The sequence below is a fragment of the Pseudochaenichthys georgianus genome, chromosome 22, assembly GCF_902827115.2.
Source record: "Pseudochaenichthys georgianus chromosome 22, fPseGeo1.2, whole genome shotgun sequence".
NCBI classification, from domain to species: Eukaryota; Metazoa; Chordata; class Actinopteri; order Perciformes; family Channichthyidae; genus Pseudochaenichthys; species Pseudochaenichthys georgianus.
This window is the reverse complement of record NC_047524.1, coordinates 7645004-7789182: the sequence shown is the minus strand read 5'-3', so window position 1 is coordinate 7789182 and position 144179 is coordinate 7645004. Positions and strand designations below refer to the sequence as shown.

The 144179-nt window shown below is 40.8% G+C and overlaps 1 protein-coding gene across 2 annotated transcripts; it reads right to left on the bottom strand.

The window, feature by feature from the left end:
- Positions 1-63753: 63753 nt before the first annotated feature.
- LOC117467870 (protein jagged-2-like) lies at positions 63754-117344 on the bottom strand. Of its 2 annotated transcripts, XM_034111761.2 has the most exons (26): positions 116746-117344; positions 115633-115956; positions 100201-100258; positions 92876-93130; positions 91889-91949; positions 86885-87015; positions 85854-85973; positions 85612-85725; positions 84922-85035; positions 83165-83278; positions 81975-82021; positions 81117-81290; positions 80867-81017; positions 80594-80758; positions 79823-79936; positions 79217-79330; positions 78659-78772; positions 78338-78457; positions 77904-77931; positions 76078-76163; positions 75307-75420; positions 75058-75173; positions 74274-74546; positions 72738-72869; positions 68204-68363; positions 63754-66958 (listed from the first exon to the last, which is right to left on the bottom strand). In XM_034111761.2, the coding sequence occupies exons 1-26, from the start codon at positions 116812-116814 to the stop codon at positions 66465-66467; spliced, it is 3762 nt and encodes a 1253-aa protein (XP_033967652.1). In that variant the 5' UTR covers positions 116815-117344; the 3' UTR covers positions 63754-66464. The 2 variants fall into 2 exon arrangements, with proteins under 2 accessions (XP_033967652.1, XP_033967653.1); XM_034111762.2 differs by lacking the exon at positions 83165-83278.
- Between the last annotated feature and the right edge of the window lie 26835 nt (positions 117345-144179).

Below are 144179 nucleotides of genomic sequence, written 5' to 3'. Positions count from 1 at the left end.
GTATAATAAGTGTAAGCGGTTACACATCATGGATGGATGGATGGACAAAGCATGAAAAGGCCTTAAGCCTCGAGGGGGAAATCTTCATCTGTTGCCTCTGCCAGATGTTTAAAGGCATCCTAAACATGATACACCTGTCACTTAATTGTACGCTTACTAATGTGCTTACACTCTCACACTCTCAATATACATAGGTACAAATCATACATATTCAAGACATGTACAGTCTGTTTTATCTGATCTGGTGTTTCATCCTTAACCCTGTTCTTCATATCTCTTCATCAGAGATAGGCATGCATTCAGTAGATGCCCCATATACAGCAAACTTGTAGCAATGTTTATGTTGTTTAACATATACAAATAAATAAATACATACAATATATAAAAAAAAAATATATATATAACAGCAGAATATATTATTGTTCTTGCCTTGTTTCCTCATGCTGTCCCCCTAAGTGTTTTCTCCCCATTTCACACTCTGTAAATCAGCTGTGAGCAACAAGAGGTGACCTGAGAGGTGAGACTGGCTGTCTGCCGCACGATGTCTTAGTCAAAGGCTGACGACCTCCTGACCTTTGACCCCCCCTGTGAGAGCGCACTTACAGCCAGGTGCTGCCCTCTCATTCTTCACAGCTTTCTAACAAAGCGTAGAAACACAATCACTGCTACAATTCGATGAGAATAACCCAAAAAAGCATTTAAGAGGCCATACTATGTGTTTCTGAGTTGTCCCTTCCCTGTAGAGTATTCCATAGGTTTTTTGTGCATGTAAATCGTCTGCAAAGCATCAAATCCCTGTGTTTCTTTCCCACAAACACTGAAAACGCTTTCATTGGGCTCCTCTGTGTATTCCGGAACATAGTGACATCACGATGTAACACTAGCGCTTCTATTGGCTAGTGATCCAACACATTGTACGTGATGGGCTAAGGGGCGGGACATATCTAAGTAGTTGACCAATCACAACAGGGCCGGCCAGCTAACCAATCAGAGCAGACTGGGCTCTGGTTTCAGACAGAGGGTGAAAAGAGGTGCTGCAGCACAGGCAGTGTGAGAAAAAAGAGCTTTCTGAACAGAAGACACTAAGAACCTGAAATAGCATAATATGTCTTCTTTAAAGAAAGGGAAGTGACCTTTTATAATATCAGGCCATCTATGATTTATGCTTTTCCACCTGGGGGTGCTAGAGACAGCGACTTAATGGCGCTTACAGACTGGTGAAGTTCAACCATGACGAGCTGATCTCTTTAATTACTGTACACTCTTTACAGGAGCAAATGTGCGTCCAGGCTCAATCTTTTAAGTGCAGGCTGGAGTAGCAGCAGGTTTAATGTCTGTTTATGCTTGTTCACAAGAGGTTATGATTACTGACGACAGTGGCGTCACGGAGGGAAACACAGTCAGCAGGTGCAGACGGAGAAAGGCTGACCAAAAACATGTCTGGATGATGTCGAGTAACACGCATCCAAATGTCCAGAGAGTTAAGCTGCCTGGATGCTGATAAGCGTATTCGATGACCCGCAGGATGGACTTTGTTTTTAAGGCTCACAGCAGAGGCAGCTCATTAAAGCATTTCATCACAGGCGAAGACTCTGAAATGTATGGATGCACCTTTAAATGACTGTTATTGGTACTGAAAACAAACCTTGCAGCAATTTGAACCTGCAGCGTTTGTTCCTGGAATCTTCTACTGGGCACACAGAACATGAAGTTTTATGGTAATCCGAAGTTAATCGAGCATTTTATTTGCAACACTTGTAACCTGAGAGAGTGATTGCAGGCTGATATGAGGCTGCTGCTGAATGCCAGTCGGTAAGCCCGAACTGCCCGGAGGCGACTTCAGCTGTGCGACACACCTCTGGAGCATAACGTTTATAAAGCCAGGGCCTAAAGCCTGGATTTACCAAACAGCACTCTACTGTTCAGGGACAAGAAATCTGTCCAAACTGTCAGCCATGTTTTTGCCAGAGCGTTTGAATCCCCCATCGCAAAGAACAGTCATGAATGGAAACAATGAAGGGTATTGGGTCAGATATTGTTCACATATCTTGGTACAAACTTAAAATTTGTATTCCCTCCCTTCTTTACTATATTTAATCATTCTTCTTTGTTCCCTTTGTGCTTCCCTTGATTCTTCTATTTCCTTTCTTATTTCTCATTCTCTCTTTATCCTTTTTTACTCAGTCTTTATCCTTTTATATTTCCTAATTTATTTTCCTCCTTTCCGTCTTCAAATCATGGGGGAAATTGCAAATCTAAAGCTCGAAGTGTTGCTCCAAAACTCAAGCTATTCGAGGCTAAGAAATATCTACTCTTCTTTGCTATTTTCCAAAACTTTACAGCACACTTTGTCAATTGTAATGATCTTTAATTAGTATTTTAGAAGCCTTCTTCAATCTCTGTCCTAACTTCAGATGTACTTTCCTAAAGGTGAAGGTGTCAGTGTCTAAAGATACTTTCATATTCGTTGTGTCGCAGCGTAACACATGAGGATCAGTGAGTGAAAAATGAAGACTTGATGTCACAGAAGCATCCGTATAAACACCGAACACGCTAACATGATTTAAGGCGGTGTAACTGAACCCGCCCTCTGCTTCGTCCTCCCTCCAGCCGTCTCTCCGTAAACCTACATGACGACCCAGCGACAGTTATATAGATAAACCTTTAGACCGTCTACCACCACCACTGCCGCTGCCCCCCCCCCCCCCCCTCAACACATGCATACAGCCTGCATTCCTCTGGATCCTCAGATGTGCAGCGTGGTCAGCTCACATGCCTGGGCTTGTCCTCGGGCTACATCCTGCTCGCTGCTGATGACTGCAGCACGGCCCATTGAGCACAGAGCTGCTGTTCCTACGATCCTCTTCCTCGTGTGGCACGGGGTATTTCACCGTTGCTGTGTTTTCCATGTGCAGCTGCAAACATCAGCTCAACATCTAACTCTTGTGGTTGGTCCACAAAGAGTTCTGCACCCTTTGTCAACCACAGTTTTAAACCTCTAAATTGAATGTGGCATGGATGTCAAGTGTTTTTTCATGTTTTATATATTTTCTATATTTAAACAATATTAATGTGTTTGGTTTGAAAAATACCTAGTTATGCTTTTCGGGGTGTTCCCATTCCTTTAGTGTGTTATAGGTTTGTGTGGATGTAAATGGTCTGCAAAGGTTAAAATCACTGTTTCCTCCAGAGGGACTTTCTCTCCCACACATTCCCCCTTTGCCTGAAACGCCTCCTTTTTTTCTTCCGAAACAAAGTGACATCACTATGTAACACTAGCACTTATATTGGCCAGCGCTCCAACACATTGTACTTGATATAGTTGTCCCACCCCTCAGCCTAAGTGATTGACCAATAACAACAGAGCCGACCAGCTAACCAATCAGAACAGACTGGGCTCTGGTTTCGGACATGGGGTGAATAGAGGTGCTGCCAGTCATGTTGCTCTGGATGGACTCCTACCTCTCAACCCCATAGGTGCCATGTGGGTCTGTTGAAACCAACATAGAAATGATGAAGCCGAATATATTTTAAGTGAAGGATTATGGGATACTATTGGTGTTGCAATAAAAACAAAACATGGTTATAAATGGCTAATGACACTTTCTATAAAATCCTATGGTGATTAATTTGTATATTACGAAACCCTAGAGGTGCCTATGTTGGTCTGTCTGATGATACACACTCCTGTTCAGACTAACAGCCCAAATTAGAGAGGAGAATTTGAGTAAATAGAGTTACTTGTTTTTTCTGGCTAAGAGAAAATGGAAATAATAGAGATAAAGAGGAAAATAAGTACTACATGTATTATAAAGGAATAAAGCAATATTAAGAAAGATAAAGGAGGGAAGTATCACTCATCCTGAACATTAACACTAATCCTCAGTCACAGTCCAGTGATATCAGTTATTCAAACCTCTCAACACTACGATATGAAGAACAAATACATCCCATGTGATCAGCTTTAGCCCGTCTCTGATGTTCCCGATGTAAATGTTTCCATTTTCTGTGGATGCAGGGAATTTCTCTCCAGAGATAATAAAAACACAAAGTGCTCGCCAAACCTCTGCTATTAATCACACAGGCCTAATAGAGCAGCAACGCAGAGAGGCCTTTATGTGGGTGGGATGGAAATAGGTTTTTCTCCTCCAATAATTAGCCTATCAGACCATTTACACGGCTAAGAATCATTAGCACCAGTTTAATGAGGTGGCTAAAAATAGAGGAAGCACATAAAGGATCAGAAGAACCTGCTAAAACCAGAGCTTCACACTCCAAGTGTGTGTGAGCATAGATTCACAAAATCATACCGTTCATGTGTGTATTTCTGAGTGTATTATTGTCAAGTTCTTGTTTGTGCATGGCAGTGTGTTTGTTCACACTTTTCTGGAGCGTGTATATGCTATGCTATAAGTACTATAATTATCAAACTACCCTTTGTCAAAGTACTGCACATACTGTACTGTACATCACTCCATATTTATTTAAATATTGTTTGGTTTCCTATGATGGTTGCATTCATAGCTAAGCACCTGCGCTATGCTCTATTTTTCTTTTAGCAACCAATCATGAAAAAGTCCGTCTTGCAATAATGTCACACTCACTAGCCTGTCTTTGTCACATAGCAGCAAAGGATTTCTACTTAAAACATTTGAAGTGAAGTTTATTTAAATTAATGATGAACTGCTGGGTAGCTTAACCTATAATAAATAGAGCTTGTAACTAAAGTTATAAAAATGAAAGTAGTGGAGTAAAATGTACGACATATATCTGCAAAATAGTAGTAGAGTGTAAGTATTATGTAGCATGAAGTAAAATAAAAAACACCCATACATGTGTACTTAAGTACAGTCCTTGAGTAAATGTACTTAGTTACTTTCCACCACTGCTGTCTGAAAACTATAGACTTCCCCACAATTGTGTCTGCTATTACTGCATATAACTATCGAAAGAAATCTGAAATTTGAAGACTGAGGAGAAATTAAATGAACCATAACTCTATGCCATTAATGTAGAGAAGATGACGTTTATTTTGCAGTATATTAACATTAAATCACTGCAAACCTTAAATAACTGAAACAACATATGTAAAGCTGTGACATGTATTCTCTAACTCTCCGGGTAGTTTTAATAATTTCAGCTCTTTTACTTTCAGCTGAGAGCTGAAATTAAATCACCATGTACAGTTAGAAATCACTTTGTTAATGTCATGGGGTGGAGACATGCAGAGACTCAATGACCATGCTGACACACACATACGACACAAGTTCAGCAGGACCTCACAAACCAGCAAAGTGAGACCTCAAGTCACCTGAAACCAGGATTAATTTGCTAGTATCATTTGATGGTGGAGCAGAGCAGTTACAGTCTGGCTGCTCTCGCCTTCACTGAAGTGACGTGAGCAACTGTTTGGGCCTAGGGGGTCAAGTAGGGTGTGTGTATGTGTGTGTAACTGTGAGTGTGTTTGTGTGTTGGCACAGACTGTGAGTAGTAAGTTACAGTCTGGGGCAGCTGGAGCAACACCCACACATAAAAACACCAAGCACTCGCAGACATACAAGATACAAACACACACAGGCCTATGGAGGCCTATTAATGCCAACATATTGTTTGAGCAAGAAGCGATTTTCAATTTACATACGCAGTCATATTCAACAACAAGGTCAACTTTTGATCAGGACTGCAGCTCTAGTGATCTCAGACAACCCTGTCTCCTAAAAATTACATTCCCACAGAACTAAACTGCATTCTCAATTACGTTTAGCAAGAAACGTATTTTCTCCTACGTTACGTTTGTTATGAACGTATCTCAAATACGTTTATTTTCTACATATCTTCTAGAAGCATATTTTCTCCCACGTTACGTTTGTTATGAACGTATCTTAAATACGTTTATTTTCTACATATCTTTGCCATTTATTGTCTTGCTTATAATAATGATAATAGTCATTTATAAATATCATTTGAGCACACATTTGAAATCAGTAGGCGAGGCTGTAATTTCGCCAGCTGTTACTCTCATGAGCGAGGCAGAAAATAGTTTTATCATGCCAAAAAGCTGCTGTGTCGTTTATTGCACCTCAAACAAATCCAGAGTTATGTGTTTCTGTACTTCCTCTAAGAAGAAAGTGTTACGAATGGGTGAAGCAGGTAGGACTCAAATGCATAATAACGAAAAGCGAGCTTTATTAAATAATAAAGCTGTGGCAAAAACAAGGCAGAATCCAAAATATCCAATAAAGCTGCACAAGGAACACCGACCGTGGAATAACATGGAAGGGAAACAATGAACCGACATGGAACACAGGGGAAGACTAGACTAAATACACAGAAGGGTAATCACAGAACAAGACACAGCTGGGCAGGGGAGGAGAAACACAAGGACAACAGGTGAACACAATCGGGTAATCAGGGAGGGAAACGGACAGAAAGCAGACAGGCAGGAAACGGGGGTGAACACTTTACACAATAAAACAGGAAACCCAAAGACAAGAAAAACACCAACACAGACAAAACTACAAACGTGACATAACATGACAATCGTGACAGAAAGGACAGTAACAGAAGATCTCTGTGGCTTCAGGCTTGATTGCCGTTCAACTGACAGCGTTGGTTTCCCCAAAAGTGGGCAGCGCTGTAAAGTGACGTAGATTTTACTCTCATCTATTATTCAAAACCATTCTATTTATTCTAACGTAAATTACATGCCAGTGTTTTATGTTTTTATTTTAAATCGTATAATGTCGAACTTTTTTTCCCGTCTGTGAGGAAAAGAAATGGGGCTCAGAGCCTCAAAATACTGAAATCTGTATTTTTGAAAATCTTTTTTTCCTTATTTACTCAACAATAACACACAATTATCCTTGTTTTTATTTATCGTTTAATTCTATAATCTTGGGCTTTTTAGCTGTAAATAAAGTCACCGGAAACAGACATAGGCCTATAAGGGATATTTTGAGGATACACACAAACCCACTGAACAGATTACCCAAGATCCTCAGCTTGATGCTCGTTGATTGGATGTTTAGCAACAATGCATGTTGGGATATGATGTTAATGCAATATGATATCCGAAAAAATAAAAAAAAATAAAAAAAATAATAATACTTTATTCCAGTGTTCTTGCTTTTCTCTTTGGAAGTCATCACATAACGGCATTGTAATACACAGTTCGGCTGCATTACATATTACACATCTGCTGTAGTTCTTTATTTATAAAGCCCTGATGAGAAGACTTCTGGACAAACAGGAGAACTGCCGCCAAAACTGAATATGTGACGTGAATCATAAATATATCAACAATTAAACAACACCTTGCATTTCTTTTCACAAAATACGTCTCCTTGCAGTATCAACACTAATTCGGCTGTCTTTTATATTTGATCCAATTGGTAGATAGGTTACATTTACACCATAACGGTGCACAACTGATAGAAAAGGACTGATTTTCTTTGAATATAAGAATGTAAATACTGAGTTGAGAGAATAGTCAGAGAATTTGGGTGATGGGAGACACATCTATGGAATCACAATTTCAATAGCTTACCATTAAATGACGGATATGCCTTTCTGTCTGTGATGTTTTACAAATCAGATATTAATGTGTAGAAGTAAAGCATGAGAAATAGTATAGCAATATCCTGTAAAATTATGTAAAAACATGAATAAAACTACACATCTTCAGATGTTATACATACATAAGTGTCCTAATACAAAGTTATTATTAGTATGCTGTGTGTACCTTGTGTGCACCGCCTAGTGGTTAAAGCACGTTATTGAATTATTTTTGTTGAATAATGTTATTTTTGTTGAATAATGTTATTTGATGAAAAAAATATTAAGAGTACATATTACTTTCATAGGGGGAAAGTAGAAGGTCTGTGATAGAAATATAGAATATAAAAAATCAAGAAGATACTATAAGTGATCTCTACAATAAAACAGTTTAGTGCACGATGTACAAAGATATTAATAGGAGGATGTGCAAAACAGACAAACTAATTAACCTCTATTTAAACATTAAATAATAATTTAGGTTAAGTTCTTCTTTCAAATAATAAAAAAGCTTTGGGGGTATCTATCTACAGATAAATATTAAGCCTGAGAAAGTACTTAACGTCTAATGTATTGCTTTCCTGCCATGTTAACTATGTTGAAGCACTTATTTTAACTGATATTATACACATTAATTATACTCTTATGTATGTAGATAGTATAAGAAATGTGCAGAATTTGACAGTTTAATGGTGGAGGTACACACATATTGATAGATGTCTTATAATTAACTATTAGTAGAGATTAACGAGTAATTAATATACTTTATAGAGATCTGCAGATAAATGTTTAGTCTTCTCAAGCACCAACTATCAAATATCTCGCCTGATTGTTGGCACTTGACAATCACCTTCCCCTGAATTTTACTCAGGTGTAACTAAAGTCTGCTTTAGGTTGTTTATATTTCACATCATTAATCAGAATCTGCAGAGTTACTAAAGTAAATGTAGTGGAGTAAAAATATCAGGTTAACCTCTGAATTGTAGTGGAGTAGAATATATATTAATGCTGCCCATTATGGATACAAGCGATTTTCACCCATGTAGTAATTACATGTTTTAAATGTGTACACACCAATGTGTTTCCTATCGCCTAAACCTCCAGGGCTGTACACAGTTTAATACTGTCAACTTCTAATTTTTGGAAAAACGAAAACGTCTTTTAAAACTACAATTCCCAGTAGAGACGTGCCATAGAGAACATGTTGCGAAACACAATAGCCAGCATGTGTAGTTTTCGGGGGGGCGTTCGAGTCCAGTTTTGAATAGTCTGCCGTGGTTTCGTTCTATTTCAAAGAGCTTGACGCTCGGCGTAACCTTGGCGCACTGCCACTCCAACATCCAATCACAGAGCTTGAAGATTAATCACGGGGTTTGTCAACGGGACTGTAGTCCCAAACGATAGCTGGGGATTATGGGTAGTGTAGTGTCTTCGGCCATCCTAAACTGAAATGTGAACACCACATCTGGCGTCACAGAGATCTTCTGTTACTGTCCTTTCTTCTTTGAGGAAGTACAGAAACACGTAACTGGATTTGTTTTAATGTTTGAGGTGCAATAAACGACAGAGCAGCTTTTTGGCATGTTAAAACTATTATTTTCTGCCTCGCTCATGAGAGTAACAGCTGGCAAAATTGCAGCCTCGCCTACTGATTTCAAATGTGTGCTCTAAAATGATATTTATAAATGACTATTACCATTATTATAAGCAAGACAATAAATAGCAAAGATATGTAGAAAATAAACGTATTTAAGATACGTTCATAACAAACGTAACGTGGGAGAAAATACGTTTCTTGCTAAACGTAATTGAGAATGCAGTTTAGTTCTGTGGGAAAGTAATTTTTAGGAGACAGGGTTGTCTCAGAACATCAATATATGTTTTGCAGAACTTTCCAATCGGTTTGTGTGTGTTAAAAACCTGACTAGGGGCCTCATTTATAACGCCGTGCGTAGGATTCACTTGGGAAGGTTGCTTACGTAGTAGAAATCCAAAAAATAGGTACAGAAATGTTCCGAAATGTTTCGATTCACCAAACATTGCGTCCCGGCGAGGAAAGTGCGTACAGCACTTCCTACGCCGGTTTCCCTTTATAAATCACAACCGACTCGAAATGCGGTGCAGCTTTTGCGGGCTTCACGTAATGCCCATATTTGCCTATAAATAGTCAAAGAAACGCCCATTCATTCATTCATTCATTTTGACTGACTTTATGAAGAAGATAGCAGGAAACGATGACAGAACAGCTAAAAAAGACATCTCACACCGTGTCAGATTTTGGTTCTTTTGGGGAGGTTGAGATAAATCATATTGTTTGGTGGATGCCGTTTGAACCAGAGTAGCAGCATGGAGGTCGGATCGTCACCAAAATAAATAAATAAGTGGTCCGAAAAAGGTTCATGACAAAAACAATACACATAGCCTTCCTCAGGCAGTGTGTTTGTACCGGGGACAGGAGACACCCCCTTGATGAGAAACTGTAAGAAATGATCGGGGAATCCCCCCGGTGTGGAGTCATGACGACTGGATCTGAATTATGTTTTCGTATTTGGTGGTTTGTGTCCCAGCTGTCGATCAGCTGTGCGCAGCGTCTCCACTGCAGCAACTCTATATCCAGTTAAAGGAAATACAACTAATGTGTTGTGTTATATTAGCTGTACAATTTACCACATATGGTGTTCTTAGTTTCCATACCTCCTGTGTTTTATGAGCGACTTATCAAGTCTTAGCAAACGGCATAAAACATGATTAAACATGGTAGTATATAAAACCATGCTCGTACAACCTATAGAAATGCAAAACCGCATCATTTATGAGAAAACATTTCATAACATTAACACAACATATTCGAGGTGGTTTTAAATAACATATCCGTATTTATTTATTTCTCCAAGTTATTTTTTTGTGTGCACTGAGGAGTCTCAAACAGGCGTTTGTTTAATCATTTTAAGATTGGCTTTAATCAATGTTTGAAAATGAATTCTTCATATGATAAATGAGAGGTAACATTTTGTTTATGGTATTATTTCCACATATTTCTCTCCATTCTTCCTTCTGCCAACGGTGTCGCACTTTCTCGTCTCTCCCGTTGTTGTGCTTAGTGCGTACGCATGGGTTCGAGTTTGCGTGGAGGACCGCACGTTTTCCCGTCAAGTTAGTATTTTATAAATCGCAAACATTGCGTAGAAACTGGCGTACGCCATTTTTTGAGCGTATATCCCTTTATAAATGAGGCCCCTGATATGATTGACTTCCTTTTAAATTTGGTTTTGCGCCCAGAAATATTCCTGTTGTTTTTCTAGGATTTTGGCAATAGTTCGAACAAATACAACACTCTGTAAAGAGGTCAATAGGCAACCAGATTTTGTGTCTGAATCCAGAATATAGTGGTTAAGTGTTATAGAGTAAAAAGTAATATAAAGTAATATCAGATTTTAGAAGCAAGAATCAGTAAAAGCTGGTGGTTCTATGTGAAAAATATTGTTTTATCAAAATTATCTAAGTGATTGATGGTTAATGATTTGACATTGTGGTCAATTGACTGTAAGATTTTGATTTATTCCATTGTATGCAAAGCATGTCAACTGGCTTTGTCATTAGAGAGCTTCTGTAACTACTGCAGACACATCAGCAGCAGAAACACACTGAGAGCACAGTGCTTGGTTTCAGTCGGGGGGGAGTAAGATTAGTCCTGCCAGCCTTTTGGCCTTATCCCCGTCCAGTTTGTAGTTGTTACGAAACCTCAAACTCAACGTAGCAACTGACAGCAGGCTGACGTCAGCCCGTAGTTCCTCTGAGTGGCAGCCTCAGCCTTCAATACAACACAAACTCATTGTTGTGTTCAGACCACAGGGTTAACCATGCTAAACTACACTACTCACATACAGATCAGTATTGACAGTTTGACACAAGGCTCGGAGGAAATCATGAACGTACAAGTTATTGAGAGTCTTAAGTATGGATAAAACATTGCTTATTTAAAATGCAGCGGGCATATTTGATCACAATTTAAATTTGAAAATGCTTGGAAAAGTATTTGTTGGATGCATTGCAATTACATCAAACATTACATCACAACTAAGAGAAATTAATGGCTTTGATAATGTTAAAAGGTCAGATTTAGCTTGTAAAGTTAAGTTAACTTGACCTTGATGATCACTCTGCAACCCGGAAGATGTATCTGCTATCCCCATCAGGGGGCCCAACATCTGGGTTGGAAAAAACTGTTCTATCAAAATTGCTTTTTTCTCCAACAATATTCTGAACAACTTCACATTTGGCAGGTGTATTGTTGAATATAAGTGCAGTGTAGTGTATTGAGATTCTCCATCACAAGACACAGCAGTGTTAATAAAATCTGTGAAAACTGGTGTGGTGTCTGAATAAATGCGAGATTTATCGGCCATTAAGAAGTACAGTTCTACTTCTTTTAGTTTGTGTTGCCGCTAACGATGATGCATAATGCTATATACCATACATGCCTGAGAGTGCGCAGTAAAGAAAACATAATTTAAGTTTGAAACCTAAAGTCAATACATATAAAAGGGCAAGCATCGGGGCACTGCACTAGTCTAAGAACGATTGTGGTCATTTTAATTTGCATGGAAACAAGTGTGTGTTTCTTGGTGGAAGATAAGGTGCTGATATTGTGTGTAAGTGGTGGTGATAATGTAACCTGGCTGAGTGCTGGTGTGGGTGAGCTGTTAGCTGGGAGAGGCCGGGATGGGAAGTCTGGGAAAGTCTTAATGACAGACGAGTGGCGAGACGAGACACAGAGCCATAACCATGAATCACATGGTAATTAATGACCAGGTTCCCATGGCCGGGGCTTGTTTGATGGTAAAAAAAAAGCTATCTGGACAACGCAGGCGTTATTTACACACACATTAGACAGATTAAGATAGGGGGAGGTGGGGAGAGGGGAGGGGAGGGGGCAAGGTTAAAGAGAGCAGCTTACGTGGTGTTTGCGATAAGAGGAGGGTAGTAACATGACCAGCAGGTAACGTGGAGATGAGATGGACTGGAGCTAATGAGGGAGTGCAGGACCAGCTGGCTGCCCTGCTGCAGAGTGAAGGGGAGGGCCAAAGGTCCCGCTAATGATAGCCTCTGCCTCTCCAAACTACACCGGGGTCACACAGAGGGGCAATAAAGCAGAGCCCGCCTGCATGAAGACACTAAACACACTGAAAATCATGTGGTCGCTGCATGACTGTTTGTGAATTAACAGTCACCTCTCACTCATGTTCTCACCTTCAAAACAATGAGTCATGAAGTTAACACAAGGGAGAAATCTGTGATAGAAATGATGAAGCCGAAGATCTTTTAAGTGAAGGATTATGGGGTAATATTAGTGTTGCAATAAAAACAAAACATGGTTATAAATGACTAATGACACTTTTGATAAAATCCTAAAGTGATGAATTTTTATATTACGAACAGATTTGTACTTATAACGGCATAAAAGACCTTTCTGACGCTTGGTGTATTTTAGCCCTCTTATGCTGCGTTCACACCGGACGCGATGCGAATATTCGCTTCGCTCTAATCGCATCACTCGAAACGCTCGAGTTTCACCACGGCTATCAGCTGTTTACTCGCATCATTCAAACAAGACTCGCTGGCCAGGGGGCTATAACTACAACAAAATGAACATATTTTACCGTGATTCAATTGTAATACACATTTCTAAATTATGCCGAAGTAATAACATACTGATACCGGTTAGTAAAAAACATGAATTATTGCTTTGACAAGTCTGCAGACAAGACGGCAGGCGAAAAACCTTTTAAAATGCGTGTTTTCTGAATGAAGATCGGATCGACCAGGCTAAGCTAACGTTGTATATGCTCTGTCCATACTCATAACAATGGCCTACAGACATAAATAAACCAGCGACTGTATTCGCCATGACACAGACAGTCTGTGGTTTGTACTTGTTTAACTTTTGTCTAGTTTCTGAACAGATATGAGTGCTAACAGCTAAAGACTGATGTTTTGGTTTTGTGGTTCTACATCAGTGACAGCAGGCTGAGATCCTCACCACTAATTGGCTACCGCGATATCGCGTCACGCGAATTTGACGCTCAAGTTGTTTGTCGCGGCCCCCTCCAATCGCCTCAACCGCGCCGCGGCATTCGCATCAACTATTTCATGCGCGCCGTCGGAGCGAATTCGCGCCTGTCCGCATCTCTGCATTGACTTTACATGTAATCGCGCCGCCCCCACACATCGCATCTCGTCCGGTGTGAACGCAGCATTACAATGATTAGCCAAGACTTTTCACCACTGGTTACTGTTATGGATATAAGAAAATGTGCAAGTAAAAGCAAGAACTGAGACCTTTTTATTTTGTGTCCAATACTCAGGTTTATAATTGTATACCCATTACACTTAGCTGTACTTTGTGTATAGTGTTATTTGTTGTATTTGAGTGGCAAATATTAACATGCTGAGACACTAACAATTAGCAAGATTTAAGCGTGTTAGCATGCTAACGTTATTATTTAGCTACAGGAACAACTAGTACTATGGTCCCAATGCATTTGAACTATTATGGCTATTTGTAAAAAAAAAAAGAATATTGAGAAGGATGAGTAAATAGATAAAAGTAAACAATAAAGGTAGGTGATTGTTATTTTCTGTGTAAAAGTAAAATCAAGCCATGCTGCACGATTATGTAATGTAGGGGTGGGGAACCTCCGGCCTCCGGGCCGTATACGGACCGCGAGACCATTTGGTACCTGTGTGTAATTTATATACACACGCAAACAAATTAAAGAAATCTAGACCCCAAAAGAATTAAACAAGCGAGTGCCTGTTTTTCCTGGCCAAGGTCAGGGTCCTTGAACACAACGGGACGGGTGGTGCAGTGGTCTGTGCATCTGATCATCAGATCAAGGGGGGTGCTGGGGAACTCCAGTTCGAAACCCGCTCCTGCCGCCACTGCGTCAGGCCGTTGTGTCCTTGGAAGACACTTCACCCGGATTTGCTCCTGTGGGTATTGTCCACAGTGGTAGTGTGTATTCGTCATTAAAAACAGGCAACAACCGGAAGACAGAGAAGAAGAACAGACAGCGTGATATAAACAAACAACAAATAGCGTGTGCATTCCACTCTCGTCCATCGAAAACATGTTTCGTGCGGTAGGCCTACTGGAGCTATCAGCCAGCAACAGTCTCTCAAGAGGCGGAAGCGATCAGAGTGATTTCTGTGGCCGACTGCATGGATGTATAATAAGAACTGGATACAGCCTATGAGAGTTGCTCATTGGCGCATGATGATAAAATGGCCCAACTTTTGAGAGAGCGAAACGTCACAGATTACCCGGCATGCCTGAGAAGTACCCGTATGTGCGCTCATAGCGCATGCGCAACTTTAACCACGCCCTCCAAAATGCTCGTTCACATCAAGCATGTCAATTTGCGTACATGTAACTGCACCGCGCGTTCATGACAGCATGGTACTGGATTGTTATTATGATGGATTTGATATTAAGGAGGCGGCAGTTAGCAGCAAGCGGCTAGCTAGTAATTATGCTAATGTACACATCAATCGTTATGTACTTATATATTACGCTGTAACAGGATCTAGTGATATCCAACAGAGCTTCATTTAGCATGAAATAATTATTGCACTGTCTATATATATATATATATATATATATGTATATATATATAATATATATATATATATATATAGACATTGCAATAAGCTTCTTAGTGCAATAAGAAGCTACAGGGACGTTAATCTACGTCGGTAATATTAACTTTATTTAATACAACATTTACGGTACAACATTTACATCATACAGCCAATGTAGTATAATATTTTACAAATGATGAATTACAACAAACATGTGCAATATATCCATTATTACAGCTCCGTGGGCTGGCAGTAAGGCGATATGGATCCGTTCTTATTGTGCATCCATGGGTAAAGATAAACGCATGTAGTGCTGAACACGTAACATGAACGTGTCGGGCGGCGCGGTCCCGTGGGTTAGATGCGCGTTCATAATGCAGAGGGAAATAACTCTCAGAATAACGTTATTAGCACATTTTTACAACTTGAGGAACGAATGTTTTTAATAAGGGCTATACAAGTGTCATATACTGGGTAGTTTATTTAGTTTAAAAAAAATTATCCAACTCTTTCCCCATGTAAGTCAAAGGGAAAAAGTGTTTCCGGGCCTGGCAACCAAACGGAAGTGTAGTACCGCCGTTTGGCCACCACAAATATTTTCATCTGAGTCCGGCGCACTGTGGCCGTCAGCCATGAAAGTGTCACGGCCGACGGTGCGGGACACACCAAATTGAGTTTGGGCGACAGGGCACGCTTCGTCGTCCGACTAACAAAAACGGCTGATATCAGCCTGGTGTGTCAGGGCCTTAACGTGTCATCAAGTGGTATATGTCTCGTCTGACAGGGGTATAGTGCTTACGGAGAGCACCAGAACGCCGCTCCGGCACTTACGGTACCCATAAGGAGTCGTACACATGCCGCAGTTTTTGCGTGGCTGTGTCTTTAGTTGTAACTAAGCCCAGTGGCGATCTGTTCATCTGTCATACTGATCATACAGTCAATCACTATGTTGTTATTAGCATCTTGTTAGCTAGCTATGCTAACGAATATAAGAAGCTTTTTATACAACCAGTGAGGTAAAGGCACATCTTTATATGATCATTATAGTTATCAAAAAATAAGAGAATAAAGTAAACAGGTATAAAATACTATATGACAGTAAAACAAAGTTGTTATTAATAAACAAGAATACAGTTTAAAAGGGGAGTGATTTGTAAAATATCCATAAAGAAAAAGAAAATCTGCATACAGTTCTGTTTCATATGGATGTTGATGTATCCATAGAGCTCCTAATGTTGATCTCAAAGTGCACCAGATTGATGCTTTTAACTTCAACATTTAAAATCTTCCCGGGGCAGCATGCCCCTCGGACCCCCCTAGAGGAGGTTAGGTCCCCCCACCACTTAAATCATGTTCACATGGTTAGGAAACTAAATACATGTGTACACATCTTGTGTCCATATCTTTCTGTTTTGGTGGTCATGCCACAACCGTGCACGTGCCTGCATACGCGAGTCATGGTAAGATATCTGGATTAAGAGGTTGCTTTTTCTTTGCACAGCATGAAAGAAAGGCGAAATTAATGGGCTGTAATTTTTGTATTTTTAAGCAGAGGTCAATAATTGTTACGGCCCTCAGAGGATGTTGAAAACATTTAAATGGCCCTTGAGAGGAAAAAGTTTCCCCACCCCTGATGTAATGCATCATAAACCAAAGTGTAATCTATTATTCTGTAAATAAACCTGCACCTACAAAGATGTTTGTAGATAATTATAACTCCTGCATTTACTTACAGTAAGCTACAGTGTCTTGGTTACCCACACATGTCAAACTATCCTCTGTCTTACTCACTGTGCACAAACACTTACACCGGCTTTTACCATAACATACACCACACACTGTTCATAAAACACGTTTCACAGTGTGTAATGTAAAACAATAAGACACAGGCCAATTAAAGGGGCGGCACAATTAAAGGGAAGAACGTGTTGGCTGCAGTGACAGCGAATGGGCTGTCAGCTGCGCAGAGGGCGGGGCCAGCTGGGCGTGAGCAGGAAGTCCTGACAGCCGTGAGAACAGGAAGATGAAAGACTGGGGCGAGTTTGGATCATGCAGTATAACACCCACACACACGTACGCACACACACACACACACAAACTTTCTCACGCTTTAGCAACAATGCTAATCATACTGCTGCTAACTGTAAAACCGCTCTGTGGTGTTCTGTGTTGTGTAAATACACTTTACACCCACACAGGCTTTCATAATAGATGCATGCAGTGCTACTGTTGTTCACATGCTGAAGATATAATTTGTACGTCTTTTATACATGAATATGTGTCCCCGGTGTGTCAGGGAACTCACCAAGTGTCAGAAAACACAACCTTCTCTCTTTTCCTCCATACCCAACATCTCTAAAAACAGGGCTACAACGGATCTGATACAGACTGATACAGATTTGAAAATAGTCTGATGTCAGTGACGAGGAGCTCCGCCTATATGGCCAACTCTCCACCAATCAGGGGAATGAGAGGTTGCCGTGGCATGGTAACAGCATGGTAACATGATACTGTAACTCGGCCCCCTCCTTTGCAGGGGGGCGTGGTCAGCTGCAGCTCATGCAAAGACAGGGTGGAGGAGAGCAAAATAGAGCGAAATGAGGAATGGCTAAAATGCATGATCTGTTTGGTATTTTGAAAAATAAAACGTATAAATATACCTTGTATAGGTATGGCCCTACAATATATTATTCAAATATAGCATGATAGGTCTCCTTTAAAGGAAAAGTCTACCCTACATTTTTCACACTGGTTAAAAAATGGTGAAGGTGGATGTTCTTAACCTGTTTGTATTTGTTATGTTTAGTTGTGTGTGTTTCCATGGGCAATCACATTGGACCTGTTATCTATTTGTATATTTTCAGCAAATTAATGGAAAATGTTAAACTTAATTTAAATATCAACACTAGTGATTACTAAGTGTTGGTGTCAGTTCTTCAAAATCTGAGAACTGAAAACAAAAAATATCCTAAATTCTCAGTTTTACACCATGTGCTAGACAAATATTGTTCATTTGTGCTGTTTTCAGTGCTTATTGAGACTAACATATCCACAGAGTAGCTTCAATCAACAACAAACTAACTTTACCCACGTACGGCCCACAGCTGAGAATGAGCTTCAACACTTGATGATATCAAAGAGAATTAGTGGGAGGAATTTTCCTTTAAGAGAAGTACCTCCCATGGCGGCGCTCTTGTCACATCCCACTGCCTCACACCGTTTCTCTCTGGGCCACAATCAGCTGTGAGAGCCCGGACACTTCACACAACGAAGAGATGGAGCTATTTTCAGCCCGCGTCAGAGGGGAGATCTCTGGAAAACGTTGTGTGTTATGTCTGTGTGTGTATCAGGGAAGTATAGCCCTAAAGGAATGTGTGTGCATACAAATATGTGCATGCATGTGTTTGTGCATGGATGTGCGATTGCATACAGTAGGCCTACGTGTGTGACTTTTGTGTGTGTGCCAAAATTATTGTATTGTCGAGCATGTGTTTGTGCAGGTTAAACCAACTCAATTGAGACAGCAACGACTTCCGATTTGTGCATTAAAACCTTTTTTTGTTTACTAAATAAGAAAATGGTTTATTAATTATGACACACCAGTGTTGGTAAATCAGCTCCCCTGCCTCATGATTTAAAAGCGTTATTGTCATTTGCACAAGAGGTACAGCGTAGTTGTTGGCAATGAAAATCTTAAGGCCCATGCTCCGCCAACAGTGCAACATACAGTATAATAATCTTTGAATGAGCCATGTGCTGACAAGATATGGTGAATATTTAGCAATATACTGAAGGTCCAAGGAAATAAATCTTGCACAAAAAAACAAAATGCAACAAACAAATAAATATACATTTATTGACAAAGGCATCTGAAACATAGACACATCTGCTCTGATAACACTTCCACGCACATTTTGCAACAACTGTTATATTGTAAACTGAATGAACTTTCATGCTTATTAACAAAAAACACATTGCACTGCTGCCATTGATTTGTTATTTCCTGTACCAATTCCCGTTGGTTCCATATTTATTCCGTCACAAATGATGACCATTGTAGCTCTGAATCTGACGAGTTGTATGGCTATTCATATCTTTAGAAAACATTATAACGATGGTGTGTAATGAAACAAAACAAAATGTGGACACCAATGAGCACACTTTTTCCGAAAACAAGGATATTAAAGGTTCCCCCTGTGATTTTGAGCTAAATAGCTGGTGTGAAGCCAGGTCAGCAAGTGCTAACACGCTCACCGTAGCAGCAGCTAACCAGCTACTCCGCAGAAAGCCCCCCCCCCCAGTGGCTCTGCTCTCAGCAACATCAGCCTGGACGGATCACTACCAGCAGGAAGGCAACGGGAGAAATGAACCGTGACAGGGGGAGAAACAAATGCGGTTACTATGACGCTGCCAAACGCACTACAAGTTTACGTGAAGATCTGCTCGCAAAGTTGTGTTTCCACATGTGGTGTTGTTCAGATGTTGTTTGTCTGTGTGCCGGTAATTGCGTGCATGAATGCGTGAATGTATGAATCAGCTTGTGTTTGGCTCTGCACCGTCGGCATCCAAACAAACAAGGAAGCGCTCCCATCATTCGTTCATCGAGGCGAAGGAACAAACATACACAAACAGCTGGTCCCGCATGTCCTAATAAGAGAGTGGCTGACTGGCACAACACCCTTTCCTCTCCGACGCAGATTCGATTTCACTCCTTCAAGGATCCTGACCTTGGCTGGCATCGTCTCGTCATCTGACTTGGCCGTTTACTTTGTATTACTATACAGCAACTGCTGCTGCTAACTTACTTAATGGTTAAAGGTATACTTAACTGAAAGTCATTCTATTGTGTTAAAAAACACCTGTATGAGTTATGTCCTGTGTTTCTCTCCTATTCTGTTGCTGCTCTAACACCTGCATTTCTCTACAGCAGGGGTGTCAAACTCAAGGCCCGAGGGCCAAATCCGGCCCGCGACTTCATTTTATGTGGCCCCACAAGAGCTTGCAAAGAATATAATATGTTTATTATACGGTTACATGCTACTTTACAGAAGCACGTTGCCCATAAACTACATGTCCCACAATGCATCTCAAATTTGCCTTTTTTCTCAATTTGCATTTTTTTTCTTTCAAAATATGATTTTTTTTCTTAGAATTTGCCTTTTTCTCAAAATGTTACTTTTTTTTTCAAAATGTCTCTTCTTTTTTTCTGTTTTTCCAGAATTAGGCTTTTCTTTTTAAATAATTTTGTGACATGCACACTGAAGAGACTTGCAATTATTTGCCCTAGACTTCTGCTGTATCTGAAAATAATCCAATGCAGAGGCAATCATGTAATATAATAAATGATGTTATATATATTAAATATTTATATATGTATTTTTATATAGTCTTAAAGTTACAACCGGCCCTTTGAGTGAAACCATAACGCTGATTTGGCCCGCGATGAAATTGAGTTTGACACCCCTGCTCTACAGGGAACATTAAAAGGTCTATTGTATCCTATCTTGTCTTTTGTAAAGATTGGAGCTTGGGAACGGCAGATGTAATCTGCATGTCTGAATTAATAGTTGTAAGCACTGATTCTAAAAATGCATGCTCTAAACTTTCAGTGTGTTCTAAACAATTGTAATTAGATAGTAAATTGTCAAATGTACCACTATTAGTTAATGCAGGTTGAACGTTAATAGATAATAGGAGGCAACCAGGGTTTAAAACAATCAACAAAAAGGTATTTATTAACTATTTTCTGGCAACTGACAAAATCGATGAATAAAACTAAACTCAAGGATTAAAAAAGTATTTCCGGAAAAAAAATTATGAAAGCAAGGAGGCAACAAAACTCAGTTTTTTGATTGGTTTTTGATACAATTGATTATATACCGTGTCATAATATGCACAATTATATCATCTCAGATTGCCAATACAAACCCATCCAAATTTAACCTCACATAGTTTCAAAGGCAGTAGGTGGAGATGATCTAAGCCCAGGCCTGACTTCTTAAGTCTTCATGCCAACAGCGTGAAGACAAATATCCTCCAAAGATTTCTGAAGAAAAACTGAGTAATTCTTCTGAGGAAATCCTGCATATCTGGATGGGAACCGATCAACAGAAACTCACAGTATACAGGGATTACTGAGCATTTTGAGCTTTCAATGCTAGAGGGAACATGAAAGAGAGATTAATGGTTTAATACTGTTTAATATTTACAATTAGAACTGAAAGGCATTGATTTAATTAGCAGAAGCCTGAAATACAAATGCTCACACGGTGTCTGGTGGGTTGTACAGAGATAATGTTATGTATGTCATACACTGTAAATCTGTCAGTCCCTGCTTTTAAAACTATTTTTAACCACAATGTTGTTATGCCAGAGACAGATGATATGTTGTCAATGTAATGGACAATACAGTTGTCAGATTAGCAGGATGGACAAGTGTTTTTTAGAGAACATGGGTGTGTGATGGATTGGAAATGTGGTCCAGCCACATGTCTTTTGGTAAAAAATAAATAAGAGTGGTATTGATGTCTTTTCTTACTGTCAATAATAGGTAAGTAAAATGCTTAGTTATCCAAACGTGACCTTTTACTTTAAAAATCACTCAAAAATCTCTATAACAAACTCAATCAAAGTACTTAGTTTCTAATTATTTATTTCTAATTCTTGTTTCTTGGAAATACCCAACATTTCCCAACCTAATATTATTAACACTTACAGATAAAAGAGAGTTCAACTAACGGCCCGTCCACACAGCGGCGTGCGTTGACGCTTCACCATTCACTTTGAATGGGGTGATGTCACTTTTCGCCGAACTGCATTGTGGGAAGCGACGCGGAGCGTTGCTGGCGTGGCTCGCAGCAAAAGTTGAGCAATGTTCAACTTTTGACGCCTCGGCAGAAGCGTCAGCCAATCGAATCATATGCCAGTACAAGCTCCTCTAGCCAATCAAACCGCTGCTTGTGAGTCAGGCAGTGGCGCCAGCAGGGGGGGGGCAGTGGGGGCCATGGCCCACCACAGACACCGCCTCGCCAGTCACGTATGCGTATTAGTTTATCTGATATTTAACAACAAATACACAGCCAACGAGTCGCTTGATTTGAGCTTCCAACGCTCATACTGCAGCCCCTCCCTCTCCCTCTGCTACCATTGTCACACTCTGATACTCGGCGCACCACTCTGATACTCCCACGCACCACTCTGATAATCGCGCGCACCACTCTGAGATTCGCACAGACAGCAGCAGGTTGCATCAAAACGTTTCTTTCTACTGACTGGACTGGAGTTGACAAAAATCCACCAGACTTCTAGAAGGTAAGCAATTATTTATTCGTTGCCTGTTAAGCCCCACAACACTTTAGGCTTTAGTGTGTTAGCTTTAGGTAGCAAAAAACGGAGATATGCTTACCTTTAGCTGTTATTCTGATCAAAAATTGTGTTCAATGGCATTAAAACGAGAAAAACGCTGGAAGACCTGGAAAACAGGCTCGGGGCTCAGTAAAGGCTGGCTTGACTTCAGGTATAATTCGTCTGTAAACACACTTTGGTGGGTATCCTAGTGAGCGTTAGTTTAGCTTGCTAAGCTAACGTTAGCTGATGTCGGTATGCTGGGCTGGTGTAATGCGTAGGCTACTATTAATCACTGCTGTGTGTAATGTCAATCTGCAGAAAATGAAGAGAAAGTCAACAGACATCTCTTCTTATTGTAAGAAGAAGATGAGTAAAGGAGAGACAGAGCTGGCAGGGGAGCAGCAGCATAGGGCTAGTGAGGAGATGGCCATACATGCTAGAAAGTACATGTGGAACTCTGCTTTGTAAAAGTGAAACTAAAACCTAAGTACAGTTTTATTAATGTGATTGTGACCTTTGTAATCATTTAAGTCTTCTACACACTTTAGGTCTGCAGCTCCTTCAAAATGAAACGAGAATCTATGCAGTGTTTCCTCTTCTGTGTTCTGAGGTTATGAGCCGACCATTAGTCAAGTTTGTTTTCATAATGTTCTGTATGCTAATTTTAAAAAAGGGTAACCAGTTTGTTTATAAAGTATATATACATTTTCAAAACAAATGGAATACAAGCTATATGTATTACTCTCACCACAGTGGACTAATCTAAAAACATTTGAAAAATGTCTTGTCACCTATTTTCTGTCTAATACTAAAAGATGGTGTTTTGTATCATTTATAATGTTTTGAATTTGCTATAAAGGTCAATAATAGATGGTGTTTTTGTGTTCAATCACAGTATGTATTTACCATTTTATACCCCTTGTGTTTTTGGGTCCTGTTGAAATAAAATAGTCATGTTTTAAAACTTGATTTAATAAAGTCATGTCAATCATCTTTGATCCCAGTGTGACACAAACAGCTTTGTTCAGTCTAAAACTATTTATAACCTAGAGACATAATACAACTGAAGAACATGTTGTGTTGCTGTTTTGTATTGTATGTGTTGAGAATGGTGAACATGTTGTGCCTTACAATAAAGGAACTTATTTAAATTAAGCTGTATTTGTCTTTTTAAAAGAAAAGAACAACTAGCATATATAAAAAACAAAACAATAAATCACCAACACATGTATACATAACACAAAACAAGGTTCTTTTAAATGTTGTTTGAAGTAAAATGTTAACTATCCATATTATATTCACTTCAGATGAATAGTATCAGAAAATGTAAAATAAGAAACCAACGTATATCAGTAGGTGATTCTCTTTGCCATTGTTTTCATCTAGTCTATACTTTTACAACAATTACATTCTTGGTTTTAGTGGGCCACCCCAAGATTTTCAGTGGCCCCATTTGGCCACCCCTATGAAACATTTCTGGAGGCGCCACTGGAGTCAGGGGCGGGAGATTCATGTGATTGGTTGTTGGTCGAGTTTCAGACACGCCCGCCGGCAAGCGACAACGCACGCCTGTGTGGACGCACCGTAAGACTCAATTTCTAACAGCAAGGAAATGAAAAGAAAAGAAAAAACATTCTAGGAAATAGATAATAGTATTATTTTGGTCTTTGGCCCGAAGGCCGAGCTTTGATGGACAATATGACTGAAAACTTCTTGCCATAAGGAATTAACATGCCAACCTCTGCACTACTTAGGGATCAGCTATAGTGAAATTCCCAGTATTGCACATGTATTTTCCTGCTAAAAATGCATCACATCTTTTGCCATATTCCATCACTGTCTCACTTAAACCTGACAGAAGAAACATATTTTACAAGAAGCTTAAACATTGACAATAAGAAGTTAATTTGCACACTTTTCAACTACTAAGAGTTTAAATTGCCTGAAATAGGATCATCAAGGATCATCTGCCACCATGACAGACTCACAAAAGATGTTAAGCATCAAAGATGTTATTAAAGAGGATGGGAAGCGTTTAGCAAATGCCAATCCTGTGTCAGCGAGCGTAGTATTGATCTTCAATCTTCAACATGCCAGACTCTCGCTCCGTTGCAGTGCAGGAACAAGTTTTCCCTGCTAGCATGCTGCTAATACTACCCAGGTCAGGAGGACGGTGGATGTGTGTCACCTCTCTGGAGGGTGCTTTTCGGGAGGGTGGGGTCTTGGGTTTTGTTGATGTGCTGTTGACAGTGTGTTCGGGACAGAGGCAGCTGGGAATGCAGAGCCAGCGCTCCTCTGTGTCTCGCTAATCAGGCCTGTCCTGCTGTTAGCCAGTACTGCCACACACACTTTTTATTGCTACCTCTTTTTCTATTTATTTTATCTTGTCATCTGCTGCCAAAACATGATTTGTGAGTGGCTTGAAAAACAAGGAAGGATCATTTACCCATCAATGAAAATGTACTAAATGTTAGCCTCTTGAAGTTTCAAAAGGTCAATTTCAACCATTGAAAACGTTATAAATGTGTGTCCCTGATCAGTCAGCTCTTTGACACGCATGCAAGGTCATTACACGCTACTGAGAAATGTGGGTGTGGTATGGTCAGATTTTAATTGAGAGTGACTAAACAATCCAAAAGTGTGTAAAGAAGGACCACTAACAGTAAAACAACCAATAAGACAATATGTCCTCAGGCCCTTCAAAATAGGGATTTATCCAAAAACGTTTGGTGGTTACCAATGCAGCCATACATATATTAACATAGTTACTACAGTGTATGTAGACAATTCTCTGATTGCCTGTGAATGTGCATGCAAATGTATGATTCTTCTAATGTCTTTCATATCTCTTGCATAGATACCTATTTGTTACTTGATACAGTATAGAATAATCCTAACCACAACATGTTGCACATTACTAAATAAAGACATACTAATAGAAATGGCACCAATGCATTAATAAGCAAGCCCTTACTGACCTACATTGTGTTAGAATAAAAATGGTGTTAGGGTAAAACATTAAACATGTAACACCAAGGTGCAGCTGAACATGTGATGAGCTCCTACAGTGGAGTTCTTCCATGGTAATTAGTCTGGCTTATAAAAGATCTTAGCTAATGTTCCCAGCAGACACTGCAGTGATTGTTGTACCCAAAAGGCAAAACACAACACAGGTGAACAAACAGGGCTGAACCTCTCCAAAGCACCTTGAGTGCAGAGATATTTTTTTGTTTCGTTCTAAGCCAACGTCAAACATGATCTCGGTGCTTAGAGACCAAAACCAAACACAGTAGTTTCAGAGGGGAGCAGAAGAAGAGGCAAGCTCTCACATTCCCACACCTCCATCTGTCTTCATTAATGCATTACAGGGCTATTCGTATCAAGAACGAATGTGTTCTTACTTACAGATATGGGCTGTAGGGTTGGATGAAGAGGAGGCAGGAGATGAAACTGTGAGAAAAAAACAAGTAATTGCAGCAACCAAAATAAAAGTACTTTGAGTATGTGCAGCAATAAAGAAAAATGTACAATAGCCAAAAATCAATATATAATAAACGATAAAACAACTTGATGAAACAGTTCTAATGTAGTGTTTCTATGAACTTCATATAAAACACTTTACTGTATAAAGTAAGTTTAATAAGGATATGAATAAGATTACATCGATGGATTTTTGTTTTGCACATAGAAGTTACAACTTTAGGCTTTGTTTTAGGATAGTAAACCAAAAAGGTCAATTTCATGGAAAAGAAAAAGTCAGAGGATCAACAAGGTTATTAGGGTCCATTATCTGGGGACCCTGAAGGCCTAAATGATATGCCAATCTCCCCTATAGATATGTATATCATATCCAAAATTGTGGACTGACGGATTGACCATCTGACATTGCCATAATAGAGAGAGTATGGCTAAAATAAACAACAATGAACAAGGTCACAAAATGTGTTAGTAAGATGTTTATGCAATGGGCCCTTTTCAGGGTTTGAGCCACCGTCCCTTGAATAACAGCCCTTCTGGTTCAAATATGGCCAAGATCATGTGTTACACGTCTCGTTCCTCTTATTTCCCGTCACTTTTGCACTTAAGTTACACACTAGAATACTACATTAGTATCGTTTAATTAGTCTGTAAAAGCCAAAAGGATGGCGAAAAAAGTTTTTGTCTTTTGTGTTTGGCCTTAAAATGATTTATTTAAAAAGAGTGGGACTGGTTGGAAACAATATCAGCATAGAGAGGAAGTACATAATGAAATACTGTGTTTAATAATAGTATATCACCGAACCCACAAGTGGAGTGAACACTCAAAGTTCGCCCACGTGTTGACATGGACTGAGATTGAATAGAAAATAGAATAAGTGGCACTGGGAGGAACCTCCTTCTGATGTGTATTTCCTGGTTTATATAAGGGTCCTCCATGTCTCATAATTCTATTAATACTCCACCATCAATATGAATGCAATGGGTCCTTCAAATGCACCACTCTCCCTGCAATTCAACACAACACAGGCTGTGGTGCACGTACACACAAGGGCTTTATGCGGTTGTTTGTTATCAGCAGGAACCCGGGTCTACATGAGGGAGGAAATGTTACTTGTTCCCACCATAACTCAGTACAGGCCTAATCATTTATGGTAGCTTGATGAATGGACGGCTACAGTACACACGGGGATTTGTCGCGAGCCGTAAACAATGAGTCAGACTGGTCTATCTGACAATTATAACCACCCTTCAAGGACTTCTTAACATATCCAAATGTGGTCTTAACCCCCCCTCTGCACACAAATTCCCCTCCTCCTTCCCTTTTTAGCGCCAGTCATGTGGTTTTGTGAAATGACAGGCTCCACGATCTCACACACAGTAAATCAGAAACACACACAGCAGTATATCACTGCTGGCGTTTACACTGTTTGACCTCCACCGGGCAAATGTCAGATTATAGAAAGCAGCGATGCAAAAAAACTACAAAGCAGAAAATGATAACCTCTGTGTTCTCACGCTTTGAGCAGAACATTAAACATTGGTCAGGCCTGTTTGACCTACACCAAAATCTCACAGAGAAACATTCTGGAGTCAGAGCAGGTCAAAAGCTTTCAAACAGATACAATATACGTCAGTAGTTAAACCTAGGAGGCTAAGAAATGTGGGCTAAATTAGTTTAGAGTAAGCTAACCTGGGTAAAACAACTTGCCAAGACATAACTATTGTTAAGATATTCACTAAGATATCTGAACTCGCTAGCCAAGACGGTTAGCAAGCATGTGACCTTAGTTACGGCTATCACTTAACACTCATACAAAACTTTAAAGTATGACAACTCAAAAGCTATGAATACATTTCTGCCAGCACTGTAACATACTGTATGTCAGTCTTAAATGTTAAGGTGCTCGATAGCTAATGTGGTTGTTAGTATACCAACTCCGGTTAATGTTAACATGTAGCATATTGGGCTTTATCACAGTCAGTTGGTAACGCTAATCAAGCTAATAACTTAACTCTGTAAGCATTGCCACTTAAGGCTCAGGTCATGAAGAAAGAGCTACTTATTGCATGGAGCACATTTATAAAGAATATATCTGTTTGGTGAGAACATCCTTAGAAATTGGAGAAAATTGGACTATAGCAAGAACATCGAATATTTTGATCCATAATGTGATATATTGAAATTCTGCGCCACATGAGACCCATTGAGGTTAAATAGATGCAGCAGTTGTTCATTTAAAAACACTTGAAATAGCCTATGGGATATACTTGCTTCAAGTTCATTTGGAACGGAACAGCCTTTAGAGTCTACAAGAAAATGAGCCTTCGGTGTAATTTCTGGTTGATTTTGGTTCTCCGTTTCTCTCTGCATAAACAAATACAAAATATTTCTCCATTGCTAATCAGATTTCAGTGAAAAAGCTCTGGGGCATCAATAATAAATAGTTATTAAGACACACCTTAACTCAGCAACATACCTTTGACTTCAGAAGGATTTAATAATAATAATAATGCATTACATTTTTTATTAGAGCGCTTTTACAGGTGCTCAAAGCGCTTTACAAGTACACATTACACATATTAGACATGTAAGAGTCATTACTGCGGACATTACCCACAGGAGCAAATGCGGGTAAAGTGACACACCTTAACTCAGCAACATACCTTTGACTTCAGAAGGATTTGTATTAGTCATGCCACAAATCTTTTCTTTATGTCTTTTTAATCTGTGTCTATTTTGTTGTCAGTGACGTATGATTTCTCTTTTTCAATTTTCATTTCAAACCTTTATTTAGACAGATAGGTCCCTTGAGATCATGGATCTCTTTTACAAGGGAGACCTGCATCAATTTAGTTCCACATGAAACATAAAAACAACATAAAAACAAACAATAGAGGACATCATATTTACATATTCACCAACACTTACAAACACCCATAGTGTCAGAAAGCATCTCGTGCAGACGTGCCTTAAAAACATTCAGAGAAATAAAATTGCTCAATTTCAATCTGGACTGTAGGCTGTTCCAAGCAGGTGGAGCTGCGCACATAAAAGCCGTCTTACCTAAGACAGTCCTCACTCTTGGCACATCTAACAAGACCACATCCTGCGATCTCAATAGCTGTCCGCAACTTTCTGCTTTACCAGAGAACAGATGTAATACGGGACTTTGCAAAACATAGCTTTATAAATAAAAGTGTACCAGTGCCTTGTGGTGTGCTGCAACCCATTTTCCCCTCGGGGACAAAGAAACGAATACTACTACTACTAAAATAGCATTTCCATAGGGATTGAAATTGGACTCCATGAAATACCTGTGTATTCTCTCTCCAGAGTTTAAAACTGGAATTAAATATAAAACGTTTTTACATTCTGAGACAGTTTTCTCATTGTAACATGAACATATTACTGAAAAATGCTAAAAGCATTTGTTGTTCCCATTCAATTAGTTACAGTATGTGGTGTTCTAAGGAACTGTCCATTCAAACATTTATCACCTAAAGCACTTTGGCATTTAAAGCACAGATCCAGATCAATGAAACCTCTATGTTTCACTGCTTTGAAAGCAACAAGCATCAACACAGTGGTGCTTTGTTTGATCTGTCCTGGTCGCTGATTTTAGTTAACTTAAAAAAAAAAGTGTATCTTTGTTAAAAAAAAACAGCACTAGATACTTATTTATCAATTTGGACATTGACTTTAGGAACGGATGTTAGGTTTCAAAAGAGTTTTTAAGTGAAAATCCTAAAAACATGAAGAGAACAGAATAATATTATAGGTTTAAGATTGAGGACTCCAGTTGATATTGGATATGCCCACTGCTCCTTGTACTAGGATGGGTTTGCAGAGGTCACATGTCACTGTAAGTGCTGTGTGCATGTATGTGTGACAATTAAAGAGGGTTTCATCCTGATACTATCTACTGCTGATGTGAAAATAAACGTGCAGAATGATGATGGAAAGTAACAACCAAAATACTGAACTGCAAAATATTACTGTGGGTGTAATTTCCCTGTTTGGAAAGGAAATGGGAAGCTCATTCCCTAAATTGAAACTCAAGTAGCTGAGCCTTAAACATTACCTTCTGTAAGTGCACTGCTTAAATCAAAATAATGTTCCTGGCAGGGAGGAGACAATGATATGGTCTGACTGTTATGTGGATTTAGAGAAGGCACTTTTCTCGAGTGCTGATTGAAGAAGATGAGTATTTGGGTTTGGGTTTGTTTTTCTACAATAAGAAGTCTACAATATAATAAGGACCCTTATGTTCCATGTCTTGTTAAAAAGTTATCTATCAGTGTGTGCAATCTTGTGAAAAGAGAAATGATTACTACAAACCACACAAAATACAAGTACTACAACCGGTGAATAAAAGAAATAAAACATATGATGATAACCTAAAGGGTACATTAAAAAGATTCCAAACAATCTTATTAACCATTAACGATGCAACTTAAGACATATAAGACATACAACAATACAAAGAAAAAGAAACAGTGACAAGTAAGTAAAGTAAATGCAGGAATAAGTAAACATGTAAAACAGAAAGATATGGAATAAATACAAATGAACACTGCTTATTGTAATAAAGAAATATTGTGTGCGCTGTACGCAGATGAAACACACGTATGAAGGTGGAGTCTGTGTGACTCTGAGGTCGGGACAGAGACTTAGAGAGACAAAAGGGACAGATACGTGGTAGTTACTGTATTAGCCTCAGATAGTAAGGAGGGTGCTTTGCTTTGGTCTTCTCTTACCTGGAGTTTGGAGCCAGAGAGCATTGATAATGAGAGGGAGGAAAGGGTGTGTGTCAGTGTGAGTGGGCGCTCTAATGACAGTGAGCTGTGTGTACATGTGTGTGTGAGCGTCTGCATGCAAAGCTGTGATGCAGTTTGGTGAACACTGGTGGGGTCGATACATGTTTGAGGGTTCACATGTACACACAGGAACCCCGGTGTATACATTAGGTGTGTGTGTGTGTGTGTGTGTGTGTGTGTGTGTGTGTGTGTGTGTGTGTGTGTGTGTGTGTGTGTGTGTGTGTGTGTGTGTGTGTGTGTGTGTGTGTGTGTGTGTGTGTGTGTGTGTGTGTGTGTGTGTGTGTGTGTGTGTGTGTGTGTGTGTGTGTGTGTGTGTGTGTGTGTGTGTGTGTGTGTGTGTGTGTGTGTGTGGGTGGAAGATGGGAATGTCTAGCATTAGGAGACAGTCTTCAGTCTGCCACTCCCACAGACAGTCTGGAGCGCTTCATCACTCGAGCACTTTTTCTTGGCAGGATGTTAAAAAAACAATTTTTTTAAACAATCTATTGCAAGGCTTCACTGCTCGCAGTTTAGCTTCAGGGCATTACAGGAGGGGTGTTCAAATCCTTATTACTAACCACAAAATAAACCAACCACAAATTGGAATTTGAGATTCACACAAAAGCTCCCCACCTACCTGCACAAAACAGTTTATGGCTATACCAAAAAGCAAACTGCGTCACAGGACAGATAAATGAACTCCTTCATACAGTAGTCATTGCTTCGTCATCTGTTCTCCGATATCCCGTCTTATGATTGAAGGAGAAGCTGTTCTAAAAAATCTGACTTACTTCACGGACTTTTTAAGTCAACATCTCAATTCCAAATATGTATTCACAAAAATGTTTACTGAAAAACGTGACTGACTGCTCCCTGCACAAGTGTAAATAGATTAGTGTTAGGCCTACTGTACAGTATATATATTTTTTTTTTATTTATCCAGGAATGTCACATTGAGATACAAGATCTCTTCTTCCAGGGAGTCCTGACCAACACGGCACACAACAAGTTTCAACATAGAACAAGGGCATTAAACAAAAAAACATACAATTCAAATATAAATACAGAAGGCCATTTGTGCAGTGGCAAGAAGCATAATCACATCAGCAATAGCATCAGGTAAAACAGTTACATGTTTCATGAAGGGCTAATCGTAACATACCTTTGAAAGCATTTACAGTAGGAAGTGCCTCGAGACAAAGTTTTACTTGCAGCGTATTCCATAAAAAGGGAGCATAGTGGGAGAATGCAGCTTTACCAAGCTCTGACTGCATCAAAGGAACATTTAAAAGCATCCCATTTGCTGCTCGTCTGGTATTAAAAAAGCAAGTATAAAAGGACAGAAGTCTGGAGATATATAAGGGCAGCTTACCTAGCAATTACTTAAGGATAAAAATCAAAATGTGTGATTGTCTTCTTTGGTACAGAGAGGACCATCCTAAGGACTGATACAAAGTGCATACAAAAAGACCAATAAAAAAGGAATTGCAGGATGCCAAAACTCCACTTTTGTTCTTCTTGGTGGCAGCAATTATATGTTGTTAATCACTCAACGTTGGTTGTGGCAATCATTGACAAATTATGCCAGGATTGTCTGTTAAACTAAACAGATAGATTAATCATTAACCTGCTAGGTTGTTTCCCAGTCTTCCACTTTGTGTTGGAGACATGTCACAACATGTGCATTTTCCCTTTTAGATGATGTTCAAGTGAACCCGGTCATAAACTAGCATATTTATGACTTCCATAAATCCAATTTTTTTTAAATATAATATACACACTACAATTAAACCTCTTTGCTTTTAATGTGTTGTCTTTAATTGACAGATCCCTGGCTAAGGTGTGAAGATAATGTGCGCTTCTCATTTAGCTTTGTTTGTAAGGAATCTTTTGCCTGAACACTTAAACGTAGAAGAGGTCATCGTACCCAATGGTTGCCACTGCTGCAGCAAAACAGAAAGTACCATTTAACAAAGTAACTATGTACAATCCACTAAACACACAGAGTTATCGTGACTCTTTGTATAATTTCTCCTTTTCACCTTGAGATTGCTCTATTCACACAGTGTACTTCCAGTAAGTGTATTATATATTCCTATCCTCAGGGAATGCATTAAACAATCAAAATGAAAAGCTGAGAAACAGTTTAAAGATGTTAGAGTGACCTTTAAACAGCCTCTTTGGATAATGTTTCGATACAAAAAACACAATGGTAAAGTGTTTCAAATAAGACAAGGTAAAATAACATAAACATCCATGTAGATAGAAATCTAAGGAAATAACAAATTAATACAATTATATTATAAGTTACATGATAGTATATATATCCAAACTTTTCCTCACTGTCAAAAAGTTCAATCACACAAATGTTTCAATTTCCTAAAACATTTTCCAGATGGCAGTTGTTTTCCAAAATGTCCTCACTTTTCAATGATGTCCTCATAAAAAATTAAATAAAAAATCTAGAATTTTCAAATTACCTCCACTTCCAAGATGTATAATGACTGTTCTTACTTTTATTAGAGCCACCTTTATTTATTATGTCTTCATCCCTAAGGTCTATATTTCAAATAGGTCCTCACACAGATAAGAGTACACAAATGCGCGCACACAAACACACACACACACACACACACACACACACACACACACACACACACACACACACACACACACACACACACACACACACACACACACACACACACACACACACATTTCCAAGCAGAACTACTGTATAATAATGTGGAGGACATAACAACTTCTCCACTAACACTTCCACACTTTTGCTGACACACACACACACACACACACACACACACACACACACACACACACACACACACACACACACACACACACACACACACACACACACACACACACACACACACACACACACACACACACACACACACACACACACACACACACACACACACACACACACACACACACACACTCAACATGCAGAAACATGTGGACACAGAGTTGCTGAAATATACTGTTCATATGAATAACTCAAGCACTCAAGGTTTCTGACATGATATGAACTGTTTCCTCTGAACCACACCACGGACTGACTTAATCCCTAAAAACAATCCTCATCCTCTGGGAACTTCTGTTCTGGACTGATGACAAGGAGGCAGATACAAAAGTGGTTCTGAACGTGTGATGTTTACCATCTAAACTGAAATATATCACATTTTGTGTCAAAGTATAATTAAGCTGCCTAAACCATTTCTGGCCTCTATACCACCATTTAAACTTGGCAGCAGTGAAGTAGATCGTGTGGGGAAACTTCTCAATTGTTACATTTCAAAACGCAGAAAGAGGGCGCTGTTTTGTCAGTGTGAGCAGACCTACAATAAATAAATACTTTCTTCTAATGCCTGGTCAAATCAATCCCATAATATTATCTTAGTATTTAATTAAAATCTTAATATGGTTTCATGTGTTCACAGTAACTACCAGGGTTGCACAATTCATTTGAATGACTGACAATTAAAATCCTGCACATCACACTGCAAAGTGTGGCCATCTCAGCATGGGTTCTCATTTTAACCTTAAAAGATGTGCCGATGAAAGAGATGCATTTTGTAAGCTGTCATAAAGATAAATCAAGCTATCATAAAGGGAGCACAGATACTTTGAGTGGTGGTAAAACTAAATACCAAAGTTGAGATATACTTCTAAGAGGTGCCTCAATACACTAATCACAGTTAAGTACGAATTATTGAATCCTTCACACTATAATACTATTAATACTCTATTGCTTTGCCTGCTTAAATTCATGTTACACACCAGATGTTGGGCGGATTAGATAATTATGTCATATCATCAGACAGTGGAAGATGTTTTAATTCCAGATCCTAAAACAAATGTGGTTAAATGACAAGACTGTATTAGATTGAGCTGTATCAAAACCTACTTCTGGAACATAGTGACATCACTATGTAACACTAGTAGTGAACAACACGATTCTATTGGCTAGCAATTCAACACATTGTAATCCGTAAGCGGTTGACCAATCACAACAGAGCCGGACAGCTGACCAATCAGAGCAGACTGGGCTCTGGTTTCAGACAGAGGGTGAAAAGAGGTGCTGCAGCACAATAAAGAGCTTTCTGAACATTAAAGCATGGAGACATGTCACAGTAGAGGCACAGAATACAACTATGAACCTGAACATCAGTATAATAGAGCCCCTTTGTACTGATTTTGCAAAAAAACTCTACGGGGAAGTTCTCACTAACACCCTTTGTGCTGCATATGAGGATATTTTCTGTTAGCTTCACCATAAGATAGTCTTATGACTTTTCACAGTTGAAAGAAGTTAAATGTCCATGGGTCCACATATGCAAATACTATTGACATTTGTTGAATTCTTTGACGCAATTCATCATCCAGGAAGATAGCATCTTCGGGAAAGAATTACAGGATTATGTGACCTCATTTACAGCTAAAACTAAAGTCAAGGCAAAAGAAAGGTCAAAGCATTTAGAGCGCTGTTCTTTTCTTCTCTTCTGTGCAGTCTCAATTCCTGCAGGATCTTTACAGGAAGTTTCCAGGGAAACCTTCAGATAAGGGCGTGCCACCGGTAGCTTCTCCTTACCATCAAAGGCAAAGAGAAAAAGCTAAATCGCCCACTCATGCATGTTCTCTTGTTGAGTCACTCAAACAGCTAAAAGGCCCCCGCGGCTATGTTAGAAAAGAGTTTATTCTGTGCCAAAGTATTTCACCCATCGCTGTATCACTCTCAACGCCTGCTGTTTGCCCAGACAAGCACAGGTAGGCTCGGCGAGGGCGGCGTGTTTAGGCAGGGAAGAGGGTTAAGCTAGCTGACAGTAATGTTCAAAAGAGCCACAAAGAAGCACACCTCAGAGAATTAATCACTCGTTAAGGCTCTATCACACTGAGTTGTCGTCCTCTTTCATTGAGGAGAAGCCACCGAGAAAATAAGTGGTTTTGATTTCTGTGCTGTCGTCCATTGGCTGCAGTGTTTTGGTTAGCAGGTATTCAGGAGGTTAATCACCAGATGAATACAGACTCCATAACAATAAGAAAATATGCAGCATCTCCCACGCATGCTTCAGTTGTTGACATTCTGGTCTATGTACGTGACAGAAAAATATGTGACTGGTAGATTTCCAGACTTCTTTATGGTAAACTGACAAGTGTTTTTTTCCTCTTAGACTTTCTCCCAAACGTGCACTTACGGTGCATTTTCTTTGTTCGGGACAATAGTGAACCTGTTGCATTTCTCTGTTTGGTTTCGGTTCGATTTTGTCCACACAGTCCCAATGCATTTGAAAAACAACATCAAATGAACCAAGATGGATCAGGTTAGGGTTAGTCGTAAATTAGGGTTAGTCCAAATTCAATAAGGATTATTGTGATTATAGATTACATAGAAATCATGTACTTTTCCTGTCTTTTCCATTAACTAAGTGCATAACAAAAGAATAACTTCATTTGTAGCACTTGCATCAGCTGGCTACCAGATAACCATTTATGTTCAATCATATTCATATGTTTGTACCATTCGACGTTTCCATCAGATCGACTCTCTACCAAAAATGTAAATTCTCAATATCTGCAAATACTTATGTGCTTACAATCACAAACACATAACCTTACAAACTCTGCTGAGTGCAATGATGAAAAGGTATGAAAAGGGGTGTGGCTTAAGTATAAATTACCTTTTTTTGTTATTGCCCACGCACTGCCACACCAGCTTTTTGCCTATAATTGCATCAAAAGCTGATGACGTTAACGCTAAATTATAGACTCCTGGGGCGAGAACCCTGGCCAGCAAATGGCGAGGAACTTTTTCATAGAGCTGCTGGTCTTAAATAAAAAACGTTGAGCCATCAGCGTCCCCTGCCGCCCCAACTAAAACACGTTTTTCTCCTGTTGTTCCAAAGGATCAGTGATGAATTACACCAAACTCTCACGATAGTGTTGGCAGTCCTCCAGCCTGTTAAAGGGTAATCATTAGATCAAGAAGACGATCCATGGTAAAATAAAAAAATACGTCTCCCACGCAGTGGATCAGCTCTGTGTATTTGTGGTGTTGATGTTCCGGTCTGATATTATTTGTGAAGAAAGTATAATTGGTAGATGTAAAGAGACACATAACATTTGGTTTGTTGTTTAAAGATTGAAACTTGACTAATAGGGTCTCCCAAACAATCATTTGGTTTTGGTAAATTCCTTGATAAGGGTTGTGAAGTTTAGCCAGATTCCCGTTGGCAAACATCAAATTACTGTTGTCTGGAAATGTAATAAAGCTCAGAAACTGGTTCCCACACAGACTATTGCCAAACGGTGCTTAACTCTGATGTTTTGTATGTTAAGACAAGACTTATGAGTAATTAGTAGATACACAAATGAGAACTTGTCAGAGTAATGACTGTTCCCAATGACAAACTACGCAAAACTTCACAGTACAAAATAAATCGTGAGCTCATTAAAACGGTGGTTGAGTAGCTTTCTGGCGTGTGACTCTGTAATATGAATCAGTCAGAAATATAGATTATATTACTTATAATAAGCAATTCAATAACAGATGGAAACATCCATTGAACAAAAAAATGAACATTTAAGATAGACTATGAATTAAAACTACTAGCTAGTGAACCTACTTTGTACACTGAGGAAACTGTATGGAATGGACACTTAAGTAAACAGCAATGCATACAAACAAAAATAGTTTATAAAAACTGCACAGGGCTGATTTAACATACAAACTATTAACACTTGCCAACCACATCAGGACTGTTTTGGAACATTTTGTGCAAATCAAGTTAAAATCCTTCAGGCTAGGGTTAGGGTTTGCCTTAAGGTTAGTCACAAGATAATGGTTGTGTCTAAAAAAAAAACGTGTTAACATCTCAGTGAAAGAAGTTTCTGAAGATGATCAGCAGTCTGGAGTCAGTGAAAATGTGCTCCGTCATGTTGCCGGGCTACAGATCCAAACAGGACAGAGACGAATCCCCTCTATGGGAAGTGTGATGTGAGATGGGATTTGATGATGCAGCTTTTTGGCACGTTAGCTTGGTTTACTGTATAAAAGGTCACAACACCAAGGTAACATCATAGTCTACAGTAAAGCTGTTTCACACTCATATTAACTTTGTGCTTAAATTGCCATTGTTTTACTTGCTTGTAAGCGCTTTGAGCACCAGGAAAAGCGCTTTATAAATGTAATGTATTATTATAATTATTAGTACGTTTGACTGCAGCCTTTTTCATTCAAGAACAAAGCAAGTTAAAGGTCCCATGTCATGGCCATTTCTACTGATCATAGTTCCATTGTTGAGGTCTACTAGAATAGATTTATATTGTGCAATTTTCCAAACTCACATTGGTTTCTCATACAGCATCTCTGTATAGTATGTGTATTCACTCTCTGTCCTAAACGGCTTGTTGGAGCTCCTGCCCCCCCCTCTCCCTGTGAGCCCAGTGGCCGTCTGCGAGACAGCGAGACACAGCGAAACCCAGCCCGAAACACACATACACACACACCCGCAGCCTGGCTGGGAGTTTGTGTGTGTGCTCAGGCTGAGTTCCGCGGTGTCTCGCTGTCTCGCCGACCCCACACCAGTGAGCCAGCTCACACTGTCCGCTCCTCGCAGCAGCGAGCCTCGCAACGTCCCGCTGAGTGTGTGTGTGTGTGTGTGTGTGTGTGTGTGTGTGTGTGTGTGTGTGTGTGTGTGTGTGTGTGTGTGTGTGTGTGTGTGTGTGTGTGTGTGTGTGTGTGTGTGTGTGTGTGTGTGTGTGTGTGTGTGTGTGTGGAAGTCCGCGGATTGGTCCAAACGTAACGGCTCCGCGGACGTAACATAACGGCAGCATAGACAGGTCTTTTCTGTGTTAGAGTTGTACTCGCTACAGGGTGTACTTTGAGACTTTGAGGGTTTGTGACTCTGCAGACCGGTTACATGCATAAAAAGCTACATAACACACAAGGGGACGGGTAATAACCAGAAAAGCATGACATGGGACCTTTGAACTAATTTTTATGAAAAATGCTTTTTATTTTATTTATGGGGTTTGATGTCATGATTAGCATTCTTTTTTTATTCAAAAAAACATCTTGAAAATCCAACATTAGGTTGTCCTCAAATACATCGTTAGTATCCATCCTATCTGCCTAATTTTAAATACAAGTAAATATTTCCTGCGTGGAATAAATTAATAGTCTACGCAAATGTTTGCAAAAAACTAGAAGAAACTATATCAAGGTAAGCTTGCACCAAACACTTGTTGTTTCAAATGTTTTGTTTTTTATTAAACTGCCCAGTAACAAAGACACATTAACTCATCTTTAACAATTCAAAGTCTCTTTTGATATGAATGTTGACTAAAAGGACTGCAACCCCTAAATCTGCTCAAATCAGCTGTCAAAGCTCATCGCTGTAAGAACACATGGGGAATGTAATTGGATCTGCTAAGAGAACTGTTGAGATCAAAGTTTGACACATTATATGATGTAAAAGGAAAGACAGATGATGACACTTGATGCTAACGCTAGGCCTCCAGCTGTTACAGCACCCAGCATCAGAAGAGGTATGCGGCCATCACTGCTTGTAATGTTTTCACTCCTCACCACATGGATCTGGTAGTTATTTCCTGTTTGACGGGATTCAAACATGCAACAATAAAACTTTGAGTTTAAATCTGTGTGTCACTGAGGTCAGAGCCGTCTGAATCCGATGTATGGACAACCCAAATCCAAGCCAAAATGTATTTATATTAAGAATTACACTTGATATCACCAACTTTCACACGTCTATTTAACCTGTAACCTTTAGCCCTGAGCCTGTTTTTCAGATCTCGGGCTCGAAAATGACATTCCCAGAACAAATGAGTATATCTTCACTTCTAAAAGCGGTAAATTAATAATCTTTTTTCTCAAAGCAATGATACACCTGTGAGTTGGATGTAGAACAGTCAGAATAAATATAGATGTTTTTATTTTAAAGTAAATTCAGATTGAACATGGTAAAAAAAAAAAATTATAGTTTCCATCCAAAAAACCCCATTACTTATAGTGAAAACCAGCCTTCATTTTAAACAAACAGCATGGTCCATTGAATGATGTTAACTAACAGATCGTCTTGAAATCATCTGGCCAAAAAAGCCTCAACAGTTGGTAAATATTTCCTCTAGTACCACCACCATAAATCACAGAAACAAGATTAAAGACTTATGCATTCTCTTTCAAATCAGCATCTAAGTATTGAACCATAGTTTCAAGACAAATAAGAACCAATTCAGTACAACTATTAGCTTCAGGGGATGTCCCTGTTGCTTTCTGAATAAAAAGGCTTTGTTCAACTCCTCTAAAGCAGTAGCAGTTGTACTAGAAGAGCAGCAGTCCCTGGGATCTCACAGGTCACAATGGTGTATGTGTTAGCTTAACCTATGACCTCAGGAAACTTTAAATGTCCCTTATACTCTCATTCTAATTCTATTGGATAAATATTCTATACAATAGAAATAAAATATAATAGACGGATAGCCCTTGCAGATAGGCGGATTGGACATTCTTGCTCCCAAGAGGATACACCATTTAGAGAAGACCATCTTTACTTTTCCCCACAACTGGTGAGATTGAATATCACTTACAGTACAGTTCAGTCTCAGAGAAACGTTCCTGTTCAGAATGCCCCGACAATTTGGATTTAAAAAAAGGGAGGCAAGGCAAGGCAAGGCAAGGCAAGGCAAGTTTATTTATATAGCACCTTTCAGCACCAGGCAATTCAAGGTGCTTTACAAAAATGAAAGACATTCAGACAAAGGCATTTAAAAACAGTAAAAGATAAAACAAAAACAAAAAATGAAAGACATTAAGAAAATGGCATTTAAAATCAGTCATTAAAAAGAAAAGCTAATAAAATAAACATTAAAAGATAAAAGTTACAGTGCAGTCTAAGATATGAATAGTTCAATTATTTCGGTTCTTGATTTTGTAATTTATTCACAGAACCTCCCTTTGGAAATCCGAACATTTCCGTCCCGATTGTTAATTTAGACTGATTGTTTTCACCATGTTATGCTCGCATGACATCCACAATCGGACCCTCAGGAGGGTGTACTAGCCCCCTACTCTGCTTTGCGTTCCATAACAAAGTCTTTAAGTGTTACCTGAACACCCCGTGTTACCAAAACACTATTTTTCACCCGTCGGTGCTGTGATACTTGTTCCTCAGTACAAATCACCCAAAAACTGATCGTAAACCCTGGCTACGATGGATATCCCAAATATCCTACTTTCGAGCAGTCCCTCTCATAAATGTCATGGAGAAATTAATTACGTTTAAATTTAAAACATTAAAAGACAAAATACATGGATAAAAGTTACAGTGCAGTCTAAGATATTAATAGTTCAATTAAAAGCAGCGGCAAAAATAAAAGTCTTCAGCCTGGATTTAAAAGTAGTCAGAGTTGCAGCGGACCTGCAGGTTTCTGGGAGTTTGTTCCAGATATTTGGAGCATAATAACTGAATGCTGCTTCTCCATGTTTAGTTCTGACTCTGGGGACAGAAAGCTGACCAGTCCCTGAAGACCTGAGAGATCTGGATGGTTCATAATTTAGCAGTAGGTCAGAAATGTATTTTGGGCCTAAACCATTCAGTGCTTTATAAACCAGCAGCAGTATTTTGAAATCTATTCTTTGACACACAGGAAGCCAGTGTAAAGACTTCAGAGCAGGAGTGATGTGATCCACTTTCTTAGTGTTAGTGAGGACTCGAGCAGCGGCGTTCTGAATCAGCTGCAGCTTTCTAATAGATTTTTTAGTGAGACCTGTGAAGACACCATCGCAGTAGTCGAGTCGACTGAAGATAAAAGCATGGACAAGTGTTTCCAAATCCTGCTGTGACATTAGTAGGCTGATTTAGTAACTGTTTTAATGTGACTGTTGAAACTCAGGTCAGAGTCCATGACTACACCTAGATTTCTGGCTTTATCTGTTGTTTTGAACATTGCAGACTGAAGCTCAGCGCTAACTTTTATACGTTCTGACTTTGCTCCAAAAACCATTACCTCAGTTTTATCTTTGTTTAATTTAAGGTGTTTTATGTTTTTTAGAGACTTTCAGTGTGCTTTCAGAACTGCTTAGTTCCACTTTCCAAACCGCCAACATGAGATTCACATTCATTTTTAAAACATTAAACTCACGAGGGTTTTCCTTTTTGCCCACCAAACAGTAACATTTTTGGAGCATTTGGTCATCTGCATCTTTGAAGTTTCGACTGACGAATTCCTGAAAAAAGGATTAGGCTTTGAAATAAAAGCCTTCATTTTTCCTCATGAGTGGATCCAGCCTCTCTCTGTTGTGGACGTTTCCCTGGGAGGATGAGCAGACCGACCTGCCAGTGATCATCACTGATACAGCATGTGTGTGTAAACCAGAAGCAGGTGTGTGTCAGCCTGGCCAAAATAGAGCAGAGCTGGAGTCCAGCTGTATCTGGAAGGGGACAGTCAGGAAACCCGAGCTGCAGATGAACAATGTGCTCATATCAGATGGTGTTCAACAGGTTTTCTTGTTTGCCAAAGATGTCACTGAAAGTAGGGTGAAGCATTATTAAAGCACTAATCACCCAGAATATTGATGACAATCTTTTGGAATAAGAAATGGAGGCACCTGTTTATATTGGCCATGAAACCCAAGCTGGTTAAGTACAACAGTTTTTAGCATGATTGCTTTTACAAGCTAGAAAACAATAAGATACAACAATATCATTTGTAACATGATATGATGACGGTTGTTTCTTTTAAGGAAAATGCTTCATACATGCAAAAAAAGTTCAGGGGTATACTGTATTTGAGGGTCTAAATATGTCAAGGTCTAAAGGGTGTTATGTAACCACTACAGTATGACAAACTGGAGTTGAGACCAGGAGGCGGAGTCGCAGTCTTACACGCTTCTCTGCGCTCTCTCCTAGGCAGTCATCCATAGGAATCCCGAACCCAATAAAATACCCAATATTAGCGGTGTGTGTGTCTGCCCAAGGACAATTTAAGGTAAAACCTAATAGAGGTGTCATACATAATAACCTAATAAAAGTAAATGTAACAACTACTACAGTGCAACAAAACAGGAAGATTAAATGTGGTCTCTTAAACATAAGATCTCTAGCATCTAAAGCAATATTGGTAAATGATTTAATATCAGATTATAATATTGATATATGCTGTCTCACTGAAACTTGGTTGAGACATGAAGAATATGTCAGCATAAATGAGGCCACTCCACCCAGCCATATCAACACTCATATTGCTCGAGGCACGGGCCGAGGAGGTGGAGTTGCAGCAATCTTTGACTCAAGTTTACTTATCAATACTAAACCAAAATTAAATTATACCTCCTTTGAAAGCCTCGTTTTTAGTCTTACGCATCCGACCTGGAAAACTTTGCAGCCAATCTTATTTGTTACAGTGTATCGTGCACCAGGTCCTTATTCAGAATTCTTATCAGAATTCTCTGAGTTTTTATCAACTTTGGTTCTTAAAACAGACAAAGTAATTATCCTAGGTGACTTTAATATTCATGTTGACGATGATAAAAATAGCCTTACTGTTGCATTTAACTCTATATTAGATTCTGTTGGTTTCTGTCAGAGTGTAAATAAACCAACCCACTGCTATAATCACACTCTCGACCTTGTTCTGACTTATGGTATTGAAATTGAGCAACTATTAGTCGAACCGCATAATCCTGCTTTATCCGACCACTTCTTAGTAACTTTTGAAGTACTATTACGAGACTACAAAGCATTAGTCAAAAGCTCTTGCAGCAGAAACCTATCTGTTAGTGCTATAGCCACATTTAAGGAAGAGATTCCACCAATACTTAACTCGATAGCATGTCTGCATGTAGGGGAGGAAACTTATACAAAATGTACACCACCCCAAATTGATCATGTTGTTGATAGTGCTACAGATGCGCTGCGAATAAAATTAGACTCTGTTGCTCCTTTGAAAAAGAAGAAAACAAAACAACATAGATTAGCTCCATGGCATAATGCCGAAACCCGCAAAATAAAGCAAAAGTCTAGACAACTTGAAAGTATATGGCGTTCCACTAAACTTGAAGAATCTCGTTTAATTTGGCATATTACTCTCAATGAATATAAGAAAGCACTGCGTAAAGCGAGAGCAGCCTACTACTCTTCATTAATAGATGAGAATAAGAATAATGCAAGATTTCTTTTCAGCACTGTAGCCTGCAGGCTGACAGAGAGCCATAGCTCGATTGAGCCTTCTATTCCCATAGCACTCAGTAGCAATGATTTTATGTGCTTTTTTAACGATAAAATTGTTACTCTTAGAAACAAAATTAATGACCTCTTGCCTTTGACCAGTATAGTGTTATCAACAGCTCCCGGAAACGTAAGTTCTAATATTACACTAGATTGTAAACTAGAATGCTTTTCAGCCATAAACCTTGAACAATTACATTCAATGATTCTCTCTTCTAAACCATCAACGTGCATGTTAGACCCAATTCCAACTAAGCTGTTGAAGGAAGTTTTTCCATTAATTAGCACTTCTTTATTAAATATTATGAATATGTCTTTATTATCAGGCTATGTTCCACAATCATTCAAAGTAGCAGTGATAAAACCGCTTCTTAAAAGCACAACCTCGATCCAGAGGTTTTAGCCAACTATAGACCTATTTCTAATCTTCCGTTCCTCTCAAAAATTCTTGAGAAAGCGGTCGCAAAACAGTTGTGTGATTACTTAAAAAACAATGATTTATTTGAAGATTTTCAGTCTGGCTTTAGAACACATCATAGCACAGAGACAGCTCTGGTTAAAGTCACAAATGACATTCTAATAGCCTCAGACAAGGGACTTGTCTCTATTCTTGTTTTGCTCGATCTCAGTGCTGCATTTGATACTATCGACCATGATATCCTATTGCAAAGACTAGAGCACTTAGTTGGCATACAGGGAACTGCTTTAGGCTGGTTTAGGTCCTATCTATCTGAACGCTCTCAGTTTGTACGTGTTAACGATGAATCTTCCACGCAAACCAAAGTTAGCCATGGAGTGCCACAGGGCTCAGTGCTCGGACCTATTTTGTTCACATTATATATGCTTCCGTTAGGCAATATTATAAGGAATCATTCTGTAAACTTTCATTGTTATGCGAATGATACTCAACTATATTTATCAATCAAGCCTGATGAAATTAATCATCTAAATAAAATTCAAGACTGCCTTAAGGACTTAAAAACGTGGATGACCTTAAACTTTTTGATGTTAAACACGACCAAAACTGAAGTTATTGTACTTGGCCCGAAGAATCTACGAAACAAATTATCTAAAGATATACTAACTATGGATGGCATTAATTTGGCCTCCAGTGAGACTGTAAGGAATCTTGGTGTTATATTTGATCAGGATTAATCCTTTAACGCACACATAAAATCAATTTCAAGGACCGCCTACTTCCATCTACGTAACATTGCAAAAATCAGGCATATCTTGCCTCAAAACGATGCAGAGAAATTTAAAATTCTTCTTCTCGCCTACAAAGCCCTTAATGGGCAGGCGCCATCTTACCTTAAATAACTCATTATACCCTACTGTCCTACTAGGGCATTGCGTTCCAAGAATGCAGGGTTGTTGGTTGTTCCTAGAATCTCTAAAAGTACAATGGGAGCCATTTCTTATCAAGCTCCACATTTGTGGAATCAGATTCCAGTTTGTGTTCGGGCGGCAGACCCCCTATCCGTTTTTAAGAGTGCGCTTAAGACCTTCCTTTTTGATAAAGCTTATAGTTAGGGCTGATTAGATTCAGCCCCTAGTTTTTCTGATATAGGCTTAGTTTGTCGGGGGACATCTTACTTCTTCCTTCTCTCTGTCTATACCTGTGTACTCTCATATTCCGATTAACCCAGCTTCCCCAAATGTCTTTCTTTTTGGTGTCTATATACGCCGGGATCCGGAGTCATGGATGATCCTGCGGTCCTGTGTCCTGGATCGCGAGCCCTGGATCATGAGTCGTGGCTGTGGTCCTGGATCATCGGTCCTGGATGGATATCCTCGTGGATTCATCTTCCTATTATACACACATGCATTTCCAAACATTTGGACTACCTATGTTACAAATGTATTATCTTTTCAATTTACACACGGCATCTATTGCACGTCTGTCCGTCCTGGGAGAGGGATCCCTCCTCTGTTGCTCTCCCTGAGGTTTCTCCCATTTTTCCCTTTAAACTGGGTTTTCTTCGGAAGTTTTTCCTTGTACGATGTGAAGGTCTAAGGACAGAGGGTGTCGTATTGTCATACTGATATTCTGTACATACTGTGAAGACCACTGAGACAAATGTAACATTTGTGATATTGGGCTATATAAATAAACATTGATTGAATACGCAGATCACCGCACTGGTACAAACTGTGGGTGGGTTTTCTCCGGAAGTTTTTCCTTGCACGATGTGAGGGTCAAAGGACAGAGGGTCTAAGGACAGAGGGTGTCGTATTGTCATACTGATATTCTGTACAAACTGTGAAGTCCACTGAGACAAATGTAACATTTGTGATATTGGGCTATATAAATAAACATTGATTGATTGATTGATTGATTGATTGATACAGTAGGTGTTCAAGTATTTAGAAAATGCACGAGTGGGTGTCATACCACCTACGCATTTTAAATAATTCAAGGAAATGTGTTGGTGGGTGGCATGTTGTTTCAGGTATCCCCAAGATGATATAAAATTATGAAAGACAGTGAGGGAAAAAGATCCATTAGTTTGAGATCTTATCAGATGTTCAAGCACAGTCCAGTAGATTAATGCAGTGAGTGTATGTATAATGTGTTTATACACAACCCAGGTGCACCATCATAAATGTCAACTCAAGATCAATCACTAAGTTTAATTTTAGTAAATCACATAAACTTGATGAAATGGTCGGCTTATATTCACTAGTGATTTAACTGCAAGTGTTGTTCCAGTAATTACTTTTAATTGATTGGATCTTTAGCCCTGTTTTCCAAATAGTTATTTAACAGACTGAAACGTGTTTGAGGTGTTTATTAGAATAACCATGACACCAACCAATCACAAATATGTATTTTCCAGGCTCATGGCATGCATTATCATTAATTGTGGCATCATTTTCAGTATTTTTTGTCTTCACAACTTTTTTTTATGTTTTCCAACTAATACATACAACTTAGAGTGAAATGTAATAATAATCCATTTAGCAAAACAAGTTATTGATGTGGAAGCCACATTTCCCATCTGCATACCTCTGCAGTGAGTGTTCCCTCCTCGTGTTACACGCTCTACATGTCTATCATGGTGTTAAAATAAGAGGAGGTGAGAAGAGTGTCTCGCACCTCGGAGACACTGGAGCGATAACCAGGATCTGCCTGTCTTCTTCCTGTCTCTCTGTCTGTTTTCCAGGAGGGCAGTTATCCGAGATCCATCGGCTGGACTTTCACAAGAATCATCTGGGGGACTCAAACCCTCTATGCCGCCGTCAGACTTTGGTTAAAAGCTTTGAAGCACGGGCCAACACACCAACCTGCCTGCACTGGCCAGGCTGAGGTGTAGGATGGCTGCAGGGGGGTGGAGATCACACAGGAAGTACAGAAATATGCCCCGATTTACATACACTGGTGGGCTTTTTTCTTTTTTTTTGCCCATGTCCTGTTGCACAGACTTTAGCTACTCTGCACAGGGAACATGGGGATGTTAGGGTTCCACATGTTTCCATGTTAAAGAAGTAAGGTGATGATTTATGTTGAATGGATTAATTTATGGAAGGCAATCAAATCCATTGCAGTTAAGAGTTGCATCCTAGGTATTTATTTGTGAAAGCAGAAGTGAAGTGCAGCATCATATAAAGTTAAAGGAGTCCTCTGGTATTAAATATGGTGTAAAAAAGTTGGTGCATGTAAATAAAATGTGATTCAACCCTGCCATAGATTTGTGCACTTGCATTGCAGGTGAAGCCGGGACACAGAGTTATTTATTAACAGGGCAATAGCAGAATGATCAAACATTTTGGAGGGTAGGGGTGGAAGAGAATACTATATCAGGCAAAAGATGGACCAAATATCCCCATAATATTATGATTCCCTTTAAATAAAGAAAAATCCTTGAAAATAAAATACTTTATATTAAAAGTTGACTGCCACCTTTCTATTAGGACTGAATAGAAAGTATAGAAAATTGAGTAAAAACTACATTTTAAATGACAGAAATCCTTATATATGTTAGACTTGTGAGTTTCAATGGATGTTCGATAAACTCCACTCATAATTCTCTGAAATAAAGTTAATTATCTAAATTACATTTGGCTGATTTTGGGTTGAATTTGGTTAAAAGTGCAAACTTTAGTTATCCACCATTAGCTTTTAGTCGTTATCTTAAGTGTTGAAATTGGCTATGTTGTCTAAATTTGAAAAAATGCTATTTGCCATTTTAAATGCATTCATGGGAAGATGTTGTCTTAGAGGGTTTACCATTCCTGTCTTTAAGAGAAAGGTATCATCTACCCCTCTGGTCTTTAAGAGGGTCGGGGGGTTTGTCTGTGTCACGGAGCTGATGTCTATCTTGAGATCTGACCTGGAAACTCAGAGGTGAAGTGGCCCATTAACCTCCGTCTGGACGTCTGAAGGCCTCTTCACAGGAGCCACTTAGCTGCTGTCCTCTCAGCTCAGCTCCCTCTGGAGAGCAGTGACCCTCTCTTTTCAGGACAAGTCATCCATCCCACCCTCCATCCATCCATCCACTAGCAGCAGCAGTACGCAACAACACGCCTGCTAAGAGGTGTTCAGTTCAAAGGTTTTTTCCAAGTAGAGGTCAGCAGAAACCCGTCCTCGACCACCTCCCCAATATCCGCTCAGGTCTTTGGTTTCACTAGCAGGGTGGAAAAACACAGGTATTTTTGTTGTGGGACATCAAAGCCGAGGAACTGAAGAGAAGATGTATGTGCTGGACGTGTTCCCCAGTCAGGTTGATCCATGTGTATACACGACTTCTCTCTACTTTGACAGCTGCTGTGGTCAGAAGTATAGATTATACAATAGCTTGGCAAACCTACTGTAGAAGTGCGGATGCCATTTTAAATCCTCTCAGAATAAAAAAAACAAAGAGTCGAACCCCACCTTAGTGGTAGCTATTACCACTAATACCAACAATCCAATGAATCATCGGTTAAACTGATGAAACAAACATGATGCTTTTCCTGTGGTGAAGATTACAAAGACAGTCTGGTCGACTCAACCTCAGCAATGACGTGTTCAATCATACCGAAGATACAAAATCACAGGACATTCAAGAGGTTTGTCAAACCCATCACCGATCAAACACCATGTTCATACCTGAGCGTCACCGAATCATCGGTACGATTCACCAAAGGTATCACCGAAGTTATGACATGTACGTACGTCTCCACTGCACTGCATTACACAGCACCCAGTCTGCTCTGATTGGTTAGCTGACCGGCTCTGGTGTGATTGGCCCTATTATGCTTTTTAGGGTTTTCCCTCTGCTGTAGTGTGTTATACAGTAAAGGTGTGTGCATGAATATGGTCTGAAAAATACTAAAATCCCCTAGTTCCCTCTAGGAGTTTTCTCTCCAACAATCCCCCCCCCCCCCCCCCCCATAATGTAAATGATAGTTTCCGTCCAAAAAAAACCATTACTCATAGTGAAAACCCAGTGGCGAACCGTCAGGGCCTTCAAGGTATTCAGAGAATACCCTGGAACACTCAGATAAAACGAACAAAAAAATCGATTTAATTATATAAATAAAATATGTAAAATCAATAAATGAGAATCGTATCTGTGTTGTTGAACTGTAATATTACAGTGTTACGTTGATTTGCTTGTCCTTCTCGGACCATGCACTATGCATTTCAGTGGTTTTGTGTTAGAAAAAAAAGCAACCAATCAGATCTTGTTCTGGGTCTCTGGGTAGAATATCCTTCAACCAAAGTATTCTACATCCTTGATAGAATACCCTGGCCGTTGCACATTAGGACCAGAGGTTGCGCTAGACTTTTTCACTGCCCGTCATTTTGACGGACAGGATCGTACCATTTCCGTCAAAATGCAGTGTTACCCGTCGGCCTTTACACTCTGGGGGGGGGGGGGTGAGAGAGAGAGAACTGGGGTGTGGGGGGGGGGGGGAACAGTCGTGAACAGAGGTCGCGTTAACCGAATATTTTCCGTCTATGACGGATTTTCTTTAACAATGACGGAAAAATCTGAAAGCAGTCCGTCATTTTGACGGATTAGAACAAACTCGAACAGCGCCAAAGTTTCCCCGCAGCGAGGCTCCGGTGTTATGCATGCCTGCCAAAAAGGAAATGATACCATTTCCAAACCCAACTTTGCCGTACAAATCATTGAAATGTCTGTGAGTTTTGGTTTTGGCTTTACGTTGTGCGCACTCCTGCGAGGTGCAGTGGGCCCGTTGACAGTTCACGACTGTGCTTTCCCCCCCCCCCACACCCCCGTTAACAGTTCACGACTGTGCTCTCCCCCCCGGTTGACAGTTCTCTCCCCCCCCCCAGAGTGTAAAGGCCGACGGGTAACACTGAATTTTTACGGAAATGTTACGATCCTGTCCGTCAAAATGACGGGCAGTGAAAAAGTCTAGCGCAACCTCTGGTCGTGAACTGTCAACGGGGGACGGGGCCCACTGCACCTCGCAGGAGTGCGCACAGCGTAAAGCCAAAACTCACAGACATTTCAATGATTTGTACGGCAAAGTTGGGTTTGGAAACGGTATCATTTCCTTTTTGGCAGGCATGCATAACACCGGAGCCTCGCTGCGGGGAAACTTTGGCGCTGTTCCGAGTTTGTTCTAATCCGTCAAAATGACGGACTGCTTTCAGATTTTTCCGTCATTGTTAAAAAAAATCCATCATAGACGGAAAATATTCGGTTAACGTGACCTCTGATTAGGACTGACAGTTTGATCAACCAATCATATATTGATTAGTAGCCAATGGGCGTATTCTTTGAGAGTTTCCCTCGGTTCCAGGGTACTCTAGAACAGGGGTTCCCAACCTTTATTGCGCCAAGGTGTGTGTGGTTAACACCTAGTAGCCTGCAGTCACTCGCTGTTCTGATGAAGGTAAACACAGCAAAGGCGGTGTGTAAAAAGACACCGCTCTCGGCTCGCTGGTGCTGGTACGTCCCGCTGCCTCCTGATGCTGCAGCCATTTCATGAAGTGAAGGAGGTTTTCCTTCTATAAAAGAGCTGCGGGCAGCAGATACCGTGAGAGTCCCGGACACGAATTCATAGATCAAGGCAGACTGGTTTACAGACTCTCCTATTTTGCCAATCCGGTGCTTAAACAAATAGCTCTACACCCCTGGCTGACATGTCCTTAAAATGAAGTCTGAGTTTGAAATATATCTCAAATAATGTATGCACTGCCATTTCGCCACATAAACATAACAGTCTGCAATTAAACGGTTGTCTCCTGTGCGCTCCTCTTCCTACTTGGCGCACCGGTAACTTTCTCGTGCGCACGAGAGGCTGATACCCTGAGCCGCCGAATCCCACGAAACATCATAAAAGCCATTTTCAACGGTTTTCTGGTGAAAGTTTAACCAGGCTACTGGATGAAATAACATGACTGGTATAGGTGCAAAAAAAAAACACTTTTTGAAAAAAAAATGTATGATAAAATATTTTTATATATGTATAATTCTGCAAATAATACGATAAACTCACAGCTATTTCGCGGCCCAGCAGTAACACTGAAAGCCCGCTAGTTAACTGGCTCGAGACAGAGGAACTAGATGAATGCGACGAAGCAATTCATGCCGTTTTAATGTTTTTAACGTTGAAATGGCAAGTGCAACAGGTGAAGATGAAGTTGTTGCGAGTACAAGATGACAATTCAGTGAAAAGAACATAGGAAAAGACGGAAATTATAACGGTGGGGGGGGGGGGGGTCCAAACTATAACATATAATAAGTACCCTGTATCAAGATTGATGGAAAACAAAGTGAAATTACTTTTTAGAAAGGTTTAGAAACAAGAACCCACCTCTGGGGTCATTTGGGTGTATTTGCCATATCTCTGGAACCCATTGGTCGATTTTGGTGATTGACATCACTATTGAACCGTTAAAGCCAATAGAATCGAGGGGAAGTTCCTAAATCCACCTACACGTTACCATTGAGGAGTGAGAGTGATGCGCACACAGTTTTCCCAAACCGAAAGCTATGTTATGCTCTGAAAACTGAAAACAAGGCTTATTGCCATAAATATTATGATGGATTATCAGTAATCATTTCAAAGGGACACAGAGACATTGGATTAACCTTCAGCAACGTTTATATGCATTTTAATGCCCTTGAACACAACTTTTGATCAGAAAACAGCAAAGGTAAGACGTATTTGCCGTTTTAGCTACATAAAGTGAAGTTGTGTGTTGTGTTTGCTGGCTTTCGCTGCTGCGAGTTTTGGTCGCACAGTGATGATACTTATACCATTGGAATATGTGGAATCTCAGCTTTCATATGTTATCGAGTTTGTGCAGATCCGATGAAGTATACCATATTTATACCGTGAGTTATGTGCTAAGTGCGTTAGCACTCTTTCGCTTAGTGCTCATTCAGAGGCTCGGCGTTAGACTTTTGTTTTGGTAAAAATGGTTCATATTGTCAGGTAGCTGAGTTTCTTCCAGTTAAGTGGGTATGACACATTCATAGTTTGTTCAATGTTAACAAGCCCTCAGACGCTGTTTCTTGCAAGATGTTGCTTGTTGCCCCGGGGGCGGGGGCTCCCGGGCTTAACAGGTTAAGGGGCGGGACATCTCTAAGCGGGTAACCAATCACAACAGAGCTGGACAGCAAACCAAGCTTTTAAAGCAGTTAAAACATTAAAGCATGTAAACATGTCAAAGTAGAGGCACAAAATATAATTATGAACCTGAAAATAAGCATTATAGGGCCCCTTTAATACCTCCTGACACTGTACTGTGCATAGCAGTTTTTAGTACTACTCCACTGTGGGTATTAGTGTAGTACAGCATTGGGAGATCTGCCTGTGTGTCACAGATGGACAACAGAGGGACTGCATCTCATATGGTAATCATCGGAAACCTCATGTTTATCATAAAATAAATGTTTGTGTGTGTGTTGCATGTGTGCTGACAGTCACATCATGCATGCAAATGGTTAAGACCTCTGTATCATGCTCGGAGGCTTCAGTCAAATGGGATCAGAGAATAAACCTAAATAGAATTAAACATGTGCTGGTGATTAGAAAAAGGCCTTTTAGTGTAATCCGGAAAAATCCTCATGTCTATCTTCTCCAGACCTCCTTGTAGTTGAATACACAATTTCTAAACCTGCAATCTGAAGACTTACTTTTTTATTGACAGCCAAACAGTAAAACTGTCAAATATTTGGAAAGAGCTATTAAAAAGGGCTTTACCAGCCCATGGGTTGTGACACTTCCTCAAACCAAAGATGAACTATTCATCCTTAAATTCAAGCAGAAGCATGCTAAAAATCATCAAAACTGCAGGGACAGTGTTGTCAGCTGACAGCGGCAATAAAGGTAACTTTCCTCCATTAAAAACTCTCTGGTTTCTGTTGGCTCCCTGAAACAGACAGATCTCAACATGTTTTATTTCAGCTACTCTAAAATCCCGAGGGTAGTGGAGGAGGATTCTGACGAATGGCCTGGTATCAAATAAATCCCTCACCCTTTCAAAATATCAAACTATGGCACTGCAAACATCGCCTGTGGAGTCAATGAAGGGTAGCATCAGGTGCTAAAAGTGAAATGTGCCCAGGGAGGAGAGGGCAGAATATAAAGTCTGTCCCAAATTGAATCCTGCAGTTTTTGTGGAGAGAGATGGAGTGTGAGTAAGTGTGATGTAAGTGTGAGTAAGACAAGAGTGGAGAGGAAGCACAGAAAGACACATTAGAGGCGACTGGTACTACAAGTCAAAAGTACCCTGTCACGGAGGTGATCTCTGGGGCCATAGATCTCTGCCTCCGTTACGGGTTGTATAGCTTCATTGTTGTTGATTGTGTTCACCTGGTGCCCTGTGTTGTCTCCTCCCCCCTCACCTGTGTCTTGTTGGTTGATTGGTCTGTGGGTATTTAGGCTCTGTGTTTCCTGTTTGTGTGTGGGAGATCCTTGTTGCTGGTGACTGTGTTCACATGAGACAGTAAGATTGAGACTGTGTCATGTACCACAAGGAGTAATAAATGCCCACACCGGGTTGTATTTGTATCTGTCTCACATACCCCAAGAGGCAAATTCAGGAAGACACAGGCAAGTGTAGTGTTTCACTTTGGAGAAGATTCAATGAGATAAAAGAGAAGAAGCAACACCTCTGATGGGCAAAAAGATGAGACAAGCAGACAGGAAAACTGGTGGTAACAACAAAGTAAAAGATGCAAAGAGACTGAAAGCAGCAGCAGAGCCACTGTGTGAGTTCAGGGGGGGGGATGCAGGGTTCAGTTTCTGAAAGGGAGCCGCGCTGCACTCACGATTGACATGCTCACTCATAATGAGAGCTGATTCGGGACTTAATCACGCATTAAAGCCTTATTGTTGCACCTCCGGCCGACTGATGACACAGGGCTCCATCACGCTGCCTCACCAAAAGCCTCCACCTCACAGCGTGCTGATGGCATGACGTGAGGCCTGACCCGTGTCGTGTGTGTGTGTGTGTGTGTGGGGGGGGGGGGGGGGTCTGTCTGTGAGGATCTGTGTGTCTGGGTCTGTGTGCATGTGATGTACAAGCTAAAAGAGAGGGGAGTGAAAGGTCAGAAAGTCAGATCTGGTTCACACTGCAGTTCTGAATAATAAATATACTTAAAATATATAATTTAATAATATTGGTATATATTGTATGTACATACACTGTAAATGTTCATACTCTTATAGATATTATTTGACTAATATTTGACATGCCCATAGAATAATGTCAATGTTTATACTACTTTACCATTTTCTATATTTGTTGTCAATGTGTCAATTTCCTCTAAATATTTTTCATATATTGAAATACATAGATTATGAAATCTAAAGAGCTAAAACTGTTTTTAAAATGTTTTTCATTTGAAATGGTTGTATTAATTAGAAGTAAATATAAAAATAGTACTTAATTATTTTGGGTTAAATATGTGCATGACATCCTGTAAAGTCAATCTGTATATGTTAAACACACATATACAATTTATATACAGTATAAATATACTATTATCTCATATGCACATATTTAGTCAAATCTTTAAATCATGTAAAAATTAACTCTGTTTTAACATAGTTATGTTTAAATTGCAGTATTTGATTTAAAACGCGTGCTTAGAATATAGGCGTCTTTACGTGCGAGTGCAGAAACCACAGCGAGATTTACGAGAAACAACCCCAGTCAAACTTCTTCTTTCCCTTCAGGCTATCTTTCTAACAGAATGAAAAACGTACAGGCTGACATCATTTGATAAATTAAGTGTGTGGCACGCACTGTGTAAGCATATGAACATAATGTGTTACACATAGACTGTATATAAAGGTTTTACAGCATCACAATGAGCTCCTTCCTGTACAGGCGTCTCCACAGCTTTCATTAGGAGTGTGCAGTAAAACTCTGACACGATCCAGTCCAATTGTCGAGATGAATGGGTGGATGATGTTGGGACTTACGGCGTTCCTCTCTCAGTTGAGGCATGTCTATAAATGTGTAGCCTCGGGAGGTGTGCATGCGAGCCAGGCGTGCCGCATCAAACTCTTACGAATTCAAAAGGCAATTAAATGACTCAAAATATGTCTCTGCATTCTGACTGAACACCATGTGCGTCTTAATGACTTGTTCCTATTGCTTACTTACACAAATATCTTCTGTCTCCATGTTTGGATCAAAAACAGAAGGAGGTCATCCAGTTCAAATCTTACTCTCTGTCTGCTGTTGGAAAACGTTCCTTTGATCAGACAAAAGGTGTGCTGGGCATGTAATTATGCAGTAAATTAAATGTGATAACCCATTATTTTCTATCAAGCAATTTCATTTTTCATTCTTTCCAAATGAAGGATAATTTTCAATTATTTGACATTACATGTGTTGCAATTACAAAAAATAGCAATGTGCTGCAAGAAAATCACAATGCAACAAAACCATTTCCAAGGCCTTGGGTTCCTTGAAAGGTGCAGTATAAATGAAACATATTATTATTGATAAAATGTATATAGGTTTCTTCATCTACATTACTTCCACATTGGTCTTGCAACATAATCTGCACTCATTTATTCTACTCTGTTTCTTCTTACACCATTTATTTTTCTTATTTGTTTTATGTCCTATGCATTGTTGGAGGAGCTCGGGACTTACGTTGTTGATTGCCATGTCTACACTGTAGTTACTGTGCATATTACAATAAAGCCTTTGAGAAGGTATATACAGTAGAACATGAACATGCTGCTTACATGTAAATGCATCAGTGACCATAATCTAATATTCTATATCCCACTGAAAGAAAATGACTTTTCGGCCCTACTAAACTTTGCACGCAGGACTTTTACATGTAAATCTTTGAATTCACGTTGTGGTATTTTTACTTTTACTTGCAGATATGAAAACTTTCAACATCGTACCGTGTTGACATGAACAGCGAATCAATCACTCATCATGTATACAGTACAGTATGTACAGTGAAGCATGTATGTACAGTACAGTATGAATGAAACTGTTCGCAAAAGGATGCCAGTGTTTGCTCAAAGTGTGCGTTGGCCCTTTCTATTCTCTCTGATTACATACCCACCTATTCTGATGAGGCACCCAACCCACTTCTTACCCTCCTAAATCCTTGATTCCCTCTTTCTGCACTCACACACCTTTCTCTCCTTCCCTCCGTGGAAGTGCTCATTGTTTTGAGTCCTCCTCCACACTTTGATGTGCAGGGGTCAGGCGGAGGTCCCTGGTCCCTGGGGAGCGGCGAACAGCAGAATATTCAGTGTCAGGAACATCTGGGAGAGCGGTGCGAAGCGGGGCTTACTTGGCAGGCGGTTGGTGTTGACACCGACAACCTTCCTACCGGGGGCCTTTCATCTCCGTTTGAACATGTGGACTCGGCCCTAACCCCGGGAGGAGGGCGCTCCGCCAGCTGAGAGGCCGAGGCGTTGTCGCTCCGAGGAGGAATCCGGCTCTCCTGCTGTCCTAAGGAGCTCCACAGAGCATTCCTGCCTCCTCCCTGTCTCCTGATCCATGTGCTAGTCCCCCCACCCCCCCTCCCCTCTTGAAACATGCTCCAGAACGACAGAGGCTTCAACAGCTTCCAACATGTCAGATTGGTTCATTAGGGTCCGGGTGATGAGGGTTTTATCGCAAAGATTTATTCTTGTCAGGGTTGCAAATCATCTGCCAACTTCGGAAACCTGAGCAGGTTCAATTCTCTAAGGGATAGCACTCCTTAAGGGCAGGTACAAATGTTTGGAGCAATATTGAGCCCACGGGTGCAATCCATTGGTGGATAATTGAGGTGAAAAATGTAATGAACATAAAGGAACAGAGTGAAATATGTCAGAACAATATCAAAGCTCGCTTTGGTGCAAAATAAAAATAAAAGACTTAAACCGACAGTATCATTTCAGTTTGTGGGGCTGGTAGGCACTACAGATAGTCAAATGTGTGCACAAGTTATTCAGTTGAAGTCATCATGCTATTACAACAATCATATGTGTGGACATAATCAAAGTTCAGTACTGTAAAGATCTGAGTAACTCATATTAGCCACAATATTGCCTGGTACGGAAGCTGCACCGCCCTCAACCTTAAGTCTATACAGAGGGTGGTGAAAACGGCACAGCACATCACCAGGACGGAGCTGCCATCCATGGAGGACCTTTACTCCCAGCGGCTCAGGAAGAAATCCCTCAGGATTACAAAAGACCCCAGCATCAAACTGTTCTGTCCGCTGCCGTCTGGCAGGCGCTACCGCAGCATCAGGACTAAAACCACCAGACTCAGGGACAGTTTCATCCCACAGGGATTACTTGTATATAGACTATTCTTGCACTATTTCTATTATATTCCGTTTTATTTGTATTTACTTGCACTATTGTATCTAAGATTGTCATTGTCATAACTACACTGTAGCTATGTACAAATGACAATAAAAGAACCTTGAAATCATCAACACTTTGATCTGATTCTAGCCTGACTTTATCAAAGAGAAAATGTCTCTGGTTCAGACTCAGAGTTTGTTTAGCATTAGGAAAAACTCGCTGCAGTTTAAAAGAAAACACAAATGTGCCAAAAGAACATGCACATAAAGAAACATCTTCACCAACTGGACAACCCATGCTAACTGAAAGTCCTAATTGAAATTACAATTGACTAAGTGGAAACATTATTTGGAGATGTGGTCTCTCCACAGACTCACAGGGAGCTGGACAGCAGCAGAGGTTGCAGCAGTATTTCATCATCGCTCGAGTGTGTGAGACTAAAGCTCACTGCTTGTGATCCAATGAAAACAGGTGTGTGTGGACTGAGGTCTGTGAGTGAGAGAAGCAGGAGGCTGCTGGGGATTCATTGAGCCTCCCAGCTTCATTATATCCTGGTCACTGCGTTTCAAATCTGAGCCGCGACACAGCAGCAGGTCGGGGCATTCCTCAGATTTCGAAAAGGCTATCACTGCTCGGATAGACGCCAACAGATCTATTTCAGTCTAATATTTTAGGTGTAATTATGATATTTATGTTTCCTTTGATTGGTGTATCACCACAATCGGATACCAAAAAGCACCATTTCATTCGATTTAATTTGCACTTTTGTTGGACAAAAAGGTAGTTTAAATTAAATAACTGGAGTTTGGTGGTAAAATAGTAAAGATATGATCTCAATCTGTGCACGCCACTGGCAAGTAACTTATTTGATTTACCCGTATCAAGTCGAGATGCAACAAGGAAAATAGTCAACTAGAAAACTGTTTGTATTCATTTGCAGGACATTTCCTGGTCTTTCTGAACATGTAAAATGATATTTCTGCACGCAAAACTGAAATTCTGGTTAAAGATAGACATTTTTTATTTTTAAATCAAACTTCATCTCAGTTTTATCTTACATGGGGTTGAGAAGCTAGTAAATGACTTTGTATTCTTATTTTTGTCTATAAAATAGGACAATAAGTAAGGTGATAGCTTCAGATTTACTGTGCAGCCACCAGGATGTTGACCTTAAAGAAGTCCCTGCTCTGTGAGATCCATCTCAGTGTCTCTGCTCCTCTTACCTGGAACTGATGGCTCCACGGCTCCTGGAGACGGCGGCATGGCAGCCGTCCATCTTCAGCAGATTATCCGCCACAGTGCCTCGTCTGTTTGGAGCCATAAGATGTGAGACTTTCTGTTAAACATCAAGCTAAACCATCGCATCACCGTGGAGACCGCATTGTGTTGGTCATTCAAATGATCCAAGAGGACGAACATCAAATGGACCGTGAAGCCGTGATGTTCTGTCATGAAGCTTTAGTGCTGTCCGAGCGGGCCGCTGGATTTATGATGGTGACATTTGACATAATAGGCGACAGGATACTTAACTGAACAGATCGTAATGTTAAACGTTTGTCTCTAATGCTACACTGTGTTGTAAACTGTGACAAGTCTATTAAGAAGACGCTGTGGCTTATTTTAATTAAAATATTTTCTTCGTCTTTTATTATACTTAGTCTTTATGTCACATAAGACTCAACATTTTCCTTTACATTTATTATAATTTAGGTCTCAGAAAACAACACAATCAAGTATTTGGCATCTATGATTTCTTGACAAGTTGAATATCAACAATGTTTACACAATCTTCAGTGTATGTCTGTAAATGATGACAAATACAACAGCAGTCCATCATCAATTAATTTACCTTCTTCATCTTTGGAGGTCAAATCTGCATTGTCTGAGTCCAGGTTTCCAGATGACCGCTACTAAACATTTCAGAAAGACACAAGAGTTGGACATGATTAACATGACTATACAATGAATTCAATTAAACAGTGTCAACAAAGCAGTAGTAGTGTGATTTGTACAGGTGTGTCTAATTCATAATCACGCTTCACTAAGCTGATAATAAAACTTTAAGTCAATACAAATGGAATTACAAAAGTTTCAGCCAACAGTATCACACATGGACTTTATAAACACAAGGTTGGCTAAATATAAAGCTTCACGCCAACACTCATCCTCCTTATCTGGAAAAAAATCTCACTACTTCATGCTCTCACACCGAGAAGTTTTCCATGTGGTGGCCTTTTAAAAACAACAAACTATTTGACATTGAAACTCCACCAAAAACTCACTAAAGTGCCGCTGCAGCTTCCTCCACATCTTAGGTTTTAATGCAACCCTCTGCCATGTTGTTTACATTTTTATTTTCGCAAAAATATCAATAAAAAAGCCACTTCCTGAAAACGTCTCTTGAATGTCACAATTTGGAGAGTTTCGATGCTCATTGGCTAACCATACCATGCGGCCTAGCCAATGAAAGATGGTGATAGGATTGATTGACTGACACAAGCATGAGCTAAATGCAGCTTTCAAATTGAGTTCTTGTTTTTTTTACACTCTGTGGCTTGAGACAGAAAGACTGATGGCCCTATTTCTTGTAAAGAATGATGAATTGTGTGTTTTTGCATTCCAACGTCTTGTTGTTTAAAGGTCATGTCATGTCATGCTTTTCCAGTTATTACCCGTCCCCTTGCATGTTATGAAGGTGTTTCTGCATGTAAACGGTCTGCAAAGTCACAAACCCTCAAAGTACACCTTGTAGCGAGTAAAACTCTAACACAGAAAATACCTGTCTATGCTGCCCCAGAACCCAGAACGCCTCGTTGGAGATTTCTCTTTTTTTTTTTCTCCACCAATCCGTGGAGCTACACACACACGCCCACACGCACACACTCTCCAGCGGCGAAACTGTGAGCTGGGGGGGGTGCTAGTGGAAATGAACCCAGCTCACACTGTCCGCTCCTCGCAACAGCGAGCCGTGCAACGTCCCGCCAACAAGGCACCCAGACCCATGATGCAGCATTCTCATCTGTGTGTCATTACTGGTGTCATTTTCTGGTTGCTAACGCCATTGTAATGTCACATAATCTGATGTTCCGCTGTAACGGTGGTGGACTGATCAGAACAGTGGGCAAGCTGACTAATCAGAGCACAGTGAGGGGGGGCAGGAGCTCCAACAAGCGATGGGAGCGAACAACGACCCCTGATAGATCTCGCGAGAATGTGTATAAATATAGATACATTTTCATAACAAAACAATGGGGTTGCTAAGCCGTTGCTAGGCCAATTGTTGGAGTTGCTATAGCAAGCCTGCAGTCACAAGCTGTTCTGATGAAGGTAAACACAGCGAAGGCGGTGCGTAAAAAAGGCACATCTTTACCCGCTGGTGCTTTACTTCTCAGAGGCTGAGTTACACGTCCCGCTGCCTCCTGATGCTGCAGCCATTTCATGAAGTGAAGGAGGTTTTCCTTCTATAAAACAGCTGCGGGCAGCAGATACCGTGAGAGTCCCGGACATGAATTCATAGATCAAGGCAGACTGGTTTACTCTCTTGTTTTGCCAATCCGGTGCTTAAACAGATAGCTCTACACCCCTGGCCGACATGTCCTTAAAATTAAGTCCGAGTTTGAAATATATCTCAAATAATGTATGCACTGCCATTTCCCCACATAAACATAACAGTCTGCAATTAAACAGTTGTCCCCTGTGCGCTCCTCTTCCTACTTGGCGCACCGGTAACTTTCTCGTGCGCATGAGAGGCTGAGACCCTATAGGCTATAGGATCCGCCGAATCCCTCGAAACATCATAAAAGCCATTTTTAACAGTTTTCTAGTGAAAGTTTAACCAGGCTACTGGATGAAATAATATGACTGGTATAGGTGCAAAAATTAAACACTTTTTAAAAAAAATATTATGATAAAATATTTTTATATATTTATAATTCTGCAAATATTACGATAAACTCACAGCTATTTCGCGGCCCGGCAGTAACACCTCCGCGGCCCGGTACCGGTCCGCGGACCGGGGGTTGGGAACCCCTGCTATACAGAGATGCTGTATGAGAAACGTGAGTTTGGAAAATTGCACAATATAAATATATTCTAGTAGTCCTCAACAATGGAATTATGATCAGTAGAAATGGCCATGACATGGGACCTTTAAGAATCAAAGGTAGTCGACCACATGGGTTTAAATAAACGAAGATAAAACATTGGCCTATGTTGGTCATTCTAATGGACTGGTAAACACAACACAATTTGAGGCACCAAAAGACAAAATCTAAAGATACGACAGGTGATTTATCAGTTTCTGTCAGAATATGTGTAGACTTTCTGCGCTCCTGATGTCAATGGGGCGGGAGGATTTCACACCATTTTGGAGCCAGGGTAGCAAACTAGTAATTTTTGTTGACGGAAAGTAATCTTAATAGTTTTCCGAGATTTCATTAAATTGAAGATGCCTCAATACAACATGGAGTTCTTCAAGTGTTCAGAATAAATGGAAATGGAAACAACGGAAATTCTTTGACAATTGGTTTCACTTGATCTGCTGATGAAGATATTTTTAATTTCCTTCTAAGGTTCAGAATAGCTTCTATTCTATTTTAATGACAAAAAATAAACTTTTCAGACACAATGTTTTGCAACTTCTACTTTATCCAGGACTGTTTCATTGTATCCAAAGCCCCCCACACTCTCTGACACTACGACATGAATCATGATGAAGCCCAACATGCAGCCTTCACTATAAGCAGCTCCTGGAGGAATCTGGTTTCAGTTTACACACTGCATTGTAGTATGACAAGCAACCATCATGCCACCATTGGCCCGTCCTCCTTCTACTATACCATCCTTCTCCTTCATTGTACTTCTCTCCAAGTAGGTCAGCAGTCGTGTGTTTTGTTAGTGCATGTGACCCGAGCGGCGATCCGTCCAGAATTCCAGACACGTTTCCAATTCTTCCCAAAACAACTGCCGGGTTAATGAACACACAGCACGGTCCCGCCAAGCATTATGGATGTCCGACACAGCTGCTGGAAGGCCTCCATGCAGAGCGGGCTAATGTTAATCATTTCCCACATTGTCATTAGAGGGGCAGATGGAGGCCCGCCAAGGACTCACCTCATTGGACTGCCACTAAACGAGGCGGGAGGCAGAGAGGTGGTGGAGGGGCTTTTAGAGAGTGTAAAGAGTGTTAAGACTACATTTTCAAACAGATACATCTCCATCTTAAAATACAAAAAATACATTATGATCAAATACTAATGAGACTTTTTACATTTTTTACAAAAGCTGGATATCTCATTTCAAATCCAAAGCCTCTGAAATAACGAGTGATTTTTGTGAACAAACATTTCTTAAATCAAACACTTCAAAGTTATCTTCTCTGCTCTTTATTACATCTGACAGGACGTTGCCAGCCTTATTAGATAATCCTAAAAACCTTCTCTAATGTAAAAGTAATATGTTGTGACACTACAAATGAACATTAACTAATCTTAGCCATACTTGTTCATCTAAATTACAATGTTTCCTTTTTTATTTTCTAAAAGCATGCTGAGTTATATCATGTATATGTAACAATCACATTTTTCCTGGGTTTTGATTTTCTTTCAAGTCAGCTGGAGTTTTCCAACACATTGTGGACATAATTGTAATCATCTAGCGGGCTAACTGGCTATAGCGTACTAGAAAACTAGCTTAAATGTGACCATCTTTGTAGGAAAAAGGTGGTCACACATTTATAAAGATAAATCTGCCAGTTATCATTGTCATCGGCAATGGCATACAAAGTTCTAGAGAAATCTTGGTCGGAATAGCAACAGTAACTAAGGGGGCGGGCTTTGTGAAGGGTCAGTTGTTAAAGAAACATTGTTCTCAAATATGTTAACAGAAAAAACGAGACAAAGCTAAATGAACTTGGTATAAAATACTTTAATAAATAATAGGGTTGTTCTAAGAACAAACAAAAAAAAAATTCCACTAACAAACCAAGACTTTTACCAAATTTTGTACAAAATAATTACAATGTTCTGCCCATTCAGAAGATTTACCAACAGAAAATGAATTTGGGTTTTACGTGATTTGCATCAGATTTGTAACAAAATCATAAAACATAATATAGTGACATTTGACTTATTTTAATTTTTAAGTTTCTCTTCTCCTGTGTGTTCTTAGTGCAGAAACAGACTCTTTACAAACATAGGACGACAAGCACAACAGTCAACATCAACAACAACACAACTTGTTCCCTTCATTAAACCATAATACAAACAGAAGGAGAGGCGGGGCTTAACAGGGAGTAACATTAAGGATTCACACTCATCCACTGCGAGTCCATTCAAAACCTCACACCTTCTGATTTGTCAGTGATGAGGGTTCAGTGTCGTGCAATAGGGCACTTAAGTAGGGGTGGGGGGGCGCGGCACAACAAGGGTTTTCATACTCAATAAACACCCCGCTGCCCTGCGTGGCATCTCCACTGTCAACAGACTGTAAAATAGTGAATTTATAACTGAAGTACGAGCAGGCTTAAGAAGAGAGACTGGCAGCAGTGCTTTTACGTTGTGTGGACCCTGTGACCCGTAAGAGTGGATTGGAAATAGAAATCAGATGCATCAGCGCCGGTTTAAGACCTGAATCTCCTGCACAGGGCTACTTTAGTGTTCTTGTGCCATTTGGAGTCCTAAAATGGAAACATGAAATGAAATAGGCGACTTGAAGCAGTGCTCTAAGCTTTAAATGGGTGTTAAATGTGTCTCTTGAAAAAAAGAACCGCTTCACACAAAATCAAAAAACGTGTCTGAAATGTGTTCAATATATCACTATGGAACAGTTGGTGTCAAAATAATTAAAGGAGGGAGTCATTTTGGACAAAGCTAGTGTCTTTACATCGTAGATTTGGACAAAAAAGTGCAGAAACAAACCAGTTCCATTTCTGCAATTAAGCATAATTTCAAAGCCAAAGAAATGATTGATATTCTACCCTTTTGGAAAGGCCGTTAGCGTTCTTCATTTTAAAATAAAAATAGTTAAAAGGGAACGTGAAATTTGGCCTGTTGGCTGCAGCTGGGTCTGGTTGTTGCTTTGAACAGTGTGTTAATAATTATTTACACACAGTCATAGGATGTGAACATAGCTTGAAATGTGGAAAAGACCAACAGTATTTTCCAAAGAAATCTCAGTGGTAGCAGCTAAAGCATCATTTTTTGACCGTTTGAAAAAACGTTGAAATTAGTGACATTTATATGACTTTCTGACGGTTTAATAAGAATGAAATGGTTTAAAGAGGTGGATTATTGCATGAAGGGTGGCCCATAAGACATTTGTAGTTGTAAGGATGATGAAGAAATAGAAAAGTGGATCCTGCAGTTTAAGGGGAATTCTGATTTAAGGGGTTAAAACAAGTTTCTAATGAATTGAAAGGAGTTTCCAAAAGTTGACTGACACCGAGCTTTATCAGCTCTTTAGTGAACCCCACTCAGATCCTGACAACCTCTCACATTGATAGTGACACGCTTAACAAACTCTGTACTTGTGTTCTCAACAGCTGTAACAAATAACCATAACACAGAGACAGACAATCACGATCTGTTTTCTTTTCAGACTGATGCTCAACGGGACCCTGGACACGGTCCGAAAATCTGTATAAAACCTTTCGTAGAGTCAACAGACACTCAGAAACGGAATGACATCATTAAAAAAACAACCACGGAAAAAAAAAAAAGTTAGAAGAACTATGATACAAAGCATCACTTAAGTTACTGAATTCAAATATACACAGCCATTTCTTCATATTTACATATGTACATCGCAAAGAAAATAACTTTGACTGCGTTAGAGAGTTGTAACTAGGACATCTTTCCCTTTATATGTATTTAAATTCTGCATAACATCTACTGGATAGGAGGGGAGAAAAGAAGAAAACAAATGGGGCTGAAGGCACTTTTCTACCAAAGCAAATACTGAAAAATCATGGAGACCGGCAGAAGGCAATGACATCATTATTAAAAAGGATATACGTAAGAAGTGTTAACAGGAAATGGAAAATATGTTTATGAATGTAAACAAAGAAATGCTCATGCCAGGTTTGATACAGTGGATTCTCTGTGCCAACTTTCAAGGACTTAAAAGTATATAAAATCTTTTTTTTCTTAGTTTTGTTTTATAAAAAGACAATGATATGAAGACAGTGTAGAAAAGGCCCGCAGGTGTGGGCTAAGGCAGACAGGAGCCGAAAGCACCAAACATTAAAATAATGTTAGCTGCCAGCCGACGGTCTGTTAAATCTCCGAGGTTTAAACCAAAGAAAAAGGGAAGCGTCACGTCTGATGAGTGGAAAACAGTTTTTCAACAAACAAACAAAATCAGGTGCTGTGAAAATAAAATGCTCCTTGATTCCAACGCAGCGGTGACGCAATCCAGAAGAAGCTGTGGTGTTTATTTTTGATGGTTTTTCTGTATTTTTTTGGTTTGTTTTTTGGTAAAATAAGCCTCCGTGCGGCAGACAAATGAGTTAAATAAGATGTGACAAACAAAAATACAAAAGTAAACATCTGTAATCTTCACTTTTGGTGCTTTTAAGAGTCTAAAAGTCTCTGAAGACATTGCAGTGTGTCCTGGTGTTCATACGTAGTGGTCTTTAATGTCCTCGCTGAGCTGTGCTGCGTTCAGGTTTTTACAGCGGTTGTCTTTGGGGCTGTACACTGTCCGGTGCGGCGCCTTGACCGGAGCGCTGCGAGACGTGCAGACGACCCCTCCCTTACCCATCAGCCCCTTGTCCTGCGCCCCCGCTGTGGGGCATTTTAGAGCCGGACACTTCTCCCCCATGCCCAGCTCCTCGTCTTCCTCCTGCTCCCCCTCCTGCTCCCCTTCCTCCTCGCCCTCGGCCCCGTCGCACGGGCCCATCAGTTTCTTGCATTCGTACTGAATGTCTTTGTCGCGGTTGTCCTTGGGGGCGCTGCTCCGCGGCGGCTCCAGCCGGTTGTTGACCGTCGCGTCCTCGGATCGGGACGCTCTCTCGCGCTCTTTCTTCCTCTTGCGCGTCCACCAAACGCAAACAACGATGCAGAAGATCCAGAGGAGGCTGAAGACCACGCACAGCACCGGGACCAGATAACCTGCAGGACGAGGTCAAAGGACACGTTAGAAGAATATTTCTCTGTAGGAAATAAAGAGTACTTGACCCTGTTTGTCTTCAACAGGCTTGAACACATGCAAACAAATTGCATTTACACCAAGAACCCTCCACCCGCTCTGCAAAGTATTAAAGAGGCCCTATTGTGATTTGGGGGTTTCCCTTTGCTCTCGTGTGTTCTATAGGTTTGTGTGCATGTTAATGGTCTGCAAAGGCTAAAATCCCTGTGTTCCCCACAGAGGGAGTTTCTGAGACGCCTCCATTCGACTTATCTGTTTACTTCTGGCACATAGTGACATCAGTATGTAACACTTGGCTTTTATTGGCTAGAGCTCCAACACATTGTACGTGATAGACAAAGAGGCGGGACATCTCTAAGCGGTTGACCAATCACAACAGAGCCGTCTAGCTAACCAATCAGAGCAGACTAGGCTCTGGTTTCAGACAGAGGGTGAAAAGAGGTGCTGCAGCACAGGCAGTATGAGATAAATAAAGAGCTGTTTGAACATTAAAGGATGTAAACACGTGACAGTAGATCAGGGGTGTCAAACTCAAACACACAGTGGGCCAAAAATATAAAAATGGGTACTAGTTGAGGGCCGGACTGGTTCAATGTTTATTGCAAAACGTATTGAAATGAACTTATTGCACATATTAAACCTGGAACTAACAAAGCTTAAATTATTGCCTGTAAAAACAACATTAAATAATCAGTTGCATTCATTTCTTATGGCTCTATCTGCAGCTTTTCCCGAGTCATTTCTTAGGATTACATTTTTCCACAGGCCAACAACAGCTTCAACAAAACTAATTTCCCTCAAAGAAAAAAACAAACATGCCCTGTTGTCTCAAGAAAAAAAGTGCAGAAGGAAACATCCATTAAACTCAGTGTGCTGCTCTGTGATGCTAGTTCAAGCCAGATACTTGGCATCTCATCTTGGGTGCAAGTTCATCAATGTTTGGGCTCAGGCTCTGAGCTGAGGAGACCCTCAGGATGGAGTGAAGGTGTGCGTGCAATATACCGGAGGGCCAGATCTAATGGTGATTAGAAATTATCCTGCGGGCCGAAATTAAATCCACCAAGGGCCTGATTTGGCCCCCGGGCCTTGAGTTTGACACATGTGCAGTAGAGGCACAAAATACAAATATGAACCTGGAAATTAGCATTATACGTTTACCTTTTTTATTTAAATAATCTTCATATATAAATCAGGGATGTGTGACTCACCAACAGGCGGAGGCTCCACCGGCATCTCCACCTTGACCTCCACCACTGCCATCATGACGGTGCTGTTGTGGCGTTTGGAGAGGGCGCTGATGATGGAGCTGGCTGCCTTCTGGATCTGTCCACGATCAGCGTCACTGGACCGGCCGTCCTGCTCAAAGGACTGCAGAGACAGAAAGATAACAAGATGGAGGTCAGGAATCAATTTGTGTTGCACTGCATTCCACATGGTAAAAAAAAAGCTGTTTTCACATTTCTGGGAGAATATGTAGGCAATGTTCATTTGCTGGTTTTGTCCTTTCTCTCTGATACACTGCTTGTTTTCAGTTAGTCTGGAGCATCTGATAGGTTGTTACAGTGTGCCACATGTTGCCCTAAAACTGTGTGGTTACTTAAAAAGAACATTTAGCAATAATAAAAAAAAAGGCGATTGGTAGGTATTGGCAGTGTTGGGAAAGTTCACTTTCTACATGAACTAGTTCAGTTCACAGTTCACACATTTTAAAATGAACTAGTTCAGTTCATAGTTCATAATTCAAAATGTTGAACTAAAGTTCATGGTTTCAAAAATGAACTAATTTATAGTTCATAGTTCTTTTTTCAATACGTTGCTGCGAGCTATTATTTGTCTCCTGTACGATGTTAATGGGCCATTTCAATGTTTACAATATCCTCAGAGGGCCGTACAAGTTATTGACCTCTGCTTAAAAAAACTAAAATCACAGCCCATTCATTTCATTCTGTGCAAAGAAAAAGCAACCTCTTAATCCAGATATCTCACCATGACTCGCGCATGCATGCACGTGCACGGTGTGGCGTGACCACCAAAACAGAAAGATATGGACACAAGATGTGTGCAAATGTATTTAGTTTCCTATCCATGTGAACATGATTTAAGTGGGGGGGGGGGGCTAACCTCCTCTAGGGGGGTCCGGGGGGCATGCTCCCCTGGGAAGATTTGTTGCACTTTGAGAGCAACATTAGGAGATATATGGACACATCTCTCAACACCCAAACACAACTGTAAGCAGATTTTCTTTTAATTTATGGATATTTGACAAATCACTCCCCTTTCAAACTGTATTCTTCTTTATTAATAACTGTCATATAGTATTTTATACCCGTTTACTTTATTCTCTTATTTTTTTTATAACTATAATGATCCTATAAAGATGTGCCTTTACCTCACTGGTTGTAGACAAAGCTTCTTATATTCGTTAGCATAGCTAGCTAACCAGATGCTAATGATAACAACACAGTTATTGACTGTCTGATCAGTGTGACAGATGAGCAGATCGCCACTGGGCTTTCAACTAAAGACACAGACACGCAGAAACTGCGGCATGTGTATGGACTTATCGGTACTGCCATTTCTGAAGTGCTGGAGCGGCGTTCTGGTGCTCTCCGTCAGAACTGCACCCCTGTCAGTCGAGACATATACCACGTGATGACACGTTAGGCTCGTGTTGTGTTCAAGGACCCTGACCGTGGCCAGGAAAAACAGGCACTCGCTTGTTTAATTTTTTTGCGGTCTAGATTTCTTTCATTTTTTTATTTTTTGCGTGTGTTTATAAATTACCTCGAGGGCCGTACCAAATTGTCTCGCGGGCCGTATACGACCGGAGGCCGGAGGTTCCCCACCCCTGCCGTAGAGTCTCACTCTGAGCGAGTGCTGCTGCAGCTGCTCTCGGCTTCGTCCATACTAATTCATTCATTCATTCAATGCTCGCCGGTTCCGCGGTTCCACATTGTTTGTTGTGAGGAGTCTGATATATTTAGTATATTTATATTTTAGTGCGACAGCCAGGGGTGACAGGCGCGTACGCGTCACAGGCAGCTTGCTGTTGCCAGATTGGGTGGTTTTCCGCATTATTTTGAAGCCTAGTTTTAACTGGGTTTTCGGCTGAAAGGCATATGAAATCTGGCACACTTTTGAACGCCGTTATAATACAGTGCTGAGAATGAACGCACTTTTGAACGCCGTTATACAGCGCTGAGAATGAACGCGTTCTTAATTACGTTTATCTAGCGGAAATACAGTACGTTCAGTTCACGTTCGCCCAAAATATGAACGCGTTCATGAACGATCGTTCATTGAACGCGTTCAGGTACATCACTGGGTATTGGTGGTTGAAAATGGCAAAGGGACTAGGTTCAGTGAAGAAACTGACAGCACAGATTGATCAGCTGACAGCACAGATTCAGTGCAGAAGGGAAAGAAAAAGAAAGCCTATTTGCCAAATGGTCAGTTGCTTGAGGTTATGGAGAACAGCAAGAGAGAGAGAGAGAAGGAGAAACACACATTCATCCGTCAGAATAAAAGAGATTCCCATCCTAACATCTGGCAGGCTACGGACCCCCCCCCCGCTGAGACCACAGAGGGTGGAGTTAATTGCCTAATAAGGTGCTGAGGGTGAGAGCAGGCAGGAGGTGGGGGGCAGAGGGGGATTAGCTGTATGCTGTGCAGTTCAATTAGGACAAACAATAGAGAACAGGCCAGCTGTGCTCCCGCTCGGCCGGGGACAAACACTCCTCTTTTCTTCTCCTGAGAAAATCCGCAGCTCATTCACACACCTCTAGGCCCGCCCCCTGAGTGATTGACAGGCCACATCACGCTGAGTATCCTACTATACTGCCGACTGTGTGAGTAGCACTGAGGATCAAAATGATCATTAACTAAAGGTTCGCATTGGATACTTTGATACTTACATAGATATTTTTGTATTATTTGTACACTGTATCATATTAGCATAAAAAAAGCAAAAATTAGCTGGCTACTACTTTTTTACTGAACATTTTATTTATTTGTTTGGGACTATTTTCAGCGGCAGATTAATCCACATATGTTGCTCAAGTGTGTATTTGATGCAGCAGGGCATTGTATATGGGATTGAGTTACATACTTACATATAATGATACTACTCACAGGGATTTCATTAGCATTGAAATATTTGCTATGGTGTGATTACGGTAAAGAGGGAAAATGTCCCAGAGTGCAAAGTGTTTTTACTCATTTTCGGACAACATTGGAGCTTGTATACACACACCTACTTTTTCTAAGACACTTAATGATTCAAGTGTGTTTGTCATTTGATTTGATGAACCAGACTTTCATTTGATTAACTTTCATTTAAAATCTTCAGTGAACTTTGAAGACTTAAAAGCTCATACATCTGTATCAAGCCTTGTTAAAGAACATTGTGACAACCTGAATAATGAAAAAGCTCCTCATTCCCCCCCCCCCACACACTGAAGACATATTGAAGCACTCAAGGCTTTGCAGCAGAGCATCTCAGGCGCTTACAAGCACACGGAGAGCCTTTAGAAGAGAATGCATCGACCAAAATGAGATTTCCTCCACACTTTGAAAGGAGGGCTGACATTTTGCTGCAACACGAGTCGGCAGCGAGTGGGAGTGAGGTTTTTTCTTATTATATGAAAGCCTTGTTGTGGGGTTTGGGTGGATGTCAGGTTGGCCACTCCTTTTCCTGTATCTGTCGCTCAAAGCAGGCCTGCAAACATCAGAGGAGCGAGAGCTAATCCCATCCATTAAAAGCTTAGAGCCCCGAGGTGACTGATTCCCCCCCCCCCCCCCCCCGAGTATGGGTGGCCGAGCGAGGAAGAATAAGGGAGGAGAAAGAAAGAGGAGTAGAAAAGACAGCACCAGAGAAAAAGGTAAGGAGAAACAGAAAACCGAAGAAGAAGAGAGAGACGAAGATCAGCAAGGTGTCCCAACAGAATCGCTAAATATCATCCAGATGTGTTTAGAAAGCTTCAAACGCCTCTCCCTCTTTCTGTCTCTTCCTTTCTTGTTTCTTGTTTCTTTAACAAAGAAGACCGATTCAGAAGTAGAAAAGCTTTGGTTTTTACTGGAATCCTCTGGAAGCAATTTGCAGTGACAAATAAAGTGTGATTGGAGGTGGGAGAAGAAAAGAGGGAAAGTGACAGGCAGCTTCTAATCTGTGTTGAAAATGGGAACTATGAAAATAAGCCCAGCGTTGTAAGACACCAGAAACGATGCTCTTGATGAAGGTAAAGATGTTACAGCGAGGAGGGCTCAACGTGTTGCCTTAAGCTAGCAGCTAATGCTATTTCCAAGGCACATTGTAATTAGCATCCGTCCTGATGCCAGAGTGGAATGTGGAGGACAAACAAGAACAAATAAAGATTCTGTTTTATGTAAAGGTCGGCAAAACTATATTAAGTTCATCTTTAAGTAATATCGTTAAAATTAGTAATAGTGTTTCTTTTTTTCAAGGTTGCAAATTGTAGACTTTATATCACTTATGAAATGTACATGAAACCCAGAAAGATCATGGACCATGCATGCAATACCCTATGTCAATGTGTGTGTGGGCAGGTGTGTGTGTGTGTGTGTGTGTGTGTGTGTGTGTGTGTGTGTGTGTGTGTGTGTGTGTGTGTGTGTGTGTGTGTGTGTGTGTGTGTGTGTGTGTGTGTGTGTGTGTGTGTGTGTGTGTGTGTGTGTGTGTGTGTGTGTGTGTGTGTGTGTGTGTGTGTGTGTGTGTGTAATAGTCACCATTGCGACCTCCACGGCGTCGCTGTTGGAGTAGGACAGGTCACAGAGGATGAGCAGCGCCCGCTCCTCCGCCAGCGTCTGAGTGACCGGGAGGTACCTCAGCTCCGAGCAGATGTTCTCTACAGTGGTGCCCTGCGCCACACACACACACACACACACACACACACACACACACACACACACACACACACACACACACACACACACACACACACACACACACACACACACACACACACACACACACACACACACACACACACACACACACACACACACACACACACACACACACACACACACACACACACACACACACACACAGAGAGAGAGAGATTAGTATCTGCGCTGCTGGCGAGGAACAATCCGCTTCTAATTCCTCCTAAGTCTGTTTCAGATGCAGACGTTTATAATGTCCTCCCCGGGGAGACTGTGGCTCAGATCTCAGATCAGTATCTCTTCAGAGGAACCGATTCATTTCCATTCATAAAACTTCATTCAGACCTGCAGGGACGCCATTGAACGTTTCGTGATAGAGTAGTAAACAACAAAAACACCATGTTGACTAACAAGAGAGAGGATCCATTCATGGAAGAGCACATCTGCCACTTTAACTGGAAGTGGATGGACTTTCTCTCGTGCTGCATTTCAAGTCTATTCCCTCCACAAATTGGCCCCTTTTTGTATTCTCCAACAACAAAGGAGATCCAGGATCCAAATCTGATACAAAGCTGCAGCTTAACAGACTTCTCTTCTCTTAATGATTTGTTTTCTCAGCCTCCAAACATCAATATCTTCATGGAGGAGTTACATGGTAGGGTTTGATGATGTGTGGATTTATAAAACGAGACAATCTGTCAACGGAGTCAGAAATAGGCTCTCGTCTGAACGAGGAATGACACGTGTGTGTTTGTGGTTGCAGATTCAAACAAGAACATATCACATTTTCTACCAATCCAGCAATTATCAAATGTTAACAATGCAGGGTGGGAGAATGATTTCAAATGTGTTGTTATGACATGACACATCAACATGGATGAAAAATGACTTGATTGGATTGTAGGCGCGTTTGTGGTTTCGCAACTGTCTCTTCAGACTTTTCTCTCATTGAGAACTCGCCAAAGTGTTTCCATGCACAAAGCGCTATGTCTTTAATGTTATATGGCAGCTCTGGCTTTGAGAGGTCGTATTGCAATCAGAAGGTCAGTGGTTTGATTCCCAGCATACTGTACTGTACTGTACTGAACCCCAAACTGCTTCATGGCCACCAGTGTGTGAATGAGTGTAAATGTTAGTCCCCCTGAGCACACGGTGTGTGAATGACTTGTAAATGCTAATACATGCATTTTGCCATTATTGATGACCGAGCATACTTAATATAATTTGATACATATTTTGGGGTATAAAATGTAAAAATTGCATGGACTAATCCTCCTCACGATTCCCTTGTTAAGTCTGACCCGTAGTCCAAAACCGATCTTCCAAGATATTACATAACTTTACTTTTCTGTATCCAACAAACAGACGGCTCCTTACCTGCGGCACTTTGTCCTTCTTGAAGATGAGGGTGATGCGAGCGCAGCTGTTGTCAAGGTAACCGCTGTTGGGCTCGCACTCTGTGTGTACGGGTGTCGGGGGGTCGGGCGTAGCACACACACCCCACTGGTGGCAGGGTGGCGAGAAGCAGGTGAGGAACTGATGCTCCACACACTCGTGACCGCCGGGGCAGGGCGGGGGGGTTGAGTCCGCAGGAGGAGGAGGAGGAGGAGGAGCCTTCTGGAGGAGGCAGGGCCGACGGCCACATCGCACCTGGGGGAGCACGGTCAGTCAGACACTGCTTTCACTGGGTTTAAACATCTGTTACAAGTCCATTCTGTACGTCTGTGGGAAGCACTTATGACGCTTATGAGGCTATCGTCAATTGTCAAAGATAGCTGCTGTTTGTTAAAGTTAAAGTGGAGAGTGTAGATGCTGCATTGAAATGTAAAACACTGAAAAGCCAAGGAAATCCCAGTGAGAGCCTGCTTCCTGCCACTCTTCAGCCTGACGGGACATCGATCCCCTTTTGCTTTGAATGTAACTATACATGAACGCCGATCATCGATCTCCAATGACATTGCTTACTTGTTTGCCTGACTGAGCATCATGCTTGTGCTCCATGCAGATAAATCATCTTTTGATAGGATTGGCGAATAGCGGAACGTCCCTGGATGGTTTGCTCTCAATCTATGGGTGTATTGCTAGTTTGTATAACCACATTCAAAAGGTTTATTACAACATTATCACTTCGGTAATAAACAGTCTTTGCTGTGAGCCTTACCTTGGAGCAGTGCACGTTTCCGTTGACACACTGGCAGGCGTTACACTCCTCATCCCAGCGGCTGCCGTGGGGAAACTGCAGACCGGCATGACGACACGACTTCCCGAGTCCGATGACTGGAGAGGACAGAGGAGAGTTTCAGAACAAAAGGAAGAGACTCGGTGGTCAATCCTCTTCTCTATGTACCCAAGGTACTCCGGGAAATCTACCAGACAGTATAAATGGGTGATTGGGACTCATGGTACTCACACTTCTGACAGCGAGGTCCAGCGTATCCTGGAGGACAGACACAGCGGTATCCATTGATTTCATCCATGCAGGTTGAACCTTCGGCACAAGGAGACGACTGACACTCATCGATGTCTGTAGAAAAAAAACAGATTTAAAAATTCAGCACAAAGAGGATTATGAGACCTTAACGTCAATACACTAAAAGCAAAGTGTCCAGTTGAATCCGTTGATTTACGTTTGATGTTAGGTCCAGAGTACAGATGAATCATGAGGAAGAAACTCAAGACTGATCCACAACAGAGCGAAAAAGATGGGGAAGAGTTCTTAGTCCCTATATATCCTATCTTTTACAATTCACACAGGTCTTAATGCATTGATCTCCTTCAAGTATTTCTCTTTAGCCGAGAAAAATCTGAGCTTTGAGAGATTTCAATGTGATATTCAAATATCTTCAATGAGTGATGGAACTCAGAGGATCTTTCTTCGCACAATGGGTTTATTGCAGTTTGGTTTGAAACGCATCAATTGGATGACACTCTGGCTCTGAAAAGGCCTTTCTGAAGAGATTTCTCCCAGAAGGCCGCGGGAGAGCGCACTGACCCGTCTGACGGACCTCAGCTCTGACCCGGGCTCAGCGCAGAGGGGAGAGGTTAAGACCGTCTTCCTAAAAGGCTTCCTAATCTGCCGCCCTGAAACAATCGGCTCACGCTCCCCCGCCGCGGCCTTTCACCTCTGACCCCCCGCCCACCTGACCCCTGCACACGCCCCCTCCGGTTCCCAGGGACTCACTGATGCGGCAGTCCGGTCCGGCGAATCCCGGGGCGCACTCGCAGCGAAACCAGTTCACACCGTCCACGCAGAGGCCGCCGTTGTAGCTGCAGAAAGAAACAAAAGAAACATGAGTTCACCGCTGCTGCAAAACCTGAGGTTCACAGTGAGCTCAAACAGCAACACTCCTTCTACTTTCTTCTAATGGCTTCCCTGAGGGGGAAAGCCTCTCATGCTCCATGCCTTACGCTACACTTTGAATCAAGTCCATCAGTTGACGTCCTTTCTAGGGAAACACTGATTGTGGTGTTGACGTCTGCCTGGAATTCACTTCAAATAAAAAGATAGCTCACTGCCGACTGATATTTGACATTTAGTAGATTTTATTTTTTACCAAAAGTCCTGCGGACACGTTTTGAACACTTAAATGTAACTATGTCTCTGAGCTAATCCCTTAAAAGGAGTTCACAAGGAATCGCAAATGTGTCAAAAGTTCCATATGTAGTAGTAGTAGTAGTAGTAGTAGTAGTAGTAGTAGTAGTAGTAGTAGTAGTAGTAGTAGTAGTAGTAGTAGTAGTAGTAGTAGTAGTAGTAGTAGTAGAACCTTTATTTATCCAGGAAAATCAATTAAGAACAAATTCTTATTTACAATGATGACCTGACGGGAGGCAAAGGCTTCCTGAGGGGATGGGGTTTGGGAGGACCAATGTTAAGAATTCACCAAAATAATATCCCTTGGCTTTATAACTATGATCTAATAAAAGAGGTTACTTGCTCTTGGCCCATTTCCCTATGATAACTTCAGCTTTAAATCCTTAAAAACAAACGTATACAAAAATAACCAGTTTGTAGGAAAAAGAATAAATGTAGATCTCCTTTTCAGTTAAATCTCAAAATACTAACTTTTGGTTCCCAACATTCTTTAACGTGAGACACTAATCCTCTTCCGTAGGAAAGTGAATAAACTGGATATTTATTTTCTTTGGTGAACATCTCCACACTGACCCAGAATGTACTACATTAACATCCACACCACTACACGCGGCTGTAAAGCCATATTAAGCCTCCGAGGTCAGAAACAGGTGGAGTTAGTCTCACGTTCTTCCCCCTGAGCTACAACATCTACCAGACTTTTCTCCTGCAGAGACTCTGAGTGTCAGCAGCCCGAAGCTGATCCCTGATCAATGTCCAGACTTCATATGTAAATCCCTGCTGACCACATACTGAGACCCCCCCCCAAACACCTCCACTCCTCACAGCTACCCCCAGGTCGAAGCCGGTGAATAGTGAGAGGGGCTCCTCTTCACACCCCCTCCTTTAAGAACCAAAACCTCCACTAATCCACCTGTCAGTCATTGGAGAGGGGGGTGAGGAGGAGAGAAATGGGGGAGGAAAAGGGTGGCTTTTGTCCTGGCTTGCCTCTCTGATCCAGAGAAGCAGTCAGCAGTTCTCCACTTGGTGATTTTTATCTCGCCAATACAAATGACAAGCTCTTAAAATGCAAGTTGCTGCGTTACCCAAACCTCAAGAATATGAAAAGAAGTCATTTTAAATTGACATTGCCCAAATTTGGAAAGCAAAGATTTGAGACTTTTTTTCGCATTTTAATCGTCGAAGGGAAAATTGGGAGCGTATAATCAGAATGTTAGTATGTGTATGAGTTGATGGGAAAATAGGTACTTGCTCACATGCTCTCTATTCTTTTTCCAAAACAAGACAGTAAATCTCTTAATGTTAGAGTTTAGCCAGACCCAAGCCAGGTGATGTTCCTACATTCATTTACATTAGACAGGAGTTGAGGTGGGGATAAAGCTGCCGTAAAAAACAATGAAAAGAAATAGTCTTACCATGGATGCGGATTGCAGTCGTTGACATCTGCAAAAGAAAGAAGAGAGACCGAATGACAATCAGTTTACTTTAACATTTCAATCCCAGCCAAAACCGGCTTGGATCATGTTTTAATTACAAGTTGAAGGTGCATGTGAGGTTGTGAAAACAGAAGCTGTAGCGCATAGAGGAATATTCTCAGGTATTTCTGCTACATTGAGAAGTTAAACACGCATGTTCGTGTCAGCATCCAATAAATAATAATGACAGGGAAACCACAACATGTATTGGAAAGTTCTCTAACTTGGCACAAAATGATATGCGGGTGAACTCGTCAAGGATAGAAATATTCATCCATGGACTCGAATTTGGACTTTTTCATGTTTCATATTTGTATGTTGTGCTCTTTATTTTCTCATTCTGCCATAAAGGGCCTCTTTAAAAAGGGACATACTCTGTGCACAGGTGGCTCCCTCCCAGCCGTCCTTGCAGATGCAGGTGAAGGCGTCTCCTCCTCCTCCGACACATGTCCCTCCGTTCTCACATGGACGGGAGTCACATGTGCTGTTCTTGGCTAAAACACAAAAACATTGAAATCCTGTTTATGAATTTGTTTTTCATTCTGCCCACCTCACAATGGGAGCGCTGCTCTTTTGGCCTGTGTTCACTTGGTCTCACAGATCGCAACTCTGCGGGACCATATATTATTAGTACACTACCATTAGCAAAGCCATAACATAATAATGAGAGTGAGACAAGAACACGGAATGCCTACCTGTATTGCAGGTGCTGCCACCCCAGCCTGAGGGACAGCTACACAGGAAAGAGTCTCCGTGGTCGTAACACGTCCCTCCATTACTGCAGGTGGTGGAGTCGCACTGGCTCTCACCTAAAGAAAACCATGGGTATAAATGTCACACTTTTGAAATCGGTGCCAGGGTGATGATTAGTGATTACTTCAGCTTCATAGTAGAGATCAGAGGCAGGGAGGAGAGAACAAGCCCACACGGCAGCAGGTGACGCCATCATGCATCAGAAAGGAGAAACTGAGGTCACACTATGAGACCTGACATGTTGGAGAAGATGGTACGGAGGACAAAGATGCATCATAACAGTGTCACAGGCTTTCATTTCCCTTTTGCGGTACTTTGATAGTTAAATTGCCTTTTTCCTAAACAGCAGCTATTTTATTTCATAACACACCATTGGGCTAAAATGCCTGTTTAAACTTCATACACATGTTTCTTCATTTGTTTATAACACCATTTACAAAGAAATATAAAAGAAGACATGTTAGCGAAGTAGCAGTACTTGTTGATTTTAAAAGACTTACGGGAGTGGCAGGTCTTTCCCTTCCAGTTGTCCACACAGTTGCAGTAGAAGTCGTTGAGCAGATCCACACATCGGCCTCCGTTCTGACAGGGGTTCCTGTGGCACTCATTCACATCTGGAACAAAGTCGAGCAATGGGATTATTGGAGTCATTGATCGTATAATGATTGTGTCGGGATTACACAGATCCTTCGTGTCTTGAAGCATGAGATAAACCTGTTAAAAACTTGACAGTTATATTAGTTTGGCTAGTTTTGACAAACAAATAGGTCTCATGTAGACCATCTCTAAAAATGAAAGTACGTGATGGTGTCATCTGCAAACTCCATTTACACTGTATTTAGATTCATTCAGCTGGTTTAGTTACCACACTTTTCTGATTCCTTTCATGCCAAAAAACACTAGGTTGAATCGTCATCCATATTTTTCCCAGACTGCTGATGGTCCCTCTGCTGCTAGAGGCGAGTGAGGCATTTCCCCCAGTGTTTGACTCACAGGCAGCATGACTTAACAAGGCTCTTTTCCAACGTTCACATGCCTGTACTGTTGCATAATCCCAAAAAACCCAGTTCTCACACTAACAGACACACACTCACACACACACTTACCAACGTCACATAGATTACCCTCCCAGCCGTTTGGGCAAACGCACTGGAAGGAGTTGATCCCATCGATGCAAGTGCCTCTGTTCTTACAGGGGGAGGACGCACAGTCGTTAATGTCTGCAAGCGGAGAAAGGACAGATATTTACACATGTGAAATTATGAAAACAATTATTTGGCTACGTTGTTGTATTTTTGAAAAGCATCAATCGAATTTTTGCATTTTGTTGGGTTTTGTCATTTAAGGTTCACAGCGCGCTCAGTTTTTAATCATGCTGTCTGAAAAACTGTTATTTTGTTCAAATGATAAATAAGACTCAAATATATATAAATAAAATAATACCCACTACTAACAGCTTTTTTGAGAATAAGAGAAAATAGATGAGTTTGTTGTGTATCACAAACATACAAAGCATTATGTAATGGTACCAACAGAAATCTGCAATGGAATCAGATGCAAAACATCTTTCCAGCCTTTCCTGCATATGTTTTCCTCTTGATTTGCTTTGTGTTTATTGTTTATCTGTATAAAGTAAACTAAGAGTTATAATTACTGAAACCGGAGTAGGATATACCGTAATAATCATGTGGTGCCCTGTGATGGAAACTGATGATAAATATAGTGTGTGTGTGTGTGTGTGTGTGTGTGTGTGTGTGTGTGTGTGTGTGTGTGTGTGTGTGTGTGTGTGTGTGTGTGTGTGTGTGTGTGTGTGTGTGTGTGTGTGTGTGTGTGTGTGTGTGTGTGTGTGTGTGTGTGTGTAGCTATTAATGACTCACTCTCGTGGCAGTAGGTGCCCGTGAAGCCCGGCTCACAGGAGCAGCTGAAGTTCCCGGCAGGCAGGCTGATGCAGCGTCCGTGGGGACCGCACACATTGGAGGAGATATGCCACACCCGCTTTTGGGTGTCATTTGTTGCCACAGCAACTGTGCAACTGTCAATCACTTGGGGTGAAAGAAGTGATATAAAAGATCAGCAGGGCAAATCGTTTTTGCTTTATTAACACAAATATATTTAGAAATGATGGATAAAGGCTTTTCCAGGTGCATTACCTTGACAGCGGTTGGTCTTGCAGTGGTCCTTACGCTCTGAGCAGGTTTTGCCCTCGTAATCGTCGGGGCAGCTGCAGTAGAAATCTCCCACCAGACTGTGGCACTGAGCCTTATTGTGACAGGGGTTCGGGCTGCAGGGGTCATTCTGCACCTACCGAGGGAAACAGGAAGGTAGAGGTGTTGTCACAAACAAGGGAAAAATAGCTGTAAGCACAAAACTGTTTTTTCACTAGCCGCATCTAGTCCTCACCTCACAGGTTGCACCAGCGAAGCCCTGCGGGCATTCACACATGAAGCCGTCGATCAGGGCCTGGCAGCGCCCTCCGTTCCTACAGGGACTGCTGGTACAGCGGCTCCTCTGAACCTCACAGTGCCGACCCTCAAACCCCGTCTGGCAAACACACAGGTAGCCTCGGGCCACCTTCTAAAAAACAAAAATAACATGAGAAGTTAACAAACACTGCTGCCAAATGTCACTCGGGTGCAGATAATTAAAAGTACACAGATTCAAAAATTAGATATCATTCAAGAAATACGTTCTTGTTTGGTTGAAGCAACAGCAAATGTAAATCCACAAACATTCTTCCAGTTTAGAAATATGGGGATATTGGGAGCTATCACAGCCAGAACAATTACATTAATACATTTCTGCCCAGTTGCTAGAATTTGACAAATGGCATTACAGAGTTGAGAATAAGCCCACACACCTCAATGACTCAATTTGTCAATCATAACGATGCCAGTGTGATAATATGGCATTTTAAATCAAAACATCAATTAACTACTTTTTTTTAACACCGATTATCGATCAACATGTTGTTGCAATTCTTTAAAATCATCTTGTCAATTCCCTCATCTTATAAACCTATATTAAAAAAGGGAAATCCCTTTAAGGCATTGCAAGTCACATGGCACAATCTTTCAAAACCATTTTACCCTTGAGGATATTCTTCTATGTTCAGGTTATTTGATGATCAATCTATAATCTTGTTCTTACCCCATTACTGCCTTATGTCACATAACAAACTATATATAGCATAGTTCAACAAAGACCACAGTGTTTTTGAACGCTATAAAAAACTCCACATTTGACATTTGTGAATCTCACCTTGCAGGTCCCTCCATTCTGACACTGACCATGGCAGCTGTTCACATCTGAGAGGAAAACAAACATCACGTTTCAGTTGGACAAATGGAAGGAGGAACATGCAATAGGTTCTGAAACATGCAGCTGCTACAGAAGAAGTAGTGGAAGACACAACCAAAGTGAGGTGATCCATGCCTGAGGAAATATCAGATGCAGGTAAAGAGTTGCAGCGAGAACATACATGCACTGCAGAAGTTAAAACTACCCCCTCAAGATTTTCTCTTAAAGATCATTCAGGAAAAAGCAAACAGTTAAGTCTTATAGCTTGGAAGAGTAAAGCCAGGGTGTGGCAGGTATCAGCAGCCACCTTAGAGCTAAAGAAAGGAGAATTAATAGAGAGCTCATTTACTAACCCCATTGTAATGCACTAGCACTTCCCCATGGGGATGCATTAAAACATGTTTCTGTGGTTGATGAGAACTTACAACTTCTAATTTAACAAGACAAAGCTACGTTTTGCTAGCGTTCAACAATAATACATTCTGTGGGTTTTAACCATAAGCTTTATATCAAAATGCCATTACTATACTAGATCAGCATTCAACTACGAGTTAGGCTATGTTTTTGGTAGCCGTTGAAGAGCTATATATATATATATATATATAGCTCTTCAACGGCTTTTTATGCTAATTAGTAAAAAGATAATTTGGCTCATAATGTGGACAAAAACAAATGTTTTATTACTGCTTATATGATATATATATATATCAAATGTTTTATTACTGCTTATATGATATATATAAGCATTAATAAAACATTTGTTTTTGTCCACATTATGAGCCAAATTAGCTTTTTACTAATTAGCATAAAAAGGGTAAGACTAGATAATTTTGCTAGCATTGTTAGAAAAAGGCTATTAGCATTCTGTCAATGCATTATGGAACATGTTCAATTGAACTATGTTCAATGCTGACTAAATAAGAAAGTTATTTTGGTTAAATATATAGTGTTCAGCTTTTACTCTCTAGTATAACATGATATGCCTCTAAAACTACAAATCCAGAAACATGATTGTTTTTCAGAGAGAATGAGAAGTGAGAAGAAGCTAGTGCTACAGAAGCTAGCCAGCCAAGAAGACTAGCCTCCTGCTAATGCGCTACAGGTAGGAGGAAAGAGGCTGAAGACGTATAATTTTCTGGATAAATACTGACTGATTTCACAGTTCTTGCCAACCCATCCACGAAAGCAGGTACAGTGATATCCACCAATCAAGTTTTTGCAAGAGTAAGCATTGAGGCAAGGCTTCCCCGCACACTCATTAACGTCTGCAAAATGGAGATTAGAGACACAGAGAGAATGAATAAGAGCTGAGAGCGTGCTCATAAGCCCCGTCACCAAGCATAGCTTCATGTTGTAAAACACTCTAAAATTACAGAAGGAGAAGGTAGGTCTCTGAACTCTGACTTCAAACTGCTTCTTTTTTTAGGGGGAGCTTCTTTTGACGCCCCTCACTAACACCACATCTTTAATGTTGCTCAATGTTGGAAAATTGCTCCTCATTTTTCATCAAGAATTAATCACAGTTTTTGAAATCATTGTTAGGACTTTCGACATACCATACAATGCAAAAATAATACTTTGACAGGTGTGGTTTACGGAAATTTCACACATGTCCTCCTGTCTTGAAGTAATTCAAAAATAATGTTTTTCTTTCCAGAACTGCTCAATGATTGTTTTGGAAAGAGCCTGCAATGCCTTTACGGTATTTGACTGAAACTATGCATTGGTATAATAACTTTCTTTGCAGCTCAATGAAAGCGTTCTCTTCTTCCTCCTCATGAGGAAAACAATAACCTTTAATGAAGTTACATTAAAAAAATAGCTGACATCAGAAGAACATATTTTCTTGTGCAATAGAAATGATTATTATGCAATAGCTTTTACAGTTTGCAACATTTCAAGTGTCTAATATGCAAATTCGAGCCTGTGTGTGGTGTGGCCTGTCTGCTGTATCTCAGATTACCCGAGGGCTTTTTCATCTAAAATGGCCAGAACATTTACAGGGTGAACTCTATGTCTCACTGGGTTTCATGTGCCGAGCGCCCCACTGCTCTATCCTCACCCCTCCTTTGGGGTTAATGTCTCTCTGTAGCATTCCCTGAAGGCCAACCTGCGGCATTCCAAGTGGTCAGTTTCAGAGGCAGCCATCGCCGCACCCGCCCTGCCGCCTCACTATAAACCGACTCAGTGCATTAATACTGCTCCCAGGAGGTAAGCGGCACCTGTTGGCCGGCCTGAAACTAAACACCCCGACCCCTTCCCAAAAACCCAGCCTCGCCCGCTCCCACTACCCCTCCTCCTCATCCCGCTCCCAGGTACCACCCTGTTCTCTGAAGGGGGAAGCACTCAACAGAACCTGTAACACAAACCAAAGCATTTCTGTTGCTCCCCACGTGTGTTTACAGGTTATGAAGCGTTTCCTGGGTGAGGTTTAGAGGGGTTAGGGCTCCACTATGTCGGGGAGTCGCCTCCCCGTAGATACAACCCCGTTACGCCCAGTCTGGAGCCAAATATAACCCCCCCCCCCCCCCCAGCGTTTATTTTGTCCCAAGGCTAGCAGTTGCCAGGCTGGAGGTTATTTTTAGCTTTTCTCAAGTCACCTGGCTCGAGTTGCAGATGATACCCAGTGAGTGTGTCCATTGGGCGTGCATATATACAAACACACACTCCCATTTGAAATGAGTGGCCCTCCTGCAGTAATACTACTGGTTAAACGACACAGCGGCATAAACAAACACCCAGATATGCTGTAACTCTGCAAGCAAATGGGGCATTCGTTTTACGTGCAACACACACTGAACACATCGGCTTTATTACAGAAAATGACATTAAGCAATGATCAGATGTACACTAACGAGTAACTCAAAATATAAAAGGCTAATCTTATTAATCACTCAGTGAGACGTACCTATCTGGCAGGTCTTGCCCGTCCACTGTTGAGGACAGAGACATTCAAAGCCGTTCTCCATGTCCACGCAGGTCCCGCCCTGAGCACAAGGGCTGGAGGCACATTCGTCCGTGTCTGAAATATAAACCAGACTCATGTTGAAGCCAATTATCATTTATAAAAGTCACACACCAGCTACCACTGGTGATATTGATTTATGTTTGCATACTCATCAGATAGTTTGGAAGTTCTTAAAATCACTGCAAGTCGCTGCTAAATTATCCTGTTTAGTTCCTCTCCTAACTTTAGAAATCCATCATAAAACCACTGAAAGATAAAGGCGTTACCCTACACCCTGCCAGGGATTTAAATCTGGTGGAAAAATAAAAATCCCATTATTTAAAAAGAATGTACCAATATGTTTTGACTTAAAAACTTCTTATTTAAAAGCTGTTAGTCAATACCTTTATATATGCCCTAATATCAGAATGAAATTGAAGCCCTGAATTCCAAGAAATACATTTTGATCACCTTAATAATGTCCAAAATTGTAGCTTAGACTCTGATATTTTAAATACTTTGACTTAGTTGAATCCCAAACACAAAGCTCTTTACAAAGAATATTAAGAATCAAAAACCCGATCAAGCAGTAATTGGAGAGAAGTAAATAGATGTTGTAGAACATATTTTATTTTTGTATTGCCCCCTCACCTTTAGCACAGGTGGGCCCGGACCATCCTGCTGGACAGTGACACTCAAAGCCTGATGGGACTTCATGGCACGTCCCTCCGTTAGCACAGGGGTTGGAAACACAGGCATGCTCCGCTACAGAGAAAAGTTAAGAACAAATTAGCAATGCTTGTAAATCTTCAATTGGATATATCTAACGTTGCCTTGGAAGTGACATGGCAAACAAACTTTAGTTAATTAGTTCATTTGATTTATAGTCTCACCAATCTCGCAGTTTTTGCCAGAGTAGCCGTCGGGACAGGCGCAGTTATACTCATCGGGCTCTGTGTTCATACACGTCCCTCCGTTCTTACAGGGCCGGTTGGTCCCACAGTAGTTCAGATCTAGATGAAAAAAACCACTTAATTTACCCTCCTGTGTTTCTCCATGTGAAGCACTTGGGTAACAAATAATAGGCAACTTGACAAAGGGAGAATTAGGGCAGGAGATATCTGACAGCTAAGGAAATGTAAAAGAAAAAACATAATCTAAATATAGTTTAAATGTTGCACATGTCATCATTCTGCAGCTCTGTGCTCTTTAACAGTTACACACAATTGTTCGTTCAGGCTATATTTCACTTTTTTTCTTCCAGAACATCTGATTGTGGGTTACCATGAACCCAATGTAAGAACATATTTACAGGAAAACATAATTTCTACTTCTGCCTCTTGACCAATCACACGGTTACCTCATGCCACTAACGGCATGTGGCGTAAAACAGCGCTGTGCAGGTTTAGCCCATTTACTGGAAATAAAAAATACAGCACAATAGCTCTGAGTTTATGAGTTTGAAAATCATCCTGTAGTGTTTTCAATGAACTTGGAAGTTGCATGAGTTTTGAAATCTATCACAGTGAGTAAGAAGCCTGCATTAATGTTGTTATAGTTATTGTTTAGGGATAACATCTTGAACATGTTTTACATCAATGCAACCAACGCAAATGGAAAATAATTGAAACCAATGTCCGTCTGAAAAGTTCCAAAACAATTTAATACGATCTAAATTCCTTCATCATGCTTTGGAAAACCTAAGATATAAATTATGAAACATTCAGAGTTAGCGTATATAAAACACTAGAAAAGTATTTTAAATCTACAAACCAAATCAATGTTATACCATAATGAACTCCATCAAGGCCTTTTAGATCATAAGTGAAACCTCCTTGATAATCCAAAGCAAGTTGCCTCTGACTCAGCACTTATAGTTATTCAAAAGATAGTTATACGTAGTTATTGGGCGGCTGAATAATACCTTTGTCACAGAGCAGACCCCCCCAGTTCTTCTCGCAGGTGCACTGCCAGGGCTCGTTGCAGGTCCCGTGCACACAGCCGGGGTACGGCAGGCATTCGTCACACAGCGGACCCTGCCAGCCGTAGTTGCACCTGAACACAGCGCGGAGGAGGGTTAGTTTTATAGAGTGAGATATAATGAGCACCTGAGAGGAATCCCTGCAGTTTAATGTACTTCTTCTATCCTTCATTCTTTCCTTTTCCTTCCCACTATTAGCACTTTGTTAAATGGTGTTCCTATTAAAGCTCCAGCCTGAGCGGATATCAGGCACAGAGATGCACTTAAGAACACAGGGGGTGTTGTTCATGAAAAACAATGATGGTGACGTTGCGATAACAAACAAGTCATTTAATAGGTTTACAATGTGTGAGCAGCGCATGGTGCCGGGCAGCGTGCCAGTTTAACGTCCCCTGGTAAACACGAGGAATGCTGGAGATGCCAGGAAAAAAGGGAAATGCTTTCAAGGCAAGTAGAAAGCGGAAGGCGATTAGATGAAGGAAACATGTTTAGTAGAAAAGTCCAGAATAAAACAGGAGGGTTGACTTGGCAGCTAAATGTCACCGCACTGATTTGTCGGACAGAACGTCTTCAATGAATGACATGTTTGCTGCGGCTCCTAATCTTAGGACACACAGCGCCAGGGACATTCCTGAGTGTGTGTGTCCTAACATGCTATCAAGTGCTATCATTCATGTTCATTTTTTACTTTATTTGCTGATAGTCATTATGTCCTTAAGTGAACTCTAATAACTTTCTCAGGAAGAGCAACTCTCTCTTCAAAGACTTTCTAGAAAGAAGTGCATACTACCAAGAATAAGACCCTGCACCAGAATCAAGTGAGTTGCTAAGATGCCAGTTATTCACTAGTTATATAACATAGGGCTGAAGCTGATGAATGTACTTATTATTGATTATTCTCTCTATTATCTTAATGCCTGTAAACTATTTCTCTCACAAGTCCATCATCTTTAAATTGTAAAAACTGTATTTTGTCGTTTTTCTTTTATTTAATTGATTATCAATACACTTATATTGTTTTAGCAATGTTCAGAAAATATGTTAAGCATTCCATTATGGACAAACATTACTTGCTAAGATGCTGTTTTTGTGTCATGTGGGGGGGGGGGGGGGGGGGGGCGTCTCGAAGGGGAGGCCAGCGCAGGGTTAGCTAATCTGTTGGTTTATGGCAGCACTCTGTTATTCCAAGGCCAGTGGTAACCTTGCCCCACCTGTCCTGTCATTTCTCCGTCGGGGAGCTATTTAGGGAGCAAACGCCCCCCCACTACCAATGTCCAAAATGGATGCCGACCAAACACTTGGGGTCCTGCTCTGGAGTGAGCTGTAATGTATTGCAGCATGCCGGGTATTGTCCGGTATCAGTCCCTTTCTTTATGCTCCATATATAGGTCCAGTGCAACTCTCACTACTTCTATCAGGATTGTTGTTATTTTTATTTGGTGTTACCTGGTGCAATGACAATAAAGGAAGTCTATTCTACTTTAAATCCAGGCTGAAGACTTTTATGTGTGCAGCTGCCTTCAGTAAATCAAACAACCACTCATATCGCACTGTCACTTTTATTCTTGCATTGCATCTGACTGTTTTTATGTGAATGTCGCTTGGTAATGTGTTACTTTTGCACTATATATCTTAATGTTGTTAATGATTTTTGGAAAGCTTTTTAAATGACCTTTTGTTGAAATGTGTCATGAACATAAACTTGCCTTGTCTTGCCTAGTTTATTAATCCAGGTTTTAAAATATATCTTCTTCTATAACTGGGAACCTAATATTACCCTGTCAATAGCTGGGAATCTCTATGTAGGTGGAGTTCCTTTATAAAGAATTCATTATCAATAAATCACATAATAAAAATGCAACCATGACAAAGATCTGTTTATGTCAAAGCATGCACGACCAGTTTAGCTGCATGCACAATTTGTAAGCTGAAACTCTCTTAGCTGCAGTCTGACCGCAGCGTGAGTAAAAGCCAAGTTATGTGTGTGTGTGTGTGTGTGTGTGTGTGTGTGTGTGTGTGTGTGTGTGTGTGTGTGTGTGTGTGTGTGTGTGTGTGTGTGTGTGTGTGTGTGTGTGTGTGTGTGTGTGTGTGTGTGTGTGTGTGTGTGTGTGTGTGTGTGTGTGTGTGTGTGTGTGTGTGTGTGTGTGTGTGTGTGTGTGTGTGTGTGTGTGTGTGTGTGTGTGTGTGTGAGAGCCAGAGCCGTACATTGTTTATGTGTGCGGCTGTCCGGCACTGTGGTCAGCGGTGGTGCCCTGCACACTGTCAGGGTGCAGCAGCGTGGACAGTCTGTCTGGCTGCATTGTGGGAGAGCAGGGAAATGGTTTGGAGCAAAGGGTGGCATTACCCCAAGCCCCGTCGCTGGGCTGCTGCCATCCCATCAATGAGAGGGACCTCGAGGGGCCAGCAGGAGCCCAAAATATCCCGCCTGCCCACAAACCCCTGCTCCGCTGCTGCCCCTCAGACAAACCACACCCAGAGGACGGGACGGTGGGCAGGGGTAGAGGGGCCTGTGTGTGTGTGTGTGTGTGTGTGTGTGTGTGTGTGTGTGTGTGTGTGTGTGTGTGTGTGTGTGTGTGTGTGTGTGTGTGTGTGTGTGTGTGTGTGTGTGTGTGTGTGTGTGTGTGTGTGTGTGTGTGTGTGTGTGTGTGTGTGTGTGTGTTGAATAATTTACAGGAAAGCCTCGCGCCCAAATCCAGCGGACGGACTTAGCCCGCTGTTGCCTAGCTACATGTTTCGTAGTGTCACATGAGGGAGCGTAGGTTGTGAATGCGCTGTGTGTAAGAAACAAGATACCAAACACACACTTTTAGTTTTCCTCTGCCAGGCTGCTGCTCTGCCTTTCTGTTTCTCACTGCTTTCTCTTTCTTTAGCCCTTCTGTCGCTTTATTTTTCTCTCTTTCACTTTTTCATTTCATTTTCATATTAACTTTCACATCATTTGTTTGGAAAATGTGACAAAAGGATGATTGTTTTGTTTACCTAACGGCTCATTTAAGCCTTATTTTTTGAGTTTTGCTCATAATTTAAGTGTGATATTAGTCTTATATACTTTTATATTGAGTTAGAAACAAGCCACGTTGTGGGAATCTTTTTCTGGAGCTTGCCACAAAAATTCACGTTAGAACCGCATTTGTTTCAAAATGTTATTCTAGTGATGACTCTGAAATGTAATTGAAAGCTAAATAACGACGCAGTAAGTACACTATAAATTATTTGTCAATATTTAGGGTACTTCAGGTTAGAAGTTACATTGAAATGTATACTAGTTTCAGCATCATCCTTGTTGTTTGAAATGTTTTTGATATACATGTATGCTAACTAGCTTTTGCGCTTACAGCTGTTCTCCTACACTGATGTCACGTTGTGATTAACATGGACTCTCATAACTAACAACAAACTTGTGTGTGTGTGTGTGTGTGTGTGTGTGTGTGTGTGTGTGTGTGTGTGTGTGTGTGTGTGTGTGTGTGTGTGTGTGTGTGTGTGTGTGTGTGTGTGTGTGTGTGTGTGTGTGTGTGTGTGTGTGTGTGTGTGTGTGTGTGTGTGTGTGTGTGTGTGTGTGTGTGTGTGTGTGTGTGTGTGTGTGTGTGTGTTACTGGTGGTGGTAAAGCATGTTGACACATGTTCCTCTCTCTTCAAATCCTCCGGCCATTTCCGATGAAAATGTCAGCGTCACTTTTTCTTTTTCTTTACGAGATCTTAACTAAATCAAACCTGCCTCGATATATAAATGTCCTCCACCCCCTCCCCTCTACCATCTCGCCTCTTCCCAAATACTTGCTACTGTGTGTGTGAGTGTGTGTGTGAGTGTGTGTGTGTGAGCAGTTGGGCTTTTTAAAGCTCTCATGCTCCGCTGTCTAAATGCACAGCTCAGTTTCGCATGTAATCAAATCTAAATGTCCCTCTGCTGCCTTTCCTCTTTACATAACTGCACAACAAGCGCCTGGTCAGCCTTTTTTTAAATGTCATAATAATGTATCTAGCTTCACTCCATCTACGATAGAAATGGCCTGTTTCTCATTCAGTTTCCACCTATTTGTCAGTTTCAGTCTGGACTTATAATTCTCAAAATCAGTTATTTCTTCATGAACTACTTTTGACACTAGAGAAGATAATACAAACACATGAGTGGCCATTATCCGGCTATCAGTCACCAGACTAACTTTTGGTTATTGTGATGACTACTTCCTTTTTTATGTTTTTTATGTTCTTGACTATGAAAGTAGTCCCTTCAGCTGATATATCCCTCCATCCTCTCTGCATCCCTGCCTGTTGCCTGTAGCCTATTATTGGGTGGAATGCATCGAGTGCCAGCCATAACAAGACCCGGGATAGGGAGAGGTGATGCGGGCTGCAGACATTACAGGGGGGGGGGCGTGCCTCTCTAATGCTGGAGGAGGACGAGGGAGGAAGTGTATAACAAAAAAACAGAGCTTTTGTGTGTCTGTGTCTCTGTGTGTGTGTGTGTGTGTGTGTGTGTGTGTGTGTGTGTGTGTGTGTGTGTGTGTGTGTGTGTGTGTGTGTGTGTGTGTGTGTGTGTGTGTGTGTGTGTGTGTGTGTGTGTGTGTGTGTGTGTGTGTGTGTGTGTGTGTGTGTGTGTGTTGTGTGTGTGTGTGTGTGTGTGTGTGTGTGTCAGCTTTAAAACAGGAAGCAGAACAATGGCTTCTGAATCAGAGTGGAGCTGAGGGATGGAGGTGGAGGGACGGGACGCGGGGGGGCACCCATACAACTTGGATGGGGGAGGTAGGGGGTGAGGCTGCTTGCGATGTTACCAACAACAGACCCTCCGCCCCCCCCCCCGTTCCTCATCATCACCACTGTTATCCTCATTAAACTCTTCCCATCCAAACAAAAGCATGTTCGACATCACTTAACAACAAGTGGAACAAAGGTGAACTAAGTGGAATAAACAAACAAACAATTACAAATGGGGGAGGGGGGGTGACTCACTTGCATTCCCCCGGCACGCTGCATGTCCCGTGTTCGAGGCTGCATCCCTGTTTGCAGATGGCTTTTGGAAATGGAAACAGAAAGTGACAAGTTAGTGTTAGTTTCAAATCAGATCATTTCCATCAGCATTCTTTACACCATCACTTCAAATGATTTCAATGGGAGTCTTTGCATGGCTGGCACTTTGTTTTGCAGGTGGTCAAATCATTACAATCTAATTTCCTGTGTTTTTTATTTGTTGTGAAATGCAAGAGAGTCCCTGCAGCGTTAACAATGGATGGCAGAGTCAATGTCGGAAAATGTAAGGTGTCTACAGCGCTGACGAGAGTTTCCTAACATTCTTTGAATTCTTACAAAGTGACACTTGACATGAACATCAGTGGGCTTCCAAGTGTTTTTACGAGAAAGGGCAGTGAGGAGGTAGAGACTAAGAAAGCTTCGTCCATGTGATCACAAACTTCCCTTTTAACGTACAGGGAAAATAAGATCAGGTACTTAAGGAATGCAAATATCTGATCAGATTTCAAATGCTATAGGAGTACAAGCACAATAAGTGTTATCATTTATTGTTTTCCTTCTTCATTTAATCCAATCTATTTATTGATTGTGTTTAAAAACTTAAATCAATGTCAATGTCCAAAATTGTGATTCCCATTAATAATGTTGGTTTAAAAGAAATTGAAAATATTTGCTAAAAATATAAAAAAATAATAAATAATATAAATAATAATAAATGAACAAATACATTTTTTGATGTATTTAATCTGATTTCTGGCAGGAAATGAAAACATTAAAAAAAAATGTTCACCAACTCACTAGAGGTTGGGCTTTATGTATACTTTCATACTCTTGATGTAATAATAAGGCTTTGATAATTGGTTACAGCTCTACTAAATAGTAACAAATCTCTTATAATTCAATATAAATCAGTTCTAATTAAACCCCACCCCCCTGTATCCTGTGTTCTGCTGCAGACCCCCCTTGTACCTGTATTGCAATCAGGCCTTGTCCAGCCCTCCATGCAGCCTCTGTTCCCCAGCTGGTCGCACACGTAATGCCCGAAGTAGTCGTCACGGGGACGGCAGACTTTGTTGCACTTGACGCCGTAGTAGTTTTCATCGCAGCGGACCCGGATGGTGTACTCGAGGCTGGTGAAGGAGCTCTTATACTCTACCGCCTGCTTCTCGTCGCCGGGGTTTATCATCCCTTTGTGGATGCTGCGCTCAATCAGAAGCTCCTCATCTGGAAACAAGACAAATAAATCAGTGTTAGAGCAGAAAAGAGTTGTTTTACTAAAAGGGGCTTAGTATTAGTCTGGCTTTGATGTCATTTTTTTATAATTATATGGTTTTATTATGTATGTCACTGTAATGTATAGACACTATACAGTTGAACAATATAAATTGTTACATTTATTTTATTGTTAACATTTTGTAACTTGTTAGCATGGTAGTTTTGTCAGTGGAAGTGCATTTAATTTGCTAGAATGTTTTGTATAAATAATGTTTTGCTTGAAATTGAATAACCAACAATTTGTTGTAGTATTAGGTCTCTACAATAGTACTTATTTTCATTATCATCTTTACCATTTATCTCAATGTAATTTTTTTAAACTGTTGAGCATTACGACTTGTCTAGTTATTTTTTAACATTTTACTACTTGTATCGTCCTATTTTTTTTATTTGATTTGCTCGAAAGCTGCTCGATAAATCATGGTTGACTTGATGCATATAAGCACTGAATACATTAAAAACACTCAACAGGTCAAGTATTTGGGTCGGTTTGATAGCATGGTCAAAACAACACAAATTCTGAATGACATTCCAAGAAGCAGCGCTGATTCCGGTAATGGGATTTGACCCAACAACCCGGTGTTTAGTGATATATGACCATCCAAGAAGAATGATGGCTGTTCAGATCAGAAGGAAGGACTCCCATCTGTCAAACATCACTCTGTTGCACCAAATATGTTGCAAAAGAAAGAAGGAGGAGAAAATAGGAGAATAAAGCGAGCTCAAACCGAGGGTGTAGCGAGGTCTGCAAGAACTTGATAACCCAAAATGCTTTTCTGCCCACCCCCACTCTCAGGATATCCACCCCTGACTCCATTGGAGCCAGGCCGGAAATAATAAGAGAAGTGGAGCAGACGAGGAAAAGCGACATAGGAAAGAGCCCATGTACCAACTCAGCTCTGTCTTCAGTGGGAGGAGCCAAGTGGAAAACTGCTAGCAAATGTCTTAAAGGGGCCCTATTGTGCTTTTTGTTATATAGGTTTTTTTTCATGTAAATTGTCTGCCTGAAATCCCTCTATTGCACTATTTGCTTTACTTTTAGAACATAATGACATCACTATGTTAACACTCGCGCGTCTATTGGCTAGCGCTCCAACACATTGTACGTAATAAGCTGAGGGGCGGGACATCTCTTAGTGGTTGAAGAAGGAGAAGGAGAATGTTGTTGACTCATAAACAAATGGGAAATGGGGATTCAATTAGATTAGTTTGACTTTATTGATCCTAAATTGGGAAATGTATGCACATTCTGAATATGGGATCAATAAGGTAAATAGAATAAATCAATTTAAAGTAAATTAATTAAACTTTTGTCACTTAAGATTAACATAAAGATGTATTGTTTTACCTGAACTCTAACAATTAATTCTGAAATAATAGTTTACCATTAAAAAAGTAAGTGTCCTCTTTTATACCCTCTCCGCTGGATTAGACTTGCTACATTTTAATGTTGCCACATTTATTAAGGATAACTTTAAATTTGTTCTGACATTTACCTTGTATAACATGTTATGTTTTCATCGCATAAACTGTGTAAAACTTGAGACATATCCCTTTGCTTTTCTAAAATCATCTCCATAGCTGCTGAAGTTTGACACTGTATAGAGAAAGGATCCATTTCCAGGCTGTCCTGATTTACTGAGTCTCTGTGCGAGCTAACCAACTGCCACAGTTTCCAGTCCCACACCCACCACCTGAAACACTCGCTGCTGCTCATCTCCAGCAATTAGATATAAAAATATAGACCAATGAGCTCCCTCTGTAGTGAGGAGACACACTAAGAGAGGCCGCTGTTACTAGGGAGAGCAGGAGAGAGTGGGCCATTACAAAAAACACATTACATAAACAGCAGGGGGCTTCAGATCCGAGCAGCTGATCGTGTCCAGAGAAAACTGAGGAGAAGATTCATTTCAGAGACAAAGCGTGACTTTTTTCTACTTGAATGCAACAAGCCACCTGTAACTGCACCGTTTTGATAGGGGGCTGTGACACTTTTACTTTGACCTCTGACCTCTTGTCACTTGTAACAGTGGTGATCTTTGAACTGAAGACAGGGCTGTGTTTATGATGCTCGTTAAAATAAGTTTATTTTGTTTTCCTTCACCGGACATCTGATGGTTTTCAGAAAAAAGTAAAGTCACATTTTCCCCATCTGGCCCACATGAGTGTCTTAAATGCTCAAAAATAAACCCCAGCAGTTGATTATTAGTGGCTTAATTTGAGGAATACACGCACTCATATACAAAGCCCCCCTTCTATTTCATTTTACAAAAGAAACCAACGTCGTAAAATGTTGGCTAAACACATGCCGTTGTTAGTGTTTTGCAAAAATAAAATGAACATTGTACTAGGGGTGTAACGGTTCACAGAATGCACGGTTCGGTATGTACCTCGGTTTGGGGGTCACGTACAACAAGAAAAAGCAAAAAAAAGACCCAAATGCATAATTCCAGGTTTGTTGTTATTTATTTTGAACAGCAGTGCAAGTTTCAGTTTAAAAATAAGCAACTCTAACATTTTGAATAATTAACTGTATTACAGTTAAAAAACAAACCACTAACAGTACCACACACACTCAGGTGGCCATATTATCTATAATGGCTGATGTCAAACAAAAAGGTTCAATAAGCTGTAAAACTCAAAAGAATGTCTTGGAAATATTACAAAATAAATAATAAGATAGTGTTTCAATCACAATCAATAAAAGCCGGGGTCCTCTACTATTGCATAAGCTGTTGAAAAGTATATGCCAAAAGCTTCTGTTATTTATTTTGGTCTCTCGGCTTTCATGTCTATTGGCTTCTTAACAACAGCGGGGATAAGCTGTTGAACTGCTGTTGTCTTTTGCCGGACTCCGGTGATGCCTTCTGATATGATTTAGTGGTTCTTATTATACATCCATGGTCCGATCTACCACTCCATCGTTATTGTAGTCCAAAGGGAACCCGAAATGTTCCCACACAGCTGATTTAAAAGAAGCAGGTGGGTCTTCTAGCTCCTGTGTGTTATCTGAACTAGTGATGTGTCAGTTGCGAACGAGCCGCTCTTTTAAGTGAACGACGGGAGCCGGCTCGCGCCCGCGAACGAGCCATTCTTTTTTTTTTAAAGTAATACAAGACAGAATGATATGATGATCTCCGTGCTACGGGTGCTCCGTGCATGCATGCAGTGACATGTAATATCCAAGGATTAGAGACTGTTGGATGCTGCCGTTTTGAGCATTGCAATATATTTATTTTCATTATGTTATTTATTTATGATTATTTTTAGGCTCAGCAAAGATTTGTTGTCAGTTTGTATTGGTGTTGCTATCGGCTTTTTTTTTAGCGTGGTTCTACAATCAGAGTCAGAGAGTTACAAGGGTCTGCACATGCAGTGAAAACATTTGGCCACAGCAAATCATTTATATTAAAAATTTAACATTTACTTTTGAATACTTCAGTACAAAGGATGTATTGAATAATGTAAGTGATATATGTGTACACATATAAATCATTAGTCAAAACAGGGCTACATTTGATTGAATTATAAAAGGTATATTTCGCAGATAAACCTATTAACCCCGCCCCCTTTAAAAAAAACGGCTCTTTTGAACGGCTCTCGCAAAGGAACGGAGCCATACGATCCGGCTCCCTTCAAAGAGCCATCATTCCTATCACTAATCTGAACTCCCAATACTAACTTCTCTTCTTCTTGTATTTTGTTCGTTTTGTTGTGTTTTCTTCTTCTTCATTTGTTGTTTAAGGGCGGCTGGCAAACAGCTTTTAGGCACCCCCCGTGACGGTACGGGGCCAATACCGTTACACCCCTACAATGTACGTGATAGGTTAAGGGTCGGGAAATATATAGGCGGTTGACCAACCACAACAGAGCCGGTCAGCTAACCAATCACATCGTTTCAGGTTCACATATTCACAAATATGAACCTGAAAATGAGCAGAATAGAGCCCCTTTAAATTAAATTGTCTTCCAGTATTTATTTTTCAGTAAAAACCAAGATCATTGGATTTAAAAAAAATATGTAAATGTTGAATTTCCATCTCATACTGTATGCCAAGAGAACAAAAATCTCCTACAACTAGAAACTATAAATAAAACCTGCAATCATTTCGTGAGCCCTTAGTCTTATGTTGGTTGAAGATAATGGCTGCATATGAAAGCACAACAGGAACGAGAAGCCGTGCCCGAACAACCCTCTCACTCTGAAAGTGATTCAGCGATGATAACCCGGTTGTCAAGCGGTTATTTTGTTTTGGGAAGCATCTTCCTGCAGGCGGTTCAGCTGTTACATACATTTGTGATCAGTAAAAGAGGTGGATATACCTCTCTTCTCTCTCTTTGCTGATTTGTTTTAACCTGCTTGTTGCTTCAGCTGGGTGGAGTTCAAATTATAAGGTACAGAAATTGCTCTTAATCAACCTTGAAATGGTTTCGTGTGATTGCAAAAACATTATAATGCATCTTATTATTGCAGCCTACAGCTTGCGGCACACTCCAACGTCAGGAAATGTGAAAATGACCTTAAGTTCATTGCTCACATAATGCTTGATCATTATATCAGTAGGGTACCACTTATTGATACCATAGATATTTCAATTGTTAGTTTGTGGTAATGTGACATGAATTAGTACAGTTTCGTTACAAATACCTCATCTATCACCTTAGTTGTTTTCATTTATCTGAATATAACGTACAAAACCATCAGGGCATCAGTGTTGTGCGATAAGATTGGCAATACTTTTATCATATAAATTGTTTTTATTGTCAACAAATCCCATTAAAACATCAGTTCAAGGCTTTCCAAATATGTGATGACTTCCTGTCTGTAGCTCTCATTCCCACTGGTTTATGATAAAGCCGTTAATCTTTTAAATCTACCAAATATATTATTTTGTTTTAAGCAAACTTTACTCAACAAGGAGGAACAAGTAAATGTGTTGGTGACTATTTTCAGCAGCAGAATAATCCACACAATAAACTGCAGTGTGTGTGTGTGTGTGTGTGTGTGTGTGTGTGTGTGTGTGTGTGTGTGTGTGTGTGTGTGTGTGTGTGTGTGTGTGTGTGTGTGTGTGTGTGTGTGTGTGTGTGTGTGTGTGTGTGTGTGTGTGTGTGTGTGTGTGTGTGTTCAACAGTTGATGGATAACAATAGAGCTTTATGGAAAAGAGGAAGAAGATGAACAGAAGGAAGCTATCTCAACTGAATTATCCCCTGGTTTATGATGGAGGGGATTACCCATCCTTACCCAGTGTAAAGAAAATAATGTGTACCCTCCACACCAGCCAACAATCCACCGACACAGAGTCAACTTCATCATCATCATCATCATCATCATCATCCTCTCCTGCGCTTTCTATTTTGTATTTAAACAGGCGGGGGCTTCCTGAAGCCCAAACAGCTTCCACACAGACTTCATTTCACTCTCCAACCTGCTGCCCAGACCTGTTCACACAACGCTCACTGGAGTAACCTCGCTTCTTTTAGAATTGCCATCATGACCTCTCACAGAGTTCATCAATGAAAACATTTTGAATCTAGCGTCTCAAATGTGAACATTGTACGTCTTCTTTGACAGTGAATGCAATACCTAGGATTTCGACCGATCGTCAGAAAAAATAAATCGTATGTCAATATCGGCTCGAGGAAATTTGGATGAACTATTTTCAGTATTTTCTGACATTTACAGGAGAGAAAACAGATCTGAGAAAAGCAGCACATTCCCAAACTTCAGAAGATAAGACCATTGGAGGCTTAGGCCTTTTTCTTAATAAATGCCTTTTTCTTAATAAATGCCACTTTAGATTAAACCTGTATTACGTACAATAATATAAGACCGTGTTGAGGAATGGGCTCTTGGGCCAAAAAATCTTGGTCGTGACATCTTTCCATTCTTATTCCTGTTCACACCTGGCCTGCTGTACATGACGATTCTCTAGCACTCTTTAATTATGCAACAGTTTCAGTAATGCTAGATGCAACATGTTTATCCCTGCTCTCTGACGTTTGTCGAAAGCAACTCCCAACAATGTAGGAATTCCCAAAGTGAAGTAGGAACATTCGAGTGAAAGTAGATACGCAGAGAAGTAAATAATAACAATTTAAGCCCAAATACCTGCTAAAATAAATCTGAGCATCACATCCATGGAGGACTGTTTCTTATTTTATATTCCTAACTTGTGTAGTATTTGATACAAAGAAATGGTTATGTTTGAATTTGGTGGAGTGGTGGAGTGATCAGAAACCAACGTGTCGCCCCACGAGAGCTGCTGTCCAGGCCGGGGCATGGCAGCCTCGATGCCAGCGTGTCACGGCGCTTCAGGATAATGAAGTGCGTGCAGTAGCCGGACAGCTGTCGGGATGCTAATTAGGAGACAGACATCAGAGGAAAGAGGGGCAAAGAAAAGCTGCTGCGGTCCGTAATTAATGGCTTAACGATGCAATGCTCTCACGGGCTTTAAATAGAGATGGCCAAAAACAGTCAGAGTGACCGTGAAGAGGGCGAGAAATAGGAAACGGTGGTGGAGGAGCGTTAGGAAAACTCAATGACAAATCAGATTGGTGCATGAGGAAGTCAATGCCTCACTTTGAAGGTGCAGCGTTGATGGGTAAACCTGACATTCCCGCACAGAGTCACAAATCTCACAGCATGGCACACGTCTCCCATTCCTTTCATGTTAGTCAACAGATTGCAGGTGTTTCATATGAGTGGGTGAGTTGGCTTTCTTTCCATTCTGCTTACCCAATAGACCTCGGGCGTACAGGTGTCAGTAAGCATGACATAATGGCCCATGTTTGCTAGTTCTTGTTAATGCTCATCCCTTTCACTGTGAACCATTACATTGGAATACAACGGTAGATTACTAGCAAGAAATCAAAGCCAAAGAAAGGGATGAGTTGAGCCAGAATGTGACACAAACACCATGACCTAAGTATAATCACATTAACTAGAGCTATGATATACAAAGACTAAATTAAAGGACGGACATCAGAAACATGTTTAAATTGGTGAAATGATGCTTACCATTGCTGTGTGTGCCATTGTCCCTGTCCCACGCCTCCAATATCACAGTGTACGCTCGCTGAAACACAGAAGGGGGGGCAGAGGTTATCACATTGCACGCTAATACAGAAACACACACACACACACACACACACACACACACACACAGAAACTCAGATATGCCCACTTCAAGACATGCACATGATGTGGAGTTTACACAGAAACCTAGATACGAGATGCCGTAACTCATAAACAGAAACACATGAGTCTTCAGCCTCACACACACACACACACACACACACACACACACACACACACACACACACACACACACACGCACACGCACACACACACACGTTGCATTAAGGTGAATAACGGTGGGAAAATTATTCTTGTTCCCACACTGCTGTAACTGATTAGCCTCCATCAACCCGAGGCTAGTTAAAGAGTGCAGCCACTGTTATGATGAAAGACACAAAACATTCACCCGAGAATAAGCCGTCTTTTCCATATTTCACCTGACCGGTCTTGTTTATTAAAATGATTTTGTTTTCGAGCCAAACATTAAATCCAGTTTTCCTTTTTCACTTCTGGATCTCGATGATCTTTTTCCATGACACCGTATCGATATCAGAGGGCGTACGTTCGTCTTCTCCTCGATCCACCGGGAGGTCAGCGCCCCGGGAAATCGTAGGGATTTGATGACTTGCTCAAGGGCATTTTGAGTGGTAATGTATTGATTTCCAAAAAGGGACATTCATGTTTCCTTGCCTTCTTCCACATGGATCTGGTAAGGGCTTGGTGTGTCTTTTAATTCAGCTGTCAGGGGAGACTCTTTGGGTGATGGCATCGATACCATTCAGGGTTTCTTATAACACATTGTAGACTAAAGTAAAAGCAAATGGTAGAAGAAATTATAATGATTTCATGATGACATTTTTTCTAGATTATATTAGATTTAGCTTTATTGTCATTGCACAGAATACCAATAACAAGAATGATTGAAATGCAGTGCGATGTATAGATATAACATAAAATGTAAATACAATACACAGCTTTTACGTAGAGTTTGCATGAGCATTCTTACTGCCGTGCATCAATTATTGGCATTTGTTGTACGCTCCCTCAGAGAGTAACACTTGAGTGTGAGTCAGAATGAGGAAAAAGGCAGCAAGTGACAACACAACCGTTCGAAATAATTTAAAATGCGATCAATTGTCGCAATGTTTGGATATATTCACCGCATGTTTTAACTGTAAGTTTACATTCATTATAGTAGTGAGACATGTAGTGAAGTAGAAGTACAAAGTAGCATCAAATACTCAAATAAAAACTGAGCAGCAGGCTTTTAAATATTCCTCAAGTCGCCGAAAATATTTTTCATATTGTTCAATTTATTTATAATTTTTTATAATTGTTTTGTATTCATTCACTTTTCCTTATGTCTATGCAACTTTTACTAAGTGGATAATCTGTTGTAAATGTTTTGGTTATATGTATTTATTTGTATTCTCTCGACTTGCATCCTGTGAATGAAAAGTGCTTTACAAATAAAGCTTTATCATTAATATTATTAAAGTACATGGATGTCAAAATAGTACTTCAGTGCAAATGTACTTAGTAACATTCCATCACTGGTGTTGTGTATAATTCACATCAATATTAGATTAGACCATTTAGTGCTGCGATATAGTTTTCTGTGGATATTCTGAGAGAAAGCGCAGCATGCACACTATGCCTGCACACTATGCCTGCACACTATGCCTGCACACTATGGCCTACTTCCCAGAGGAGACGCGCTCCGCCATCCCACAGCAACAAACTCACACTCTGGATTGTTTCAGGTGCAGGGCTATTTTTTTCCTTTTTTTTCACGGGCATCTGCAAACAAACCAAAATGGAGCTCACTGTCCGTCAACTGCATGAGGCCGGACGAGCAGCTGTGAGTTCCCATGACCCAAGTGTGACTCGCAGCGACTGAGGCTGCAGGGAAGATTACAGGGGAGGCAGCAAAGTGGTGCTGGGGGAGATTAGAGACAGAGACATGAAACAAGAAGGTAGAGGGGTAAAGTGCTTTGCAGCGCTTTAAAAGTGATTCTACGGTGCTTACATTTAGTTCACAGAGGGACAGAAAAGACGCAAGGGAGGAAAAATCTTGACTCAGATGTGACACCATGTTGTTACAAGTATTTGGTAGTTACTTTAGGGTGTATTCACAACAAGCAAGTTCAGAGCTGCAATTCAAATTAGACATCATTTACTTGGCTTGCAATAAAAGAGGATAACCACATTAAAAACATAGGGCAGGAGATCAGAATCAGAAACGGGTTTGTTGCCAGGTAGGTTCACACATACGAGCAATTTGACTTGATTACATGGTGCATAAATAAAATGTTAAATGTGTCTGACATCATCTACAAGAGACTACCTCACAATGGAAAGTGTTATGCTCATTATAGCGGCAACTCATTTAATACATTTTCTTTTTGACAAATTGTTGAGTCTTTGTCAGACGTGAAAAATAAATAAAAGAAGCCCACCAAGTTAGTGAGGGGTCTTGAGTTAAGATTGTTTTGTTAAATACTATTTTCATAGTAGACAGAAATGTGCAAAAATCGTCACTGGTGGTGCCATTCATAATTTCAATGATTGCATTTTACTGCTGTTTGCTGGCATTACATTTCACGGAAGCAGCCCTAAAACATGATATAAGATCTCATATGAAAGTAAACTGATCTGATGACAGTTCTGCTGTATGTGCAGCTAAATTAGAGTACAGAGTTGCAACTAGACTGATGTCTCCCTTTCCCTGTATGACTTAACAGAAACTAATCAAAGTGTTTAGTATTATAATAGAGACTTGAATCAAATGATGACCTCTGACTATGAGGCAGACGATTCAAAGCCAAATGTACCATTCTTTCCCTCAGTGAGAGACACACAGCTGGGCAGTTACATCACTACAATTATCAAATAAATCAAATGGCTCTCAAACAGGGTGTAAGCAGGTTCTCTGTTTCCGCTCACATGATCAGGGCACAGCATGACGTAAGGTCATATCAATTGGGGAGGTTAAGGGCAATGTTAAGTGTCAGTCCTTTCTAACAGACCGCTCAACGTCTGGTTCAGGTGTGGAACTGAATGTTTAAACTACACTCAGATCAGATAAAATCAGTAAAAATCTAAAAACGATGACCCTCAGTCTGCAGAGGATCATGCTGTTAATACCACACTCCTCTTCATCATCTCCAGATGACACAGCAGTGATTTATGAGCAGCCATAACTCCGTAATGAGTGAATACAAGTGAACATTATCATAATCAATCTTTCCCTTTGTAATCAATTTTAAATGTCACCGCCGCTGGCTCCCAAACAGATGGGGCTGTCCCACGGCCTCAGAGCAGCCTGACTCTGGTGTGTGTGTGTGTGTGTGTGTGTGTGTGTGTGTGTGTGTGTGTGTGTGTGTGTGTGTGTGTGTGTGTGTGTGTGTGTGTGTGTGTGTGTGTGTGTGTGTGTGTGTGTGTGTGTGTGTGTGTGTGTGTGTGTGTGTGTGTGTACATATTTTAGAGTGTGTGACTGCTCTAGAGTGTGTCCTTGAAGGACAGGAGCTGGAGTGTCACGTCCCCGCTGTCTGCATCGAGACGACCAACCTTATGAGTTGTAGTGTGTGTGCTCTTTAAGTGTGTGTGTGTGTGTGTGTGTGTGTGTGTGTGTGTGTGTGTGTGTGTGTGTGTGTGTGTGTGTGTGTGTGTGTGTGTGTGTGTGTGTGTGTGTGTGTGTGTGTGTGTGCTCTTTAAGTGTGTGTGTGTGTGTGTGTGTGTGTGTGTGTGTGTGTGTGTGTGTGTGTGTGTGTGTGTGTGTGTGTGTGTGTGTGTGTGTGTGTGTGTGTGTGTGTGTGTGTGTGTGTGTGTGTGTGTGTGTGTGTGTGTGTGTGTGTGTGTGTGAGATATGGGAGGGGGGATATTGGGAGGGTGGGGACGTGTTGGGAGACACTTGATACCGCCTAACCAATTTACAGGAGTCAGAGGGATTTGAGTTTTCATTAGGCGAGGAGAAACCGACCCACTCCTCGCCGCCTTCACCTGTTCAATGAATAAATTACAGCTCCACCACGGCAGGAACAGCCGCCAGCAGCAGCACACCACCCTACTGAGAATACAGCGCACAGTCTGGAGCGGCTCTGTGAATTTATGATTTGTATACACACTAATTAGATGTAATCTTCAGTACTGCTACCACACACTTCTCAGAGTTATTTCACTTCCTTACTCCGAAAAACTCTTTTCGGCATTGGTGAAGTGTCTCTGAAAACGTGCAGTGTTTTTTTTTATAGTACAACTGGTTGTAGCTACATTGGGCGGAAAACTAATATTTTCCTCATGATTTTGAGAACTACTGCACAGGAAGCACTGATTGATTAAACACAATATAAGTCACAAAAGTCAATAGTCAATTATTTCTTTAGTCACTTGACCAAAAGTCGATAACACTTTAAAAAATATGTATTGTACATAATCGTCCGTTGCAGCCTGGCGTTGGCATGTCTTCACTCTATGTTTGAACTACAATTGGACACATAAGCATCGATTTTCACAAAAGTGAAGCAGGTGCATATGGTCCATGTGTGTAGGAGAGCAGTCTTAAGTTTTGGATGTCCAAACACACATCCTTGAGGAACGCCAGGACTGACGAGGACAGATTACTAACATTTTTCTCACAAGGCTCCCCTAGCAGTTAGGGAATGCTCATAATTCCCTATTTTGCAAATAATCTTCATTTGGGCGTGATAAAGAGAAATATAATAATTGTTGATTAGATCAACCTTCAGTATGTTTATTTGTGTATTATTCAGTTGTGGGAAACGGAATTGTTGACAACAAAAACAGTGATAGTGCCAATATAAATAACATGTATGGTTTGTCTATAATTAACAGAAGAAGAGCTGGGTAGCTGACAGCTGGCAACAAAAGAAGAACTGGAACTGGAACTTCAACACTGAGAAGATCCAGTGAACACACAACTCGATCGATGACATGCACAGTTAAAAACTCCACAATGTGTGCTCTGCTATATGAATTGTCCACCTTAAAATGGAGTTCAAATCGAGAGGAATGTTCCTTTAATTAAAAATTCACAGCAGCATTTTTGTTAAAAAAAAAGAAAAAGAGAAATCCCGAGACCCAATTAACAACTTTTCCCGAGTTGTGATCAGAGGGAGAGAAAAAAAACAGCAGCAACACCTGTCACGTCACACCTGTTAAGTCTATTGACATGAATAAAACATGTCGCTCCAGGCAGAGAGAAGCTGAGATGGTTAATTTAGCACATTATTAACAGAACAAGCCCACCGCCCCTCCACCACCACCTCTCCTCTCTAAGGAGGCCTCACCGCAGCCCCTCCTCGTTCAGAGAGCAAATCTAATCAAAGCTAATCTAATCAGGTCTTTATACTGAGCTGCAGAATAGAAAATGACCCAATTCACTTTTCCCACACCAAATGCATAAAAGCTATTTCTGTCGCTCCAGGTTACGCAGGCTGCTCCAGCGACTGAGGAATTCTGAGAATTTGTCTTCTATAGTAAATCGATGCCGCGTATGCTATGCTCTGTAAAGGGAGAACATACCGCCTTAAATCCATTAGTTAGTCCTCTGATTCAGTCAAATACTTGAAAAGAAATATGTCTTTCAATTCCCTTACATAAACATTATGCGTCTCTATTTTCTAATGCATTAAGGGACTACTTCCGCTGCAAATTGGATTTGTTCATTATCAAATCAAGGTGCCAAAGACTTCAAACAAAGTCTCAATAAGTCACAGCGCGTACCCAACACTGAGCTCAGTTTTCTATTATCTCCCCGTCAAATCGTCTGTAATCAGATGCTGCCGCTGGGAATCCGGCGGCACTGACTCAACACATACACACTGAGAATACACAGTACTGTATAGTGTGTGTACTGCAACCACAAGCAGGGGCAGGGATGATTTGTTATCCTTTCAAACTTTACCTTGCATCACAACCACAAGCGCATATCACTCATCACATCACACTTATAATAGAAGCCAAGGCAATTATGAATGAACTGTATCCTTGAATACAGTATAATACGTATTTAATCCTGGCAGTGCTTCATAACAAGGTCACAAGTTTCTCAGAACAGGTAAAGAAAAACGATATATTAGACAGAAAACTGAGAAAACAACACAATACCAAAGTTATGAGAAAAATTGGACCGATCAAAATCAATAAAAGGTTTTAACTAGAGGATTCATTCTAAGGAAAAGCTACATTTGGTATCTTTATTTGGGACTTGCGCAATGCTGGGAATGTGTCAGAGACCAGTTCAAATGCTTGGCTGAAGCTATTCATGCGATAAGAGGCTGTAAACAGAGTGAAGTGGAAAAAAAAGATTTAAGAGAGACTGAGAGAAGAGAGTCCAATGCACACCAACCATGACCATAAAAGTCTGCAGTGACTCGCTAAAGAACATTTTTACATTTTCAGAATCTTGTTAAGACTTTGACATTTCATGATTGAAAAGATTTTGATGTGTCCCAGTGTGAAGCATGGCAGCGTTGAGTCCACATGTCTAAAGAGTTACGAGGATCACAGGTGTAAAGATGCTATGTGGCACAAAGTGGTGCATCAAAGAAGTTAAAAAAGTAGTACCGGTAGTCTCTCCATAGAAACACAACAGGAACGCCAGCACAGAGCCGCTTTACCAAAAACAAGCAGGACTTACATGTGATGCTTGGAAATGTATAACGTAGGCTCTTAGACAGCGCTAGTTTCTCAAAAGCTGTGAAATATCTGTAAATCAGGTGGATGGCACTCTCTTGGAGGTCCAGCAGACGATACAAGAATGGCTTCAGTTGCTGACATGGATCCTAAATGTGACTATGTTGGTCTGCTAACAACTGGATGCAGCTATTTATTCAGAGCGCTGTGTGAAGCGAGGAGCCAACACCTGAAGCAGGCGTGAATACCAGATCCAGCATGTTGCACTCTGGAGAGCAGCACAAGAGAGGGCTTATGTAAACGCTCTCGAATCCACTCCTGACATTTTGCCCGGTGCAGCTGCCCTCCTCTATCTCCGCTTCTCTCTGTTTCCATCTCCCTCCTGTTTCCCCCCTCCTTCCACTCGTCGTGATAACTCAATATGTGGGCACAAAGGCAGAGGTATAAAGTCATTGTTCCCACTGAAAGGTGCGCTGACAAAAAGGTTAAGGCAGCCCTCGATTCCGCAGCGCTGCTGGGAAAGTGATATTCACGCCGTGGGAAAACCCCATTGGCTCCTTCATCATTGATCCACCTGATGTGACGAATAAACGGCCGACAGCAAACACAAATCAAACCCTTTCATGTCGAGGCAAAGTAGAGGTATGCATGCGACAAACTGTTGCTTTTACATCAAGTCTTCAATAGGAGGTTCACAGTTTGTTGTGAAGTTGTAGTTTCGTCTAAACCACGTAGGAGTAATTTAAGCGTGAGCACAACAACAGGAAATACAGACATATCCGGCCAAAGAACAAGAGGATTGCCGTAACCGATAAAGAAATGCTTATTCATAAAGTTTAGTTAATTTACCTAAAGATTATTTGCGAGTGGTGAACTTAATCGCTTCTTCTGGAGCTTTTGACCAAATCAAAACCATCTCATCTCATCTCATCTCATCAGCAGACTGTTATTGTTGAACTTCTCTGTACAGATGTTGCCGTTTTGAGATGTTTCTAAATTGGATATGCACAATATAATCAAAGCTGACAGAAATAACTCCAGAAATATGACCCTATTTAAAAAGATCCTTTAAGGCCATATTACCGCAGAACCTTTACTTTATTAAATCTGACACACAACTCCTCTAAGGAGCATTTCAGATATGTTGTGTACTGATAAGTGTGTGAGAGTGTTCGAGGGGTTTCTCCATTGAGTGGGAGGTTTGGAAACTGACAGAGATTTGGGCCCAGATGTGTTGAGAAACCCTGCTGAACCTTCAGCCGATCCCTCTGGAGAGGCTGCACGGCATCCATGCTGCAGCAACATGCAGAAGAAGAAGAAGACGAAGACGACTGTAGTAACACTTGTCAGGCACGGTTTGTATAAGAGTGCCCTTTTGAGTTCATGAGCACACTTTAAGAAAGCCACATCATGAGTCAGGGTGTGTTCATAACAAGCGTGTTTGCAGCGGTTTACTTGAACTCACTTAACTCAGTTTAAAGAATGACACTTGCGTAAAGAAGTCATTCTTTTTAAGAGCACTGCACGATGAGATAAACATGAGAGAGGAGGAATAACCCAGACAGAAATCTCTCACGGACTGCAACAAAATCCCCTTCAAACACCAGGAATGCCAATTTGGTGTGCAAGAATTACGTGAAGTTGTGAAACTACCATAAAATCAGGCCACGCATACAGTCTCCTGCACGATGGGAACAAATCTTCTCACTCCATGTAACTTTGGATCATAAGCTGGTTCACAATGTGAGCCTGAATGAGCCACATATAAAAATACAACACGAGAACGTTTCCCACTCCGTTCCGCACCAAAGAAAGCAAACTGTCGGTGCGATCACACCCTCACAGCTAGCAAAACAAGCTAACACAACTGGAACATGGGAGCCAAGTAGTTGCTAACGCACACAACATGTAGCTACAGGGTTTTCCCCTGGTAGGTGCTCCGAGAGGGAACGGGGAAGATGGACAAGATAAACAAAAGATATCAGGAGATAATAAAAATACGGCAACAATGGAGGGTTTGGTCAGCTCTCTTTATTTCCCACCTTGCGCTCCGTGAGGTCCGGCTGAGCTGCATTAGCCTGTGAACAACTCCTGGGAGTCAAGTGGGAAATTAAGCTGCGTTTGCCTCGTGCTTTAATCACCACTGCTGCTCACAACATGCATTGCATTACCTCCGCCCCGCCTACGTATCCTCTAGTGTTCTATCCCAATCTCTCATCCATTAAAATATCTTTGTTCTCTCTCTACTTCCCTACTTTAAACTATATACACAAACACATGGCAGATGATACAATAGTACATCAATGCTTCTGTACTCACGATGCTTATGTCTCTTGTCTAAAATAAATCAAATATCATGAAACTCATACGATTGTACATCTAATGCGTGTTAAGAGCTAGTGCACTTGCAGGATTACTTGATGTTGTGAATGTACATACATTATAACGATACAAACATACAGTAGGCCAAATGTACACCTGGTATCAGGATGGATCAGTAAGCAGATATCTGATGTGGAAACGGAGGAATAGATGTTAAAACAAGGTGTTGCAATTGGAGGATATCGGACGAGTGAAACCATATCCGGAGGTGGACCGTGAGTGGATCTCAGCAGGCGCAAAACACATCTAGAATGAGACTTATTCTTAAGAAACAAAGCTAAAAGCTAAATCATCAAATCAATAAACAAGGATGCTAAATACTAAATTAAAATGGATGCATCTAAGTCATAAATAGATGCATAATAAAGGTCATGTAAACAAACACACATGCATGAAACTGATCTGCACATACTGTACACACATGCACACTGTGCTTGGCAGAGATTCAATAATATACCATGGCTATGGAAGAAATACTCCTTCCTGATTGGCTGGCAGCTGTCCATTGACACTGTATATGAGAACATCTTAAAACTAGAGCAAGTTTAATCGCGGCGTCTAAATCAGTTCTCAGTGTATGATGAAACATAGGTAACCATAGAGACGATATTAACACTATCCACTACACTAGGTAAGAGGCCGTGATATAAAGGTTGATATTAAAAGGTGGGGTAGGTCAAAGCACTTAAGATATTCATTGCTATCGGGATGTTAAGAGCATTCCATGGAATATAACAAAAAGTGTATCTCGAGCCGGTTGCTCAAACTTATTTGACTGTGGAAGAAACGCTGATTTGTTGTTTTATTTATATATGGTCACTTCATTTTCCTTGTATAGACATATACTCATATAGATGCTTAAAGTCACGTTATACATGTAGGTCAAAAGTAACTAATGACCAACAAACAATCCCAGCATAAAAAGATAGGATAATGTGTGATACGGTTGAATATTGGTTTATAATATCCTTGTTGAATTACAACAATAGAAAGGAAATTATTTCCAACTAAACAACAATTCACTTTGATCAATCTAATGAATATTGTTTCAACTATTGCAATATCTCAGACTCTGCGTTGATTGTGCACATGACCACATGGTTGACATTAAATCAATTATATTTTGTACATCCAAGTTTTCAACCCTCATCACGAGTCGAGTCAAGAATGAACTTTAATGATTACATTGACACAGCTTTTGATTCGCCTGGATGAAGGTGCATCTGGCTTTTCATCTTGTCATTTTGACTGCTGGTAAATATCATAATGTTATCAACAGAATGCATACGTTAAGATCACCGTCATGGGTATCTTCATCCCCATAATGTGGGATCTCTGTCCACACACAAGTAAACAAGGCTGCCACTGTACACTCATCAGTCACACATGAGAGCAGGTCCAGCAGCGGCATCAACAATCGATCCGAGGAACAGACGGAGCAGCTAATCGCACTTTTCTACACCTCGGAACCGGGTCAGCTGACATGAGAGCAGCGACAGCGTGGGAAAGATGAGCAGGATCCGTCTGACCGCAGTTAACCCAGCAGAGAGCTTTCAAACGCCTCGCCGGGCCGGCACACACCACGTGACGGAGCCCCGCTGTGGCCTGCTGCGGGCTGTTAGGCTTATTAGTACTGACACTGAGCAGAGGGGGGGTGCAGAGGGAGCGTTCGGGGGTCTGAGTGTGTTACTTAACAGAGAGACGCATGTTCCAGATTCCCCTACAGGCTGCACCAGACAAAACCTTTGTAGTCGTAATGTTCCAAAGTCAGATGAACATGGAGAAAAGGAGATCCTTGCACTAATCTTCAGTCTGTAAGAAAGTATTTTCTGCTAACAGTGCTACGAAAGCTAAAGCCACAGCACACGCATTAAGTTACTACAATATGCACTCAACAAGTAGATGGTAGTTGAATGCATTAGCTCTTTTGATCTAGGACAGTCCTAGACGAGGACAATTCAAGAATAAGTGCACCTGCTGCAGCCCTCTGACAAGCTTGTCGCTAAACTAGATATCACACATTTACAAAGAATAGACAGATATTGATAATGAAAAAAGTTTGAGTTTTTTGTTGCAATATAATCTCTGATTATGCGAGAGGAGAGTGGACTGAGTCGTGTGCAGATTTGAGCGAGGAAGCTAACGCTAACTAGCCGGCTGTCTGCAGATTAATGCGAAGAAATGCCAAGAGCATGGGGAGAATTACTGAGCGGACTTCACAAAGCTGCATTTCATGGTTTTCCATTGTTGCAGCATCTGGTAGTGTTATTGCACAACTGTTTTGCATGTGTGAACCTGAAGGAATGAAAGAATTGTAGTCTTTGTAAATATTGCAGGATCAGCACTGCTCCACATTATCTCTCCTACAGCTAACCACGACTCACCGATATCCAACTTTGTGTTCTTCTCCTCTTTTCGCCAAATTAATCAACCGCAAAGCATCACCAAACCAAGAGTAGCTCCTGAAGGAAGCAGCCAGGGATGCACTCGGCAAATGAGCCGAACGAGCCAACGGCCGGCAGTGACGCCATCGAGGACACCAGCGAAGAAGACTCGCCTTCATCCAACAGTGCACTTTGTGATTGCTCACTGATACTTCCTCCGAGCGAGGTGATCTTCTGCTCTGTCATTATAGCTGTTTTCCTAATGTTATTTCAATAAAACATGTATTCTAGGAGGAGGTCTCCAAACAACAGCTGTTCCACCTCTGTCCTCTCAGATCTGCCAGGCTCAGGGGGAATTCTGACAGGAGTGGGGGGCAGAGGAGAGGAAAGAAAACCGGGCCATGAAACTGAAGGAGTACACACCCTTGATCCTTGATTTACTCACAGAGGGGTGAGGGGAGGACATGCAGCTCTAAAAATACCCCCATAAGGAGATGTGGAGGTGTGGGTGAGAGGGGGAAACGGGGGAGGAAGAGGAGAAGAAGTGAATGCTTGTTTCTGCTCCACTCACTACTGTATAAAAACATCTTAAGTTTCTGCATCCCTTAAAACACACCTCCCTCGTGACCTTAACTAGGAAGCTTGATGGATTCATTTTTATTTTCAACAAGGAGGTCTGCTTCCTCTCTTCCCCATCATCTCTCGGTCAATCCCTCCCCCCCATCCTCTTTCATAAAAAAGATGCCACTAAAGACCCGCTGAACAGCCAGAGGGGTTAACATGAAGGGGAAATGATCGGCAGGGGGCAGAACAATGGCCTTCTTTTTAAAAAATGTCTGCAGCTTATTCATGTCAGCACCAGTGGCCCAGATACCGGGGCCGACTGAGGGAGTCCACTATAGCAGCACCAGAGGCTACAGGCCACCGTCTACCACACACACACACACACACACACACACACACACACACACACACACACACACACACACACACACACACACACACACACACACACACACACACACACACACACACACACACACACACACACACACAGTGGCTGTCAGCATGCCACAGTAGTCTAAAGCGAGAGTGTGATATCCATCACAGACTTTTGATAACCCTGTAATGAAAATACACTTTTTTTGTTGAGGAGTTCCTAATAGGGCTCTACAATCTGCAACGTATACAACCCCTTCCGCGTGTTGTAAAGACGGGAAACCTCAGGACGAGCAACAGAGAAAGGATCCCTCTTCAAGGCTCGAAGAGGCCATAGAATAAGTAAAGATGGAAAATTCTTACAATTATGATTAATTGATTCAATTAAAGTCATCCATTGAGAAAGAATGCCAACAATTCCAAGCTTTCTCCAATCCAGCTCCTCAACTATGAGAACGTGCAGCTTTTAGTTGTTTTAACTCAATGTAAATGTAATATATTTGACTCTGAGATTAGACTGATAATGAATGGCAGATTTCCTTATTTATAGAAATGGTATAGCCCAACTGGATAATTTGTTCTCAAATCACAATTTAAAGCCCACAGAATTGTGTATTAAAACTTAAGTGCAGCTGTGTTGTTGTATAATGCACACGGGTCCACACCACATATCTAACGACCAATTCAAACAACCTGTGAAAACGTTATGGTATGTCTGATTTGAAAGCATGAGGTGTGATGACATTTTTAAAAAGCCTGCTGTAACCTTGACAGCGTCATCAGAAGAAGCTGCTGAACACTGATCCCCTCCTTCCTTTGTACACACACACACACACACACACACACACACACACACACACACACACACACACACACACACACACACACACACACACACACACACACACACACACACACACACACACACACACACACACACACACACACACACACACACACACCTCCCGGGTAGATAGTGGAAAATACTGACCCCACACACGCCGAGTGAGACAATGACCCAGTAGCGGATAGAGCGTGAACCTGAGAGGCGGCGAGGTAAAGGCGTCCCCCGGCCCAGATTGACCGAGGATCTTCACTTGTTTGAGTAGTTGGTGACACTGATATCCACCGCCTGTGTCACGCACAACTTAGTGGTAACCGTATCCGCCTGCAGGGCCCCAACTTACTACTTCCATCTTCCCCTCCGCTGACAGCTGACCATGAGGAGTGATGAATGGAGAGGTCACGTAGCCAGCCGAGCACACAAAGCACCCGATATGTACTATATGTACATTCTGACATGGACACACACACTGCTTCTCCAAAGCAAGAACGTCCGAAATGAGGATCAAAGTTGAATGATTGCTAGCTTGGAGCAATTGATATCAATATAGTACACGGTTTCACCTCCGGAGCCATCTCACCGCTGTGTCTTCACTAAAGGCACTCTGGCAAATGTCGATCCCACATTACAGGAGCACAAGCCAAGTCTTCAAACAGCCTATTGCATCAGAGCAACCATGGAAAGCACTCAAAATATTCAATTTACAGTCAAATAAAACGGAGAAATAGGAAAAGAAATCGAGATTTGCAAATGCAAGGAGCAAGATTTGTGATGGATATTTTCTTCATACAGTCTAAAAGTCCATGTCTCTAAATAGTTTAAGATCATTCAAATGTGTTTTCTCAAAATGATCGTCAGTATCTTCAAATGACACAACAATCAACATAAAAGAAATGCAAAATTGTAAAAAATACTTTAAACAAGCCAGTAAATGTTTTTTTAAATCTCACTTGTTTTAAGAAGAAGTTACTTTTTATAACTAAATAAAAGCTAAACATGACTCGCACTAAGATGGAAAGTCTCACAGAGTAACTAACTTACTAAAGTAATCACCTAAAGACTCAACAATATTGACACGTCGGTTAAAGGACTAATCACTTCAGCACAAACTATTAATGGACAGATGGTCAGTTTGGACTTTCTTCCTCTGTGTTACCAGTTTGCCTCACAATGAGCAGGACTCTTGTTTGACAGCTCACTCAGCTGTTGAGGGAATCGAACCTGTGACGTTTCCTGCACAGGACCTCACTCTCACCATTACAGCTCTCTGAGATCTCTGAGTGTTCCAGCAGCTTTCATAAATCTCTGATTGTCACCACTGTTCCTGTTTCCCACGCTTGCTCTCCAAATAAGGAGCAGGTAGTTTGGATAAGATAATGAGTTACCTGCCACTTCTTAATCAGCACTCACTTGGAAATCCTTATTTCCCCACTTCAAACACTCCCACCGCAGACCTCCCCACACCCTCCCACCGCAGACCTCCCCTCCCCTCACACACACACACACACACACACACACACACACACACACACACACACACACACACACACACACACACACACACACACACACACACACACACACACACACACACACACACACACACACACACACACACACACACGTTTGGTAACTTATCAAACCGAGACACCACTGCTGTGTGTAAAAGTCATGCCTCATGCATGCTCAGGGCTTTAGCTTGGTCAGAAACGCACAGACATTCACAACAAAAAGTCCAAGACAGGAAAGTGATATCCCCTCACGAGATGCCTGATCATGTAGAGACGCCAAAAGTTGCAGGCGGAGGGAAGAATGAGCGGCACGCAGAAACCCAGACAGCTCTGACAGACTTGTCACAGAAAATAGTGCCAAACTGTGCCAAATAACAGTCTGGAAGAGCGCGTTTAGCCTGTGCCATGATTCAACTCCAAAACATACAAACTCCCTTTGATAAGTCCACTTGATCACATAACATGAAGGATCATTCACATTAAATCACGTTGTATGTAAATGATAAACTTTGAGGTGCATCCAGGTGAATAGTTTGAGACTTTTACGCAATCATTCCTCTTAAAATCCAACAGCAACTCGCTATATTTGTGCGATTTAAAAAAAAACACGTGTCTGCTCTCCACCTGCACAGACGTGACATTAAGATCCACTTACCGGCCACGCGAACTGGAAAGGAATTAGGATCTTCCCGGTGTCATGGTTCCGGTTCTGTCCGCTTTTCTGGCCCCCCTTGAACTGAAAAGTATTCCCACCGATAACCTTAGTAGTTTCCGAGCCGTATGTGCACGTTCCTTTGGTCGCGACCTCCGTTTGGTATTCCTTTAAACACACTTTGAAGTACGTGTCGCACTCGTCCGCGTCGCAGTGGCCGTCCGGCGCGCTCGGCTCCGCGTCGCAGCAGTCCCCGTTAAGGAGCTGACCTGTGGGGTTTCCCACCGAAATCAACTGCAGCTCGAAGTAACCAGTGGAGTGAGACACCTGAGGAGAAGAAACGACAGTGAGAAAGGCTGAAAAAACCCTGAACGAGGTATTTGCACTGCAATCATGTCATTTTTTCTTTCTTAAAATGCCATTTACCGACTTTAAACTGACATGTTATACTCTTATGTTATTCTTTTTTTATAGAAAGGTGTATAATAAGGTGTTAAGTCGCAATAAGAATCTGTTTAGAACATTGTTATGATGAATCAATTATTTAAATGGTATGTATGTTGTTATCAATTTACGTAATCTCCCCATGCGCAACTTGAAGGAAGAAATAGGACTTTTTTTGGCAGTGTGCAGACTGCCTGCAGCCCACACTACAGTACCGTTTGGCACAGTTGAACTTCAGGGCTACTCAAAGACCTATACTCCAATTTAGCCCACTCTGCATTTCAGGCTGCAGCTGTAGTGCAAACATGTACACCTAGTTCACGAATTTACTATTCTTATCCACCCCTAAATCATGAAACTCTAGACATAAATACAACACTTTCTCCAGATAGTAAACACTCCAAGATGTGCATTGCTTTGAAGCAGCCAATGCCTGTATTACCTGGACCGTAACCCATTTGACAGATGCTTTTTGCGTTGCCTGTGAATCAAACTTAAATGTATCCCACCCAAAGGAATTTAGACATTCCGAGAACACATGATCGGACTGTAGAGAAGCAAATTCAATTAAAGGCTGGAATCTAACCCCCTACAAAACTTCCAGTGGATTGGTAAATTAAACACCGTCAGAAACACCATCTTCCTCTCAGATCAACGCGATAAAGTTCTCACCTCAGCGCACAGCGTCAGGAGAAGACACACTAGTGAGAAGCGGTGCAGTTTCCCCAGATTATTCCACATGTCTCCGGCTGCCCAGTGATGGTTACCATTAGGGAAATGAAAAATATGTATGTCTCAATCAGTCAAAAATAATATTAAAGCAGTATCCTCCTTCTGGTGTGGGAGGCATTCACGGCGCAGTGCTCCCCGGGATGCCTGCAGGTTCTGGAGGATGAAGCGCGCGCTGCTGCTGCTGCTGCTGTTTGGTCCTCTTAACAAGACGCGCGAACAACACTTCCCTCAGCCGCTCGACGCACTAAACAGCAGAGAAGCAGAGCAGCGGTGCGTCTCTGTTGCCAAAAGCCAGAGCCGGGCGCTCCCCCTGGTGATGGACAGCCGGCGGACCAATCACAGGCCGCCTGGGTGGAACGTTCGTCAGCGGAGAGCCAATCAGGAAAAGTGGGTGGGATCAGGAGTGTAGGGGAGGACCGCTGATGGATTTATTATGAAAGTTTTCTCACACAGGAGCTTGTATTTGTATTACACACACACACACAAACACACAGTAAAATGTAATTGTATTGAACATGGGGATATATATGGCAATACATGTTTGTTCCATACAAATCAATCTCATAATATGTTTATGGTAAAGTATGTCTGCAGAATTATAATTCAGAGGGTTCTACTCAAACCATAAAACAACACACAGTATAAGCTATAAAATCAGACTCATAAATAAATGTGTAAAGTATGTAGAGTGCAGCACATGTTGTGTTTAGTGGATGGATACCTGAGTTGCTCCTCACTGACCTGCAGGCAGAAGAAACATGGCTGTTAGCGGCCCTCTTACTGACCGCCTGCAACACATCACTACAGGGAAAAGTGATGACAGCTGGAGAAGCCTCTACATTTATCAGATACTGGAGTTTTTTTTTTATTTACATTTTAAACACTTTCTCTTCTTACTTCAAAAGCATTTCATGTTGAGACATGTTGATTTCTCTTTGCCGGTATCACACAAAATGTGCAGTTCGTTTTCAAGTGGTTTCAAAGAGTAAAGATATGATTCCTTTTTGTTCTATTCATCTACTCTACAATATCCATATCCATTCATCACCGTTTGATTTTGTTTCTGTCTTACAAGTTCAAAGATAGTGTAGCAACTTTCAGGTAATATATATGGACATTTAGACGCTAAAATGTGAAGACCTTTCTCACCTAATCTTTACGTAATAGATTCAGCATGAACATCAGTGAGGGCCTCAGCCTGGAACACCATCTAATCTTTATTCGCATTATTGATTACCCTCGTGTCCTCCATCAGAACGCTTTATAATGAGAACAAGCAGCTAAAGAGGCACTGGAGGCAGCTGGGACGATTTACTGCCTTTGTAAAAGAAGTGCTCGTGAGTTTCCAGTGGTGGAGAGTAACAAAGTTGACTTTAAGTGCCATCTTTAAGACATAATTGTACTTGACTTGAGTATTTCCATCTTATGCTACTCTATACTTCCGAGGCAAATGTGGTACTTTTACTCTACTAGATTTATTAAACACTACTTTTTACATATCAAAACGTGTATGTGATTTGCTTATGCTTTTTAAAGTATCTAAAATTGGCTCCACATTGACAAACTACAACATTATACAATGAATATTATTGTGAACAGAGCAATGGTGCACATTGAATACTGAAACTTTTGATACTGTACATCTAGCTAACATTACTTCTGTACTTCTATTTAAGTAACAATTTGGACTTTTACTTCTAATGGAGTATTTTCAGACCTTAGTATTTCTACTTAAGTAAAGCATCTTCCACCTCTGTCAGTTTCCCATGATAAACTGTCATTAGCTGCAGATACAAGAAGATAAAAAAAGACTTAAAGTTGATTCAAACCCATTAGACGGAAAATAAATTAAGTTTTTGAGGAACATCTAATCATATGTTTACACAAAGGTAATCTCCAATATATCTGGTACTATGTGTAATCAATGATGAGCACATTGGTATTAAAAACATTTACTAACATAATATAACTGTGGTTTTTTTTATACAAAATGAAAAGAGGTACCTGCCTTCTTCAGCTGTCGAAAGAAAAAAAACATGAAACACTGGAGGAGAATCTGGGCATCTCAACAAAAAAACATCAGTTAGAATCTGAAAGACAAGTTGATGACACATATTACTTTTTAATTAAAACATAAAAGACCCAAGTTAATCAAGTTATATTTCTGGAATCGGTACAACAGTGGGACATTTATGGGAAGTATAGCAGCTATCCTGAAATGCACAGGAATTGGGACACCTTACGTTCTGAACAATGGTGCTCTGTTTGCCAACACTCTGGGGTCTTTTAAGTAACAAATCTTAATGTCAGAGCCATCCTTAACAAATATTTATTTACGTGCAGTCTTCCATGAACTCATGTTTACACAGCAGGTTTCTGCACAGCATATTCTACATCTTAGGCTGCGTTCAGTACCAATAAATAAAGTTTTGTGTTGACAAGTGAAATAATGATGCATTCGTGGAAGTGAACTGGTAAATAAAGCAAACTTTGATGAAAAGCTGCCGTCGGGTTCATTGAAAACAATTACAGGCAAACCACCATAATGTATTTGAAGAGAATGAAAAGTATCACAGTGCCTTGGGCGTTTTGATGTCCTATTATTTAAAGGTTCTGACGTTTAATTCATGAAAGCCATATTTGGATGTCACTTCCTCTCTCTCTACCGTCAACCCTCTAATAAAGGCATAACATGTCCAAACAAAAGACTTCAAAAGCATCAACGAGACAGCTAACACTTCAATGTGGTTGCACTACTGCTTCATCTATTCAAATGCTCTACAAACATATTACATCAACATGCCAGTCACAAAGCTGTTGATGGCTGTATGTTAAATGTTAGTGGATCACCAAAGTTATTATGGTATCATATTAAGAGAATGAACAGTCAGTCACATTTCATGATAATGCATACAATGTTTCGATAATATGCTAATCAAAATCAGAAATATTAACCCTATGTTAGAGCAAAAGGTCATTCAGTAGGATTCATCCTCTGGGAACCATGAGCACGTACACAATTGTGCGTGCCAATACTTCTGACAGGGATTTTGTCATTCCTATAGCCATGCAAAATACAGCTAAATATTCATATAAATCGTTATTAATGTGTATATGTCAACAAGTCCTCCAACTCATACGACCAAATGGGTCGATTGTTTAAGCCCTTATTACGACCAAATATGTCGTTTGTTCAAGCGCTTAATACGACCTATAATTACGTTTTAAAATTGTCGGCCTCGAGTGCTCCCGTTGAATCCAAACGTTACAGAGGGTTGTTTATTCACAAATAACCCTCTCTGTAAAATCCTAAATTGTAGGATAGTTTGGCCATTAAAACGCGTTATGATTAGATTTCTAGCGAGAAGTATATATTGTACTTTTAGAATCCACGTCCAGTCGATATGTAGGATCTATAGTTTGATAGATATTACGAAGATGATTTGAGGTTTCGTCAGGAGAACGTGTATATGCGGCAAGCTTCCATGTAAAGTTACGGGTTGAAAACAGTATTTCCGGTCTCGACATTTTCATAATAAAACCAATGATCAAATGATTTAACAGTGATATCTGCAGTACTCATCCACTAAAAAACATCAGTTTATCCTTGTTAATTATACGACATTAATTGGTTTCAATTGTGTACAATGCTTTTGTGTTTTTCCCATAGGTTTTTCTCTTTCGATTCTGAGAGACACATTTCTTTTTTCAGAGGTTTTGAAAATCACGCCGCAATGCACGTCGGGATATGGTGTTTATGTGATATGAAATCGGAAAACATTAAAAAAAATAATAATAATACTTTATTCCGAGTGTTCTTGCTTTTCTCTTTGGAAGTCATCACATAACGGCATTGCAATACACGGTTCGGCTGCATTAAATATTACATATCTGCCCTAGATATGTATTTATAGAGCCCTGATCTGAAGACCTTTTGACAAACTGGAAAAGATGCCGCCAAAACTGAATACGTGACGTGGACCATAAATATATCAACAATTAAACAACATCTTCCATTTCTTTTCACACAATACGTCTCCTTGCAGTATCAACACTAATTCGGCTGACTTTTATATTTGATCCAATTAGTAGATAGTCTGTATTTACACCAAACGGTGCACAGCTGATAGAAAGGGACTTTTTTGTAGTTTTTAAAGATAATACTGATTTTCTGAACTGCCTTTCCAACTCCTCGTGCAGTTGACTGTTACAGGTCTATACAGGTTCATGGTACAATGCATAAGCTTCACATCGAGAGACTGAAACTGTATTTTCCTTTACCGTTCTGTTTTAATTTCACAATAAAGTGAATAGTCATATTATGTACGATATTATTATATTATTATTTTATTAACTAGACCACTGGTCTAAACCGCACCTCCTAGTGGTTAAAGCACGTTATTGAATTTAGTTATAGAATAAGTTATATTTATTTAGTTATTGATGAAAACATTTAAATATTAAGAGTAGCCTACATACAAAATAGGGGTCAATGATAGAAATATAGAATGGAAAATATCAAGAAGATACTGTAGTGATCTCTACAATAACACAGTTTAGTGCAGGACGTCCAAAGATATTAACAGGAGGATGTGCAAAACAGACAAACTGATAAGGCTGAATTTTACTCAGGTGTAACTAAAGTCTGATTTAAGGGTTGTTTATATTTCACATAATTAATCAGAATCTGCAAAGTAACAAAAATAAATGTAATAGAGTAAAAATACCAGGTTAACCTCTGAATTGTAGTGGAGTAGAACAAAGTAGTACATGCTGCTGTAACAAAAACATTTCCCAACTTGGGATCAATAAAGTATCTTATCTTAAGATGATCGATGGCTACTGCCATATTTGCTAAATGTGCATCTGAACCTTGACAAGTGCATGTTTCAGGCTTATCAATTAACAACAGGAGGGGTCACAGACATAAGACCAGCTGTCATGTGGTATTAATGCTGCCCATTATGGACACAAGCAATTTTCACCCATGTATTAATTATATGTTTTAAATTTGATAACACCAATGTGTTTCGTATCCCCTAAACTTCCAGGGATGTATACAGTTTAATACTGGCAACTTCTAATTGTGGGAAATACGAAAACGTCTTTTAAAACTACATTTCCCAGTAGAGACGTGACATAAAACATGTTGCGAAACACACAATAGCCAGCAAGTGTAATTCTGGGGGGGAGGGCCGGGCTGGACCCGTCCAAGTCCAGTTTTGGATAGTCTGGCGTGGTTCCATTCCATTTCAAAGAGCTGTTTGACAGCGTAACCTTGTCGCACTGCCACTCCAATATCCAATCACAGAGCTTGAGGGCTAATCACGGGGTTTGTAAAGCAAGGCGGATGTTGTAGTCCCAAACGATAGCTGGGGATTCTGGGTAGTGTAGTGTCTTCGGAAACTCTGTAGTGTCTAAACTCCGAAAAAACAATTTGTTTCTCCAAATCGAAGGTTAAAAACACAAAAGCATTGTACACAATTTAAACCAATCAATATTGTGTAATTAACAAGGATAAACTGATGTTTTTTAGTGGATGAGTAATGGAGATATCACTGCGTAATCATTTGACAGTGTGGGGAATACTTCCGGTTTTATTATGAAAACTTCGAGACCGGAAATACTGTTTTCACCCACGCTAACTTTACATGGAAGTTGCCCATATACAGGTCACGTTTTCCTGGCGAGACCTCAAATCATCTTCGTATATCTATCAAACTGTAGATCCTACACATCCACTGGACGTGGATTATAAAATCTAATAAAAAAGCATTTTAATGGCCAAACTATTCCACAATTTAGGATTTTCCAGAGAGGGTTATTTGTGAATAAACGACCCTCCGGAGCGTTTGCAATCGACAGGAGCATGTTGTTTCTTACACGACCACTAGAGGTGCTACACTTTAAAACGTGACTCTGGGTCGTATTTAGCTGCTGAACAATCGACCTATATGGTCGTTTTTTGTAGGAGGACAGGCTGGTATATGTACATGCTTGTCTGGTAATAATCTTGTTTTTATCAATTGAGTTGTGCCATTGAGGATTTGTTTTACCATGTTCCTGATGATATCCAAATTCAAACCTTTTTATTCAAGAAGTCTGTGCCCTCTAATACGTATGAAAACCCTGTAAATGAGTTACTTCCAGCACGCCGACAAGATTTCCTGTTGCTTTCATATTCATTAGACCTCTCAGATGGCGGGCCACGGGGCGGTCTTATTGGACAGCTGTTTCTCCACATTTAAATCTCCCTGCTGTAGCTTTAGCCCGCGCACAGTGGATCAGTTCTGCAGGCCGCTCAGTGGGGACGGAGTCAGACAGGTGGCCTCTGACACCCTGCAGCAGATGTTTCCTCCCAGGGAAGCAGGTGCAGACACAGGACACACACACATTTTGCCATTTGCACATACTTGTGTACATATGACTCATTGACATGCCTGCACACAGACACAAATGTCTTGTCTTCGTCTCTTTACAGCGGCTCTTATCAGCAGGGATAAGGAAGTAGGGGAAACAGATAAACTAGGGAAGTAATGAGGCTAGCATGAAGCTCACTTGTCTGCTCTGGTTATAACACAGAATCAATGGTAACTTCACAACGTAACAGTTTAGTTAATAAACCTGCATTTACTTGAATGTACAAGACCTGTCCTGAAGTAAGATTTTAAGATACTTTGCTTTTTCGAGGGATGTCAATGTTAACGCTGGGGATTTCTCTGAAAACACAGCACATTCAATCAAACCTTACTTTGTCCCTTAATTCCAGCGTGGATGTTTACCCTGAATTGCATGGCAGTAAAAGGCAAACAAATTGGAGGAACTGGCACAAGAGACATATACTGCACCGACAGTAAAAACCATCTCTACATCGCTGTAACGTCACACCTATTAAATGACAAATGGTATGCACTCATCCTCTAAGGCCCTGTCACACTGTCCCGAAATTGACTCCCGATGGACACACGATAAAGGAAATGTTCAAATTCGGCTCTGATCGTAGCAACATCGGGCAATTCGTGAGGGCATCTAAGCCATCGTATGACCGCCGGTGGAGTTTCTCAGGCTCCGGCAGCAACTTCGTGAGCGGCAACTTCGTAAGGCACTCGTGAGGGCATCTTGTCAAATCGTGTCATCTTCGTGTTATCATCGGTGCATTCACCCTCACTGTGATCGGGGCGAATGCCCGATGGCACCGATGATAACAAGATGCCCTAACGATGGCCTTACGAAGGGAAAAATGTACACACGAATTCAACACGAAAATGAACCTTCGCAAGGTCCTTCGGCAATTTTTTGTCATGCCAAAGATTTTGCCACCGCTCACGAAGTTGCTGCCGGAGCCTGAGAAACTCCACCGGCGGTCATATGATGGCTTAAGATGCCCTCACAAATGGCCCGATGTTGCTACGATCACAGCCGAATTTGAACATTTCCTTTATGGTGTGTCCCTCGGGTTGTTTTATTGCACAACAAAATCATGTAAACATATTATGTAAATAACCCAATTTGTGTTCTGTGAAACTAAAAAGGATATAATATATTATTTTGAAGGAGAGTTGACAGGAAGTTGTTATAAAAAAACTCAGATTTCTCTTACCAGTGGGTCATGCGTTTCTTTATTAGATCACACGTTTTCCAAGCAGAACACAAGGAAACACTAGTCTTTGAAACATTTGTCACTAATCATGAGACTTACCCTACACAGAATTTCAGATGAAAGAAATGCACCATTTCCTCTTGAGATGGTTGGATTAACATTGCAGAACAAAGGCCCATTTGCCATTTATATAGAGATAAGCTCATAAAATAACAATAACACCATCACTCACGTTTGATTTCTTCATTTCCTAATAGACACAGCATGCCACTGACAACACCAGCGTTGTGCAATCATCTGTTTGGACAGCCAAGCTCGTGTTTCAATAAAGTTCTAGATGACAGAAAGTTGGCTTCTTTCTACGAATGCAATAATTGAACAGTGTCTTTAAAAATATCCCCTGTGCACAGGTGTGATGGGCATTTTTTTACCCAACAGTGTTTTCATAGCAACAAGTTATATTGCCATCTCGCGGCTACATGCCAACATGAGAACAATAGCGTGTTAACGTGCATACAGTAAGAATGTTTATGTGTTAATAATTAGAGTGAAACTTAAGTTTAACTACTTAGAGAAATGTTGATCTAAGCATTACTCTCAAAGTCAATACTGCTGTGCCAACTTCAATTCAGAAGTATCCTTTTAGAGATAGAAAGTCCGGGGGAAAAAGTCAATAGAATCATTGTCTGGGAACCATGGATGTTTATGTAGAAAACTACAAAGGAATCGATGCATTGTTGTTGAGTTATCGCACAAATTAAAGTGCTGGAGAGACTGAGCAACCAACTAAAATGACCATTTCTAGGGCCACACAGTAACTAGCACTCTAAAAAACAGCAGCTGAATGTACTGTAGTTGGAAGGATAGATGAAGGATTTAACGATTTCATCAGGTGCATTAACACATCCATGCTCGCAGCTCTCCGAACCTGTACTAAAGAACTGCTGACTTTTGAGCTAAATGCTAGAATCAATAATTGTTGGGGTATTTCACTCAAAACCATCAATGTCAATCACCAATGAGACCATTTTGAAATAGTAATTTTAGTGAGTAGGTTTTATCGTTAAGGGATCATAAATGGCAGTACCAAATGTGTTGCCATTGCATCAAGTAGATCACAAAAGTTATAAGAATGCATCCTCTGGGGACCATGAATGTCAACATGGCAACATGTATGCCAATCCATGTGTCATTGAGATATTTCACTCTGCAATGAAGGGTGAACAATGCGTTCATTTGAAACTACTTATCACAAAATCTTTTAAGTCATTTAAGCCATCAAATTCATCCTCTGGAGACCATGAACTTCATATTGTACACACATTCATGGCGAGCCATTGAGATATTTGGTTAAGAACCAAATTGCGGACCAACAGAGTACATGAGTTCCCATTGGCACATTTGGTAAACGCCACTGTAAAGTACAGTATGTATAGATCTATTGTACAAGTTCACTTTTGTTTTTAAGATGCATGAGTACAACTTGGAAAAAAACTGTTTTCATATTCTGCAGCTGAATGTCTGAAGGATTAAGAAATATGGCAAGAGATAAAGAACCATCTCACATTGCTGGGGCCTCTAATGCGGAGCAAAGACTAAACAAGAGCCTGCAGCTGAAGTCTACACAAGCTGATCTGATCGGGCTGAAGGGAAGATATGATGCTGCTGTGTACCAGCACTACACCACCTCCAATACTACAGCTGCCGCATCCACAAGGGTTTTCTGAAGCGTTATTGGTATTAAGATATTTAGGGTTGGAACATAATGATATAAAGGAGTATTGAGACTCAAAATGTGCCGAAAGACGACTTTAGATGTGAAGAGTGTTGCTTTCCCTTTTGGTTTCTATTTTGAACTTTTGCTGTCTACATTACATGACATGTCACTTGTTAGACGCTTTTATCCAAAGCGACTTACATACTCAACACTGTGGACAATCCCCACAGGAGCGATTTGGGGTGAAGTGTCTTGCCCAGGGACACAACGACATGCTGACTGCAGTGGGACTCGAACTTGCTATCCCCTGATTCGAAGTCCAGCACACTATCCAATCTATTTATAGTTAGATGAACAGTTAACTATCTTTGGATAATCTCTGCCGACTGCCAAGGACGTTGTGTTTTTTTGGTTTGGTTTGTTTGATTGTCAGCAGGATTAAGAAGAAAATACCGGCCCGATATTCATTAAACTTGGTGTAATGGTGTAGCATTGGATGATGAAGAACCCATTACATTTGGAAATGGATCCAAATCATTGAGGTGGACACACGCATTACTTTTTGTTCTTGTTAACGTTGCAAGATGTGACGTTTGGCCTTGGCGGATGCTCTCCAGTTGCCCTCTTGTTTTGCACGGCATGTGTCCTGCACTGCTTTACAAGCTCAGGTCTGTCTCTGCACCCATCCCATTGATATACATTCCTGCACATTAATCACACCTGGCGTTGAAAGTAAGTGGGGCATTTAAGACTTTACATCTACAGTAGGTGGACATGAAACATTCAGACATTCTACATTCTGAGTCAGCGCTGGAGCTGAGTAGAGCCCGACGTGTGCCTGCCTGCTGAATAAAGAGTCATTTTGGTACTCCCTTTTACTTTTTGTTGCTCAATTTAAAGTGGGTGACTTTAAATAGCAATGACTCGCTCTGCTCAAACTCTGTCTATCTTTTTGAAATATAAACCATCTAAATGTGAAAGGATTCATTTCATAACTCGGGTTAAGAGGTCAAAACTGAGTCTGGTGCTTTCTTTCTGCATTGCTGATGAAGAAGAGTGATGAAGAAGAGATATCATCTGAGATCCAGGAAAAAGGTTTTCATATATCACAAAAATGTGAAACTTGTGTGTTTTATTATAAGGATTGTAATAGGATTAATTTAGTTAAAGATCTTAAAAGTGTTTTTAACATTGTAAAATCTTGAAGGAGATTTGCATATGATTGTGACTTGTTTAATTGTCTCTATTATTTGTCCAACCCCAAACTGCCAGATAGTTCCTTTATTGAATCAATGTTTTTTCTAGATCAATAATAACATTTTAAATCAATGATCACAAAAACAAAACTGCTTTGTTTTACATGTTCTTCTGTAGTCTTTTTACTCTATAGTTGCAAGTTATGTAATATCAGGGGTTTTTCTAGAAATATTTAATATGAGGGCGCTGATCTTGTATATAAGATTTATCAATTCTCGCAAGAACATGGCGCCCCCATATACAAGATGACGGCGCGGACCTAAACAACACGATTCGGGACTCGGCACGATTTTCTTATTTTTGGAGTCATTACACCGTTTTGGAAGCACAGAAATATTGTTTTCTGGCATAACCTTAACATTTTATGGGGAAAATCGGCATTTTGGTATGAGGGCGCATGCCCAAAGTAAGAGGGCGCAGCGACCCCATTTAGACAAAACCATGATAATATTTCTAAATGAACCGTAATAATTTCTATTAACACACTTTATAGAATGAAGGCTGAACAATGCATTCATTCCAAACTTTTACTAGGGCTGCACGATATTGAAAAAAACTGACATTGCGATTTTTTTCCCTCTGCGATATATATCGCAATATGAAAACATACAGGAATTGAAGAAAATACCGTTTTTATCCGCAAACCATCCTTTCTTGAACTTTAATGCTATACAATTGGTCTTTTTTTAACTATATTTCACCGGATGAAGGATTTTAGTCACGGACGTCTGGATCTTAAGTTATCAGAGCAACAAGCTGAGCTAGCCCGATTAGCAGCGCCGAACTGCCCTGGAGAAACACATGAAAATACTTTATTCAGTGTTTTTACCTTTAATCACGGGGTCCGTTTGCTTTGGAGATTTGATTTTGGTTTGCTGTGCATGCAGAGCCTGCATGTCACTCACCTGACATGAGAGCTGCGCAAGTTTTCCTTTTTAAAAATCGCACGTCCACGCGATGTGAATATCGCGATTATCGTCACAACACGATATATCGTGCAGCCCTAAAATCAACACACCTGCATTGTTTTTAACCAACAGAGTGAATCTGTTGTTTAAAATATGTTTTCATGGTTGCCACAACAACTGACCTTACCGCATACCAAAAAATTGTCTTCTGGTTATCTGGAAAAACACAAGACTACGACCAAAATCTACTCCATCTTTTCACTGAAGGCTTATCACAATATCATGTTCTATTTTTGGCACAGAAGAAACTTCATAGATTTCAGTCAAATATACTTTTTCTGAATGTCAATGAGTGAAGACCAACCTTTGGAAAATAAAGGAGTGTGTGATTTCCCTTTGTCATGCCATACATTTCTTTGACTTGCACAAATATATCTGCCAATATTTCAGAATATCAACTGGCACAAGATTTAACAAGAAACAGTTTAAATGCTGAAAGAAAATCACTTCTAATTAGTCAAACTATATCACTTTCTATGACTGTGTAGCACTTCCTTATCTAATATTTGTATTCATGTGACTTCCTTTTCTGCCCTCCATCTCGCTCTTCGTCTTTATGACTCAGGAGCTACTGTTTTTCAAGGGTCTCGTTGAAAATCAAAGGCGTGCGTCTTTTCAGGAAGGGATAACGCAGAAAACACAATGGCTTTCACCTTTACCCACCGCTTCTGCACACAATGTTCAGAGCACACAAACAGGCGAGCTGCCATAGAAACGTTTACAAGTCCCGTCCTGAAGAATGCAAACACAACTGAAGGGGCTCTTATCTGACAAAAGAGTCAACTTTTGACAGTCCTGTTGTGGCTTGCCTGTGTGGTCTCTCCACTACAATAGGGCCCCATTGGAGGATCCTTTTCTCAGAATGGGTGATTGTCTTAGTTTTACGATCCTTGTAGAACACAGCGAATTGGATGGTCATTTTTTCTTTTTTTAAAGTATTTTTTTCAAGGCATATGCTAATGTTTCTTTGTTTGGTTCTACTTATTCTGCCCGTAAAGAGATGAGTTTGAGCAAAGAACATGATGGACTAACCAATTTAATAAGAAAAAAGAAAAAAAAAGTTTGGAAATGGAAATACATTTTTGTTTACAGGAAAACACAAATGCACACACTCAGTGCATTCCTCAGGGGCATGTGACACTGGTGATGATATTAGGGAGTGGATCATTACTGATTCACTCTCTGTTACCAGCAGGGATTCAAACGTATAATGCTCAACCTGTGCTGGACTATGGTGATCTGGTCTATATGAATGCACCTGCCCATTACCTGATCAAGTTAGATGCCGCCTATCACAGTGCACTGAGATTTGTGACAAACTGTAAAGCATTAACCCATCACTGTACCCTGTATGCAAGGGCAGGTTTGCCTTCACTAACTGTACGGAGGCTCAGTCACTGGTACATTTTTATATACAAAGCCATGTTAGGGAAACTTCCATCCTACATCTGCTCCCTGATCTCACGGCGAATTGTAAGTGGCTACTGCCTGAGATCGCATGCTGTGGTTTTATTAAATGTGCCAACTGCTAGGACTGTCTTAGGGAAGACAGCTTTTAGATGCGCAGCTCCTCTGTCTTGGAATAGTCTGCAAAAGGAATGGAAGCTGAGCAATCTGGTTCCACTAAATGTTTTTAAAGCAAGGATAGATGCTATCCAATCGGAACCTGTAAATGTTACTAGCTATGTAAACTGTAGTCGCTGTAAATATGCTGTATGATATCCTTTTTGTTTTTCTGTTATGTTTATATGTATTCATGTGGAACCTACTTGCAGCAGGTCACCCTTGAAAAAGAGATCAATGATCTCAATGGGATTCACCTGCATAAATAAAGGTTTGAAATGAAATGAAATGAATTCCCAAATCTGCAAATATTCCTGCGATGGATCAGTGTTGCTCATCACGGGGTGGGGTTAACCCTTAGATGCCCGAGTGACTGGACCCTACACTCTTCCATAAGTGGGTCAAAAAGGACCCGTATTAGAATAATGTGTTTTTATGCCATTTTCATTTTGGTTAAGAAAAATCACTTGTATAATATTTAGTATTATATTTTGGTTCACACTAGAAATATTTTATATGAAATGTTTCACTATTTTTATTTTCACATTTTTTTGTTTTTACAAAAACTACAATTTCTTAAAATTTAAATTTAAAATTTGAATGGCATGATATCCAAAACATGTTTTTGAGGAATAGCTGGGATATGAAATGATAAAAAAAAATGAATTACACAGATAATAGAAAACCACCTCACCGGGTCAAAAAAGACCCACTTATGCATCTAAGGGTTAAAGGCCTGGGTCAAATGAAGCCCTGCAGGTTGTGCTTTTGACGAGGCAGTCTGAGACGAGCATGACATACCCAGAGGTGATCAGCGTCTGGAAGAAAAGCTTGAGTAATCGTGAATGTTTTCCGATAATGGAAGCGCTGTCTGCTCCACGACCGTCTGTCTGTGGTGCATGAGTGTTTCTACAGGAAGCAGCTTGAAGTCACAATGTGATTTTTTGGCTAATGTTCATCAGCAGTCTGTCAATTAGGGGGAGTTTAAGGTTTCTGCATCACTTCAATGCAGAGAATATTGGGAAAAGATGTTGAAAAATGGTTAGGCAATGGTTAGCGTAAGTTAGACTTTAGCAGCACTAGAAGAAGAAAGGGGCAATATTTGCCCAACAAAAAGAAAATACATAAATGATACATAAATCCATGTCTGCCCGTTGTTTTACAATATATCTGCTTAAATACTTTCCCATGTATGCATTGCATAAATGGGAACGGCAATCTGTTAGGATGACATTATAAAAAGGTAAATAAAAGTAAGCTTGGAGGAGTAGAAACAGAGTGCTGCGTTATGCCAAAGGTGACACAGCTGTTTTTCATAAATCCTGACTCAAGCAGGCAGTATCCAGAGTCATGGTCTACTCTACAGGTAATATGTTATGCCAAATTGAGTGCTATTAATTGATGATGCAAAGTGCAGTCACAACTCTGAGTGATGTGCCGTTCTCTAGACGGGTGGCAAGAGAGTTAAAAAAGAAAAGGGTATTTGACCTCAGTCTGCACCTCCTCTCACCTCTGTTTTAAAAGGCTCACACCTTCAGAGGAAACTTTTTGATCAGCTGAAAGCTCGCTGACAGGCTGAAGCCCACTCTCCACCTCTGCACATACCGAGCGGGCAACACACACACGCACACACACACTTATGTATAACTGAGTGCACTGTTGGAACAGGCATGCCAAATGAAGCATTATTCTCCACTTAAACCATCCTCGTGTCTCGCCCCCACACACATATTTCCCCTGTTGACGTAGTTCTAGTTCATCCTGTGGAGTCATTCCTTATAATGCGTGCAAAAAACTGGGATTAATGACAGTGGGCTTGTCCACAGGCTTCAGATTCATATCACGCAACATTCAGAATGAAAAGTTAAAAAGGACATTTGTAGTGATGCTCCGATACGAGCACCGTGTCAAGGGCCACAATATAACCAGTTTGTCTTTTACTTCAATTTCACTTAGTTTTATACTTAATTGTTAGGTTAAAGGTTTCGTAGGAAGTATGGTCCCAAAAGTTATAAAGATAATCAGTAAGTGAAAGTATGTTATACTATGTTAAAATCTATTTTGTTATAAAGTTAAAATGAGACATACACACATATCACACACACCTCCTCATACAGTACATACACAACACACTCCGACATGCCTTAAGTCTAAGATGCAAACAAAAAGCTCAACTTAGACCAGCACACACCTTTCCACACACACGCACACCTACACACACTTGATCCAGACGCCCACACAGGGCAGGTGGCAGGCGAGCAGGTGTGTGTTGTCGGGTGGTTTTAGTTCCTTTGAGCTGAGGTCAGTGTGTGAGCAGGAGCAGCTGCTTTAAAGCAAAGGTATGTGTGTGTGTGTGTGTGTGTGTGTGTGTGTGTGTGTGTGTGTGTGTGTGTGTGTGTGTGTGTGTGTGTGTGTGTGTGTGTGTGTGTGTGTGTGTGTGTGTGTGTGTGTGTGTGTGTGTGTGTGTGTGTGTGTGTGTGTGTGTGTGTGTGTGTGTGTGTGTGTGTGTGTGTGTCTGATAACACTGGAGACATGATGGTTTACTGCCTTTATCAGCAGCAGAGAGTTAAACCTTTCCACCTGCTTGTCCGTCCGTCCGTCTGTCTGTCCGTCTGTCTGTCTGTCCGTCTGTCTGTCTGTCCACCTGCTCGTCCGTCCGTCCGTCCGTCCGTCTGTCTGTCCGTCCGTCTGTCCACCTGTCTGTCCGTCCGTCCGTCTGTCTCTCAATTTTTCCAGGTATCTTCTTCTCAATGCAATGCAGGTTTTACAAGTTGTAGAGGAGGAGCTAGAATCAGCACCTCATGGTTGCATGTCTTCACCAACATGTCCAAATGTGTATATTAATAAATATACATATATATATCTTATACACAATAATATATGTATTGTTAAGTATGTAGGGATATCTCTGAAGCTTGGCAATACTTGTATGAAAACATTTATTTTAACACATATTTAGCCTTCACAAATATTGCTACCTACGATTTTGATAATGAGCTCGTCCATATTGAGAGATCCATAAAATGTCAAGTATTTGAGTAATGGCCAAAAACGTGTTTTCTGACGTCACCTTGAACATTGACCACAAATGACTGTGCAACATTTGAAGAAATTCGCTCAAGAGAAGATATCACGTTCAAAACAGACAAACAATAAACAAAACTTGTAGCCGACGGGAAGATATAAAAGCAGCAAAAGTAGCAGCAGGAATTGGGTTTCTTTGGATGGCAGTTCGGCTGATTCATAGCGAAAGAGTGACTTTCAGACACCTCAGAGTTCTTCCTCCAAAACAAGTCAGTTGAAGTGTTTCAAGCATGTGATAAGGATGCCTCATTGACACCTCCATGTAGACGGTTTTCAGGCAGTTCCAGGCCCGTATACACTTTCAAAACTGTTGTCGGACAGTTTTGATTAGCTTTGGAAAACGACCCCTCTTACTCTTTTGTTTGTATAATCCTCAAATGAAGGTATTGAAAAAGGCACTATTTTGCGTCACGAGGCCAGGACGGTTTCTGAGTCGCCCTACATCCTAAAAGCCAGGTTTGAATCCGTTTTTAGTGGGTTTTAACTTAAACAATTTAATTGAGAGAGAATGGTGTTCTTTTGTTCTGGTTTAGCACTTTGACTGACATCAGTTAGTTCTCTCACCTCGCTGCAGGTCGATGGAGGCAGAAGTCTCTGATTTCAGCCCTCAAACATCTTAACAACGCCAAAACCACAAAGCAGGTCCCTGTCATCTCACACAGCAGCATATGGGCCCCGGTTCCCACACACAGCTCCATGTAAACATCTCATTAAGCCGTGCAGGGAGGGGAGCCCTCAGCCATAAAAGGAGGGGACATCACAACAGCGCCCCCCCCTCCCCACAGACAGTGTCAATTAGGCCCCTGTTTGAGGTGTGCAGGTCCTGTGAAGCTGCAGGTAACCACTGCAAATTAATAACCGTGCGAGCTCAAGGGCTGTCTGTGAACTCTGTGAAAGCTTTTAAAAGGTAAAGACGAGGCTCCCTGCACTCTGCACACCCGAGGAGTCACAGGAGTGAGCATGTGGATTAAACAGTAAGGTGCTAAACATCTTATCACAAGCATTTTACAATGAGTATATAACTGCAAACATGAAAGACAAAGAAGTAGACACTAGAAAATAGGGAAATAGATGTATTTTGTGAATTTTCAAAGCAGTTATAAGTTTGAGGGGTCAAAGGGTCACCTGAGATCAGGACTTTGGTCTCTGCTGGAATCTCAGAGGAGGATCAGCGTTGAACACAAATACCTAAGGGTGTAAGGGCCTGTGTCCACAGAGCTACCTTTTCTGGCAGAAAATAATGTTATCAATTATATGCTAGTTCTTATCTTATTGTTTGTATGGATAGTTTCATATTTAGGTGTGGAGAGCTGAGTGTAAGCATGTCATTGTACATTGAAAATGTTATAATGTACATATGGCAATTCATATCTTAAATCTGAAGAAAGGCGCTAGTAGTGCGCTAGGGAGATATGTTGACAACGTATCGCCACTGGTGTATGACAGACTAGCTTCGCCCTCCCTGGATTGTATTTTCAACCATGACTCCCGCCAAAAAATGCTTCCTCTTACACTTTGCAGGAATGAGCTTCTCACCGCTCAGTCTGACATCTGTAGAGCGAGGTAGACGATTAGCGTAAAAGACTCAACGTCAGCAACTTCACACGTCCTCCGGCCAATCTGCTCCCACAAATTAGCTTTTCGGTCTTGCTATATTGTCTTTAAAAAAAAATTGCTTCTAGTCCAAATTCTACAGTGACGTCACCGGCTCTTTCGTAAGAAAATAGTTTGTCACCCGAAGCGTTTGGAAAGGTCGCACAAAAAAGGTGTTTGGAAAAACATGCGTTTTGTCGGGTCGACCAAGTCCTTCAGCATTCGCTCACTATGTGGAAACAGGCCCTGAAAGAGGGTTTTGTTGTGTTTCCATCTTTTACCACCTGAATGGATGGCAGGTATCATCCGTATCTCTCTCCGATCGGAGGCTTATCTGCACTCGGCCTTTGTGTTGTTCATCTGATGGTCTTCTGCAGATAGAGGAGGCAGAAACCACAACTTTCTCTGTTTGGTTCCACACGCTGCCACGGACACTGAGTGTGAATGAACACTTTACATTCTTTGATGAAAAGATGAAGATTTCAGCCCGGCTGTGGGTAACCTCACAAGTGAAAAACAACGTCTTTGTGGATTGTGCTCAAACGTGTGGTCAGTTTTCGTTGAGACTAATAAGCTTTACTAAATAAAGATTACTCATGGATGTCATGTAGTTTCCCCACTACACTAAAAAGACTCTGGTCATAAAGGTTTATAGTTAAGAAGAATATAGTCTAAAACAAGCTGATTGAATGAACATTTTTTTTAAAGTAGATAAAAGTCTCTTGCAAACCTAATTTTCGATTAGTTTAAATAATAATAAGTGTTTGTGGTGGTTTTTGATTTGGTGATTTTCACCTGAATTGTTCTATAGAGGTACTTTTTTTTAACACTTGAAATAGTCACATAAGTATGGTAGGAGTTAGGAACATGTTATGGACTTTTACCCGACAATGAGCTTCATGAGCTAAACTCAACTTAAGCATTAACATATGATACTGCAGAGTGCAAGTTAATGCGCTTAAATTAAATACATCTATACAAATATGGATTCCCAGAAGGAACTACTTAACTAAAATACCAATTATTTATTCCTGTTTTTAGCCACTTGAGCACATGTACTGAGTACACTTTCCATTTGTGTCCTGCAGCGGCCGGAGCAGCAACATGTCGGAGCCTAATAAAGACACTTCCTGACCTGAAGAATGCCACTCGGTCAAAACATGTGGCATCGGCCTTCATTTTGCTTTGATTCCTTCTCTTTATTTTTTCTTCCTCTTTTACTTTGCACAACATCCTCAGTGGGAGGTGAGCTGCATGCGGGAGAGGCTTCACTTTCACCACCATCACCACAACCACAACCAGGAGCGACAAGTGTGTGCTTGACTGCATGTTTGTGGAGGTGGGCATGTTTGCCTTGGCTCACATGAATATGTTTAGTAGAGCACAGTATGGTGATACCCACAGTGGGTGAATTCACAGGAAATAAGACTATTTAATAGCTTTTGTGACACCAGAAGAAGACATACATCTGCTCTTTTGACTGGGAATATACATTGTTGGTGCACTATCTCTGAAAAGATCACAAATGAGTTTAGAGAGTTGGCGCCATGACGGAGAACTCTGTGAACACCATTTGTAGTTTGTATTGTTTTAGATGTTATAGGAAAAAAAATCAGGGCTATGCTCATATCTTAATTATGATTCATAACGTCGGCTGTCAGCTCAGGCTGCATTCAAGTAACGGCACAGCGGGGGAAAATACATATTGTCTGTATAGGTCTGCGTTTACGGCCTAGTGGTAAATGATTGAGGTGCCTTTCAAGGCGAAACACTCTATTGTTTTGCTAACAATCCACAATCTGAGGCAGGAAGTGATACACAGGACACAAATACAATGACCAGCGCGGCTGCGGCTTAGCGACAACAGAACGGCGGCTCCACGGAGCAGTGGGAACATTTTCCACACACACACAAATACACAAACAATACAAACTTGTGTTCGAGCCTACAGATACTGTAACATTGCAGCCTTTTAGATAATACATAGAACAAGCCTCCTGAGTAATGGATTTTCATGCTATTAGTGAAAATAAAAACATAATTACATAGGTAAACAAACAGTCATCGCGGATATGTTTCAATATTGCTTTGAATAATTTCATAGACTTGATTCTTGGAGCCAATCAGGGGCCTTTTCCATGACACACTTGACGTTCCCTCTGTTCAACCTTCCTCCTGAACTCAGACCTGATCCGGCTCTTGTCTTATGAAATATAATTGCTTTTCCTGTCAGCTTTCTAGTTCTTTATTTAGGTTTTCTTTATTATTTATGAAGGGCACAGGAACAATAAGGTGGTATTCTAAGAGCTGCATTGCTTACTAGAAATGTTCTGATGTAATCGGGTGAAGTTTAATTTTGGACGCAGGATAGGGTTGTTAAAGGCGTAAAATGAAATGTCCGAACTTACTGTTGAACCCGATGACTGAAGATAACTCAACGTGGCAACTACATTTGGTTTGGTGCCAAAATTAGAACAAAAACATATTTAAATCAAACAATTATTGAAATTAGAGCAGCTTTAAACTCCATGATTTTGAGTTGTATCTATCCTCTACTGACTATAAGAGCAGCTAACGAAGATGAAAGTTGATAAAAAATATATGATAATAATATATTTTTTTAAGATTTTAAGGAACTCGAAGACACTCGAAGAATAATGAATAAATACATTTAAAAAATATATATTTCAACATGTCAAATGTTAGTAAGCTATCCTGTTTATTGTCAAAAGCTGATGTGATGTTATTTCATGGTGTTGTAAAGGATGTAACACTATTGATGTTATTACAGTCCGATTGCTGGATTTGACTAAAGTTCAAAGCCAATTTTCTTTTTATAAATTACATCTATCAGGTTTTACTTTTTGAATGTCTTAATTTGTAAGTCTACATTTTTTTGCAGCCTTTAAAACCTAAATGTTATCTTTGTGTTCGATGTTCCTGTTGGTCAAGCTGCATTGACCTCGCTCAGGCACAAAACAAGTACTTGTACAAATATAAGTACATGTACAATTTGCTGCCAAAAGTAAACTTGTGTGGGAGTCGTTTTGAAAAGTGGCCTTATGGCCTGGGCACTTTGTCCAGCAGTGTGTTGCTGACTGATGAATTGGTAAACGGTTGAATGATCAGAAAGCAGACACAGGGGGGGGTGATCGTCTTTGAGTCTTTGTAGTCACACGCGGGGTAAACACAGCGCTGCTCTCATTACACCGACAGCACTCATCGCTGTTCTCTGTTTACCGTCAACACAGATAAGAAGCCGCTTCAAACTCTGATTCTGTTTATTTGTCTTTCTTCTTTTGTCCCTCTTCTCCTTTGGATAATAAGATCTCCAGCAGAGGAGCTGCATTATTTGTGAGCACTTTGTCTCAGGATTGCTGGTCTAATCGCTCTGAAACTCGATGCGGCTCATGGCTGCAAGACTCTCTCAAAATACCTTAAGTGGGAAAGTGTTTAGTGGTTGCACAAAAAAAATGAAACATTAGCGTTAATTTTAGGAGTCCTTTCAGTTCTGCTCTTGTGCCTGTACTTTAATTGACTAATCTGATTTGAGTTTTTATTTTTATTAAATTGGCTAGCAAATTGTCTTGAATAAAACATCAGCTTGAAATTTGCATGTTTGCCATTTTGTTACAACGGCTGTACTCGGAAATCCTAAAATGTCATTCTCACTTCTACATTTCTATTCAATGTTTAATTAGATGCTCATAAAATAAGATTAGATGGACCTTTTTGATCCCCGTAGGAACATGTCAGGTGTTTTAGCAGCAACCAGGGTATATGCAGGAAGTCAAATGTAATACCTTTGAAGACCTTTTTTAAGACCCGAATTCCCATACATTTTAAGACCTCATCGCCACTTCGAGTTTTAACCGGTTACATTGGCGACACACTTTACCTCACATTACTATATACAGTCAGGGTCGGCGTCATGGGGGGTCATTCGCGGGTCATGCCCCCCCAAATGAGTCACTGTGCCCCCCCAACGCAGGATGGGCAAGCCTTGCCACTTTGCCGTTTTTTTTTTTTAATCATATAAGTGAAAACGTTTCCACTAAAGGTTTTTTGTGTGAAATACATCAGAAATAAAGAATACAATTATAAAACACAGCCTGAGGTGTGCTCACTGCTGCTCTCTGATTGGTGTGTTGCTTGACCAATGAGGTAAGGACTCTCTCAGTGTTTAGATAGTTCACTTTAGTGTAAGTTATCTCAGTGGGTCTCAAACGGTTTGGTCACCATTTATGTAAACAAGTATTTGCGAGGAACACATTTATATGATCATTATAGTTATTAAAAAAATAAGAGAATAAATGAAAAACGGGTATGAAATACTATAGGACAGTAACACAAGAATACAGTTTAAAAGGGGAGTGATTAGTAACATATCCATAAAGAAAAAGTAAGTCTGTGTACAGTTCTGTTTCATATGCAGTGTGCGAAAAAGTACACGTCCCACCGTCCGGGACGTGTTATTTACAATATCGGACAAGTAGATCTTTCAATTGACTTGTCCGGCGGACAAGTGATGCTTTTCGGCCTGATTTATTAACAAATTATTGATACATTCAGTTTACAAAAGGCAGAACTCATTCGCAAATTGTACGTGTCCGCCATTGTTCGTTTAGAAATGTTATTTCGGTTCTGCTTGTCGATTCCTAAGGAAATGCATCTCGCCGCTTTCTGTACAGTTAGACGGGGGCGGGAACAAATAACAATTGTCCGGTACCGGGATTAATAAGAGTTGTGAGGACAGGAGGCGAGGCTGAGCCCCGCGGACCGCAGCTCTCTCTCTCTATGCTCCGTATCAGCTGATCGCTGCGCGGTGCAGCTCAGCGTCTCTCTCTCTCTCTTTCTACACACAGCGGATCCGCTGCCCGTTTAACAGCCTAATCTTTGTCAAACTTTCTTATGTTCTTTCTCTAACACATAATGAAGGTTATTAAGCGTTTTAACTCCTATGTTGTTAATATTGATGCCATTTCCTTTATGAAGTAAAGCAGCCTCTCTGTCTGTGTCCTCGCGCTGTCCTCACATCCCCGGACCCCCAGACTCGGAGGAGCACAGGGATGTCAGTATTGTTTATGAAGCAGGGTATAGAAAGTACATTATTGAAATGAAAATACTATTTATTTACTTTTACAAACAGTGAGCAGCTGGGCAGCTGCAGCATGTGTATTGCAGGCAGGGCCGCCCCTGGCCAACTTGGGGCCCCAAGTGACATTGTGAGATGAGGCCCCCCCCCCCCAACCGACAGGAGTGAACTTTTTTTCTTTTCTTCTCGAAACAAAGTAGGCTAATATAATAATATAAATATAATTCCTGTTTATTATTATTATTATCAACACTTTTTTATGCAGTGAGGTAAATGGTTGTGCATGTATGTCGTTCAGTATGCGTTTACAGGTGAATACGTCTGCATTTCCTGCCAAATACTATTCTCAAAAAGATTAAAATATAATTAATGCAAATAAACAACTTCTATTAATAATAGCGGCCCTGATTGCAGGACATGTGTAAGCGTGCAAGCGTCTTTGAGTTGTAGGAAAGCGCTAGGCCTCTAGGCTATACATCTAATGTGTCATTATTATTATTATTATTAGGTTATGTCCTATGTGTTGGACATGTGTGGTTGGACTCTGTCTCACAGGCAGGTTGCAGTGTAACATCAAAGGACACTGGGCCAACTGTACATTCTCAAACTGCACCACTTAGAACTAACTAAACAATGCAGAGATTATTTTTATATAATTGTATTCAATAACCGAAAGAAATTAAAAAGTATGAAGTGATTTGTAAATAGGAATACAGATTTGACTTAATGTTTTCATAAATATATTTTTCTCCCAGTTTGTCATGGGACTTATTTACCCTCTCAAAGAACCGGAATCGAGAAACAAAAATAACCGGAATCGAAAAGCAGAACCGGAATCGTTAAAATCCAAACGATACCCAACCCTATGTGTGATGCAGTAAAATCTTACCGCTCACTTACGTTAGCGGTGTCGTAAAAACCGTGGGAAAATGTAAAATACGATGGTGAAGAAGAAGATTCCAGTGGCCCCACATTTTTGTTCATTCTGGACAAGTGAAAATGTATTCGGACAAGTAAATTGCCAAACTCACTTGTCCATGGACAAGTACTCTCTAAAAACTTTTTCTCACACTGATATGGATGCTGAGAGATGTAGGCTATCCATAGATCTCTTCACTTTGCTCTCAAAGTGCACCAGATTGATGCATTTAACTTCAATATTTTAAAAATAATCTTCCCGGGGGAGCATGCCCCCAGACCCTCCTAGAGGAGGTTAGGTCCACCCCCACCTAAAACATGTTCACATGGATAGGATACTAAATACATTTGCACACTTTTTATATGGTGGCCTATGTCCATATGTTTCTGTTTTGGTGGTCGTGCCACAACCGTGCATGCATGCATGCACAGGTCATAGGTGCGCTAGAAAATAGCACTACACCCTGCAATGTGTGTGAAAGACAACAGACTTTACAGCATGTTTTTTGAAATTGAAGTTGCGTTGGTGTTTGTGTGTTGGTTGTTGACGGCAGTGTGTGCCTCCCCTTGGTAAATGATTGCCCCCATTCGATTTGTTCTAGAGCCGACCCTGTATACAGTATTGATTGTCCTTCCTCCTTATCATCCAACCATTTGGACGCAAACTTGCATTTCCCCATAACGATGTTGCTTAACAACCGGCGTAAACGGACCTTCGCGCGCTATCGAGCAGTGAGCGTGCGATGTCCTGTTCAGATGACGTCAAACGGGATGCCATAAATAAACTACACAGAATCACACTACACACCTACGCCATGATTACATTCAGGCAGACTGTAGAACACAACCTATTTGGACCATTTATATACTTATTGAAAACAAGCTACAAAATGTAATACCTTGGAAAATGCCGTTTAATACTTTTTAATAGCCTTAATTTTCGCTAAATTGATTTATCAACTTTTAATAATGTGTACGACCCCGCGGACCCCTTGGCAGCAACAGACTCTGAAAGAAACACATGAGAATACACACAAGGATAATAATAATACAACGAATATATAAACATGTAGTAACAGGATGAATGTACATATAAACAGATATGTATATTTAAATGTGCACATTGTCAAACTGCAGATGTTTGTGAGTTAATGTAATGGGGCATGCACACAGAGCTCTGACACGGCCTTGACACCACAGAGCTGCCCTGATTATGCCAAGAGAAAAAAGGAAAAAAGAGCGAGGAAGGCAATCTGATAGGAATGCCTCTGGAATTCCCCGGAATCTACCCCCTTCCCTCCCTCCACTTTCCCCCGTCACCGTTCACAAATCCATAAGGAGTTTTAACGTGCAGCACAATAGACAAGGGGAGCTATTCTGCGACCATAATGCAAGGAAACGTTACCTCAGTGCAAGAAATGTCAGGAGCATTGAGGCCCCCCGTCCTGGAAACAATCAGTAAGGAAGCCGAGGCAGGTGCCCACCTCCTGTGAAAATATCCTCCTGCAGAGGGAGGGGAGGGGCGTGTCCACGGCAACAGCAGCAGGAGAGAGGGGCAATTAACCCATAAAGTCATAACTGCGCACCACAAATCACTGAAGCAAACTCCGAACAAAGGCGCTCGCATGCAAGGGACGAGACTGCAGTTACAGCAGGAGTTCACCTCGCTGTGTAAATCACTACAACTGTCAGGTAGTGTAAATGCAAACATGCAACAGATGCCATCCGTTATGAGTGGTGGTGGGAAAAGTAAATAGCAAATCCACAGTTTAAAAAGTCACCCACTAAAAGTCTTGAATGCCGTTTGTATGTCAGTGTTTCTGTTAACTTCCATAACTGGACTCTGAACAGGAATATCGGTTAAAGTTGGACAAATTGAACTCTCTCGGTCCTAATCACACAATTTAAAGTGAACACAAAAATAGGCTAAAAAGACGAGCTAGCACAACCCCGCTCTTATTGATTCAACAAGCGTGCAACAAGATGCCATCGCTGTGAGGGTGCTCTCTGCCTTAACGAAAAACAGTGCTTGATGTGAAGTTGGCAGCAGCACAACTTAACTAAGACGTTATGAGCCAGATGGACCCATATGTATCTTGGTTCTTTAATAAATCATTTTTATTCAGTTCTACTGTGTGATTCTATCCCACATTGATTACTGTTTTACAAACTGGTCGTTTGCTTGTGCCTCAAACCTGAAACCCAAAGAACTCTGTACAAGAGAGCTCTCAAGGTTTTTGACAGAAAGCCAAATTCATACCACCACTGTACTCTCCTTGAAAAACACAATGTCCTGAGTTTTGACAATTATAAGTCTTTTAAAAGTGTTTTTTTTATAAATGTTTAGATGGACTGGCCCCCCCCTCCCTTAGTGGAATTCATCCACAAAAACACACTGGACGCTGCACTAGGTCAGAAACCAGAGGAGACTGTGAGGTCCACCGCAGACGGACCACTTTCGGTCAAAATGTCCTCTCCATTAAAGGCAGCTCATCGTGGAATAGCCTCCCAACTCAGATACGGGATTGTCCCACTTTGAACAGTTTTAAAGGTCAACTCAAAGAATGGTTGAGAAACAAACAAACAAACGTGCAATCACCGCTAAATGCACTTTAATACAGGGGTATCTCCTCTTGCCCTTTATATATCGTAGCTGCTACATTGTACTGCCATGTGGTTAATGCTTGTGTGTGCTGCTCTTGCTCTTTCTGCATATCATGTATTTATTTTTGCTATGTATATAACTGTCATGTTCTTAAATGTTGTATGTGAGGGGACTACGGATGGAAATGAACTAAAAGCTCAAATCCGGCATATTTACATTTTGAAGCATTAATTGTTAAAAATGTTCATCAATGTGCATTGTCCCTCTTCAAATAAACGATGAAATGAAAATGAAGTTGTATTTAATATGAGAATGGCACCACATTTTTCCGAAACGGTGATCTGTGACCTTATTTTGTATCTTTGATCCAGGACCATCATACTACATGATACAGTATTTATTTACTTATTCGATTAACTAATATAAGTCCTTCTCATCTGCAGCACTGAGCGAATAGCTAAAGGAACAATTTAACCACTGAACATGAACCTTTCCCCACTTAATTCTTCAGCATTATTAAGGCTATACCATAGACTGTATATAAAGCTACACATAGAACTCAGAAGTGTAAACAAATGGCTAAAATGACTAAACACAACATGAAAATATCAATTCTAAATATGGATTTCCATTATAAATGTGCGGCAAAAACAGGCTAAAATTGGCACCTTTAGTTTCGTAGAGCATTTCTTCTAAGCTCCCCTTTCTTTGACAGACAGACAGACAGACAGACAGACAGACAGACAGACAGACACACACACACACAGACAGACAGACAGACAGACAGACAGACAGACAGACAGACAGACAGACAGACAGACAGACAGACAGACAGACAGACACACACACACAGACACACACACACACACACACACACACACACACACACACACACACACACACACACACACACACACACACACAGACAGACAGACAGACAGACAGACACACACACACACACACACAAAACACAC

Bases quoted from the DNA above. Each gene is read 5' to 3' on its own strand.
- LOC117467870 (XM_034111761.2), bottom strand. From the start codon at position 116,814: ATGTGGAATAATCTGGGGAAACTGCACCGCTTCTCACTAGTGTGTCTT. The intron at 75,174-75,306 runs GTGAGTACCATG...TGTCCTCTCCAG, and splicing joins TGGACCTCGCTGTCAGAAGT to TCATCGGACTCGGGAAGTCG. The intron at 66,959-68,203 runs GTGAGTCACACA...CTCGTCCTGCAG, and splicing joins GGTGGAGCCTCCGCCTGTTG to GTTATCTGGTCCCGGTGCTG.